Source organism: Pelmatolapia mariae, linkage group LG10_11 (genome assembly GCF_036321145.2).
Source record: "Pelmatolapia mariae isolate MD_Pm_ZW linkage group LG10_11, Pm_UMD_F_2, whole genome shotgun sequence".
Classification (NCBI taxonomy): Eukaryota; Metazoa; Chordata; class Actinopteri; order Cichliformes; family Cichlidae; genus Pelmatolapia; species Pelmatolapia mariae.
The window spans coordinates 67981113-68118399 of NC_086236.1; the positions used below are offsets into that span (position 1 = coordinate 67981113).

At 40.2% G+C, this 137287-nt stretch overlaps 4 protein-coding genes across 16 annotated transcripts; 1 reads left to right on the forward strand and 3 right to left on the reverse strand.

Moving 5' to 3' along the window:
- The first annotated feature begins 333 nt into the window (after nt 1-333).
- Nucleotides 334-17686, forward strand: ptpn23a (protein tyrosine phosphatase, non-receptor type 23, a). The gene is made up of 24 exons (XM_063486622.1): nt 334-571; nt 2561-2635; nt 3409-3536; nt 3935-4011; nt 5252-5301; nt 5391-5522; nt 5691-5771; nt 5858-5989; nt 6086-6133; nt 7465-7521; nt 7741-7799; nt 7885-7964; nt 9074-9188; nt 9302-9367; nt 9593-9738; nt 10269-10586; nt 11165-11319; nt 11446-11777; nt 11946-14466; nt 14672-14856; nt 14961-15065; nt 15317-15455; nt 15780-15893; nt 16372-17686. Exons 1-24 carry the CDS (start codon nt 488-490, stop codon nt 16945-16947), a joined length of 5775 nt encoding a protein of 1924 aa, XP_063342692.1. The 5' UTR covers nt 334-487; the 3' UTR covers nt 16948-17686.
- Nucleotides 17687-17708: 22 nt separating this feature from the next.
- On the reverse strand, nt 17709-51887 carry scap (SREBF chaperone). Of its 6 annotated transcripts, XM_063486625.1 has the most exons (24): nt 49031-49510; nt 46146-46346; nt 42242-42362; nt 41724-41881; nt 41007-41227; nt 39102-39207; nt 38146-38318; nt 36167-36293; nt 34313-34425; nt 34131-34225; nt 33876-33974; nt 33144-33356; nt 32607-32992; nt 31989-32138; nt 26134-26335; nt 25360-25475; nt 24653-24797; nt 24254-24562; nt 24073-24158; nt 23604-23686; nt 23258-23424; nt 22993-23073; nt 22612-22818; nt 17709-21854 (listed from the first exon to the last, which is right to left on the reverse strand). In XM_063486625.1, exons 1-24 carry the CDS (start codon nt 49204-49206, stop codon nt 21609-21611), a joined length of 3981 nt encoding a protein of 1326 aa, XP_063342695.1. In that variant the 5' UTR covers nt 49207-49510; the 3' UTR covers nt 17709-21608. The 6 variants fall into 6 exon arrangements, with proteins under 6 accessions (XP_063342695.1, XP_063342697.1, XP_063342696.1 ...); XM_063486627.1 differs by lacking the exon at nt 49031-49510 and adding an exon at nt 51714-51887 and having other exon boundaries at nt 24254-24797; XM_063486626.1 differs by lacking the exon at nt 49031-49510 and adding an exon at nt 50210-50226 and having other exon boundaries at nt 24254-24797.
- Nucleotides 51888-53129: 1242 nt separating this feature from the next.
- elp6 (elongator acetyltransferase complex subunit 6) lies at nt 53130-55696 on the reverse strand. Its single transcript, XM_063486828.1, has 7 exons — nt 55276-55696; nt 55071-55149; nt 54920-54990; nt 54559-54683; nt 54206-54413; nt 53951-54112; nt 53130-53603 (listed from the first exon to the last, which is right to left on the reverse strand). The coding sequence occupies exons 1-7, from the start codon at nt 55327-55329 to the stop codon at nt 53478-53480; spliced, it is 825 nt and encodes a 274-aa protein (XP_063342898.1). The 5' UTR covers nt 55330-55696; the 3' UTR covers nt 53130-53477.
- An 11913-nt stretch (nt 55697-67609) lies between these two features.
- Nucleotides 67610-125211, reverse strand: cspg5a (chondroitin sulfate proteoglycan 5a). 8 transcript variants are annotated; one of them, XM_063485497.1, is made up of 7 exons: nt 124683-125211; nt 103390-104374; nt 87682-87870; nt 79203-79281; nt 75722-75778; nt 71660-71761; nt 68149-68260 (listed from the first exon to the last, which is right to left on the reverse strand). In XM_063485497.1, the coding sequence occupies exons 1-6, from the start codon at nt 124777-124779 to the stop codon at nt 71675-71677; spliced, it is 1494 nt and encodes a 497-aa protein (XP_063341567.1). In that variant the 5' UTR covers nt 124780-125211; the 3' UTR covers nt 68149-68260; nt 71660-71674. The 8 variants fall into 8 exon arrangements, with proteins under 8 accessions (XP_063341564.1, XP_063341563.1, XP_063341566.1 ...); XM_063485494.1 differs by lacking the exon at nt 71660-71761 and having other exon boundaries at nt 67610-68260; nt 79203-79278; XM_063485493.1 differs by lacking the exon at nt 71660-71761 and having other exon boundaries at nt 67610-68260.
- Between the last annotated feature and the right edge of the window lie 12076 nt (nt 125212-137287).

The window sequence follows — 137287 nt, forward strand, 5'->3', positions numbered from 1 at the left end:
CGACCACATTAACCAATTAGCTTTACATAATATAAATGTAACATTAAAAAAAAGATTTGATTTAGGTCAAAGTTTTAAAAGTATAACAAAAGAGTTTCACACTTGCTATGGCAATTCGTATCTTTCTCATTTCTTCTGATACAAGAAAATCAATTATATTGGGTTCACTTTTTTCCTATAAAATATTTTGTTGTAAATGTTTTAAATAAGTTGTGGCTGTATTATAAAATTATACTTTAGCTGCTTTCCAGTGTGATTTATAGCCTAAGTCTAGTTTCTTCAGGACCTACATTTCCCAGAAACGCTCGCAAGCATATCGAAGGCCTACGTCACGTGTGTTTCCAGTTTCCGGTTGAAGTGTAAATGGATACATGACACAGTTGTTTGGGGGGAAAAGCTATCTTCAGGAAAACCGTTAACGTCCACAAATTCGTCAGCGGGATTTTGACATCGCACCGACTGAGAGCTCCGTGTAGATTCGGCCGCGATGGAGGCGGTCCCCCGGATGCCGATGATCTGGCTGGATCTGAAAGAGGCTGGGGAGTTCCAGTTCAGCCCGTCGGTGAGGCAGGTGAGCTGGGTGGGGAGTCGAGCAACAGGGCTGAGGTCGAAAGTCAACCAAACAAGGATTATGAACGAAGGGATAACCTTATCAAGTGGATACCGCTAGCCATAACTCAAAGCAATAGTTGTCGCTACCTGTCGAGGGTAAAAGAATTTTCCAGAACGGGTAGCTGACGTGCTAGCAAAGGTCTGTGTCAGGCAAACCCCTCCTGCTCACTGCCTTTGTTTGCTAACGTTAGCGAGCTGCTTGCTAGCTGGTAATAAGCTAAAAACTCAAGTTGATATTTAGCTTTCAGCTAAGTGGCTAGCTCTGTAGGAATCGATCAAAATACTGCCAAAGCGAAAGGCATATGTGCGTATTTCTAGGACTCCTACGTCTCGAGTCAGCCTTCTGACATGAGAATAATAAACAATGATCTCATTGTCACATGCACCTGAGCGAGCGGAGCAGTTTGTACTATTCAAACTAACAGCCTGCTTAATAATAAACACGGGTTTACATAAGCTTCTATAACGAAATACACAGGGAAAGTTGTCACTACACCTGTGACGCTACTTCTTACTTTAACCGTAAGAAAGGTGGGCTATACTGTTATGTAGCGCATGTTAAAAACAAATAAAGCCATGTAAAAACAGAAACAAACAAAATTATAGAGGACAAATATGGAAGATAATGACTCTTTAAAAAAAAAGGAAGAACGAAAAGTTTCGGGCCCTTTTTTTGGTGCTTTCAAATCCATTCTGGGTTTATGTGAGCATCCAAGTCCAAGCTTTGTTTTTCCTATTGGGCGACATTACAACCTTCATGTATTAGAAGAACCTATTCCTGTATGGTGTCAAAAAGGGATTTCGCTCTTAGCTTGAAAAAAGAAAATTAAATATTAACGGATTTTTTTTAGGCCTTCTGCTTCCAAAACTCATCTCGGATATTTAAACTCCAGATCATTTGACTGCTTATTAAAGCTGGTATCATCTTTATCTGGTGACTCATTTGTCTTCCCAAACTTCTTCCTCATGCACGTAAAAGGACTTTGTCCTCATGACTAAATACAATAATCAGAGGGGTTATGTGGTTGGTTTGGTTTGTTTGTTAGCAAATCGTTATGGCGCAGAGAATTGCACTTGTGGGATCATAGTTTCACAAATGTGTGTCAGATTTATTTAAGCAAATTTGAGAGACGTTATCTTGATGTTTCCACAAACATGTCACAAACTGATCTGGATCCAGACATCCTTTTAGATCCAAGGATTCAGTTCATACATGGTGTGGAGTATATTTTTAGCCACTGTGGAGGTGGAGATGCAGTTTCAGACTTTCTTATTAGTAATTCTTTTTGGTAATAGTAAGACTTATTTTGATTTAATTTAACGACAGAGTGTTTTCTTAAAAAAATACTAAGAATGATTATTTTATTATTTTTATTGGCCTTAAAAGTGTAGCCTTTAAATAAGGGGTAGTCGATCAGAACAACATTATTTAAAAATGTATCTAAAATACCAACATTTTCTCTGTTTACCCCAAACTAATGCACAACAGCACATATTTGGCCTGAAGGAGTAACAACATGACTGTGTCTGTCTTCTTGCTTTGTCATTGTGACCTTTCCATGATTGAATTAAAATTGAAACAAAAGCACTAGTAGAAGAATGAGTGTATGTGCAGGGCTGTTTACCTCCTGACCTGACAATTAGAAGCTTAAAGCTTATTGTAGTGGCTTATGGGGGACAGTGTGAGTCCTGGCAAAGCATGATGGGAAGTCTTGAAGCTCCAAGAGTCTAAGTGCTTGGCTTATGCTCAAGACTAAAGATTAACATAATGAGTTATGAGCCCCAGTTCAAAGACATTTCATTTTTTTTTTCTAAACAATCTAACCCTCAGTATTAGAGATGATATTTTTATTTTTGTATTAGGATCTAACCCTTCATTTAATTTTGTTTTTACCTTATTTTCAGCAGCACATTCACCTACTTCTTGCTTCTGCTTCTTTTTCTCTAGTTCATCCTAAAGAACTATGGAGAGAATCCGGACAACTACAACGAACAGCTGAAGAAACTGGAGACGTTGCGGCAGGTGAGCACTGTGTCAAAGTATTCTCAGTCAGATTTCTGTGACTCGGACTTGTCCATCGTTATGTGGGTTGCTATTGAATATAGTGGAACTCACTTTTAGGCATCTCCTCGTACCTGAAATTAAGTGTTCCCAACTTCCAGGCATAGTTCACATACGGCTATGAATCCTTACTGGGATATTGCCAGGGTTATAGTGTTTGTTGCAGGACGCCGTGTTCTGTTGACAGTTCTTCTTTCCCACCATTGCTAAGTGCTTCTTCACAGGGGATCTTTTGATTATTGGGATTTTCTCTCTAACACTGCAGGGTGTATACTTTTCACTATAAAGCACCTTGAAAGGACTGTGTAAATAAAATTGTGATGAATAAACTTGGTTATCACGTAAAGTCATTAATATTTAACCTTAACACTCATAATCCCAACCAGATAGTAAAAGAAACCTCCATCCTGTGCATCACAACTACAAACTGTCTGTTTTGTGATGAGGTTAAGATCATCATGTATAGTCATATGTGTGCAGTTTTACATTAATAGTAGTATTTCCATGTGGACAGGGATTTTCAATACAAAATATTCTGATACAAGTTATCAATCATATCATAATGAGGCCTTTTGAAGTGTTGCCAACGAAAATGATAAATTCTGAGCATTAAGCACTGAAACCCATTGTTATATAATTCATCGCTGGGCTGGGTCACAGCGTCTTTGCAAGAGTAATGATTTTTGTAGCTCATTAAACACAACAGAAACACAATGTTTGTGTCTGCTTCGCAGAGCGCAGTGAATGTGACGAGGGATTTCGAGGGATGCAGCACACTGAGGAAGTACTTTGGCCAGCTGCATTATCTGCAGAGCCGGGTGCCCATGGGAACTGGCCAGGAGGCTGCAGTACCCATCTCATGGTAATAACACACAGGAATCCACAGAAACTGTATGGAGTGTTTGCACACACCCATCCAACTGCAGTCTGTACTGCTGAACACCAGAGAAGCTTATTTTAGAGACACACTCACTGCAGCTTGCTCGTAGAGAGCAGTGTCAGCACACTGGCTTAGTTGCTGAATGTTGGGATGTGGATAAAACGAATGAACTGACATTAGGCGTGCGGACCTGTACTGCTAAATTCTAATTTAGACTTAATTCAACTACATTTGATTAATGCAGTCCTACAGTATTTTTTCTATAGTGTCTATGAATACAGTGTCATTATAATACTATGGTTTAGAAATCAATAATATATGATATTGTTCGGGCATTTTATTCTCTTTAAAAATACCTTTCTATTTTCTTTGGAAAACAGGACTGAAATTTTCTCTGGAAAAACAGTCACCCATGATGACATCAGCTATGAGCAAGCCTGCATCCTCTACAATCTGGGTGAGTCACTTAGAGTCAATAATAGTAATAAACTGTAACAGTTAAATGCAGATGAACATGTCAGTTTAAAAAAACAAAACAAAAAATGAAAAACATGAAAGCAATTGATTGGAACTCCCGATGCTGTCTTGCTCAGTACTGTAATATTTGTTAAATTATGTTTTAATCAGCTGGAGCTTCATCAGGTATATGGAGAACATTGCTACATACAGTGGTGTGAAAAAGCGTTTACGACCTTTGTAATTTCCTATTTTTTATGTTTGTAATATTAAACAAGTAAACACAAAATGCAGTTTATAAATGAGGGTGTTTGTTATTAAGGGAAAAGAAATCCAAAGGTACATGGCCCTGTGGGAAAAAGTGATTACCCCCAATACATAATAACTGGTCGGACCACCCTTAGCAGCAACAACTGCAATCTAGCGTTTGCAATAACTCACAATGAGTCTTTTACAACACTGTAGAGGCATCTTTGGAGAATTGTTGTAATTCAGCTACATTGGAGGGTTTTCAAGCATGAACCGCCTTTTCAATGTCGTGCCACAACATCACAGTCAGATTCAGGTCAGGACTTTGTCTAGGCCACTCCAAAGTCTTCATTTAGTTTTTTCTTTCAAGTCATTCAGAGACGAACTTGCTGATATGTTTTGGATCATTGTCCTGCTGCAAAAGCCAAGTACACTTCAGCTTGGGGTCACAAACAGATGGCTTGACATTCTCCTTCAGGATTTTTTGGTAGACAGCAGAATTCATTATTTTTTTTGTCTGCTCCACTTTGTCAGGCAGGGCCTACTTAAGTGATTTCTTGACTGAGAACAGGTGTAGCAGTAATCAGGCCTGGGTGTGGTGGGAGAAACTCAGATACACCACAGTTAATTTATGTCATAACATAATAACTTAAAACACCTTCACCTTCATTTAGAAACTGCATTTTGTGTTTACTTGTGTTAGCTTTGACTTGTGTTATTTCAGAATTCTATGGTTGACACAAACAGTCGCTTTTTGTTCATGGTGTTGGAGATTTTCAGAAGTTAATGTTAAATTTGTACATGAAACCCCTCAGTACCATATTGTATATGCTGTAGGGGCATGCCACTGTTGAGCGTGTCACACAAATCACTTCCTTTAAAGAACAATGCAGAGAAATTCTGATAATTCTCAGCTTATATGCCAATTATTTACTGAATGTGAACAACAAAACCTACAAATTCCACCAAACTTATCTGTGGATTGTCTGCAGGGGCCTTGCACTCCATGTTGGGAGCCATGGACAACAGGGTATCTGAGGAGGTAAGAGAGACACATACATGGGCGCAGAGTAATTCTGGCCATTTTGTTTGCTCACACAGTCCCACTGACTCTTTCTGTTTCATTTGTAGGGGATGAAGGTGTCATGCACTCATTTCCAGTGCTCAGCAGGAGCCTTCTCCTACCTGAGAGACCATTTCAGCCACAACTTCAGTGTGGATATGAGCCACCAGATTCTGAACCTCAACATCAACCTTATGCTGGTAGATTACACACCTACATGCGCATGCATGGATTAAAATACACACACACACACACACACACACACACACACACACACACACACACACACACACACACACACACACACACACACACACACACACACAAACAAAACAAATGAGTGTCCTTAACCTTGGTCTCTCTCGCAGGGCCAGGCTCAGGAATGTCTTCTGGAGAAGTCCATGTTGGACAACAGGAAGAGTTTCCTGGTTGCTCGCATCAGTGCTCAGGTTGACTTCTTACCATTAAATATGAATCATATAGTCATCATTAATTTTAATATTAAATGCTAATAACTGCGGCCCTGTTGCTACAGGTGGTGGATTACTACAAAGAAGCATGCAGGGCTCTGGAGAACTCGGAGACGGCTTCCATGCTGGGAAAGATCCAGAAAGACTGGAAGAAACTGGTTCAGATGAAGATTTATTACTTTGCTTCTATCGCGCATGTGAGTGTTTATGGGGGAAATTAGTTCCCTACATGTATGTACTTGTTTGTGTGTGCTGAGTTTGGTCTCAGTAATTGCTTTCGCTTCTCTCAACAGCTTCATATGGGAAAACAGGCAGAGGAGCAGCAGAAGTATGGAGAACGGGTAGGACCAACACACAGATGCATTATTTATTTTCCACTGTCAGGGTGCTGTGGTTTATATTTGTGCAGTCATATTTTGCTGCATTGCTACTGATATGATTAAAAATCCCCTCAAGAGGAATTAGTGCTGATATAATTTTAAAATTTTCCCATTTTCTAATGTTATTAATACATTTAATTGTGTAACAGTTCAACTGAAATCAAGACAAACAAGTATTTTTTCTTTATTAACTAGATTAGAAAGGGTATTTTTGTCTTATAATCTCTGCTAATGCACATGTATTGCTCAAATTGAGGGTTTCCAGCTGATCATTTTCCTTACAGCCACATCAACATAGCGAGTCCGCTGTGGTCTGATCTTTGGCCTAAGTTGGTTTTTCCTGGTTAGCACATGTATGGAAGCCCACCTGGTGCTGTAAATCTTTGAGTGGCAAGCTGGTTTAGTGGTTAGCAATGTTGCCTGAACGCAGGAAGGTCCTGGGTTCAAATCAAACGGGGCTTTTCTGTGTGGTGTTTTCATGTTCACCATATGCCTGTACGAATTTCTTCTGAACACTGTGGCTTCCTCCCACATTCGAAAAACTCTTATTTGGTTGTTGGTGATTTTAAAGTGGTTAAAGTGCATACAGCGCATAGTGCTTTGAGTGGCAAGCACTCTAAAAATGCCAGCTCGTCATCACTTAAAAAACTATAGTTTTGCATTTCTTGAAATACACTCTTTGCCCCTTTTTTTTTAACATATCTTAATGCTGTGTATAAAGCTGGGTTAAGCTAGTATGCAGTTGAACTAGCCTAACTGTAAAGACAGTGACATGACATTTTTTTTCCACTGTTCTCAGGAGGTAATAGGATATTCTTTATCTTAATCTTAGTAAGAATGTGAAAATGAGAAAATATCACATTATTAACAAACCAATACCTATGACTAACATTTGGTTTGTGGAGGTTGGTGGCGGCACATTAGAGCACAGTAGTTATGTTACCTTATAGATTTATTTATGTTTAAAAACAAATATGTAAGAATGAAGACTCTTCCTGTCTTACTGGCATCCTGCCACCAGGAACTAGTGACATTAGTGACATGCCCCCTCTGTGGCTTTCCTGACATCCAGGGAAACTGGAAAGAAACTCTTTCCTTCTTAGTACTAATAAGGGAATAGTTTCTTTTAATCTGAATTAAACATGATGTTTTAGTGTCACAATGGTTAATTTTATTTTAAATTTTAGAGGTAAAACTGTTTCAGTTAGTTTGACCGGTTTCTTAGTTAGTTTTGTTGAGTCTTGTTTATTTTTCTGTCGGTTAAATGGCTTAAATGCTCATTTTCCCCACAGTTGGCTTACCTGCAGAGCTCCTTGGACAAACTCAATGAAGCCGTCAAACTAGCCAAGGTACTACTTCTCTCTACCTTCCCGGCAATCCATGCTTAGGTCGTTTTGGTGTAACTTGAACTTTCCTTGAACTGTTTTCACACTTGAACGTTTTTGGGAGAATCAAATTTTCTGAAGTTGTCTTTTCAGACATGCGTCACACAGATGCATAGACCTGCTATTACTGGAAACACAATCAATTACTCGTTCTGAATTCTCCTTTTATTCTACTACAACCAGGGACAACCTGACAGCGTGCAAGAGGCCCTGAGGTTCACCATGGATGTTATCGGTGGAAAGTGAGCAAAAACTCTTAGTTAACAGTTATGGCCACTTCATGATCATCAGCGGTTTTTGAGCTTTTTTTTTTCTTTGACCTTGCAGGTTTAACTCTGCCAAAAAGGACAATGATTTCATTTATCATGAGACTGTTCCGTCTCTGGAGACTCTAGCCTCTGTAAAAGGTAACAGGAATCATCAGTATGTTTCGCACAGTCAGTCAGTACATGCAAAGCTGGTTTTGCATATAGGGTGTTGCAAATATGTATACACTGTGTATGAATATGTTTTTGTATATCTTCCTTCATTTGTATCCTGGTGTCGTGCCTGTGTTTGTTTTCTGTTTTCCTTGGATATAATTATTTTAATCAGGTTTCACTAAGTAAAACTCCTGGATTTTAATGTATATGTAGTTTCTAAAGTGGTGCTGTTATAGTTTTGCATGTCATGTTATGCCTGGCCAACAGTAATGCACAGTCAAAGCTAATATTAGCCAGTTTTTATATTTAAATGCAAAAGTTAACAACCATTTATTCTAGATTAGGTCCTTTTTGAGAAATAAGCCATCAATTAATTGAATTATGTTCAGTTCAATTCAACTTTATTTATATTGCACCAATTCACAAACGGTCATCTCAGGGTGATCTTATTGTAGGGAGAAGATCCCACAATTTTAGAAAGAAACTTCAACAATTAGAAAACCCCCTGTGGGGGGAAAACTCGCCGTTAATAGGAAGTAACCTCCAGCAGAACCAATCATCCGCTGCGACCAGTTTGAGGTGATAGAAAAGAGCAGAAAGAAGAGAGAGACAGAACGAAAGTTTCTCAGAGAGAGAGTTTAATAACTACTAATGACTAAATGCAATAAAGTGATGTTTTGAGGGCAGAACATGATTCTCTGTTTTGAAACAGACCAGTGGCCAAGCAGTTTTTTCAAATTACGTTAGGGTATCAGTCTACTTTATTGACTGATTAAACTGCTTTTTCTTGGTTGGTTAATTTTCCCATAACCAAAGTAAGTGATTTACTCTATCATAATACTGCAGACATTCTTAAATATTCAGATTTGAGATGTTACCGCAGATTTTTTTTTTTGTGAATATTTTTATTTCATTAAGACAAACTTATGTTTGTTGAATCAAGTTGCCCCACATTTGGGATGTAAGAGTAAAATTAGGTACAAGCGATGCTAAAAAGTAAAATGACAGTAGTCTCTTCTTTTGAATGCATTTGGTTACATGCTCTCCTTTTATGCTCATCTGCGCTATTACATAAATGTTTTTTGTCTTTCTAGGTGCTCCTCTGGTGAAAGCTCTGCCGGTCAATCCCACCGACCCGACTGTCACTGGACCAGACCTTTTTGCCAAACTGGTGCCCATGGCTGCCCACGAAGCCTCTTCTTTGTACAGGTAGGCTCCCTCTGTGGATGTTAAGTTCATCCTAGAAATGGGAAAATATCCGCAATCATATTTTTGTACGTTATTCATGTTCATTTTTATATCTTATGTATTTTTCTTTTCAGTGAAGAAAAGGCCAAGCTGTTGAGGGATGTGATGGCTAAGATTGAAAGCAAGAATGAAACACTAGAGTGAGTATGATGTGTCATTAATTTTGCATTCAAGTGGTAAGTGAACTAAGGCTTACTCAATATCCCTCTTTCCCCCAGTTGAATTTTAAATAAGAACCATTCTTGGTGCAGCAAAACTTTTAATCGATACCCACATTAAATACTAAAGTACTTAAAATACTAGAGTTTTGTTTTAAAGATTCTGTTACAGTATTAGGTAACTGGTATTGCCTCCTCCTTCTACAGGCAGTTCATGGACTCTCTAGGCTTGGAGCCAGAGTCTGTAGACAACCTTGATATGTACAACCACCTTCCTCCAGTCCTGATGGAGAAGTGCGCTGCCCTCAGCGTCCGTCCTGACACCGTCAAGAGCCTCATTCAGTCCATGCAAGGTGAGTGCCACAGGCAAGCACAGCAGACCTAACAATTGCAGTTGCTATCTTTTATTATGAGAGTGCACAGAGGTTACACAGTGAAGAAGCAAAACCCTCAAATTTCAACAGCTGGAATTGTTTTTCCCAGCTACAGCAGCTGGTACTCAATAATTTAATCAAACACTTTGATTTAGAAAAGCTACATTCTTATGAAACTGTTGTCTCCTAATTGAAGCAATTGAGTGAGTAGGTCATCTGATGACAAACAGTGAAATTGTGGGTCATTATTGATAATTTGCTGTCCCTACTAGATTTTAAGTGAAAGCACTTCATAAAATCCAAAACTGAATTGAAGATTATTTCATGTCACAACATTAAAATATTGCTGACCTTTAACTGTCCTAGCGAGTGGTGTGTGTCCATAATAGTTTGCACAAATATGAATGTACAAAATTAAGCATGCATGATCTCTTGATAACTAAAACCCACATTATTTCCCCCGAATTTTTGCAATATTTTCATGACTATTCATGTCCTCTCCTGCACAGTGCTCTCCGGTGTCTTTACTGATGTGGAGTCTTCACTGAAAGAGATCAGAGATGTGCTAGAGGTGGATGAAGCAGGTGAGCGAGCCCTCCAGGAAGTTGGTGGCCCTGCTGTGGGTGAGTTGCACCCAGCTGCCCAGAGCCAGGCTCTGGCTGAAATCCGCAGAGACCTTGAGAAGTATATGGAGGCTCATGAGAAGGCCAGTTTTACCAACACGGAGCTCCACCGGGCCATGAACCTGCACATCAGCAATCTGCGTCTGTTGGGGGGGCCACTGGATAGTCTGAGAGAAGCCCTGCCACGGCCACAGCTGAGTGAAGGTGAGGGCTTTTTGATAATGAGAGGTTACTGTAATTTTGCAAGGTTTAGTAGAGCAGATAAAGTCATTAGGGTCATTTAGCTTGCCATCACCAGTGTGTGAATGGGTGGATGACTGAATGTAGTGTAAAGCGCTTTGGGGTCCTTCGAGACTAAGTAAAGCGCTATACAAATACAGGCCATTAACCATTTAAAGTCACCCAAGATTTTCTGCTCTTCAAAGTTAAAAAGTTTAGATAATTAATATAAATGTGAAACCTAGTTGTATATTACTTTTATTGTAGCATTGCAGTCAGGACTGTGCATGAATGAATAATGGAAAATCTTAAGATTTAGGTCTAATGACAAAATCCAGTATATGTTTTAGTAGCTAATTTTTTTATTAGTTTAAATCAGTAAGCCAGCTGAGTGTCCAGTGACCAAGGAATTATTTTCTCTTAAAAAAATGCCGGAAAATAGTGAACAATGTCTTGTTTGATATCCTACAGCTTAATTGTTTATTTTTTAACTGGTCAAACTGTGAATATGATTTTGTTTGAGTTGTGAATATAAACACATACATACACCTGTGTCTATGCAGAGGAAGTAGCAGGTCTGCAGTGCATGAAACGGATCCTGGGAAAGGTGCAGGAGATGAGGGAACAGAGAAGCTCTTTGGAAAAACAGCTCCGTGACCTCATCCAGCAGGATGACATCACCTCCACCCTCGTCACTACGGAGCGAGCAGACATGAAGGTGTTTGGCAAAACACATTTGCAACCACTTTACACTGTTATTTGAAAGTGTATCAGAGAAATGAAATGAAAATAAGTTGCTAAATGAATGCTGTTGTGAGAGACTTATTAACTTGTGTCTCTCCAGCACATATTTGAGGAGCAGCTGAAGAAGTACGAACAAGTAAAGGTATACATCGACCAGAACCTCGCAGCGCAGGAAAACATCTTGAAGGCCTTAACTGAAGCCAATGTTCAATACGCTTCTGTTCGGAAAAGCCTGACTCAGACTGAGCAGCAGTGGAACACAACTATCCAGGGACTGGTGGGCTCATATGAAGCCTACGAGGACCTGATGAAGAAATCACAGGAGGGAAAGGAGTTCTACGATGACCTGGAAGCTAAAGCATCACGTCTACTGGAGAGGGCAAAGGCCCTGTGTCAGACCAGGGCAGAGGAAAGGAAGCCCATACTCGAAAAGTAAGGAAGACATTAGAGTAATATTTTAAAGCTTTTTGAGTACTTTAATTATAGTCAACAAATCACTAGTACTTCATGTAACAGTAACTTATAACTTGTTGTAAAAGACAAATGCTATCCACATTTCTGATTTTTCATGCTGTCCTCTTTGTGTTGGCCGTTCCTCAGAGAGACCCAGAAAAAGCCACCAGCGAGGCCGACGGCAGCTAAGCCGTCCCTTAAGCCAAAGGATGTTGACTCCACCTCTTCTGGCCTAGAGGATCCAGAACTGGCCCAGATCAATGCGGCCATCTTGGCCTTGGGGGGTGACCTGCCTGAGGATCTCCGCAGCCTGCCTCCTGATATTCCTTCCCTCCCTCGCACTGCAGCACATCTGCCTGGTCCTGATGCCTACATGCAACCTGGTGCTAACTTGGGTGGCACCTCTCTGCCTTGGCCGGCTGCTTCAGCTGCTGGTCTTCCACGCTTCCCTGCTAACCTGCCACCTCCAGAACTCCTGGCACGGATTGCTCAGTTTCCTACTGCAGGGACTCATGCAGCACAGGGACCCCTGCCACGTGGGCCCCTACCACAGATGACTCCACAGAGGCCTCCACAAATGCCACCCCAGGCAGGGCTCCCTAGCTATCGGCCTCCCCCTCCTCAAGCTCCCCAACCTGGCCATGTTGCCCCTGTCCCTGTTCGACCTTCAACCACCACGGTGGACAGCATCCAGGCACCTATACCCAGCTACGCCCCCACACAACACCACCCTGTCCCACCTGCAGCCTCAGCTGGTTACACTGTGCCTCCACAGATAGGGGCATACCCCCAGTTTGTTCCCCAACCGACAGGTCCCATTCCGGGTGTAGGCCAGACTCCCCAGTCCCAACAGCAGAAGCATCCACAGCAGTACCCCCAGCCGATTGGACAACCACTCCCTCAGGGGTACCAGCCTGGACCAAGGGCTGTTCCTGGCTCTCATCCTCTTCAAAACCAACAAACCTACCCACATCCATATATGCCCCAACAGCCTGGTGTTCCTCCCCAGTACCAGCAGGCATTTCCAGGTCAGCTACAGTCACAACAAAATGGCTTTCAGGCCCAGCCTCAAAGAGCCCAAGGCTACCAGACTCCACAGGGCTATATTCAACACCCTCAAATGATGCCAGGCTCCATGCCAAGGCCACCTCAGAGTACACACCCACCAGGACCCCCATCTTCTCAAGCAGCACCCCCTGTATCTCAACCCTACCCACCCCATTCCAACCAACAGATGCCCCAAGCACTCCCTCATCAACACATGCTGCCACAGCACCAACAGGTCTCCATGCCCCCCGGTGCCCAGCAGATACCGCCTCACCCACAGATGCAAATACCAGGTGGTCCCAGAGCACCAGTGCCCCCCACAAGTCAGCCGATGCCTCCAGTTTCACAAAACTACATGCCCCCAACGAGCCAACCCATTCACTCTACAATGCACCCACAGATTCCTCCTGTTTCACAACCCCATATGGTTCCTGGTCCTCAGGGCCACTTGCCAAGGGGGCCTATGCCTCAAATGCCCTCCAATACACTACCCCCACAGCACCACCATCACCCTGGACAGCCTCCCATGCCAAATATGCCGCAGCAGCCCATGCGGATGCCCAACCAACCCCAATCTCAGCTGCCTCATCCTGGGGGCGTATGCTACCCTGGAGCAGCGCCAATGATGCCTCAGCAGCCTCTGGCACCACAGCCTGCTGCTCCGCAACAACCTCAGGCTCCTCTTCCTATGACACATCCACAGCCTTCAGCTATGTATTCTCCAGCTCCAGGACCTAATGTACCTTCAAGTGCCCCACAGCCACCCACTGCCACAGGCCCACATGGTATACATGCCCCACCTACTCAGCACATGATTCAGCCCACTCCTGGAGGCCCTACAGTATCACAGCCACCCAACAGTATCCCACCTTCCCCTTCACCTTCTCCCTCCCCAGCACCCTCTCCAGGTCCGTCTTCTCTAGGTCTGAACCCTCAGCAGAGGCCCGCTCCAACCCCAACTCCTGGAGGCACAGCCCAATCGACTCTTCCCTCTCCCTCTGCTGTTTCTCCCTCCACTTCACTGTTTGAACGACAGAACTCAAGCACAGATGACCTCCTGTCCTCAAGTCCAGAGAGCCAACCGGGAGGCACCAAGGCCCCCACTAATGTTCTCCAACCCACCAAAGCTGACCCTCAGGATGGGGAGCGTAGAAAGAAAAGCTCCCAGGGAGTTCTCTTGATCCAGGGTGACCCATACCAAGCCCCAGAGCGTGTCGCCCGCCTTCACAGTGAACTAGAACGTTACAGAGCCCAAGTAGATTGCCTGGAGAACCCCTCAGAGAATGAGGGAGGGCTTTCTGTGCTGGATGCCCGCTGGAAAGAGCTACAGGACCAGCAGGAGAAAGATGCTCGCCAGCTTTCCATTGCTATTGCCCGCTGCTACACCATGAAGAACCGTCATCAGGACGTAATGCCCTATGACATAAACCGTGTGGTGCTACAGTCAGGGAAAGATGACTACATTAACGCTAGCTATGTGGAAGACCTGTCACCATACTGCCCACGCCTTATTGCCACACAGGCTCCGCTCACTGGCACAGCAGCAGATTTCTGGCTGATGGTGTATGAGCAGAAAGTGTCACTGATTGTTATGCTGGTTTCGGAGCAGGAGCTGGAAAAGGTACAGAGTTTAGTTTAGTTTGCACAGTGGAAGTATATAATCTGTACATTACTATTTTTCAGTAGTGTGTAAAAATGTTTTTACAAGAGAACTTAAAGTTTTTTGTGGTTCTTTTGTTTTTGTTTTTTTAATAAATTAAGCTACACATCATTAAGTTCATTTACTTTGTTGTTTGTGTGTTTAACATCTTTCCAAATCCTCACAGGGAAAGGTTTGGCGTTACTTCCCAACGGAGCGCGGCCAGCAACTCTCTCAGGGACCAATAACACTCAGCCTAACAACACAGAAGATGACACCAACACACGTGGAGCGCATGATCAGTCTGCAGTACCGTGACCAAAGCCTAAAGCGGACTGTTGTCCATCTCCAGTTTACTTCCTGGCCAGAGCTGTAAGTCATTTCTTTATATTAAAAACTGTAGATAAAGACTTTTCTTAGTCAGCCTGGCAGTGCAACGTAAGTACATCAAATATTATTTCTTCATATCCCATTAGGGGCCTTCCTGATAGCAAGAGCAATCTGCTGCGGTTCATCCAAGAGGTTCATGGACACTACCTTCACCAGAGACCCTTACATACACCTGTTGTTGTGCACTGCAGGTGAGTGTATTTCTGTGGCTGTCCATTCCATTTATATACAGGGAATTTCTTCAAAGCATGAAAATGTGAACCTTTATTTCCCTAGTAAATGATCCTGACCCTCCGGATCATAGCCTTCAAGTGTAGACAACACATAACAGATGTGTACTGTTTTTGCTTCCTGCTGATAAAAGACCAACTAAGTTTTGATCCTTGTTATTCATTTTAGCATCTCAGTTGTTGTTAATCAGTCTGTACACTTTTTGTCTCAGCTCGGGTGTTGGACGCACTGGCGCCTTCTGTCTGCTGTATGCAGCTGTTCAGGAGCTGGAGGCAGGAAACGGGATCCCAGACCTTCCACTGCTGGTGAAGAAGATGAGACAACAGAGGAAGAACATGCTACAGGAGAAGGTAAGAAGGAGATGGGACTCTGGTGTTGTGTTTAGGATTGATCTTTGTTGTCGTAGGTTTAAAGCTGCAATACCCAAAAATGTACATATAGACGACAGAAAAAGCTGATTGTACATTTCAAGGAGTTTAAACCTAAATTTTAATTAAGCATTATGAGATAAATGAACAGTCGCACAGAACACTTTGCAAAGTGCTGCTCAAAAGTCCTATTCTAAATGTAGAAATATGTGACTATGCTGACAAAGTACATCATGAATCAGGCACTGCTGATGAATAGCTCTTCATGTAGTACACACTTTATATCATCTTTCGGTCTGCCTCCAGCTCCACCTGAAGTTTTGCTATGAGGCTGTTTTGAAGCACGCCGAGCAGGTTCTTCAGCGCCACGGCATCACGACCGCCACCTGCAGCAAGAACACCAACTCTGCAGCCACAAAGGTTTGTCACTCTTCTTATATTGTCCTTTCAAATAAGTTCAACTGGTTAGTGGCTCACAAAGCACCATAAAGGAAAAGATATGTTGCTACTGCATTTTGTAGGGTGTGATTAATAATCCTTTGAAAAACCATATCCACGCAGCTTGTAGGTGACAGAATGTCACATACATATATTTACTGGAGCCAATTTTGTTCAGTGCTGTGAGCTATGCAGTCAAAACTTTACTCACCTCTATTGTAGATTTCTAGACATGGACATCTGAAATGGTTCTAAAAACAAATCCCTAGCATCTCACATCTAATTGCACAACTTTAATCTGACTGTAACCCTCTAATTGTTTACATTTTTGCACTCCTGATTGTTCCCAAGGAATTCTGAGTTCTGGTTAGTTGAGGTACTGAAGGTATTTGTGTTTTTTGCTCTGCATCACTTCTTTCATTCGTATTTCTTAAACACCTCTCTCTCTCTTTTTCTGAAGCCTTACTCGAGACAGGAATCTCAGCAGGATATTGTCCTCGGCGGTGACATGCCCATCAGCTCCATTCAAGCCACCATCGCTAAACTAAGCATCCGGCCTCCAAGTACCACGGACGCAGGCATGGAGGCTGAGGAGCAGGTCGGCCCTCTCTTACCTGCTCTTGACTCACTGGGGGACATCCAGCAGCTCCAGGATCTCTGTCCTGCCACAGATCCACAGCCCCCATCCTCCTTAAGCCCGCCTCTCACTTCCCCCACTGCCTCTCCTCCACCACCCAATGGGCTTGATGCCATTTCCCCTTCTTCTCTGCCAGCACCCAACCATCAGCCAGTCCCAGAGGCTCCGCCCAGTGTTCCTCCTGCTTCCTCTGCACCGGCTCCTTCATCTCTGGAGCTCCTGGCCTCGCTGACGCCTGAAGCCTTCTCTATGGACGGGGTGGGTCGAGGGAAACAGCGGGTGACCAAACAAAGCTTTCTGCAGCCGGCAGAAGGTCAGGGTCTCCACGGAACTCGAGGGGACGAAGGAGACGACCCGCTCAGTAGCCTGGATCCCCTCTGGAGCCTCAGCAAGCGTTGAGATGAAACTATAGATTTCTGCCTTTCACCCACTTTACCACCAGGTGTCAGTGATGGCCTGTAGCTCTTTCTAATCCTGCTTTAAAAAGATAAGGAAAAAACAAAACAAATTGGCTTGGAGATATTTTTAGTGGTTGATTACCAAGATGTGCCTAGTGGCAGATTGTAAGGGTTCAGTTTTGAAGATTGAAAGGTGTACTTGCACTGCTTTAGGGGTGTGAGGCTTGAAACTAAAAACACTTGCTTCTCCTTCCATCACTGATGGCTTCTGGGACCAGAACACTATGCACTCGTTGGTATTCCTTCATTCTTGGCCGCTCTCTGCTGCTTTTCTTTTTACGTGTGTGGTGGATGGAAGCATGTCTGCTCTTCCAGCACCAAACCTGCGCTCCTCATCTAAAAAGGAAAAAAAAAAATCCCAGCATGCACTCCACTTTCACAGGAGCCTCACTGTTGGTCATCAAAGCATCGCCAAGGGTGTGACATCGCTTGGCCGCTCTGTGATTATTTAATGGCTGGAATAAAGGATGAAGTTGCAGGCATGTGGAGGCACTCCCAACTCAATCAGTGCATACAGTTCAGTTTTTATGTTAACAGAGCAGCATACAAATCAGCACGTCTTAACAAGTTGATTATTTTTCTTTGTAACACTGTAAATATCTTAAACCTAGAATATTACAAAAATTGTCCTTCTGGAATTAAAAAAGATCACTAATCATTCATTATTGTAAAATCTGAAATAAATCCAGTAGACAGTCAAACTTTGTGGTATCAAAGCCTCTTTATTTGAAAATTAGTACAAAGTTTTGCGCTGTTACAAAATAGTAAACAAGTTACTACAGCCTGCGTAGATTGTAGCCAGCCAATGAGGGGAGGAGGCTGGAGGGGGTGGGGGGGAGGAAAACACCTGGGGATTACATTTGTTTATGTGCTGCGATGCTTTTTACAGCAATCTAAACAAAAAATTAAGTGAGAAATGTTACACTGATTTGTATTTGCAGCTGGAGGAGGATCAAACAAGACCCACAACATTTCTGCCATTCATTGTGAGGATGCAGCTAAAGATTTATTATTTTAACCTAAATGATTAAAAAGGTCGCTGCTGCATCCACAAACTCTTGATATGGTGCCGTGACGGTATGAAGCGATCTAAAATTAAAGGCATAGTTCATCTTTATAAACAGAAACATTCAGAAAACGCAGTGACTCAACTCAATCGCCACACCAACCCACCTTCCCTTCCTTCAACTTTAAAGGAATAGTTTGACACTTTGGAAAATGTGTGTACGCGCTTACTGGCAGAGGAAACTGATGCTGCCACAAAGTTCTCGTTTGAGTAACACGGCACAAGTTTTCGTCTTTCTTATATATAATTTCTCGACCTTTTGACTTTGATATTTAGTAAACACGGTTAAAGGAAACTGTCCATGATCATTTTTATGTGCAGATAAACTAAAGCATGACAGAATCAGGGTCACATTTCTGAGGAACTGTGCCTGCAACACTACACTTGGCGATTTCTCACCTGTTTTAGAAATGTAAGATTTCTGTTTTACAACACTATAAAATGTCCTCATCATAGAGCCCCTGTGATCACCGAATAGCACAATGATAAAACGGCTGTTTTATCTCTGACAATTTCTTTGAATATAGAGTAATTCCTTGACATCTCAGTGCTGCAGTTTTCAGACCAACTTCTCAGCAAGCAGAGTTAACTGGAGTTGCTAACACAGTCACTGTGTACATTCGTCAGTATTTAACTCTGCAAGAAAGCAAATACAGTTTCCCAAAATATCAAACTTGAGCTTTAATTCACATTTCTAGAAAACACATGTGAAACTGAAATCTAGAAGGAAAAAAAAAAAAAAACATTCCCCGTTTCTAAAGCTTTCAACTAAACAAAAACCACAAAGCTAATAAATCAACAACCACAGCAGCAAGATCACATTACTGGCCTCTGTGATGGTGCCATTCGTCTCAGAAGTTGAAATGTGAATACTGATGCTACAGTTGGAGAAAAAAAAAAAAAAAAATCATACGATAATCATCTGCTTGTTTCTGGAAAAGAAACTCTGGTCGCTGCATCATGTCACGTGCGTGTTTAACAGCGCTGCAGGTGTGAACTTTTAAGTCCAGTTACATCTGACTCTCCTGCATACAAGCTGAAATTGCAAAAACAAAGTGCCTAAAAATGTGTGTGAGCTTGTACATCAGAGAGGGTTAGAGATGAAAGGAGTTAGTGTTGTGACCGCAGGGATCAGGTGCAGGTCTTTTAACGGATTTTCTGAGACGACATTCAGTAGATACAGATACAAACAACAGATGACGACTGGGAGAAAATACATTCTGGACATTGTGGATGTTGCTGGCGTCAGAGAAAAATCTTTAACCTGCAGGATTGCATTCTTTCTACCCAGAGTAAAAAGGTGAAGTTCAGGCACCGACTCAAAAACAAAGGGGTTAAATGTTGAAAAATGCATTGCTTTCATAAATACTTGGCTTGTTGAGTTTTAGAATTTAACAGTTTCAGTATTGACAGGATTTTCACCCTGTGTGCAGTATAAATACAAAAGTTCAGACTTTCAGGACCTAAAAAACTTTTTTTTTTTTTACCTTCAGGTTTCTCCATAACCATCAACTATCTATCATGTGTCATTGTTTAAACACTCTACAGGGAATCAAACGAATGTGGAAAGCTGCTACTTCTGCAAGTGGAAACTGAATTCAACTACATTTTAAATCACACTGGTTGTCAAACCGCTCTTCCTGTTCAGCTGAATAAAAGTGAAAAATGGAGGGACTTTTTAAAGTAGCAGTAGTTGATTATTATGATTAAACATAAACTAGTTAATGAGCCAGAGTTATATCTTAACAGGATAGGTAAAATAATTCTACTGCCCACTCAGACTTCTTTGAAGCTACAAATTGAGACAACAGGCTTTTAACTCGATGTTCAGACAGAAGCTTCATATTATACACGCTACTCAAAACAATGACTGACATGCATTGCTTTTGTCTGGTTTCTTAAGGCATCTAGCAAGTGTTTGTGAAAACATTCATACCTGACAGAGAGCAACCGTATGACTAACAGTGGATAAACAATGACTGAAAATACTACTGAAATTTCCTATTTAGTCCAATTAAAAAAAAAACCTAAAATGCGTGATATAATACTGTGTGTGTTTCAGGAAAAGATTATCTGAACAGTGTGTCACATGTGTCAGGTCCAAATTTTCAAAAGGTTATATCTCAAACCGATTCCTGATGTGAAAAATCCAACATCAATACTGCAAACTGTTTTAAAATGTACTATTATTATGCAAAATTAGGGACAGGATGCATTCACTGTTACCTTCCTTCACATTTTTACCACCTGGTCGCTGAAAGAAGAGAACAGGTTTCAGGACAAACTCTGCTTAAGCGTGCATCAACAACATACCAAAAACTAAAAATATACACACAGTATATCTAACGTGATCTATGTAGTAGACAAGGTTTTGTCACCCTTTGTGGCTTGAATTAAAGATGGATTGAAAATAATATCAGGTGAACATGTTATGGCTAAACGGTGATTACAAAAAATCTCTAAAGCACAGAATGTATTTAAAAAAAAAATAAATGCAACATCAGTCATCCAAAATTCAAGCTATTTGAAAAATGGAGGTAGCCTGATGAAGGTGTAACACACTGGGGAAAAGCAGCCCCTCGTACAGCATCAGTAACCCCAGAGTCAGAGGCCAAGGTTGGGGTAAAGGAGGAACCCTTTCTGCCTCCCTGCGGCCTCCAAATCTACAAACACACGTGTGTTTCCACCTCAGTGTTACAAACAACCAAAAGCCCAGTGCTGCCAAACAAATAAACACCTTCTTACATTTAAGTCACCTTTTCCACATTATTATGGTCTTATTTAAGAGCTGGGATTAGTCATTCATATACAAACTGTTACTCAAAAAGGGAAAAAAAAAAAGAAAGTATCGCTAATAAATAATAAATGTAGACATTAAAAACAGCCCCCTCTGGAGGTTTACTTTATACAGTAATCATTGGTTCTCCCTCACACAAACGCACACTTCACACATAACCAATCAACTTTTGTTCTCAGCAGTTTTACTATAAAAAGGGTCTAAACTCATTCAATCAATCTCTCTCACACACACGCTCAATTCATCCCCGCAGGCGATGGACCTGTCGAGCTCTCTGTGGCTGCACTTCGCTGTTGAGCGCACGGCACAGCAGGAATAATAAAAAAAAGAAAGAAAAAAAAACAAAAAAAGAGGAGCTCTATGGTCCTCCTCTCTGGGTGGGTGGGGTCACGAGCCTCCCCCCGCCCTGTGTGAGCAGCATAGAGGGCAGATCTGCAAAAACAAATGTGCGTGCACAAAAAGCACAAACTCAGAACTGGCGGGCTCCCTTCAAGTGAGAAAAATCCAACTTTAACCAAACTCATGACCTTCCGTAACGTCAGCAAGATGGCTCTGATAAAACGCAGTAGGTTCCAACGGCCAGTTTTTCCTCATGATATTCAGACTTTAAAACACCTCCCTGTTAAAACAGATAGTCTTGTATCTAATGATCGCACATCATTCAAACGCCAGAAGCAACGAAACAAAGCAAAAACTGGATGCTTTGACTGTTCCCACTGATATCAGCTGCCAGCCCTTCTCAGTCCAGTTTCTCCAACACAGAGGGAACGTAGACCAAGCTGAGTTCGCTGCCAAAGTCGCAAACGATGGCGGCGTTGTCCAGCACCAGCAGCTGCCGGACACCCTGACCGTCGCTGCTCTGACCCAGGTACACCGTCTGCAGCAGGTCACCGAAGTTCAGGTCCCAGAAGGAGACGCAGCCCTGGCCCCCCGTCACCAGCAGAGACTCTGAGATCACACCCAGACTGGCCCCGCATCCCACCTCCTGGTGGGAAGAAATGAGAAGCTGATAACAGACTGCTATGTAAGGCATTTTAAGGGCTCCAACTACTGTTTGTATTCATGAGAATATTAAGCTTATCATGTAAAGGATTAGAAATCAGGACATTTTTGGAAAGCTTTTTGTGATGACTAAGGAGAGTTTCTTTAGTCTCTGTCAGATATAGAGACACAGCCGTGTACTATCACACTGAATATGGGCAGTTGGGTATGCAAACAGGAGACAGTTGGCTTAAAGGGAGCTAAACTCCTTTCCATCATATTTACAGCGTGATATCTGAATTCTGAATCAGCACGACAGAAAGCTCAACAGCAGAATCGGTGCTTTCCAGTTCCAACAATTCCTGTAAGCATCAATCGTCCTTTTTAAAAAAAATAGATATTAGGGTCATTACGGTAATTCCAGGCAGGGTCCCACATCCAATTCTTGGCAAATAACACACACACAAACAGTAAAAAAATGTCTGTAAATTTGTGTAGCGCTCCACCACACACACACACTCTTCATCTTTGCATGGGTGCTGCAACACTATGCCTGGGATTACCGTAAGGACCATTATCGTCACTGAAAAGCGCAGAGCCACTGCTTTTAGGAACCGCTGGAATTTTGGAGTTACAGGGAATTACACTGTTGAAAAAAATAATAATAATTGCAAAACACCTGTCTGACGCCATGTTAGGCTTTAGAGGGTTAAAGAAACAAAGATGTGAAGGAGACTGAGATTAAAATGCAAGCACAGTACCTGCTGTATTGAGTACAGCTTGATTCCAGTGCTGCGGTCCCAGATACAGATGAGGTCATCCAGTCCTGAGCTGATGACACAAGAGGTTGTACACACCAGCGAGGTGACATCACCACAGTGACCGTAAACATGGCTGACTCGGCTCCCTGTCAGGACATCCCACAAGCAGATGGCGCCGTCCTGCCCACCGCTTGCTAGAACCATCGTCTGAGGGGAAAAAGTTTGTAATTGAGAGTCTAATTTACTGTTTCATGAAACAACTTTGTGGTTTTACTTTGGTAATTCCTCTATTTTGACCCATGGTTTTTAGAGAGAAAAATATTCACCAATGCCTCCGTTATCACAATATGAAATGTTACGAGACATGGGGATATTGCTGACCTGGTCTATGTAGATGGCTGTAATCCCTCCAGAGTGACCCTGCAGGGTAAAGAGGCAGCAAGAGTCCTCCAGTCGATACACCTAAACAACACACGCAGATAAGGATGATCTATTAAAAGCACTATCACAAAGACTGCTTTTGGAGTTTGCCCATATATTTTTTTTTTTTTTACTGCCAATAAGATCCGTTCTATAGAGTTTAATGAGAAATCAAACAATATTTGTTGTACTTGAAAATAAAAAGGACAGAGTGCAGGTCTGTTACCCGGACTGTGTGGTCTTGGCTGCCAGTGACGACTCTGCCGGCAGCTGCACGAAGCACCGTGATCGGCTTTTGGTGAGCACACTGTACGGAGCGTGTGAGCTGGCAGCTGATCACATCCTCACTGCTGTAACAGGGAGACTGAGGCATGCTGCTTCGCCCAGGGGGACCTGGAGGGAAAAATTATTTACCGGAGAGGGAAAAAAAAAAACTAGAAAAAAACCCCTCCACCTAAGTTTACCTCATTTCATTTTCTTTCTAAATAAAAATACCTCATACTGTACATTTTCCCCAATTAAAAATCAAACTCACTCATACAACACTGATGCAGAAACATTTCGAGCCTCACCTCTGTACTGCAGCAGACCCAGAGGTTTGTTCATCTCAACAGTGAAGAAATCTAAGGACCCGTTCAGCCTAGCTGCCACAATTCTGGGAAGGAAGAGACACTCAGAATAAAGAACAGCCGCGCATAGTAGCCACAAGTAGGATGACACACTTTTGAATCTCTGTCAGTGCGCCCAAGGGCAGCTGTGGCTACAATGTAGCTTGCCTTCACCAGTGTGTCATGTGTGTGTGAATGGGTGGATGACTGAATGTAGTGTAAAGCGCTTTGGGGTCCATAGGGACTAAGTAAAGCGCTATACAAATACAGGCCATTTACAGCATACATCTGATGTGTTACAATCTAATGTTATAGAAGCAAGTAACATCTTTTAAGAGGTTGGAAAATTACATAAAATAAAATAAAAAATTAGTGTGCCATTAAAATGACCGAGAAATATTTTTTGCCGATTTAGAGCATGCGTGTATTTAACCTGTTGTTGAGAAAGGCCAGAGCTGTGATCCCAGAAACACCGTCTTCATTGCTGCAGCGTAGCGACCCTTCCACTGCATCCCACAGCTGTAACCAGATGCAATTGTACAGTGAGTCTAAACACCAGCGGATCAAGAGTATGACTTTTTTCAGAGTCCGTGACATGTGAAATTTTTACAAACCTCCAGTTTGCCGCTGCTCCTCCCGGCAGCTATCAGATTCCCTCTGAGCTCCATGGCCCAGACAGAGCTTTCCCAGTCTCCTGCCGCTTGCGCCCCACCCATCGGGTATCTCTCTTGGATTAAAGGTGTAGCTGCTTCCCCTAAGCTCGGACTCCTCTGGAGTTGAGCGCCTGATGGCGGCGAGGAGGAGGCTGAGGATGGAGAGGCGTAGGTAGATGGTGATGGGGGCTCGTGCTCCATGTAGGCACGCTCCACCAGTCCTCCAAAATCAAAGCCTGCTCTGGGTGCGGTGGACAGGTGGGAAGGGGGCTGGGAGGTGAAGTTGGTGTCAATGAGCGGGGTGAGATCGGGCTGGTCAATGAAAAGAGTGGGACGACTGGGCGTGGTGCGGCGTCTTACTGGGTAGAGCTCGTCCTCTGTCAGCCCATCTCCATTAAACGAGATGTCTCGTTCAGGACTCAAACACTCTGATTCTTGAGCCCCGGTCATGCTGTCCCAGCCATCCCGGTGGTCCCAGCAGCCACTGCTGCTGCTCCGCCTCAGCCTGAGAAGGAGACAAAAAAACAACAACAACAAAAAAAAAAACATTAGCATGACTTGAAGAGATAAACTGACTTTATGTTTGCAGATTTACTGGCAAAACATTAACACACAAAAGGTCTGATAGGCAAAAATAAACTGATAATCTAAAAACCACCCATGAATACTAGATTGTTGCTGCTCACTGCATATTCCAGATCATGACTACTACTTTCAGTTGTTCCCTTTAGTGGTCAGCACAGATGATCACCAGCCTCCATCTCACCCTATCCCAGCATCCTCTGTCATAGCAACCCTCTGAGTGTCCTTTCTCAGTACATCCATGAACCTCTGTAGACTTCCTCTTCTCCCTCTTCTGCCTGACATCTCCAACATATTCACTTTAATGCAATCAATTTTCAGCCTCAAATTTCCTAAACTGACAGATTGTTTTTAAACTAAATTTTACTTAATGGAAAAATAAAACAACAAATAATTCCTAACAATGTAAAAGCAAATCTGGAAACATCTCAGAGATCTTTATGACATTGAAATGTTTTTAAAACCAGATATTAAGAGTGTCTCACCCATGATTTGGAATGACAGTCAAGCAGTCCCCAGTCTGTGCGTCCCAAACCCGGATCTGTCCAGCCAGGCAGCAGCTAGCTAACAGCATCCCATCGCTAGCCAAACACTCGATATCCTACAGGACGGAAACATGGAGCAGGAAGCCGGTTTAAATAAGACTAAAGCGATCAGCCAAAAACAAATTAATACACATTTATTAAATTCAGCATTTTTGTTTTTTTAAATGTACTGTAGTATAGTACTATGAGCAAGTGTCAGTGTACTCTTGGTTTAAACCTCAACACAGCACAAACACATTTCTGTATCTTTTAAAATCGCTAAAAAAGCATAGGAATCACCTGTTTGTTTTTCCCTTTTTTCCAAATTGACATTTAATCTATATTTGCTAAGCAGATTTTATATAATTACAATGTCTGAATCATTGCGACTGAACTCATTAACACTGGATTTATCTGCAACAGATAGATGAGATCTGGTCTTAAAATACATCTGGAATACAAATTAACTAACATTGTTTAAAAAAAAAAAAAAAAAAAAAAGACAAGGGAAAGAGGGAGTGTGCAAATAAATTTGACCAAATAAACAACACATGCTATTTTTTCTTTTATCTATCTATCTATCTATACACACACACATACATATACACACATACACATATATATACATACATACATACACACACACACACACACACACACACACACACAGCTGCCTTTCTTATGAGTTTGTTTGGTGGACAAACAAAGACTGCAGTGTCTCCATCTTAGTCTCACCATACTGTGGCCCCTCAGCAGCAGTGGTGAGATCTCGCTGATAGGTGGTGAATAGCCGTAATCGTCACAGGGCAGGTCCCCTCGCCGCCGCCGCCCGTGAGGGACACCGTTCTGACCGTAGTTCCGTGGGCAGAGAACGCGATACAGACAGAAGAGCAGCAGAACCAGCAGGACACCCGCAGCCAGGCCCAGAGCTGCCACCCTGGATCCAAAGACAACACAAAGGAGTCAGGAGTGCAGCGCCACCACACTACAACACATTTACCAGAAACAACCACACAGAAGCTGAACTTCTGTATATGCTCGTCAACTCCTTTACAGAATTTTTCAATGTACTGCACATTTGTCGTGTGTCATCTGTTCCATGAATTCACCCTTTTAATTGAAGCTCTAGATCTCTCACAAAATACTATGGAGATGCTGAGTTTCCTAAAATATTATCTGGACACTTTCACAGTCAGATGAGTAAATAGCCCAACTCGTGTATAAAGATTGACCAAAATCAAGCAGCAAAATGAGAACCTGTTCATAACTGACAACAGGATAACAGATCTCGATGTTTACCTAAAACATTGTTCTGCAGCTGCTCACTCACATGTTTATATAGTTTGTGTGTTGAACAAGTACAACTGTACAAATCTAACTCAAAATATGTGGGACTGACCGCTCGAAAAAGAAAAACCATGAAAGAGCGCATGTGCCAGCTCTACTGTGGAATGTGGAGTTAATGTGATGATAACCTAGCACAGGAGTGTTGACTTTCTCTGCTTAAGAAAACCCACATCTGTAATGTGAAAGTAAAGCTTTAACTCTTTCCCCCATGAAAGCAACGTTTTGACGGCCAGGATTTTTGAAATGCAGCTGTATAGGGAGACAAACATCGCACAAACATCTGATGCACAGTCAGTAATCTTGTTCTACAAACAGGCTAAATATGGGACAAACTCCTCAGTTCAGAAAAATAGCTTTAAGGGTTACTCCTAGTCGGCTTAAAGGTGTACTACTACTACTACTTTCTGTGTTTATCTTTATTTTGCTAATGGCTACTTCATTGGCCATTTGTTTTCCAATGAGTAAAATCCATCTAAAGTCCCTGACATCATTTAAACTCATGCACAAACAAATAAAAACAAGGCAGTCTGTGTACTTCTGTTAGCTTTTAAAAACACTTTAACTGCAATAACAGGAGAATTACTGGCAGCAGAAACGAGTTGGGGAACCAACTTGACACTGAACTCATCAGCACACAGTTGCTTGTTTACACATCCAGCACCTCTGGGGCAACATCGCCATTTATTTGCAGTTTTACTCATGTTCACAATATAAAGGGCAAAATATTTACTTTCTTTTAGCTCTGTTTTGGACTGTAGCCACTTGTGAGGGAGATGTGTAGCTTATTGGTTTCTGGTGATGATGTAGTGGGATTTTTGAACTTGTTCAATACAAACAGATGAACAGCAGTGAGAATGAAGAAAAACAAAACAAAACAACAACAAAACAAAAAAACCCCCACCATAGTTAGTAGTAAGCTAATGAGTTACCGTGCTATAAACTTCCTATGAAGCTCTTTAAATCTGAATGAGCTGCAAATCCAGCTGATAATGTTTTGTAGGTTTGCGATTAACCCTACATACATCGTCATAGAAAAATGGCAGTGAAGAGCTCTACCCTGTTGAGTTCCTGTGGTGCTTTGCATGTAAACAGAAATTTCATCTAAATGTGATGGGGGGGTGACCAAAGCACATGGTGTGTTTGGTCAACTAAATAACTTAAGTGGTGTTGAACACCTTTACTGTAAGATTTATAGCAACAGGTTAAGCACACATTCTCGTATTACTATAAAACTAACAGAGTATACTGTTATACTGCATATGTAGCTATAACTCAAATCACAGCACAAGCAGAAACTCTGCCCATGTGTCCACGTCTGTATGAACTGAAATAATGAACAGCTGAAAGGTCGATGAAACTAGTTTGAAGATTTTTAAACACACATTTCACAAGATATTTGAATCAAATTTTATAATTGTAGCAACAACAACAAAAAAAGATTTTATGAATCTTGAGTTTGCATTTCAGTCCTTGCCATGTAAGTCCTTGCCATTTTCACCTCAGATAAAAGAAGATTACCATCACCAGTCCTTGCCATGTAGTTTTTTTTAAACTCATTTTAGATGTTACTCTAAAAAAAAAGAAAAAAAAAAAAGAAGAAGAAACAGCACAAATGATGATGAACTCTAATCCTGTGTTCAGACCTATTACACACTACGGTTACTTCACACAAACATCCAGCGGTTTTTGAAGGTAAAATCAGAAATAGATGAGATGGAGTCAGTATTAACTGGTTCAAACTGTGTCATTAACTTTAACCACTGATTGCACAATTTTTTATTTTAGCTGTCTTTTTTCCTGTTTAAAGTTGCTTTTGATCAAGATGGTTTTAAAAGGAAATATGTAATTTCCTCATGTCTTTTTAAAAAAAAAGAAGGAAAACTTGTGTTAAGAGGAACACTGGAAAGCTCTTCTTGTGTTAGTCTGTGAAATCGCTCGTGTATGATTACACAAAAGTAGGATGAGAGACTTTATCCAGTTCAAAACTTCTCTTAAACAAGACAAGGCTACGCTGACTCGTTTGTTATATGTAAAGATCTTTCCTCCAGATTAAAAGTACAGAGAATTCCCTTGTAACACCTTTATCAGTCTGGCCTTCCATCTATCTAAACCAGTGTTGATGTCAGTTGCCACTTCCCAACTGTGAAGGTCACGACCCTGACCAAACTGCTGATAGCATTCATATCTGCAGTCCAAAGATGACCAAAAACATCACACTTATGTCAAGGTGACAGACTGGTTTACACAACACAGTACAGTGTTGTTGTGGTAGATAGATGAGGCTGTTATAAGCTGATAAAGCTGGAAAGGACAGTGAATCGGTGTCTCTGAACCTCCCTCTAAGATAAAGAACATTATCTTCCCATTTTGGCAGCTTTATTGGACTGATATTGTACACACACACACACACACACACACACGTAGGTATGTACATATGTATCTATTGATCGCTCATCATTTTTGTGTAAAAGAACACTTCTAGTCTTAAGAGTGATTTGCTATAAGTTAAACTAAGTTAAACTTTAATTTCCATAAAATAAAAATCTAACAACATTTCTAATGGTGTTGTACCTTAAGTACTATGGTAGACTGGGGGTGAGCTCAAATGTGCTCGCCAATGTGCCATGCCATTGACAGCTAGTCTAGTTGTAGTGACAGTTTCTGCAATTATGTCTAAAATTGTATTTCTCACTGTGACTTTGACCTCTGACCAAAGTCATCACTGAAGTCTATGCTAACACTGAAGAAATTCCTAAGATATTCTCGTACAGTAAATACTTCCCACACAGGATTAGCCCATTGTCCCTGAATGTGTCACCTGCTAGGGTAAGGAAAAAAGCCCCACAAAAACCACTGACAAAGCCTGTAAAGTAAACCAGTCAGCCAGGCTTGGCCAGTTAGAGAGTATGAATACTTGCTAAAGACAGAGATAACCCCTGGCATTATTAGAATACACACAAAGAAACTGCATTTTCACCTCACATAAAAGAAGATTACCATCAGCCCAGCAACACAGTGAGCATTAAGTCAAGCATGAAATGTAGATGCTCTTTTACTCCCTTCTGTGTTATGTCAACTTAAATACTGTAATAGAAAAGACATCTACAGCATTGACCAGTTTAAAAGTAACTTAAAATAATGTTTTTGATTTTGAGAAAAGAAAAATCCAAGTGTCATGATTTCTCATTGCAAAACCTCCAAGAGCAGTTTCACAGACAGACTGCAGCTGAAAAGAAAAGAAAATGGGGTTAAAAAAAAAAAAAAAAAAAAAAAAGAGCTTTTAGTCCAAAATTATGTTATTTCATGTCTGGAAAACTAAACCTGAATGGCTCAAATGCCCTAAATGATATTGTACTTCACTGCTCCAACTTCAGCAAAACTGCAGAAGGAACTTAAAGGCTTCAGTGTGCAAGGTGCAATCGGTTCAATGACACACTTATACAAAGTGTGAAGGTCAAGGTCCTTTACCTGCTGTGGCCCCTATTTACACTCAGCTGTGTGACGTCAAGGTTTTTGTTTTTTTCTAACCATGTGCAAAAACAGTGATTGCTAAACTGAACTGAAACTAAGAAAAGCCGGAGCCTGAAAAAGATATCACTCATTAAATTAGGCTAAGAAGATTATGTTTCTTTGTAATTTGTCTAAAACAAAAATTATATGAACTCATAAAAACAATCAGAGCTGGTTCATCTCTACCTTCTTTCATAAGATACTAATTAAGGCAGAAATTTTTTTTTTAGCATTCAGAGGATTCTGACATTTCAGCATTTTCCCCTTATTTCTCTAAGCATGTGTCTACATATTACACATAAATAACTTCCTCATGAACTTATAATAACAACAAGAACCCAAACAAGCGGGGATTAACATGACTCAATAGGTGGTAAGCCGCCCTGGCTGTAGATCCTACATGCATATAGAGCTGAGCGATAGAACGATAACGATATGTATTGCAAAATAAATTTTTCTATCGAGAAAAAGTTAACTATTGCGATAGGCCTCATCTCTCTTGTCCTTTTTTTTTTTTTTTTTTTTTTTAAAGAGGACAGCCAATCCAAATTAAGTAGCGCAGAGCCGAACCAATCACAGCTGCAGCGTCACGTCACGTGACTTGTTACGTACAGCACAAGTGCCAAGGCGCACATGTGTATTTGTTTTTGCAGCCGGGCCGCCCGGGTAATGAAGGAAATGAGTTTGCCGACTAGAGAAAAATCAACCGAGAGCGTGAGCGAAGGTTACCGAAGAAAAAAAACAATGATGGTTCCAATGCCGGAGAGATTGTCGAACGGAAGGGCCATAGAAGTTCCGTAGTGTGAAGGTATTTCAGCTATTTCAAGTCTGACAAAAAACAGAGTAGCGCACTGTAAATTGTGCCGAAAGCAAGTCTGGAAATACAATAAACAGGTGCATGCTCAATCTCTGATTGAAAGCGCTAATTCGTCATTCGGCTTTTGTCAGACTAAAGTCACTGTTAAAACTGTTTGAAAAGCTAAGCTATACAACAAGGAGAGATTGAGAATTTCCTTTTAGTTCTCAGTTTATTTGATATTGACAAAAGTTAGTCAATTTTGTCTGTTCTTCTGTAAAACAAACTAAGATTTATTTTTAGAATTAAAATTTTGTTTCTAAGTGGAATTGACAATTTAGTAGTCTGTTTTGTTTGTTCTACTTTGAAACTTAAACGCTTTAGCGGCTGCCTTTTGTGTAGTTTGCAATATTTGCCTTTATTTATCTGAAACTGAAGTTTCATGTTCCTTAAGTACATCTACCCTGTTAAACTTATTATGGGAAATAAATACTTAAATTAAAACAAGCTGCTAATTATTTCACATTTTACTTGTGAGCAACGGCACATTTAAATCTTACAAATATAGTTATTTGGCTTATATCGTGATATATATCGTTATCGCCTGAAATGAAGAAACATATCGTGATATGAAAAAATCTTATATCGCCCAGCTCTACATCCATATATTTGGTCAGATCAACATTTTCACACAAATCCCTTCATTTCTTGTTTGGAGAGCTGTAGGAGGCTTATGTTGCTTTGAGAAACGTCCTTTTCAAGTCTCTAGAATAGTAGGGGCAAACAACTCAAGTAGTCACACTGATGGAAAATCTGCTGGATTTAAATAATCAAAAGTTACCCTTTTAACACCTTAAGGCATGCAGGTTTATCAAAGAGTTTGTGAGGCATTTCAAACTTAAAGCAGGTAGATGTCTGTGACTTTCTGAGTACTAACTTGTAGAGGGTGAGGTCTGTCTGTAAGTCAACAGAAACCTTGGGAATGGGTGGTTGAGGGTGTCTCGTGTCCTGAGGGTGACGTGCCTCAATGGCCTCCTGGGGTGTCAGATGAACAGTGATTGGGATGACAGGTAAGATGCTAATGTACCTGTAAAAGGACAATAACATAGTGGACATAATGAAGCTGAAAGAAAAATCGAGGCAGAACTAAAGAATTAAGGAAAAAAAAAAAAAGAAACAAAAAAATTGTTCCTGCCTTTTACACGTCTAAAGTGGGAAAGTGTTTGTTGGACAACGCATAAGCACATAACTGAAGTAGGTTACTTGTTTGTAGCTGCATTTTCCATGTGGAGAATGGCTGACAGAAATTAGTGGTTCTTTTTGTCCATCTTTTATTTGGAGTTGATATAAACTTCATAATGCAGCATTTTATTTTGCAGAAACATCACATACACGCCGGGAATGAATCAACACATTATGCTGCACCAGTATCATAACAAGAAAATCCAAACTGCTTCACTTGCTTTCACTACAGTGTAATATACTGTTTTCCAATTAAGAAAATAACAGACTGACGAACAACAACAACAACAAAAAACTCTCCAGCAGCACTCGCCTTTTTGCTAAAGTGATGTTGTAGTAACTGAAGAGTGATGGCCAGTGCCTGAAGGACAGTCTCCTCCATCCCTCCTCATCCTCCTCCCCCCAGGTGATCTGAGGTACAGCGGGTGGGGACTGTGGAATGGGCCCCGCCCTTGGAGGGCCATGATGTCCCTGCGATTGGTTCTCAGGTAAAGGAGTTGGATCTGGTGCACGATGGATGCTCAAGGTGCTGGTAGGATCCCCACCTCGAAAAACCGGGGCCACTCCCAGGTGTGGGGGCAGACCGCCTCCTCCGGGGTCACCTAAGGGGCTTTGTTCAGACACCTGTGCAGCCAGGTAGGTGCGGATTCCAGCTGGGTCGGTATACACAAGGATACCAATCCAGATCACTGTGCCAGCCTAAAAATGAAAAAATAAAAAGGTCATGTTGATCAGATCTTGTCAGTCTTTGCTACCTAAATGCCATTGTATGAAAGAATTAGAAGCTGACAGTTGAAGACAGCAAAGTGCACATAAACATTTACAGTCAGTTCTGAATTTGTCTTCTCACCATGATGATGCGCTGAGCCAGGCGTGTGCGAGCCAGGAAGTACACCACACGTAGCCTCTTGGGGAGCCTCAAGTTTCTAAAGGCTGGGGTCTGCAGAGTGATTGTATGCGGAGAGGGTCTCGGTGGAGGGGGTACCTCACGTGTACGCAGGGGGCCTGGCTTGGGTGGAGGCATACCTGCTTCAGCTGGCAGGCGGCGGTTCAGGTCAGCCAGCTAAAGGGAAATAATGAGGTTCACACATTTGTTTTTGGTTTTTTTTAACATCGTTTTTCGTATTTTAAGTTAACTTCACGATACATGGCGCTAGTTTAGTTCAGTTGGATAAGCAGGCAACCATATGCCGCATGGCTGGAAGTGGCCAGCTCAGGTTCGAGTCCGACCCGTGGCCCTTTGCCGCATGTCTTCCCCTCTCTCTTTCCCTCTGCTTTCCTGTCGATTTTCACTGTATCTATCCAATAAAGCCAGTTAAAAGGCCAAAAAATATATTTAAAAAAAAAACAAAACAACAACTTCACAATAGATGCTGAAAATATCAAGAGTGATTGTGTGTGCTAGTCCCAGTGCTGTTTATGTTTTTGTTTTTTTTACTTTTAAACTCAGTTCTTGCTTGCTGCACAAAGGTTTACATCACATAAAACTCTTGTTACTTAAATCTAATGTTGAGTCCAGCATATTAACTGTGGGGGGAAAAAAAAAAAAAAAGATTTGAAAGTATGCATATGCGTTTCTCACCTCCATGCGGCGAATGTCTATAGATAGTACAGTGGTGAAGAAAAACATCTGCAGGAAGAAGTCAGACACCAGCCCCACAACAGCAAATAAACAGAATTCCTAAAATAAACAAAAACCAGAAGAGACATTAACCACATAGAAGCATTTCCCACCTGGCTTGATTTAGCATTATGCTCTGATTATTTAATAAAAATAACTTTAACTACAGTTTTCTCCTGGTGCACTTCCTTCAACAGTTCCAGCATTTGTCCTTACCTGGATAGCTGGCACAAGAGTGAAATATCCAATGAGGATAATACACAGCTCAGTGGCCATATTCTTCATGATAGACCAGCTCTCATTACTAAGGCCTGAAAAAACACAACAACAATCAGGGAAAAATAAAGAAATGCACAATATTTAATAAGCCGTGACTAAACTACATTCTCCAAACTTACCTTGAGCTATGCGCAGTTTGACCTCGAGGTCGACAGGGGTGGAAACCACAGACTTGGTGAGCACCAAGACGTTCTCCAGCCCGATTACCACCACCAGATAAGGGAAGATCTCACTGCAGGGAGAAAAATAAAATAAAATACCCTCGACTTTGAGTACCGTTATCTTTGGTAAGTTACACTTTCACCACATTACCACTGTGTGGAATTCTGTTTAAATTACAAACACAAAAGTACTTTAAACTGACTTTAATAATGCAGCTGCCAAGGCACCGAGAAAATATATGTAGTTCACTCCTATGTTTTTTGTTTGTTTTTTTTTTAAGTTATAAAATCAGTCATTTAGGGTTCAATTTCTTTTTTTTCTTTTTTTTTTAATTCTTGGCCCACACAGCTGGGAATTTCCCTGAGATTAGTATGTGTGACAGATTAGTTTGACAGGATAGATAAGCTTTAGATGAGGTAAGTGTATAACTGGGTCACACACACTCAGTAACACTGTACATAATAAAACACACACCCAGCACTATCTGTATCACTATCTCACCAGCTTTGTGTGTGGAGTCGATCATGACTCTGCAGATTTGCATGTTGCATTCATAGTTTTGGTACACTGGCCTTGATGTGTGTTTATGCAAGCACATGGCCTGGGCATGCACAGCCCATGGAGGACTTGCATGGATCTTAGTGGCTGGTTAACAGTACCATTGTCACGCCATGATGTCTGCTTCCTAATAAACAGCTCACGATTGGACAACCATTAAACGTCAGTATCTGAATACATCTGCCCCATATTTTAGTCCATCCCACTTCCACACAGAGTTCTTCCTTTTTTCATACCCACTAACATGCTGTTTGCCCACATGAAGTGATCATTAACAGAACTCCATGTGCGATCAATACAGAAGAAGAGGAAAGTCAAAAGTCAGGTACGTGCACGTGAGTTGGTAAAAATAAGGATACAACTGACAGCCAGCTAGAGGTGTTAACATTAACAGGATATATTTGAATGTCAATAAGAGCATGAGAACAATGAAATTACTGCAGACATAATTTCAGTGGTGATTCACAAGTTAAACTCATCCTTCAACCTCTTATCTTATTATTACTAAATATTAGCTAGTAAGTGTTTTCAGGCTGCCCACAAAGAGTTGACTCTGTTCATTTGGACATAGTGTTTTCAGAGAGTTTCCTGAAATGCTACATCCAGACGAACAGAATCAATTTTTTAGGACTTCCTTACCTGGATGATTGAGCATGCATGAAGACAGCTTTTAGGCTAGTTTAAACAGCATTCATAATAAAGAAAATGTACTGTAAAAACAGTTCATGCACTTAAAAGTGTAAGGAGCATTCAAGTGCTAATCACTACAGTCTGAAGTTAAAGCTACTGTGGAAGGTAAGTGCAATAGCACTGGAAGTTACTTCAGTTAACTAACATACAACGATGCCGTACGCATTAGTTTCTACGTGCAAATACGAGAAGAAGAAAAAAAACAAAACAATTTTTTACTTTTTAAAAATGGTACTGACTGGAATGAAACCGATTCCTTGCTTTGACGTTTATGGTGTAATCAAGGGAAACAATGAGTATAAGTCATGAAAGTACAAGTACCAAGTTGCTCTCAGTGATGCAAACAAATACATTTTTGCTGCGTCTTGATTAAACTGTTTTCTTGGCTGCCTGATTTTTGAAACAGTCTCTGCATTCCTTGGCTTAAATTTTAGGCTGAAATCTAATAAGCATCTGCTGCCACAATGGCATGTGTGTTACTGTTCCTGGCAGATGAACAAGAGCAGAGACCAGACCCCTTTAGTAATCTTCAGACACTCAAGTATGTAGAAAAAGGTTTTTACCCTCCATTAAGTGTGGGTGTCAGTCCAAACAGTGTACACAGACCCACAGACATGAGTAGAGAGCTGAGCACTGTGACCACAGCAGCCAGCGCAAGGCCCCACTTAGATTTCACCATGTCGATCTTACCTGCAAGGAAGAAAAAGAAGATATGTTGAGGACTTCACACTAACTAGCTGTACAACTATTCAAAACCTCAGCCAGACCTTTTTTTAAATCAAATGATTGTGATCATGTGGAGAAGGCGTTTAAGCATTTCCAAAATTAAAATTTTTAGATGGCAGGTGATGACACTGAACACTAGGCTTGCTGATAAAATATGCAGGAGTTATGAAATGAAACTGTACAGGCTATCCATTTCTCAAACTTGCAGGTTTTCTTTGAAATGACGATTCTGAAAATGACTACACTGTAAAATAAAACAGGAGCTGCATATTGTTGTAACAGATGTTTGTTCAATTACAGTTTTCCAAGGCAGCCTCAAGTGTACACTCTGATTTTCCAGACTGGAAGGAGAGGTCTTTCTCAGAAGGGAACAGATAGCAAAACAATGGTGAGACAAATAACTGAACTTTCTGACCCCGATGTATCAAAAATAAGAATGAAACTTAAACAGACTCTCACATGAGAAGAAAGAAAGCTCCGTTTTATTATCGGAGCAAAGAAACATCGTGGACCCTTCTGACCTCTCAGCTTTCCTTGAACCTCAGGAGAACAGAAATAAAGACTGTGCGCTTCATCTTTCTCACACATTCTTTCCACTGTCTAATGCTGCACAGACCCTGTTTCATATCACACTTTCTAAATAAAATTCCCTTCTTTTTACTGTTTAATGTGAATTTCATGAAGAACGGTTATACAACTGCAGTGGCTGCCAAGTTCTGCTGAATGCTTTTTTCCTTTATTTACATATTTTAATGTTTAAAAAGATATACAATTTTTCCTTAAACTGTACTTTGCGCAGCACCACTTTTCACTGTGTCTGAGACACTAGTAGCCCAGTCTGCTCTGACGTGTAATCAAAGTTTCTTCACTTTTCAGTTGGCATAAAAGTCAGGCAATGCTGGTTACACATGTAACACTGAAAGTCAAAGAGCTGTTGATGCTAGAAATCTGAATCATAAAAAAGCGACATGCTAAATTTTTCTCTGGTGGTCAAAATTACAGCACAGCCATTTCTTCAACATCTCTCAATGGTTACATTTTCAGAGGATATCAGGATTTTAGTAGCAAAGTGAAAAATTGTGTTTGCATTGATTGTAATGGGTTGTGTGTGTGTGTGTGTGTGTGTGTCATTTCTTGCTTGTTTCACTGTTTAACAACAAATATTGTGTTACTGAGAATTTAAAACAGCATGAACGTGCAAAGAGCAGGAAAGATGTGCTAACAATAAACATCAAGGTATTTCTCTGAAGCTTTGGAGATACTGACATCAAAATAAAACCTTACACTTGTGTTTACCTCATGTTTTCTGTGATCACAAGGTGTTCCGGTATTATTATAGATTATTATGGCTCTCTTTTGGGTTCATTAAGAAACATTAGTCTCATTGAATCTTTATCTAAAATATTATACTGCAATTTCAAGTGCATATCAGGAGCCAATTGTGAGTAATTTAACCACCTTGCAGGTGAAAATTCATTTGAGTACTTGGACGGCGTGTGTGTCTGTGTGCACGAGTGTGTGTGTTTGTTCCCTGAGCTAATGTTTGTGCTGGCAAGCTGCCGATGGTTTGGTGGGTGCATTCTTACAGCGGTGTGCAATGTTCCCATGTGAGGATTATCCCTGCAGCAGACAGGGACAACCTTGGCACCCAAACACTTGTGCACACAAAAGGGCACAGCACGTTTTGCCCTCATTCTCTGGCACTTTTCAGTTTTAACTGTGGTGAGGTGTGCAAACAAGTGGTAGTGGTGGGGGGAGTCGAGATGTTTGAACACTGCACCGAGTACAAAGCAGATTTAAAAGGAGTTGGACTAACGTGTAGAGAAGTAGATGTAGGCAAAAAGAATGATGTATGTGGTGACGAGGGGGATGAGTTCAGCAATGCCGATCTCCTCCTTGAAGTGGACGTGAACCATGTGGTCATCTCTGAGGGTGCAGTTGGCAGATGGGTGAAGCTGCTTCAGGCGGGCCCGTAGGCTCCCTAGGAACCTGGACACACACACACATACACAAATAACATTTAATCATCGTCACATGGAGTAACAAACTTCATCACTCCATTTTTAATTTTGAGAAAAAGACACTTGGCCTCGAGGGACAGATGCCATTAATCCAAGGAGAAGACAGTTCTGATTATTTATGCCGTTCTATTGAAAAAGTGAAATACAATAAAATGCAAAACCTAAGTCACAGACTCCTACTCTGTTCAGGCTCCAGAGTTAGTTTGTAGATCTCAGTTTCAGTTAGTTTCCAGAGATGGTTTGTTCTTTTAGTTTAGTTTTTAATGTATAGAAACAAAGTTTGACCGTGGGCAAGCCCAGAACAGACAGACAATACAACAGAAAACGCTTTCCAAAAGACACTTGACTCAAAGTCATGGAAACATCCCAGTCTCACCCTCCTCAAGCTTCTTCTCCGAAAATTTTACTAAACTACAAAAGATTGAAATTTCTTTAAGGACAATCTTTTTTCAATTTAGTTCCATTAGTAAAATACATATTTCTTAAGTGTAGTTTGTAATTATTTTTTTATTTCTTTTACCGATTTTAACTCTATTAGTTTAAAGTTTAAGGAAGTGTGTATTTTGTGTCTCAAGCTTTTTCTAAAGCAGCATTGCTGTCCAAGAGTCACAGAGTTAGAGATGACAAAAATATGAAATGAGAAAACAAAACAAAACAAAAAAACCCCAACAATTTTCCAGTGACATCCCTTAAAACTAAATTTAAATAGAACTGCTTTTTAGTTTTCTGTTCTATTGCATTTGTAACTCACCTTGCATCATAACTGGATAGAACTACAGTGATTGTGTAGGTCACCACCCTCTTCCTGTTGTAGTGACTGACCCCCGAGTACTTCACAGGAACCCCGAACAGCAAGTCTAAAACACACACAGTAAACATCTTCATGTAAATAGACTCTTCATATTCTAGTAACAGACCACATTTTTACAGATCACTGTAGGTTGACCACTGGTTATTCATTAGTCACCAGCCAAACATTCTCAAAGCCCTTAGGTCTGTGTCAGAACTGATACAGTTACCACTTATTTATAAGAAAAAAAAAAGAAAAAAAAAGTAAGGACAGCCAGGTTCTTCATTAGCTGCTGCACTGAACTATAGTCAAGTGACGTTTTAGAGCAGTTTTAGGCTTAGAAAGCTTTGTGGGAATCTGCTGTTGTCACCAAGTTCTTTTGATCTTAGTCACAACACAAGGAAACATCTTAGTGATCAGGAGCACACATAAAAGCAGAAAAAATACCTCACTGTTTAAAAAAAACAAAACAAAAAAACCCCTAAGTGACAACATCCTGGTTTGAATAATGAAGTTAAATGGCAACTTGAAGCTCACTCGAAAAGCAAATCAATCAATCAGCTCTGGTCTCAGACATGAGGGTGAAGTTATAAAGGAGTAAATAAGTTCAAGAACCAAAGTGGCAACTGCTACAAAACTAAAAAAACTAAGCCATTAAAATGCAAGCCTGGAACACATTCACTAAACTCAGATCCATCCATGCGTTCACAAAATGACCTCAAAATACATTCATCCTCACTGACTGCCATCTCTCATAGTTACATATTTTACACTGGGTACCTGGTGGAGTTTGGGGCTCCCCTGCCCTGCAAGAGCAGCTGAAATATAATCCCCAATGTAACCAGGCTGACAAGCCTCGAGTCAGCTCAGTGTGAACAAGCACATCAGTCTAACTTTATCTGACAGCCAAGCTGTCCCTGACTACATCTTTAATATCTCTTGAACTGGCAGATGTGGCAAAATGCTGAAGGGGAAACTTGGTTCACTATGTCAGTGGGTAGCCTTTTAAAAGAATTCAATAAGTTCTCAAGGAATGAAACTGCTTGTTCTCTGTCAATACAAAAGCCTCTTAGTTGGCTGACACAACTAATCCCCTGCTCACTACTACCGACAATTACTCATGCTGAATGATGGCAGACTACTTTCAACAAGGCAGTCAGAGTATAACACATTCTTTTCCCCTTCACTTTAACAGACTATACAATAGACACGAGGTATTCAATATGGTGATCAACAATGGCAGTTTCTGACAGACTCGATTTAAAAATGCCTGTAGTTCAGAATGAATTTAGTCATCGCATGGATCATTGCATGGCAAAAAGCAATAAGAACACAGGCCGGACTGGAGCTTTCAGATTTTGTCAAAATAAAAAATGCTCCCACACCTACTGACAGGCGTGAGAACGTTTCGGACGCAATGACACAATGTCCTATTGTATTAAGATTTGTTAATTACTCAATACATCGATTTTCACAAGGGCCGTTAAGGAAGCACTGAAGCTCTAATCTTGGGCACGCTTCAGGATGACACCACATGCTCTGTGGACTGTGACAGAGACTTGGTCTGAACACGTTGTTCACTTAACCACTCCTTGGCAGGGTACGCAGTGATCACACAAGTCACACAGTTGGTTACAGTAACAATTATTAGAATGTGAGTAGAACCTCAAAAAGAGAAATGTCCAAGGGCTTTTTCTGAGTAGAATATGGTAGCAGACCAAACTGAGTTATATTTATGTACTCGCCTGTCGATCAAAGGTCTGTCAAGGGAATGGTTTGTTAGCAATACTGTACAGAGAACCTACTGCACACACACCCACACACGAGGGGAGGTCACTATTGAATCAGAGCTTTCCCAATTACTACCTCGCAATGTCGCTGAGGTGTGCAAGCCTTTTGGTTCATGTTTCTGGATGGTCTTGAGGGGGTCGGGGTCCGAGTCAAACAGCTCCCGTTGGTTCTGCCAGTAGTTGCCAGGAGAAACAAGAAGGCAGCCATGCTCTGGCAGCACCGACTGCATCCGCCGTAACCCTGGAAACAGGTCTGTCACCTGGAGACACAAAGACTCCAGACTGCGAATGCCGGAGCTGACAAGACAAGAACGAGACAGCGGTAAAGACAAGAGAAGAGGAGGTGTGTGAGAAAAGACGAGGAAATCAATGCAGTACAGCTCACGGATACCGAATGCTCCTGGAGTAAATGAGATTTAAATAAACTAATAAACAATTGAATAGCAATAAATCATTAATGTAAAAATAGTTAAACAAGTATTTAATTGAAACCAGTAGCACAAAACCAAAGCAAACTGTTCTAGGAACTATCATTGATACAGTAGATTAGTCAAACAGAACAAACCATAAACTTCGTAGTTTACAACAGATCAATAACTCAAGGTCATTGATGTTTATCTGCCCCCCCTCGCACTAAATTCAAAGACGCTTTTGGTTCACAGCTTTCCTTCCACAGCCCTTTGCTCTAGTCCTTCCTTATATTTAGACTACACTTCATAATGTAGTATTTTTTCATTGTGTTACTGTAAATACGTCTTTTACCACCGTCACATATCAGTGCACCCAAGCTTACCTGTCGGAGTGAACATGGTTACGGATCTCTTCCAGCAGATTGAAGACTCGACCAAGAGGTGACCGAAAGACATCCACCGGCACCAGGCTGTTGTCCCATGGAGACACTGCTGCCTTCACCAACACCTGCTGGATGTAGGCGACCGGAGGACCCCGGTACTAGGGCAAACATGTAGGCAACTTATTAAGAAACAGATTGTGATTAAGTACAATGAACCAGCTACTAGTTAATATTAAATATTAGTATTTAATATTAACTAAAAACGTATTCTGTTTCTTATTCCCCTTGTTACAGCAAATTAAAACTAGTGTTGACAAATCGTGTGAGCAACTGTTTTACCATTTATGAGCCTCCAGCCTTGCCTAGCCATCATTTTTGAATATTCAAGCTTAAGATTAAAATGTATTTCAGGTTCGAATGTCATAGCTTAAACACACCCTAAGGAAATATAACAAAGGTGATAGTCAGAAACAGTACAGAAATACAGAATCTTATGGATTTCATGTTTTTTCTCCTACCCAGTCAGGGCGCTCTCCAAAGTCACCCTGAGGCTCATAGAAAGGAACGCTGTAGTCTCGCAGCCCTGTGGTGAACTCCACAGGACCCGTCCCAGGCAGGGGGAGCCTCAATAACGGATAGCTAGCAGGAAGAGAATGTAGAGAATTGGGGGGGGGGGGGGGGGGGGGGTTCACATGACAAACAATAGGAACAAAGGAATTTAGTTCAACTTATATTTATGCATCTACATCCTTTTGTTCATTCATTAATAAATGGAAAAGACATCATTCTCACTGTAACGCAAACCCACATGCATGCTTTCAAAGAAAGCAGCAGACAGCTATACACTACGGACCAATGAAGCCGCCACGATAACGGTGAGCGCTTCCCTGTGATGCATGTTGCAACACTTCTGAGTAGATGAAACCAGCACCTCTGGCTTTTCCTGCCAGATTAAGTTTCATGCGCAACCCAGAGAGACCCGCTCCCTAGTTCTCCTGGAAATGGGCAGGTCTTCAAGAAAACAAACTTCATCTGAGAACTAAACCACTCCCTTCTTTCCTTCCTTCTCTGCATGTGTCTATATGTAGAGGAAGGATGTTCAGTTTGAAATGATAGTGTTGAGCAACCCTGAAAAATACCTGAAAGACTGAGTTGGTGGTGGTAACAGAGGTGGATGGAATAAAGCTTTTAAAAGACTCTCGGAAGTGTTTTGGATGTATGTCCACTTTCTTGGTGCTTACTTAAAATGGAAAAACAGTCATCACAAAATTATCAAAGGAAGTCAATTCCTTCTTAAAAAAAAAAAAAAAAAAAAAAAAAAAAAACTACATTTTAATTTTTTTCTTATGCCTTAAATTATCTCAAATTCAGTCAAAAGTAATCAAATGTGCCTTCATCAGCTTTATAATAGGGATTTTAGCTGAGAAAGCACCTCAAGCTTCCCACTCAGGCTACAACTAACAACTAATTATATTTTCAATTAATGCAATGCTGACTTTCTGAATGTGCTGACTTTGTCAAAAACAAGAAAAACACTGATACACCTCTATTTGTTTGCATAACTTTAATCTGAGGTCATGTTGCAGCTGATAAATAGTCCAAAAGCCAAAATAGCTTTAATGTCAAGTGCAAAGAAATGCATCAAATTCTCACATGAGAGAATGTAAAAGAAATTAAATATTTATATTAAAAAAATAAATCATGATTTAATTATCAAAAGCAGCTGCTGACAAATTGTTCACTTTTAATTAAACTAAGCTGTAGCATGGCTGGCCAAACGGCTGTTGTCAAGGCCGCTGAGGATAAAACAAAGTAAGAATTCATCTAATAAAGTCAAAATGGGCTCTCTCCTAATGAGGTCAAGCCCGGAGAAAACTAAGTGCTCCCCAAACATCACCACTGCACACTTTATTTATTTATTTTTTTAACAAAAATGACACAATACAGACTTCAGCAGTTGAGTTGTAGCCCAGTTTGGCAGTATAAATAAGTTATGTTTGAATTTTTGATGATGTACATCTTTAGCTGGTATAGAAAAAGTGGCCTGGGGTTCAGAAATCTCAGCAGCTGATGAAATATCAATTGGGTCACTGGAACCTTTGTATCCAGACGCAGCTCATATGAACATATTGTACTCTAATACAAATATCAATTCTTGTCTTTTCGATAGAAACCTCTGCCTGTTTTTCGCTGTGCCTCACCTCCCTCTCCCGCCATGCCTCCTCCACTCTCCTAGGTCACTGTACCTCCACAAAGGCCTCTTTTGTGCCGAGCCAGCCCCCCTCCTGACAAGCAGATGGAGGGACAGGCATCCCATTCTCACAGGGCCACTTTCTCACAGCCCTCTGCTCTAGCCCTGCCTTAACATCCCTGTCATCCAGCTCTTTTCTTTCATTTTACCCCGGGTGGTAGTTAGTCGCCCATTTGGTCAGCACCCCTGCTGTAAGTTGCAGCAAGGACAGCACGCTGCAGGTGCATGTGTGCGTTTTTGATTGTTTTACAATGCCTTTACTTACGAAGCCTGTCAAACTCTGACCCATGTCCTCTCTTTTGACCAGTGATTTAGCAAGAGGAGATATGTGTGTGAGTTCAGTGAATGTTTGTGTCATCGTGTCAGCAGGAGGCTGTTGTGTGTGTGTACAGATGGCCAGTTAAACTGAGCTGAACTGGCCAACTGAGTTTCCCCCTCTGAAGTCACTTTCTCCATCTGTCTGTTTCTGTAAAGTGGATGACAAGATTTCCTCTCATCTTTTAACAGAGTTGGTACTAAAAGGAGGTCATCATGTCCACATGTTCTTGCAAAACAGTCTGCTGTATTGTTTAGTAGATTTTGACTGGACAATGTTTCAAAAGCAGTTTTCTGAACCCTGCATAGGTGGTCAACTAGCTGGTCACAGTACAACTGTTCAACACAACCACACTCTCTGGGAAGGTAAAAAGTAGAGCTGGGCGATATAAGATTTTTTCATATCACGATATACATTTCAGGCGATAACGATATATATCACGATATAAGCCAAATAACTATATTTTTAAGATTCAAATGTGCCGTTGCTCACAAGTAAAATGTGAAATAATCAGCAGCTTGTTTTGATTTAAATATTTATTTCCCATAATAAGTTCAACAGGGCAGATGTACTTAAGGAACATGAGACTTCAGTTTCAGATAAATAAAGGCAAATATTGCAAACTACACAAAAGGTAGCCGCTAAAGCGTTTAAGTTTCAAAATAGAAAAAAACAAAACAGACTACTAAATTGTCAGTTCCACTTAGAAACAAAATATTAATACTAAAAATAAATCTTAGTTTGTTTTACAGAAGAACAGACAAAATTGACTAACTTATATAATATTGCTTTGGAAGCACTGTCTGAGAGAAATGTTTATGTCCAGGGAGTTGGTAACGAGGATCCATTACCCTAATTAGCTGCTTGAATCCTTCATTTTCGACCGTGTTTATTGGTAGCATGTCTTTAGCAAGACAGTAGGCTATGGCATTCGTTATGTCGCTATGTCTCTTAGCTTTTTTGTCATATGGTAAGACGCTGGAGAAAGCCGACTCAATTGACTGTTGCTGCTTCACAGGGATTCCCCTGGTTGTTTGCGATGACGAATTAGCGCTTTCAGTCAGAGGTTGAGCATGCTCTAGTGGGTGGCACTGCTTCAGGTGATAAAAAAAAAGGTTTGTTGTATTTCCAGTCTTTGTGGGAACATGCTTTCGGCACAATTTACAGTGCGCGCTTTTTTCAGTGTTTTTGTCAGACTTGAAATAGCCGAAATACCTTCACACTACGGAACTTCTCTGGCCCTTCCTTTTGACAATCTCTCCGGCATTGGAACCGTCATCTGTTCTCTTCGGTGACCTGGTCACCCAAGCTCTCGGTTGATTTTTCTCTAGTCGGCACACTCATTTCCTCCATTACCCAAACAAATACACATGTGTGGCTTGGCACTTGTGCTGTACGTAACAAGTTACGTGACGTGACGCTGCGGCTGTGATTGGTTCGGCTCTGCGCTACTTAATTTGTATTGGCTATTCAATTTTTTTTTTTTTTTTTTTTTTTAAATAAGAGAGGAAGATGAGGTCTATCGCAATAGTTTCATTTTTCTATCGAGAAAAAGTTATTTCGCAATACATATCGTTATCGTTCTATCGCCCAGCTCTAGTAAAAAGTGAATCAGAGGAGGGGGAAGGTGTATCTTAATAAGGAATAAGAGTGAGCATAATCAGACAGTTTCACCACTAATGGACTTGGTTGTATACAAGAACAAGAACAGGAGTAGATGCTCCACAATGAACTCATCAGTATAACACGTAGGTGTAAATGCCAGCTTGTCAGTTTTTCAAAGTTAAAAAGAAATCCATATTGCTGAAACTGTTCCCTGTATGCTCCAATTACTTATATTACACTCAATACCTACCAGCAGGTGAGGATGCTGGCCGAGGTGAAGAGGATAATGGGTACTGGATAGGAGGCACACAGCAGCCCGTGGCGGTAAAAGGCCGCCGAAATCTTCTCTCTCAGCTGCTCGCGCAGCGTCATCTTGGTGGGCTTGGTCAACTCCCGGCCATTGGAAAGAACTGGGCGGCCGAGGACAGTTCGCCGCGGGGCATCCAGGGACCTACGAGTGCAAGAGAGTCAATAGATTCACCGAATGAATATTTAATTTCACACATATTAAAGCCAAAACTCACATGGGATAATTTTGACTATAAAATTATTCATTTTAAAACTTTTAATCCAGAGGGGAATCTGGAATAATAATTAAGTCATTTAATGATTTTCTAGGGGGGAAAAAAATGTCTTATCTACTCCTATGAGATCTGAGAGTTCTAAAATAGGGGAAGGGAAGGAACAGGGGGCAGGAGGACTTTATTTTTAAGACTAAACTTGTTATGGAGATTCATCAGACATCATAGTGAAACTGAGTGAAATCCTTTATACAGTGGAACCCCGACTTACAAAATTAATTCGTTCCAGAGGGTCTTTCGTAAGTCGAAGCACCTTTTTCCATCGCCTTTTGAGTGAGGCGATGCTGGCTGAAGACGAAGTTCTTGGTGGAGGAGGTGGTGGCGGAGGTTGAAGAAAGCATAGGCATGCATGCATACATACGTACGTGTACATGTACATAACATTATGGAATTTAATTTAATTTTTTTTATTTTCTATTTTATCTATTTCGCTACGCGGGCATTTTGCCGTACCACGGGCAGAAATATTGCCGTTAAGTGCCTTCGTAACTTGAATTTTTCGTTAAATGGGGTCTTCGTAAGCTGGGGTTCCACTGTATTTAAATTTATAACTGATAAATAATTATCTGCATACATACAGACATATTTCCTTTTCAGACATATAACATGTGATATCCCAAATTACAATACTTTTTTCAAACTTCAATATTTTAATCCAAGAAAAGCATAAATTCTTTCCAGAGAAAATAGATTATACTTTTTAAATACTGAAATTGCTGACACTGCATCCAATCTGTCTAAATAATGCAACCTTATAAAGATGTATTACAAAAGCAACACTTTTCATATTTTTAAATAACTGGCACAGTTATCTGTGTTTAGATGTAAGCACATGTGGAACAAAATAGCAGCACAGAGGCAAGTTTTATAAATATTGTCATCCCTCTCTTATCAGGCCAAATCGTGTAGTCCATCTCCACAGACTAACACACAGAAACAGAGGTCAGCTCTATTACTGAGAAGCTCTGCCCTGGAAAACTAATTTGTTACACACATCTTGTGGTGCCATTCTTGCTGCTAACTAAAGGCACAGTGTTTTGTGTTTTTTTTTCCGTTCAGACCAGCTCGTACTGTGGTCACATGCTGCATAACACTTAAACACACAACTCATTCAGTAGCCCAAAAGGTGTGGACACATTCCCCACAGTGGAAAAAATCCAACTGTGGTACAGCAGTGAAACATGCATGCTTTACTGGTCACACCTGGGGAAAATTACAACCTCCACGTTCCCTGAAACAACCGTTTCTCAGAAATTTCCTGTAAAGTTACATTTAGATAAGAATGCACAGGATGATATGATGGTGAAAATGGAAGAGGGTAATGTTTAACTATTTAAAGAAATAAAAAATAAAATAATAATAAAAACAACACAGGTACTGAAAAGCTATTTGTAGAAGACGAATTCATTAAGTCATTAATCATTAGTCACCACCTAAATATCTTTCGACCTTTGGACAGAGAAAGCAATTGGAAAACATATCTGACTGCTGAACTTCTTAGCAGTCTTCCAACATGAATCATCCTTTGAGCCAGTCCTAATATTTCCATAGCTATAAACAGAACAAAATGCTTTTCATACAACAGGATGCCTCGAAAGTCTGAACACAACAGTCCCATATACTCATTACTGATGCTAATGAATTCTAGTAGCTGAACATTTAGGTAACTTTGATGATCCCATTTTATCCAGCCATGGTACAGCACACATACCATGTGCCATATGGTCTAAATAATACTACAGCTAAAGGAAACCAGCAACTTGTTTAGCTGTTTTCACCAATTGAAATTTAAAAGTTAGATAGTTGTGTAGACCAGATTCTTTCATCCATATTAAAGGAATTGAAGAATTGTTCTCTGGCATAGCTGCACATTTTATACACATTATATGAGTCTCGACAGAGATATGTACAAGTACACAAAAAAATATTTTTAACTGACACCATGCACTGATAATTTGTCAACCAACCAACCAACAGGTTAACATACTCTTAACTCTGATTGGCATCATAATCTCTGGTTTCCATTCTATACAATAATAATCACAATCATGACAACAATGTCCGGAAATTGACCATCGTTCAAACAAAGAAATTTTAACGTTAGGATGATAAACTTCGCCTTGGAATGAAGTAAACTGCCAAACTAACTGCTTGAGTTTGATGTGACTTAACTGAATTCAACATTTGATTTCTCCAGCCTGACCCCCCTAACATGACTCTGTGCTTGAACACTGATGTCAACTCAGGTGGAAAAACTGAACTCTTTGACTTAAAGGTGGTTTCACTTAACAACAAACGCAATCACCAAATTGGCCTCCAATCTCAGTTCTCGTCTCCCTGTTTACTCAGCAGGCAGGTTCAGAGCTGCCTATCAGTGTAAACACTGCTCTATTAAAATATTTAACTGGGTTTCCTGGCACACATACAGCAGCTGGATTTGTTCAGTATCTTAATCCGCCCGCTCTCACCTCAGCTTCTAACATCATGTCAATAAGCAGCATGAAACTTAACCAAACAGTGTTGTTAGACAAGTTAGACTGTTCTAAGAGCATACCTGCCAATGGGAGACCAGTTTATCTCTCTGGCTTGCACCTGCTTACGTCCCCTGAAAGCAGAAACGGTGGGTTTTTTTAGCTTTACGTGCGCTTTGTGGTTAACACAGCGCTCCCTCCTCGATTCAGACAGACTGTGTAATTGCTCCGCTTGTCCCCCCGAGAACAGCGGAAACATTCCCCGGGAGGAATTTGCCTCAGGAGTCTCTTGATCTGCTGTTATAAATACTCCATACAGTAAACACAGCAATGTCCTAGTAACCTTGCACAATAGGTGCAGCAAATGTCAAAAGCAGATTTTGAAGTAATGACTTTCTGCTCTCAACCTGGTCCTGGTTCCAGGGGCCGTCTTGCCAGGGAAATTTTTCAATGAATGCCTCCATCTCTCAGTTGTTTGTCCAGCAGGGTAAGTGGGTGTAGCTGTAAGGCCCGATTTGGCAAAGGGTCAGCACCATCTCCGTCAGTGAACTAATCCCGGATTGAGCTGATCGGAAACTCAGCGAGCAGGGCTCAGGACCTGTAGCCATCCCCCATCATCTCCCTCCTCCTCTGGCCAAAGCCGGCCAGCATACTATTATGCCAGTTACAGCAAGCCAAGACATTCACTATCTCAAAAGCATGGTGTATTTGAGAGGCTTGACAAGTAAAACTTAACAACTAGGGCAGATATATTATCATCAGTCACAGGTCAAGTGCTGGTAAGGAGAAGCCTTTCTCTTATCTTCAGCCATTTTTGGCAAGTGACCAGCAATTGTTCAGAAATCCTATTCTGAATCACAAGATAGTGTTTGTTAGGGAACACCATCGTCTATGGCTGTAGTACATTAAAAACAATATATTATATATCACAAATAATATTTCCTGACTAAGTCTCAGCTGAATGAATAACCATGTGCATTTGTGAGTATGTGCTCAACAAAAAATCTAACAAAGAACAGTCTGTATGCATCTTACATGAAAACCCAGCACTTTTACTCACAAAACACAGCATTTCACATTGCAAGTGCAAATTCAGTTAAGGAGATCATTGTGGACCTCTTTAGTGTACCTTTCAGATTAAGACTAAGGTAAGACTTTGTCAAAAAGCACAAAGCTAAAAGACTGCTGCTATGAGAAAAATGGTGCACGCCCGGAGTTTATAGATGCAAATTATCAATAAAATTTAGAAAAGCAAAGCTTACCTCTTTTCAACACTTCCCAAAATACCCAACTTGAAGGCGTCGCCAGGGTTTATAGAGTCCACAGCCATAATCATGCCATGAATGTATATTCCTTAAACAATATTTCCTCATAAACTGCTGCAAATCCAAGCACCATACCAATACCCACAAACATTCCAGCAAGCATTAAGCTGTGTCCGTTCTTTGTGGCATAATTGCATCAAAATTCAGTGACATAGTTGCATAATTCTGAGGCATGCGCCTCTGATAACTGAGGACCATTAGTCCTGCTGTAATTGCAGAGAGCAGCTCAATATGGATGAGCCGCCTTTTACAACCAGCGCTGATGATAAAAGAGGGTAATGTCCTGTCAATGAGTAACCACATTTGAATAACAGATGGTGCGTAATAGGCGGTCTACTTCCTTACAAACACCTCTCTCAAAATACAGTTTTTAAAAATGAAATATATCTTGGTTAACTGTTGGACATGTACTGAATTACTTGCTAAAGTCTTCTTTACGCTCTAAGGTATATTACAGCAACCAGAATTGTGAAATAGCCATCACAAGACAATGAACAACTGCAAGAAGGATGATGCAACCCTGTCGCAACATCACCTGCTGGTAATCACAGTAATTATCAAACCAAGAATTAGAAACCGGCAGGGATTAATGACTAAAATCAGAAAGTACAGTTTAAATATGTACACGTCTTAATTTCATTTATAAAAACTAACATTAGAAACTGCCTACCAACAAATGTCAAATTGAGCGAGAAGACACCACTCACCGGGCTGAAGCAGATGATAAATTATGTTTACATGCAATTAAAAACCTCAAAGGGAACAGTTAAATCTCACCGTTTACCCTGACAGGTTTATATTCCATATGAGAGCATCTAGCTTTATTATTAAAATGACATGTGCAAAAAAGGCTAGCTCATAATATCCACCGCTACCTCATCATGGTTCATTAAATAACACTTAAAAGGCCTTAAACATAAGAGTAGAAAACAAGTGCTGAACAAACAGCTATAATGATGATATATCAATGTGTTTTATGTATTATGTAAAAACTTACGATGTCATGAAGCTCAGGCTAATCCTGCTAGCAAACAATTAGCTTTGCTAGCTGTAAATAAACCCGGGTCCCAATATGGACCCACGCTTTAAGCTTAAAAAAGAAAGAAAAATTGTGACAGTTAACATACCTCAATTAACACAGCTGTCGCTTATAAAGTACCATAGACTGATTCCAACAACGGTGCACAATAGAGTAAAATCACAGGTAGCATGCTTGGTGTTAGCACGTCGTTAGAGTGCGCTCTGAGATGCTCCGGGTTCATATGTAATGGTACCACACTTAAGTTATGAGCTTATTCGAGCCCGAAGACGGCAGCTTTAATGCTACATTCATAGCAACATTAAGTAACCAACATAATAAATAATTCAACAGTTCCAGTACTTTACACTTACACGAAGCTAAGTTTCACAGCTAATGCTAGCGGTGCGCAGCTCAACTTGCCTGGACAAATTTCAGAGTTCCCCAAATGATGCTGTTGTTGTTGTAGTTGATGTTGTCCTCGTGGTTGAGCTGGTGAGCAATCGCTCTATTCCTTCGGTTCCAAATTTTACTAAATGCTAACGCATATGCCTCCCATTACACGCCAACATGTAGACGCACTGTCTCAGCAGTTACTGGCTGTCATATCCCAATGAAACCTCTCCCCTTCGACCTCTCAACCTGCACGCTGTTACAGTGGGAACATGGGGACATCTAGTGGATATGATGGCGACTTTTTAGGCATCCTGTGCAAATTTAGGAACCAGTTTCCTGTTTGAGTCTACGTGTCTGTGGCTTCTAGGCTAGATTATTGTAATTTATTATTATAGTGAGACTTGCTATTATGTATGGTTCAGAGATGGTGGCACTAAAAAAGACAGAAAGCAGGGCTGAAGGTGCCGGGAATAAGTACATAAGAGAGACAGATCGGGTTGTAGTCAGAGTCAGAGGGACAAGATTGAGAAGTGTTGGACATATACAGAGGAGGGATAGTGGCTATATTGGACAAGGGATACTGACTATGGAGCTTCCAGGGATGAGGGAGCAAAACAGGAAGACCACAGAGAAGATTCATGGATGTAGTGAAGGGGGACAAGCAGAGGGTTGGTGTGGCAGGAGAGGACTCTAGGTATAGGGTGAGATCGAGGCAGATGATCTGCTGTGCTGACCACTAAAGGAAGTAGTCAGAAGAATTCTTATCAGGATGCCCTGATATCTTTGAAGAGCTTTCAATTCATCCAAAATGCTGAAGGAATCGATAGTACTAATGTGAACAAAGGAGGCTCATAACTCTCTAATATTCTGTTCATTGACTCCCTGTTAAATCCTCATTGTCACTTATACAGCGCTTAATTACTGAGGTCCATCATATTTTAAAGACCACGTAGTTCCATACTATCCCAAAAGACCACTTTTCTCACAGCTACAAGTTTTAAAAATTAGGATGTGACGAGAGCTTTCCATTTTGGGTTCAAGTGACACCCTCTCTACTTAGGTGACCACTGAGGATACTCCAGGCATTCAAGTACCACTGTAAGACTGAATTAAGATTGTTTCTTCTTACTCTTTGGGCTCATTTGGGCTTTAATCATTGTTAACCCTTCCCCCCCGTACCTATCTCCAGGTGTCTGCCTTCAGAGGTGGATTACCTCCCTAGGTATGTTTCTGCCAGAGGATTTTTCCAGTAAAATTTGAGTTTTCTGTTTTGAAGTGCTTACTCATGAGGTAGGCTTGGTTTCTCGCCAATCATATTTTACTTGTGTGTTTTTCTTACAATGTAATGTACCCTGAGACAACTGTTGTTGTAAAATGTGTGCATAAGAAAAATTTAATTAGATTTTATTATATTAACATTCATTGGCAATACAGCTCCACAAAACTGTTCTGTGAATAATAATTTTATTCATTAACAAGATTCTTTCAAACCACCAGCGATCCTGCATTCTGAATATTTTGTTGAGTCATCCACTGAAATCGACCAAATAATGACAACATCACGAGTTAGCATGATAATAACTCTATCCTCTGGAGATTCAGAGGTCTGGAATTGGATCACAATGTCCCTCCGTCACAAAGTTTGGGATCCAAGGTTTGCTGACAGCAGTGACCAGCCATGGCCAATTCACCAACCACTTTGGCAGCATTTGCTATGTTGCGCAACATGAAAACATAACAGTGGTTGGTCAGTTGTCACATAAAAGAGACTAAATGTGTCTAAGGGTATAACTAGAGAACGGCACTGGATGTCCCAGGAGCAAAGAAGGAGGCTCCTTTATCGTGGACCTTGTACTGAAAAAGCTTCTTCTGTGTGTGCTGCCCATCGCCTCGTCTCCTCCTCCAACAAACCTCCACCTGAAAAACAACAGTGCATCTTGTGCTAAATTTGATACTGTTTAGGGACAAGAAATTGACACTACATGCATTTTGTCAAGTACAGCTGAAATGAGATTAATAAAGTAATCAATCAACAGAAAATTAGTCAGTAATAATGTTCTTAATTACAAAAATGTTAATCACAGTTACCAAAAACAATCGATTTAGCCTCTTTCTGTTCAAATATTTGTAACTCTATGACATAGAAAGCTCAATAAATCGATTTTGACTTGTTAACTGAATCTAAACACCTGGATAATGAGCAGATCTGTGTCTCTGATGTGTTCAGTCTGAATTAGAAAATTTGTATCCACATACACACATACCTGACCATGTATGTCCCTGCAGTAGCCAGTTGGGAGACCCTGTACATGAAGAGTGAGGCTGCACTGGTGGGTCAGGCCCTTGAGGAGCCACTCTGATCCCTCATCACTTCCATCATCCTCCGCTTCTTCTCCATGACAGCGTACCAGCATCACTATGTTCCCCTGCAGTGCAGACATGTTTATAAGAGTATTTGTAGAATCCATTGAGTTTAATTTGAGTAGAGGACTTTTAATGAAAGGGCATTTAGGTCTAACCTGTAGCTGAGAGCAGACTGTGGCTCTGCAGTAGTGGCTGAAGTCCAGCACGGCTCCAGCGCTGACCCCCAGACTCAACAGCACACTGACGTCATCCACCAGCAAAACGGGAGGGCCCCACTCTTCCACCCCTTCCTCCCCACCTACATCACTGCTCACACTGGACCGCACAAACTCATACAGCCTCTGCAGGCCAACGGTAGGATCTCTGGGGACAAAGGAGGTGATGCTGTCAGACTAGTCCTAAAGTCAGTAGATTTTTTTTTTGTCTTTTTTTTTGTTAGCATGTTATTTTTCGTAATATGTGACAATTATGCAATGAAAGTTATAATGAGTAAGAATAGCGGTTATACCTGAGGAAGTCCATGGCTTGACTTCCTGTTGTGGTTTCTTGAGGAATCAAAATAGATAGCGACTCCTTAAGGCCCTCTAGGAAAATCAGCTGACCCTTTTCCCTTGCCTGTGTTAAACTTACACCCTGAGAACACACATTTCATGCAAAAAAGAGTTTTTCTTTTAAAAAAAAATATTTGACTCCTGTTGTGTCACTAATAAAGCGTTTTAATTCTGCTGCTGATCCTTGTTTAAATAGATTTAGATCTTGAATAAGATATCATGTCTTTAATGACAGTGGCTCACTGGGGAAGGATGGAAAGTGCCCTTCGTGCCAGTAGTTTTGATGTTTTCTTGCAGAAAATAATAGTTAACACTCACCAGTCTTTGACTGATTGCACTGTAGTGACTGAAGGACTGCACCAGACCCAGAAAGCACACTTTGCATCGCGCTAAAACCAAAAAAACAGATTAAACACATTAGCTGTTAAACAGATAGAAAATGACAATACTGTGGCAAGTTACACCTCACCTCGCAGGTAGAAAGACAGGAAGTGGTGAATGAGGAAAGAGGCATCACTCTGTCTGTCAGACACCAAAATAAATTCCCCCTGTAGGATGGGCATTATGGCACTTAATGACGCTGGATAACTTGCAGTGCACTTAAGCTCGTTACAAATACACGACTACAAGTAAAGTGGTGTTCAAAGTGAGACTGAAAATACTGCATTCCTTACCTGAGTAAAGCTGTCAGGAGTGGCGTTCAGGATGCTGTTGAGTTCTGTAAACATAGCTAACCTTGGAAGCTAAGCTAACTGTAAATAATACAAGCTAAACGGTTTCAAAGTGACACACACCAGGAGATTTTAACAGAAATTAACCGACATGTCTGTTTTGTACATATATGGGATACAATTAAAGGCTTACGATTCTATTTTTAACAAATCAAAGATTAGAAAGCTTTTCTCCACAGTCTCTGCTTTCTGCTTGTTGTTAACGCCTGGAAATTTAAACCAAAGAGGAGGTCTCACTCCGACCCTTTATCCGTGAAAATCTTTTCGATCATTTTCATAATTTTTTTATTTTGGCACTTTACAGTCAAGCTATAATAAAGACAAATATTAAGGCAAATCTTAATGTTTGACTTACGATCATACTAAAATAAATTCCACTACGGGCTAGCAAACAGGAAAGCGTGGTAGCTAGTGCGCATCGTCTTCATAGACAATCTTCGTAAGCACATGGCAACTTCTTCGGCGTTGCCGTCTTAATGTCGTGTGCAAGCAGCGCCACATGCTGGTGGTACTGTGGTAATAGACGTGGTGGAAGACGCATCCCGAGTATTTCACAAAAAGCAGTTACATACAGGAATATATGTTAAAGTATTACTATTATTATTATTATTATTCCATGGTAATAGTGACCAATTTCACCTCAGAGATGCACCTGCACACTCCAGTATTCATCTCCAGAGACACATTTTTTCCTCTGACATTTTTCTTTACATCTAGTATTTAAATAAGTTCCAACAGTGATATGAAATCTATATCTAGCAGCCCGCAAAAGTGAAATGAAAAACTGCAATTAAATATTTCATGCTATGCATTTTTAAAACTGGCATTTTGCATCTCTTGTGCCGCTTGAATGTCAATCAGTATTGGCTTATTATTAATCAAGTAAAGATTTGAAGATTTAATCTCTGCACATTCATCACTCAGCACATCTTTCTTCATCATTTATATTTTATGTTTTGCTTTGTTTAAACTTAATCACAGATTCTATTCATGGTGAAGCACTTCTGAGGGAATACTCATTAACCTTTGGGTTGTTCTGCCTCAACAATTCTCATCACACTGGAGGTTTCCAAAATTTTGACATCAGTCAGCTGATAAGTCTTTGTGAAACATACAGTTTTGTTGCTATATTTGATGTTGTTGCCGTCCAAATTTAAGGAACGGTTTGTGTTGAAATGCAGAAAGCCTGATTGCGTAATGTGTGTGTGTATATCAAGTCATCCATCTATTCACGATTCAAGCAATTAGCTCGGTCTAGTTAAACTGGGAAACAGAACTAAAGCCACTGGACATTTTTCCAATCAGCAGGTGGCACTGTGTAACTCTCACACAACTCAACACCAAAAGAGATCATTACAGTAAATGCAATGAAACTGCACATGATGACATTATCGCAGTGCCTGTAAAATTACCAGCAAGAGCAGACAGCTCATTAGCTGACTGATTCTGATTTGCTGAATTTATTCAATTACCTCTTTTCTTTTTATTTCCACTAATTTCTTTCCTGACTGCCTGAAGGTATTTTAGATCAAACTTACATATCCAGTAGAAATACAGGCGCATGTTGTGTCCAGATGATGAATATCTAAAGTTTCTTTGGTTTTCACTAACTTGAAATAAAGAAAAGGCAAAAACATTAAAGCAAAATTGCTTCAGTCCACATGAACACTGAGCTTTTAAGTCAAAGATCTCCACTGGAGGGATGAACACAATTTTTTCATGATGTATTCCCTCATTTGGTGTTTTGATAGTGGTGGTGAACAACACTGTCTCACATGGAATTTCCAAGCATCCCATAGATGTTCAGCTTAGTTGAGATCTGGTGACTGTAAAGTCCACACCATATGAGCCACATCATTTTCACCATTCAGTGACCCCTTGTGCCCTGTGGATGGTGGCAGACTGCTTCCTTCAGGATGGAAGCATTGATTTAATGATAGGATGAAGGTGATCACTGAGAACAAATTTTGTATTGGTTTGCAACGATGTGAGCCTTGGCAACAAAATACAGCAGAAAAATATACCTCCCGGATAACTTCATTGAAAGGGTTCAAGGGTTCAGTTTTTCTTTTCATTTGTCTCTATTTCAGCTGCAGATGCCCTGAGTTATTCACCAGCTAGGGGTTAAATGGGTTTGTCTGTCTGCTACTTTTGAAATTGGTTCAGCTGAGCTTTTCTCTTTGGGAACAGCTGCCTGCTGTGGCCAAACATGATGTAATGAGAGCAGCGAGACAACCGAAACAGTGAAGCTGCGGGCAGAGAAACAAAACATCGAGCTTAAGATGCTAAGAAGGCTTCAAAAACTTACATGGATAATAGGTGATGGCTTCCTAACTGCGAGCCTTTAACAATACATGTGGATATTATTTATTTTTTAAGTCAAGTATTCATTCGTGTAGTTTTGAAATAAGTGATAAAGATAGTGTACTTTAACACTTAACAGTCTAGCAGTTTAAACAAGGCTCGTTTCAGTGTTTTATATTCATTTTCACCAGTTCTCTGGACACACCAGCTCGAAAATCTTAACCACTTAAATAATCAGCAAGATATAAAAAAATATATATATATTTAGTCCAGTAATTAGTCATCAAGTGAGAAGAGTAATACAGAAAAATCCAATATGTTTTTATTGACTTGTTTGGTGAAATGACCATTTGGTCTGGCGTAACTGTTTGAGGACTGACACAAATACAAATAAATAAATAAATAAATACAAGTTTCTGCCTCTTTGAAGGTTGTCGGCAGCCTTTGTGGATTGAGACCATCAGAAGGTCACTGGTCTGATTCCCATAGTCCCTGAAGTGTTCCCAAGAAAAACAGTAAATAGCACAATGCAGTGTAGCTGTAAACTTTAAAGTATAAAGAGACTTTAAAAAAAGTTTTATTAATGTTTTTTATGTGCTTCTGTAATTACTTTAATATAAATATTTAAATATATAAATATTTAAAACAATGTAAACATATCTGAAATAAATCCCCAAATATTATTACTATATTTTATTCACTGCTTGATGTTTGCATTCATGTCACTGCATATAATCTAATACATATCCAAAAGCTCTTACCCCCTTTCAGAAGACATCGTGCATTTAGCTTTTCTCAGCTGAGGACAGTTTATAATTCTTGGAACTCCAGAGTTTGTCGCCCTCCCGTGCGTTATAATAATCCAATCTGATCCAAACTTGGAAGCAGATCAGCAAACACTATTTTGTGAATTTCAATTTCCCTGAATGAAAGATTTTCATTAACTCCAAAAACATGTAAAATGCACACTCACAGAACCTTTTTCAAGATGACAGTGAAATGTACAAGGAACAGTTCATCAGGGGTTGTACGGGTTAAGTATCCATGTCCTGTATCCTTGTTGCTCATTGGTGATGGAGGCTGGCAGAGAGGGAGTACTGATGGGGTTACAGATAGAACAAGGAGAAGAAGCTGGGTACAGGGCATCCTCCCACTTTAAAACTCGACCTTTAGCTTTGCTGGGGCCATTAACAGTCCTGGGACTTGGCCCGTTGGTGATGTGTGGTTTGGTGTTGGGCATCCTGTAGAGGTAAACGTCATAGTGTGCAACAGGTCCTTTGGAAGGTTTCAGCTTGATGTTCTTGTTGAGGTGGAGCTCCAGATCGATGGTCACCTTACAGTGCAGAAATAGACTGGTTATTAATTTGCAAATGTAGGAGTAAAGTAAGAGAGGTAATGCACAAAAATATTAACAACTAATTATTCTCCTGTTGAACATGTTTGCAAATTGTGTTTGTTCTCTTTAAAGCAGACTGGATACATCTGATTTATAGTATTTTATTAGAGATGCATAGTAAATAGTTTTGTCAATTACATGGTAATTTGATATGAAATCAAAAGTATGCAATTAAATTGTTTAGTCTCGAGTATTTGTTTGAGTTTAAATAATTAAAGATTTGTTTAGAGTACACAGTTAGAAGACAGGATCTCATGGTAAGTTAATAATTGAGGACCTGAGATAATTTTAGTTTCAATGATGTACAGCAGAAAATTAAGAAAATACATTTGCAGTTGGATACAACTTCCACAGTTCAGTTCTCAGCTGGGGAAGATTATTTGAATGTCATAGACTCCACTTTTTCGCCCATGTTTCCAGTTTCTCTAAATCTATAAAGTCATGAAATAAAATACAAATTGCAATACAAAAAGTAACTTTGAGCCTTTTAGGATTCGGACATAAAGGTCGTGTTTGTAGCGGACAATGTTTGCTTTGTTCCATCAATTGTCTGCCTATGTAGTTTACAGGTATAATTGGACAATGCCATCAAAAATCCTGTCAGCAGTTTTGAGTGAGTAAATAATGCTAACCTGCAGGTAGCCACATCAGCTGCTTACACTTAAAGGGAATTAGACCAGCCACAATGGAAACCTCACAAAACATTCCTTGCTTGTTTGTTTGGCTGTAACGCTAATCTAAGTGACAAACATACATCTTCTGGGAAATATGAATGTCCACAACAAATTCTGTGCCAACCCAACAGATGACATTTCACCAGGTAAGTGTGAACTTACTTTGAGGCAGTGATTGATGAGATCAACAAACAAATTTTGATAATAGAACATAAGTTGAATAAATACACAGTGCAGTTTTATATTAAGATTTAAACACTCTCTCTCTCTCTCTCACACACACACACGCACACACACACACACACACACACACACACACACACACACACACACACACACACACACACACACACACACACACAGTTGAGGGAAAAGGAAAAGACAGATCCCAAACAAAACACACAAAGCCCGACCACAACAACACATGAATAGGCTAAGACTTTATTTAGTCAGGGGGCCTCGTCTTCATCATCATCAGACTACACAGTCTCTGTTTAAGGAACATTTGGATCACATCACTCTTAGCTTTGTAAAAGTCACTGTTGCACGGCACTACGCGGCTGTCAACTGTTTCACTCACTCACTTGGAGGAACGGAGGACAGGGGGTGGGTTTCTCTGGTTGGGACTGGTAATGTATCACCACATTTCCATCATAAAAGGCCAGAGGGTCCTGTTCTGATCAACAGCATTCCTCAGAGCCTCATTAGTAAACTAGACGGTGCCAGAATGATTCATTTAGAAATCGGGGGTTGGTGGGTAAGACATGCTCTCTTACTCCCCCTCTTGCTTTCTGTCTTGTTTCTTTTGATTTCTGTCCTGCTTTTAATGCGGCTTTGTAAGGCACGCAGTACACTTGTGTATGCACGCATGTAAATTTCAATTGAGAGCACTGGGGCAGTTATCTGGTTGCTTCTACATGCGTGTCACTATATCTGTGTTTCGGTGTGAAAATGTGTGCACGTCGTGTTAATTTTAGCATTTCTGTGCACACATACATGCATGATTGTGTGTGTGTGTTTGAGTGTGCATGCCTCCTTCATGCACCCTACTATTTGTGTGCCTGCATCAGCCAATCACAACGGCCACTTCATGATCCTAGCACCATCATTCCACCGTGCTGTCAGCCAATCGCAGCCTGCTGATGAATCCCAAGTCCCAGCAGGTTTGACTCTGAACAGAAGAGAAAAAAAATCTTCACATGCCTTCAACATGTTCACTGTTTTTTCTAGTTCCTTTTCTGCTGCCCCCATTTTACTGCTTGTACCCTACATACTTACTTTACACCTCTGATAGAGGATTTTCCCCATAATATCAAGTTACAAAGAGCATTTGTTTTCCATTCTAGATAAAATGAAAGTGACTCGCTGCATTAATTCAAATGCTGTGTATTTTTGATGTTCTTGTCACTTTAAAAATGCACTCTTCTTATTAGCGGAACTTCTTTATAGCATTTCAGAGAGAATGAAAGTGTTTTTCAATTTAAAAAAAAAAGAAAAAAAAACATGCTGATAATGTTATAGATTATGCGATGGGACTTGAGACCCTTCCTGATTAAAAAAAATGGGTCATAAGATTTTAAATAATCCATCCATCCTCTTATCTAATTCACTGTGGGGAAGCTGAGCCTATCCCAGCTATCAAACAGTACTCCGTGGATAGGTCAACAGTGTGTTGCAGGCCTAACATAGAAAGATAAATAACCATTCACTCTTATGGACATTTTAAGATCACCAATTAAGCTATCTCAATGCTTGTCTTTGGACTGTGAAGCTGGAGAGCAAAGACAAAATGTGAAAACTTAATGCAGAAAAACCAAAGGCAGCCAGTGTATTTGAACCCAGGAACAGTGCTAACCACTGCGCAGGGACTAAACACAGAAACCTTTACCAAACCCAGAAATGGAAAAGATTGGCTGACTGCTCTTCTTTAATTCTGTGTCAGTTAGTTAGTTGGTGGAGTGATTTTAAATAATGTGTAGGGCTATTTTGTTGTCTAATTGTGGATAGTTTACCTTTCTGTGGTAATTTGTGCTCAACAAATGAAATGAGGAGTCACAAACAGATTTGAGTTATAAAAAGAGAAGAAAACCTAGTGCAATTAAGCATGCATTTTTTCTAATGGCCACCAGGAGGCGACTCCTCTGGTTTTGTAGAAATTAACTGGAGAAAGATCCAAATGCCCACTATGGTCTCAGTAAACACTTTCCTGATGAGTTTATTGTCTCAATCCTTAGTTTTGTGGATTATATACGAGTAACATAGACAAGTATCTATGTTACTTGTGATACATAGTACGATTTTGGGGGTTATTATTGAAACATCCCAAAGTTTTTGGAGTGTCCTCAGTTTCGTGCTCAGATCTACTCTTTGCTTAAGATGTCTTATATCATAAAACCAATACCAAGCCATACGTTTTGAATCAACGCTACAAAACATAAATTTACTAACTTTGGTTAACCAAGGGTCACCGCCGGCCCTCACAAGGCAGCAATAGGGTACTACCTAGACAGGTTTCTAGTCCATCACGGGACAGAAAGACAGACAACCACATTCTCGGATTTACACCTACACACAAATTCAGAGTTAACATTCAGTTCAATTCAATTCAATTTTATTTATACAGTGCCAAATCACAACAACAGTTGCCTCAAGGTGCTTTATATTGTAAGGTAGACCCTACAATAATACATACAGAGAAAAACCCAACAATTATATGACCCCCTATGAGCAAGCACTTTGGCGACAGTGGGAAGGAAAAACTCCCTTTTAACAGGAAGAAACCTCCGGCAGAACCAGGCTCAGGGAGAGGCGACCATCTGCCACGACCCAACAGACTTGTGACATGCAAGTCTTTGAATTGTTTTTACATTTTTGTTTTGTATTTCTCTTGAAAGACACTATAAACTAACACTAAAATTTGACGAGAGTCATGATGAGGACATTACAAAGTACAGTGTATTTCAGCTGTAAGTGGTAGCTGGACAGCTGTGTTGGAGAGGATTAGGTTTGTCTGAAGAGATTGCAGGATGCAACATTGAACCTAAAGTAGAGTTAAGAGCACTTTTAATGCTCTGATATTCTACAGTCTATTTCTAGATGACCGTAAAGCTGCATAAGAGTCGCTTAATCTGCCTCATCCATCCGTGTGTGTGTGTTTGTGTGTGTGCGTGCGTGCGTGCGTGTGAAGGCAGAGAAGGCTCGAGGTCACTGCATTTGGATCTCGTCTGCTCAAACTGTAGCCTCAGTGTGGGTTTCCATGGCAACGACGCCCTCTGTCTGAAGATGCACAAAATCACTGCCAGCAGCAGATAAGTGAGAGTGAAGAACAGAAGGAGAGGAAAGAGAAGGGTGTGCGTATAACGGGGAAAGGTTTAGTGCACATGGAAAACACACATCCTCATGCAGGGCTAATATCTGCTTTAACTCAACAGGTTTCAGTCTTTTCTCAGAGGGATCAAGGGGCAGACTGTTAGCATCCATGTTTCTGCTTAAAATCAGTCTCACAAAAATCTTCCAAGCTCCCATTATCATCCCACATACAGTGAAGCTTTGTGGAATACTTTGCGGCTCTGACCCTTGCCCTCGTTATCTAATTCCCTTGAACAACACAAACACCCGCTACAAACACGACCTTTATGTATTACATAAGGGTACAGCTGGGAAAACATTCATTATTTTATAATACTGCTTCCTGATTTTGCAATAAATCGTGTGTACTTCTATTCAGTAATAATCAGGGTTATCTGAACTGTAGGTGTTTTATTTAATAGGACTTTATTTTATTTATTTTTTGTGGTACACAGCTTTACTGTTTCCCATTTTTAGTGATATGTCTGACATTCCTAATACTTTTTTGGATCATCGGATCATCTTCAAAAGGTTACTCACTGAAATGATTTGCTAATCCCTCATAATTGTGTACTACAGCTGTTAACTGTGAGGAAGAGGATAGCACTGACAGGATAAGAAGAACTTAATGGGTTAAATTATATCCTTGACTTATTTGCCTTAAGAAAACCACGCTCACACTAAAGTTGTTTTTATGCCTTCTCTGGTATTGAAATGGTTTAGCCCCATAGCGCAAATCTAGTAGGCCAAAAGAAATAACACCAGACTATGAATGCTGCCCAGGAAAACCAACATCAACTAGTTCTGCCTCTTGTCCAAATTCAGGTCAAGAAATGGTCCCCAGTTGGTGAGGTTCTCAGCATTTACTGGCTCAGGCCTACAAATTCAAAACCTAATGAAATCATGGAATCAGAACTGCCTCACTAGAACACACCCAAGTGCAATGACACTATGCTTAAATAGTCCCCACAGAGACAGCATTTTGCAAACTGTGGATTATCCTCCTAATACATGCAGTAATGCATTTTCAAATGTATCTGCTTCAATCTTACCACAAAAAACACAGATTTAAAGGTAAAGTAGACAAATATCCGTTACTGAATACTACCTGAAAGGAAAAGATGCCACAGCAATGAGTAGGCATCACAAAGATGAAGACAAAAATAAACCAAATCATGAGAAAGAAAGAAATATTTAGCTGCTATTCTTTTGGATTGATCGTGGAAATCTATTATCCCTTTTATCTTCATTTTAGTTGCCATTAACTGAAGAAACATGCCTCATAAATAAGGTTCAGTCTGTCACAGTGTTACTCTGAGAGGGATGACGGCACCTCCCCCACCCTCCCTCGCTCGGTAATGTAATGCCCACTTGTTGCCATGGAGTCCAATGGTACTTTTGCCTTCACTTGCTTCAATTCAGAGGACCCTCCTTTAGTTTGTGTGTGTGTGTTTGAGCATGTGCAGTCATGTGCTACTGCATGTGCCAGCTTCCACAAGTGTGTATGATAGGCTGGCAGAAATAAAGAGAGTGATAATCACTGTTGCTGCTGTTTTTGTAGCTCACCGACTGCTGTTTCCTATTCTGTGCTTTTAAAAAGTCTTTTCATGTACTTTTCAGGGGCTGAAATGCTCTCTTACCCCCCGATCTATTTATTTGAAGAAAGAGAAGGGCATCCAAACCTTCCCCCACTCTCCACACAGCAGCACCCATCCAGCCTGGGAAGGATCCACCACAATACTGCTGTTTAACCCGTCTTTTTCTTCGTGATCCAAAGAAGAAACCTGACAAAAGGCTGCAGGCACTCCAGCCTCATCTGAGACCCATTCAGGGTCTTTTACAGCTCTTGGTAAATGTGTGTTTCGTTGTTACTGTACTTTTATTCTTGTGGAAATTACTTCACAAAAGTCACAATAAACTGTCAAGATGCAACCCATAGAAAAAACGAATGATTTATGAATTTTCTCAAAAGTAAAATATCAACATTTTAAAAGTTTAAACCCTCAGAACAAGCAAAACACTTCAGACTTACCTTGACTGACTTTACTGATTTTGTTGAAGATAAGCTCAAGACCTGACCAGAACATGCATTGAAACACACAATACCCAACTTTGTTCAATCATTTCCAATCAAAAGGTTCTGTGGCTCCACCCATAAAAAGACCCTTCAAGGTCCTCTTCTTATGCACCTCTGAATAGCTTTTAGCACTAATGCTGATTTGACATTGCAGCAGTCTTTGAATTTAATTTAGAAGAATAGGATGAAGACACAGGGAACAAAAGTTTCCTAATAGTTTATGTGACCAGTGACAATTTTTTTGGTTCAGCCAAAAAATGTGAGCCTAGTTCAGGTTGTTTGTGCTGACTCTGAGGGATGAATTCAAGGTGTGCAACAACTGGTGAGAATAACAATGGCTTGTTCCTGGTGCACCACCTTTAGGTGTGGACACTGTGGGATCATGAAGATCATGTCAGTCTGACACAGAATGTTTACTCTCTGCACACGTATAATTGGTGAGAATAAGACTTAGAGGAAGCTGTCGTCACATAGCAGGAGTGCTGAAAGTGGCACATGCTCACATAAAGAGAAACCTGGAAGGGCTGTGGCCAATTTCAAATGATGCATGGTGATGTAGGAGGCTTTATGTAAAATATGAACGCAGCCTTGGGTAACCCAGTGGTTCTTGGAACCACATTGTGAAGCCAGTGCCATTTTCATGTTTTGAAACCAGATGTGATCATCAAGGTGTGGACGGTGTTTGCTCATATGTTAGTGACTAGACCGATGCTCTGTACATATGTAAGTGTACCTGTGAATATGTGGGGGCATCTGAATAAAAATACAAGATTTACTAAAGTAGAGCTGGAACATTGGAATTGTGTGTAAGCATTGAGGGATTATTTTTAAGAACTGTCTGAAAAATAAAAAATAAAAATATTTTGTCAACCAAAAGCTATTGTAATAATTTCCTTTGTATTGCACTGATTTTTGTCTATAGCAGATTTAATGGTAAATGTGAATGCAGCAGATGTGGGGGGTTTTCATCCCGAAGTGTTATTTATTCACAAGTGTGAGCATGTCTGCATGGTGTGTGTGTCCAGCTGGAAACAGGGAAGCGTCTCTGGAGGCAGGAAACATGCAAAAGCAGCGGACTGGTTCCTGGTGTTTGTTGTCATGATTTATGTGCTGTGACGGCAATTTTTGTAACAGTAGACCAAAATGGCAGTAACATCGTCAAATCTCTGATGTTTTATTTTCATCCATCTATCTTTGTAATAAAAAAAAGCAATTTCTGCATCAAATGTTCTCGTTAAGGTCAAAATCTTACATGTTGAAAGTTCCTACATCATCAAAAACACAATTTATTTTAATTTTATTAACCAGTATGGAACAATTAACCCACCTTTTCCTCCAACTTCCATTTCATCTACAACTCTACTTTTATTTATATTTGTCTGGAATAAACTAGATTACACACATCATACATCAGGATTGACTGGTGTGTATAGTCCTAGAATTTATCATTCAAATCCCGGTGTTTTGTTCCCACCCTAACGTCCATCCTACCTTTAAGAGCTTTGTGCTAACTTTTGTTAAGTTACAGAAATCACAAATTTTTAAAAATTCGTTTGTTTGTTTTTGAAATTTTACACCCAGGTTAGAAAATCATAATGACCCGTGCAGGAACAAAGGTCGTCCTCTACAGCAAATCAAACTATTTCAGTCGCTACAGAGAGGTTTAATTTTTACCTAAGTTTGCAGTTATATTCAAGGCATACCACTTAAATCAGGATGACTGAGACACCTCAGTCTACAGATTAAGGCCATGGGATGTGTGTGAAAGCTAATAGGTGGAGCTGTGATTTCTTGTGAAATATATGTCAGCATCTAACAGCCACTTAGGCTTATATGTGATACTAAATATCAATATTAGAATAATTTATCCTTTTTGAAAATAACTATTAATTGTAGTGAAGCGTATCAGACTCCCCATCCTGACTACGTAACCAAGGAAGAACATTTATGACAAGGACTGAAGAAGCTGCGTTCAAAGCCATGCACAGAGCGTTGGAATTCAGGGGTAAGAAAAGGGGGAGGCGACACTGAGGTAAAACGCAGGACCCAAAGAGGTCATGTTAAAAAGGTTTATTTCAACAACTGTCTGAATCTTGTTTGTTTATTCTCTGTTCGAAATCCCAAAAAAGTACAAAAAAAAACAAAAAAACAAGTACATCAAAGGATTAGAAATCACATCAATGAAAACCAAGACACATTGTGTTGCTTCTTTTAAATCAATCCAAGCATTTTTTCTCCAATATTTATACATACTCACTGGATTAGTCAGACAAACATCAAAACCTCTCAGTAGCTTTATCTTAACTTTTTTTTTTTTTACATTGACGTTTTACGTACGTTTTAAACTTCTGTATGATTTCTTTCTTTTTACAAAATACACCAATGCAGGCAGGGGGAGGGTGTGTCTATGTGTGTGTGTGTGTATACATATAAGTGTGGCTATGTCGTCATCTTTTCACAGTGGGTGTATGCTTCTTATGTGTGTGTGTGTGTGTGTGTGTGTGTGTGTGTGTGTGTGTGTGTGTGTGTGTGTGTGTGTGTGTGTGCAGGTAAGAAAGATAAGGGACAGTAGAGTGACAGCAACAAGGGGGCAACAAGGGGCTGCGAAACAGGGGTGTGGCTGGATGTAAGGGGGTGTTGCAGGGCAGCGGCAGGGTGCAATTGGGGGTTGGGGTTACTTTCACCTGGGGCAGTGACGGCGGCGATGGTCGTGTATGATTTTTGCAGCGACTTGGGGTCGCTTTGTGGCAGTGTTGCCGTGTTGGAAACGGGTACAGACTGTGTTGGTTGGCTGGTATATTGGCTGGCTGGCAGGCTGGCTGATTGGTTGGTTGGTTGGACCACTTAGGTGCACACGGCAGCGGATGGACAGCGAGCAGGGAGGGGTTTGCTGGCACCCATTGCCGGCACACCTTGTCGTTTTTCGATGTTGGATTGATGGGTTGCTGGGGTTGTTTTGTTTCACATCATGTTGTTCTGCAGTGAGTTTACCTCCGAGGAGTTCTCCTCGCCCAGGACCTTGTGGTTCTCGTGTTTGGGGGTCAGAGAGTTGTGGATGTTGAGGGAGTCATCCTCCTTGGGCGGGGCCTTCACCGGGTCCTCCAGCTTGTTCTGGGAATTAGGATCATCCTACCCAAGAAGGGGTGGAGGAGGAGTGGGGGAATAAATTACAGTTAGAACCAAAGAAATCAATCAACCATCAATCTGATTTTTAGTTACAACCCTGCTTATTGGTCGAGAACTGCTTCTGAGTTCATTTAAACTTTCTGCAAAAGAAAAAAGTGGACTTTCTTTATCATGAAGATTCTTCAGCAAACAAATTACCAATCGTTCCACATTAAGTAATTCTGTATTAACAATTTATGCCCAATGCCAGCATTCAGTGCCAGTTTAGGAAATATTTTGTGCTTTATGTACCAAGGCAAGGAAAGGATGCGGAGGTTGGAGTGGCGAATCGATATATGGCTACATCCAGCCACTATTCAGCAGTTTACATTATTAAAACCCACATTTTCCATAATGTTGACCAAGCATTTTTCAAGAGTTTTTCAGTGAGACACACTCACCATAGTGTATTTTTCAGAACAATTAATTCATGATCCACCCCAAGCACACAGATTCTGAGACGTCAGCACTGGCACTGAACCTAAATATTTATTTTACCGAATCATCCAACACTAACATTCCTATTCTAGCTACAAACTTAAAGAAAACAAAAATGAGCTTTGGCTCAACACATTTTTGATAAGTTTTAATTTGTCTTTAATTTCATGCATGGAAACAAATTGTCATGTTCTACTGTGGTGCTTTAAAGGACCACACTGCTGCTGTGTTTAACTTTTTCTTTTGCTTTTAAATTGGGATCTAATGAGTTCCAAAAATAATACAATCAGTACTACATCAAATAATACATAAAAGTAAAGATAGGTATTGATTTATTGATTTATTGTCTGCACTTAATGGTTAACTGTAAACTGACATTTATCAGTGCTTGGACAGAAGAGCACAGGTGTGAGAGGTGAAATAAGGATATACTCAAAACAGCAAAATATAAATGAAAATGCATTATGGAATTTTAGGTTTACACAAGCGTAGAAGGCCAAATGCCCTTTCTTGTGTGTAGAGCATGGGAAGCTGACAGATGCTTTGTGCATATATCAGTGTACGTGTGAATGTGTGTGGGGGGCTCTATTGTTCCAGATCGGCACCCTGAATGGAACAAAAAGTTCAGTTGAATTTATGTATGTGTGGGAGCTCTGTGTGACCATGTATAAGCGTTTAAGGTTTAATATGTATTTTATCCATGTTTAAAAATAAAATGCAAGTGAACTGCTCAATATGGGCATTCATTGATTTTTCTTTAATTTCGTGCACTGAAACAGAATCTTGCAGCTAAATCTTGTGTCATCTTGAGTCAGTACTTCTTAGCAGACATTTAGCATGACCCCAAAAAGAGCAGTATTGTGAAATAATGATGAATGAATGAATGAATTCGATTTACCTGCCACAGGTTACTGGAAACATAAAGCGACAATTGTTAAGGTTTAAGTAGCAAGAACCATTTCCCCCCTTGTGACAGGAAAACCTATCTGCCATGAAACCAACATAAGTTTTGCTGTGATGAGTATATATTCAAGCAGGTTTTGGGACCAGTCACAAAGAAACCGGTCCTTGACACTCTGGCAATCACCAGTTACAAGGGAAAACTGTGTATTTCCTGACTGCTGAATGGTTGCTGGCAGTTGCTGGGAAATCGGTTGCAACAGCCTCAGTTATGCAGGTCTAAAGACAAGTCAGGGACTCCCTGGCAACTATAGGTTGCTAGAGAAAAATGCATATTCCTTCTTAGTTGACGAGTAGTTGCTGACAGTGAAATTGGTCATAAAGAGATATACAGTACTGCACCAACAGCCTCCTTGTGATTTCCTTGGTTGCTAGCAGATTGCCATAGTTAGCCCTAGTTTGCAGGTAAGATGTCTTAAAGATGTCTGCAAACACTCAACTACTTGCAGAGCTGAGAAAGTGCAACACAGAAAACAGAGAAAAAGAAAACATTTAGCTTCAAAGTAAAAGTTGTTTTTTAAAGTTGCAGCCAACTTTTGAAACATGTTGGTGCAATCAAAGCAACTGTAAGGTTTTTGATCCAGCACGCTATTTGTGACCAATTTCACCTAATGACAGCCAGCAACCTCCAGCAACCAGCTGCCAACTGGGGAACACACATTTTTCCCTCGCAGCCTCTGAATACCAGGGGTTCCCACACTTCAGTCACACTGGCTCTTCTCTAGGCCTGTGTGGCTAAAGACTTAAAAGGTCAGCTAGATTTGAAAATTGCAATAATATGGTGAGCATCCATAATGCATGATAATTCTTCACTTTAACCTCTACAATCTGGCATTCATAAGCAAAATAGAACATTCATAGCATTTAGTATACAGCCTATATAATATTTTGTCACTAGTTTAAAAAATGCTCGAATGCTATCATAATGTAAGCAATTTGTAATTTTGTTGGAATTTCTAGTATTTGTGAAAATCTTTACAACTAAAAGTTTTATATTGGAAAGACTTACAATTAACAAATAATCTATGATAATCAGTTTACACCTATCTTCATTAGAGTGTGTTATAAACATAAAGTGATTACAGAAAAATGCTGGCGACTTGGTTTGACTTTGGATTTGCAGTAAAAGCTTTAAATTCTGCAAAAAACACAGGTATAATCCTTTAAAAGCTGTCAGAATAGTGAAAAATACCATCAGGGAAAAACAGAAGGTATTGAAAGCAAAAATAATTTTAGTAGCAGCCATTTCAGTGGTTTAAAAGCTCTGCAGTTTATCATGCTTGGCTGGTATGTTGTGTTTGGTTGAGGCGACACTGAGGTGAGCTGCATGAGCGACACCATCCACCCGCCCTCCTTACCCCTTCAGGCAACCCAGGAAGCACATGCACATCCACATGCAAAACCCTTACAATACACCCCATGGACAGTGATGACCGCTCATGCAGTGCACCCAGCGTCTTCCTGCTTCACCTCCAACCATTTAGTGTTCCAAAACACAAGAAAATGAACAAAAGTAAACTAACCCTGTTTGATTATCTGTGGGTACCACCGTCATACATACCCACCGGGGGAGAAAACTGTTGTGTTTTAGAGGTTTCAGTTTAATTCATTTGAATTTAATTAAGGTCAGAGGGGAAAAATTGATTGCAGAGTCTATTTTAGCTCAGTTTTCCAGCCTCTTAGCTTCCATTAATTTTGCATGGCATCATCGACCCTGCTGAGCTGAGGCATCCTGGGGCGTCAGCCTGAGCCTCTCTGTCACACTCACAACCGCAAGGGCGCACCCATACAGGCAAGCACAAACAGAGTATGTCGAGATAGACACATTCATTCAAACACGTGCGCACGCACACATCAAATTCCAGACCCTGGGGCCTGTGCCATTCACAAACACCCCCTAATTGAACGTTTGTGTTCAAATTCAATGGCACTTTTTTAGAAAGGAAGAGCAGTGAGAGCATTTACCCGATGGCTGCTGGCCTAGATAGTAACTTCAGGCAAGACGTGTGGATACGTCACTTCCATGGTTACGGGATAGGGGCCCTCTTTCCTCCCGTCAGCGTGAAACTGTAAAATGTTTGTGTTTGTTGGATTTCAATGTTTTAGTGCATGGGTGGAGAGGGGTGTGGGCATTGAGTGGGCAGCAGTCACAGAGTCATCAGGACTTTTGAGTGGGTTTCATTTTGGGAGAGTGGGAACAGAGAAAAACAGGGCTTTGATGATGATGATGATGATGATGATAGAGGCACATGGACAGTTCCTGATGTCCTTCTCTCGTGTACTGGATTCCAATTTAGTTTAATGGTCCTGCAAATTGCATGAAAGCTTTGGGAAATGAATATTGCTCTTAAGATTCATTTGCAATCACTGTAATTTTAATATAATAAAACTTAGAGAAGTCTGTGATCTTTTTTTTCCGTTGTTGCTAAATTAGGTGGTGACATCCCTATACTAGTTAGGATGAATTTCACTTAATTCTAAACAAAATGAACGTTTATGGTTTTGTAATGTATTTGAGTTGGTTCCTATTGTATATGTTGGGTTTGTTGGGTTTCATTTTTGCTTTGGTACTTCTTATTTCTCTGCGTTTGTGTTCCTCTGTCTCCGTCATAATGTTTAGTGTCAGTCTTCATGTCTCGGTGTTAGTTTTCTGTCTTTCAGTTATTTCCTGTTTTACTTAGTTTTTTCTCACATCTTGTTTTGCTTTTATTCCTTTCCCTCCTTTCAGATTGTTAGAAGTTTCAGTCTGTGCCAAATCTTCAATGTCCCTCATGTATATGTCTATAAAGCCTCCCTATGTCCCCTCCATGTGTTTCACTAGTCCCTGTGTTTCTGTTTTTGGACTCCTATTTTGGTTTCACATTTGAACTTTGTGTTTCTGGGTTTACATCACCATTAAGAGTCCTGCATATGCGTCCTCTCTTCACCCCTACCTAACCTGACATAAATACTCTTGGTAATTATTAAATGATAAATCCTAAGCCTCTCCACACTTGCATGACCTTTCTCGGCAGCTTATACTATTGCTAAACTGCTAATTATGGTTGCCAAAGTCAGAAATGTTCAAATAATAAACATAGAGGGTTTTTGTTAAGTAAAAGAGTAAATATGCTTTGGATCTTGTCAGAGACCTGAATTTAAGGATTTAGTGTTTTAGCTACAAAACATTTTGATGGTGTTGTATTTATGTATCAATATTTTCTTCAGTTTTTTCTCTGCAGCTGATTAACAGTGTTTAAGAGTCAATACACCTTCAATACACCAATACACCAATACAAATATTAAAATATTTGTACTGGAATGCGTGTGCGCCTGCTAATATTTGCCTGCTTGTATTAAAAGGCATGCCACCACGCATGTGTATACATAGTTGTTTGAGTTTACTGACTGATGTTTGCCTCTGAGTGGATATGTGTCTATATAAGGACTCTGTGCAGAGTTAGGGGGAAGCACAGGGTGAGGCAGGCGGGACACTGCACAATGCGGCTGTGACTGTGTGACTAATCCAAAAAGGAATAGCATGGGAAGCATAACGCCAACATCCTGACTTGGATCTGAATATGGAGTATTTTGAGTTTTAATCATATGCTACATTGTATGCATTTTATCAATTCAATTCAGTTTCATTTACATAGTGCCAAATCACAACAACAGTCGCCTAAAGGTGCTTCATATTGTAAGATAAAGATCCTGCAATAATACAGAGAACCCCCAACAATGAGATGACTCCCTATGAGCAAGCACTTGGTGACAGTGGGAAGGAAAAAACTCCCTTTTAACAGGAAGAAACCTGCAGGAGCAGGCTCTGGGAGGGGCAAACATCATATAGTCTTATGTCTTTTAAAGGCCTATGCTGAAGTGGTGTGAATTCCCCTACCGAAACAAGTCACTGAATATGAAGTTGGGTCTTACCAACAAATAATTATTAGTAGAATTAATCATAAAAGAACAATTTCTTTGGATTTTATTACTGCAAATGGTTAAGTACCTGTATGCACTCACACTTACCTTTTTATGATTTATTTATTTAAGTGATTCTAAAGCTGCGTCCTTTCTCGAAAACTTTGGACAGTCACATGAACCATAGCAACAACAGATCGTGGCTGTCACAAAGACCTACAGAGAAGTCAAATTTAAAGTCAGAAGTTTTCAACTATCTACTTTATTATCGAGATCAAAGATTAATCGCAGAAGTTTTGTTTTAAGACCATATGGATCATACTCTGCACAAAGGATCATAAGAATGAAATCATTTTTAAAGAGAGTATTTAGTATTTTTAATGCTTTTTTACACATCAAACCTGCAGCCTTTGCACTTCAGGTTAATTCTGTTATGATAAGTCAGTCTAAGAGCCAATTCAGTCGATGGAAATGAAATCCTCTTAGAAATTACAGCCAGCTCTGCCTGGTCAACTCATTTTCTGTGCGGAATTTATTTAGTATTGACAGAAAACAATTTCATTTCGGGGTTTGCTGCAGAGAAAACTGTGTGGCTGGACTCTGCTGAATTGCTGTGAAGGGAAGATTAGGGACAAGTGGGTTCAATCTACCACGGTGAATGAAACACAAAGCGTTCTATTACTGCCGGGAAACTTTGAGTGTTTTTTGTGTTATTGTGCAGAAATGGCATTGTGTGAGGGGGTTCAATTTCTCTGTAAATTCGTCTTTTTCTGAATGGTATTTCCTCTTCCATTAAAGCCTCAGCATGTGCGCCTCTGTGTGTTATGGAAGTGGTACAGCGGCTGTCTGGACATGTGACAAGGACCTCACAAGGTCAGCAGCTCCTTGTGGCAGCAGCGATGCTGTTTTTATGCCTTTGTTAGACTGGATTTTTTAACTTCTAGGCGTTGGATCTTTATTGCTGGAGGAACTATTCTTTTGGCTTGTTTTATTTACGTTGTGATTTTTTTACTCCAGAGCGACGTTCTTTACTGGTTTCCATAGATTTTTCCATTCAATTCTAATTTCACAGTACTCACTCTTTTATCACAAGGTGGTAAACAGACCTAGAGGGATTTAGCTATTCTAGAAAACTCTGGGTAAACCATGAGCTCCAGGAATCACCTAATGGTAAATCATTAAATTGTATCAGATTGCTTAAAGCATCTGCAATAATTTTGTTTTTTCATTTTTAGATAGAAAAAACAGAAAAAATGTAACCAATTTAAATGCTACGTGTTACAAAAAATGCTTAAAAAGGGTTAAAGCGCTACTTTAGTATTCTCTTTTTTCTGTCTTAAAAACTGAAAATAAATTAAGCTTTGCATTCAAAGAAGACATTACTCATTTTTCATGAGCTAGCTAGCATTTTTTTTCAAAATCTTGAAGTAGAATATTAGTGTAGAGCCCCTCAAATTTGAAATTTAAATATGAGTTAGTGTGACCCACCAGTCCTAGTGCCAGTCTCAAGCCCGGATAAATGGGACGTTTGCATCAGGAAGGGCATCTGGTGTAAAATCTAACCAATCTGATCTGTACACTGTGGTGACCTCTCGGGAAATAAGGGAGCAGCCAAAAGTAATTACCTACACAAGTCAAAATTAAATGCTTTTTTTTGCCCTTTAAAAAAAAACCCTGTCAGTTTAATGCTACCAAATAAGTTATGTTTGCATCCATTTGGCTAACACATACTAACGCTGCTTAAAAAAACAAAAACAAAACCAAAATAAACACCTGAAGACCATAAAGGCTGGACAAATAAGGGTATTATATAAAACCATACTTTTAATCCTTATGAATATTAAATGGAGCCCAAAGTTTACCAAATGTAAATTTGTCAGGTCAACACTAAATATTGGCTGTCTTTGTTAATTTTAGTTGTGTGTTCTGTTCTAACATAGCATGTTTTTCTAACTTTACTATCCCTTTTTATTTTGGCTTTTATTGATTTTGTGGGTGGGAAAGGCTCAGATTGATTCACTGATAGTTGAAAAGGGTGATTGACAGGGCCACAGTAACAATGAAAGAGCTGTTTGGGAAAGCGGAAGAGAGGATCGGGACTATCTAACATTTGGGATTCGATCTTACCTCACAGTCGGACTCCTCTTTGGTCTTACACTCCCAGGTGTATCTGCTCATGGTTTTCTGAGGGGAGGGGGATGGGGCAAAGGGTTATACTCCTCAAAAACCATACAAGGCATCCTCAGAAAGACAGATAAGGACGGACAGAGAAAGAAGGAGGGTGAAGCGGAAAGAAAGAAAGAGAAGTAGCGAGAGGCACGGCAGATCAGAGGTGATACAGAGAGATTAAGTGGCAAGAGAGGCGGAGGGAGAAGAGGGAGGCAGACAGGAAAAGATAGAGACAGATAAAACAGAGAGAGAGATGGAGCACTGGAGACAGAGACCAATAGTAGGAGTAACTAGACTTCCTCTCAGATGTCAGCTGATATTCCCAGCTGGCTACAGATGCTGACTCTGGTGCTTCTTGGTTGTAACTCTGTATCACCACAGTACGTACAGTTTTGGATATTTCTGTTCAGGTCTCAGCCTTCATAGCACAGACACTGCGCTGTTAGTTTGGAAGGGAATTGAGGGTATTTGCTTTATTAGAGGATTATTTGGGGTTTATTTGGGGAAAACTGGTGAGTTCGTGTGGTTTTTGGTTTGGGTGAGTTCATATGGAAAGGTCAGTTTTGTATGTGGTTGGAAAACCTGTTGCAAAATTAATCTGGGTTGAATAGTAGTTGGAAACTTTAAGATACTGTAAGATACTAGAGAAGGAAATCAGTTACATAAGTCAATGATTTAATAATCATAATAATCATCTTGCAATATTTTATATATTCTGATTTATTTCTTTTACCCTTGGACACCCTCACTCTCAATAGCACTAGCATTTTTTATTAAATGTTCATTCGAAACACTGGAAATCTTAATTCAGAATAAAAATATAAATTAATAGACCTGCAGGATAAATATGTGAAGCCTGACATTGCTACGGTGATCGTAACCCAGCCTTGTTACTTAAAGGTATATTCTTGTAAATAAATATTATCCTCCTCACCAAATACTGTGATGGAAAATATTTGCACAACAGTCCAAAAGGCATTTTTACATTTCCATGTTTGCTAGCCTGTGGGTTCTTTCTTCACTGTCTTCTCTGGCAAATTCCTGCATTTCTTGGTTCATTTTCACCAGCTAATTATAAGTCAGTGATATGTATGACACTGCATCAGAAATGTGTACTATACATAATCATCAGAATTATGTGTAGATCTCACAGTTTAGCTTAAATTGTGCAAACAGTTTACAAATACTATTCAACCCAATGGATGAGAGGTAATTTGCAGGGTTTGATGGGTTGTCCTGAGTTAGGAAGGAGAGCTAAGAGATGATGTTAGAATACGATAATGTTTTTTTTTTCTTTTTTTTTTACTGGTTTGAGTTTTTAGATATTTCAGGGTTATAAATGGTAAATGGTATTTAGGTGTGGTTACAATGAATGGTTGTGACAGTTTTCCATCTAAAGACTGCTAGCCTATGCTGTCGCATAATATTAAAGAGAATCATAAAGTAAAAACAAAAAAACAAAACAAAACAAAAAAAACCCCAAAAAACCTATGAAGTTGTTAGAGGGTGGTACCACATTTTCAAAAGGTTTCAAATCTGAAAACAAAACAAACTCTGTACCAGTTGTAGCACTACAACTACCCATGCTGCTACAACGTTAGCGTTAGCTCTACAAGATACCCATGCTTCAGTTAGTGAGGCACCTGTCGAATCTCTGCTGCCTCCTTCAGGCAGCAGCGAGACGTTGCATCTCAGATGTTTATCCTGATAACCCCAACCATGTCCAGCAAATATCCCCTAAAAGCTTACCTGGTTCTGGGAATCCTTTCCCGATTTTCTCCTCCCCCAGAAATCCAGAAAACCCTCCCATTTCCCCGCCCACTTTCAGGATAAACAAGTCAAGCAGACATTTTGTTAAAAGTACAGATTTCTTAGCAGCAAAGCAAAGCTGCGGTGGCTGATATGGCCACTGGGTGGCGCATATTAGCGACAGAGCAGGCATGCCATGACATCCTGATGCAAGAGGTGATCAGAAAGAGATGGGATAGGGAGGGGTCACAGAGGGGAGTTTTTTGTTTTTTTCTTATAGTAATCAGGGCGGTGGCTTAGTTTGCAGCTGCATTATGAAAACAGTCCATAAACATTCAGACTACATGGTTTCAGGAAATCAGTGTTTTTTGGACACTACTCAGACAAAAGAAATTGGGGAACTGTTTTAGACTTTGCCTAAGATAAGAAATTATAGGTTATTTCCAGCCATTCTCACTATTTCAAGTTTTCATTGTACGTGAACTATGCTATGTTGCAAAATAGGATGAATAAGCACTACACCAAGAAACTAAATCAATAAACATAATCAAACTATAAGCCTTTACAAGAGTTGTGTTGCCGTGGTAACAGGCTGCAAGGGCTCAGTTACCCCTCGGGTATTTATTTCTATGATTCATTACAGTCCGTAACCTAACAGCAGACATCTAATTCCACATATTTGTAGCTTGCAATTTGTCAGTGATTTTGAGAACAGCATTTATATGACATGCGGGACCTTTATGTTGGTTAATGAGAAACTTGTTTCACATTGTAAAGACATTGTAGACATGGCGATCCACGACAGGAGGTGTTTCAAAAAGGCGTATTCTTCAAGTTTCCATCAAATTAGCTTTTCTCATTGTGTTAAAACGATAATTGAAAACGCAGTGTGCAGATCTACAGTTGCTAAAGGTCCTTGACTATCTGTGCAGATATTACAAATATAAGTCAGGACATGACTTCATTGTCATGGGTACTCTATATAGTACAGAACAGCATATTTTCACATGTTTATGCTCTTTAACTTGAAGTCGTGTTAAATTTAAATTTTAAAATGGAAGAATTGAGAGATTTAATGCATTTTTCTTGTTCTTCCAGGAATTGAAATGTATATATGGGATGAAATTCAACTTGCAGATGACGCAAAATAGCTTCTAATGTTATGTGAGTTTTCATCTTGGTTCATTAAAATAAGAATTTGAGGTATTACAAAGACAAAAAAACTAAACAGGAAAACCTGCAGAAAAAAAGAGTGTGATTTGTTTGTGATAAACAGGCTCAAATTTAACTTCAAAATTAATTCATGTGATATTCTGATTAATGGATTAAATTTGTTCTTAGATAAAATCCTATGAATGTGAGGGTAGAAATTATGAGAGTGCATGGATGTCCACTCGCTATTATTGTATTTAGATTTCCTGCAGTATTTTAGAAAACTCCCACCATTCTTTATTGCACTATGACCACTCCCATCCCCCTCCTTTAGCATTTCACACCTCGGAGTATTGGAGAATACTCATGCCCATGCATTTGGAGGAGAGTCGAGGGCCCGGGCAGGATTTGGGGGAGATGCAGAAAAAGGGGTGAGAGATAGAGGCGAGAACCACGTTACCTGACAGATAATGTTATCATAGTAAGCCAATGCACGGGCATGAGGGACGTTAGGAGGGGTGTCGCACAGTTTCCTTACATTTGGGTGGGAGCCCTCAGCGATGGTGGACAGCGAGAAATTATCATTGTGCTGCTCCGATGAAGGCCGGTACTTACTGCTGGGCATCAGAGGATGGGATGAAGAGGATGATGAGAAAAAAGAAGGAAACAATTAGGAGAAGAAAGATGGAAAAAAATAAAGATGTTGAGAAATTCAGAGAAGGAAAGAATAAAATACAGAGCACAGCAGCGAGGTCAAAGATGAAAGTGAAAAGATGTGAATTTGGGAGGACAAAAAACAAGAAGGTTGGAAAAGAGCGAAGTTGAGGAAAGAAAGAATAACAGTAAAGAGAGTAACGGTAGGAAAATTGCAGGGCCAGGTTTGGAAATGTAAGTTGCCAATTTGAGGATCCAGCAAGTAAAAAAGAGAGATGCAGCAATAATGTGAAAAAGAAAAGGGCATTAGGTGACATTTGAGCAAAAGAAGAAGAAGAAGACAAATAGAGAGATGGTAGAACAAAATGGGATCAAAGGAGAAAATACCGAGGTATCAGTGGAGGAAAAAGTGAAGAAAATGACAAATTTAGGGAAAGATTACATTGTTGACGAAAAAGATAGAAGGGGAGAGAAAAAGCAAGAAAGCAGCATTAGTCAGACAGCAAAAGATAAGGACTTCTGCTTGTCAGAAAAAATCAGACACAAACATTTTATCTGTGATGCAACGAACTAAGAATAAAAGGATACCTGGATCAGTCAAGAGGCTTCACCTTGACTCACATTTGACCAATGATTGTTTAAAACAGGGAAAAATCCAAACAAGCTAAAAACATACTTTTGTGTAGATTTGCTTTTTCTCAACTCAGCTGACACGACTGATGCAACTGATCTGTGTTAATAAAATCTAGGAAAAAATAAACCTCTACCATACAAATAAATTATACACATCCCCCGCCACAATATGAACCTATATCGAGTCTTGGACTGTAAAAATATCTGGTGGTTACAGGTGGCGAAAAGTCTGGATTGTCCACCTACAACATCGTTCAAAACCCTGCAAAATTAAACCTGCTGTTTTCAATCAGCAGTTTTCAGAAAGGAATTAGACATGCGAGCACTGATGTAACAATCTTTTATTTAATCAGACACTAATGGGGTGAAATTACCTGCTTTCACACATCACTTCCCTGATCAGAACATGGATGTAGGAGAAAAAAAATCATTATTCTCCTAAAGAAGCAGCTGTATATCAGCTATTTTCAGCAAAAGGCATGTAAAATCTGCACCAGGTCCTAAAATTTTAATGCTCTGATGTTATATTTTTAACTGTTTTACTACATTTTTATTGGCTTGATTGATTATTATTTTTATTTATTAGCATTTTAAGACTATTTTTGTCACTGTTACAATAAAAAGCAGTTAACTACTTCTGGCTGCTCCCCTATTCACAAGGGGCTGCCACAGCAGGTAGCTCCGAATGTTTGATTTGGCAGATTATTTACACCCAATGCCCTTCCTGACTCAATCCCAAAGGGATTTGTATCTCCTCCTGGGATGGAACCAGGGATGCGTACGGAATTGCACAAAAATTAAAAATCAAAAAAACGAAATAAAACAAAACAAAAAAACAAACTGCCTTTTAAAAAAATTAAAGAGTAAATAAATTGTGGCTAAAATCTAATATTTTGTTGACCCATCCATCCAACCCAACTTCATCTGTGTATAGCTCAGATTTCCTTTTCTCCTCTGATGATAAGAAACATGTATTGAAAATTCCTGCAAAATGTTTCTTTTTTCCATCTTATGCCATAAAGGAACATCTTTTTACTGTATGTTAGGTTACTAAGCATGCACAATGGAGCACTGACGACATATGCAGTATGGTTTAAACTACGGCGATGGTGTCATTCACCATCTAATCTGTCTCCTGAAAACGAGGTGTACTGCTGTGAAACAGACACAGATACACTGTGGCTTTTCTTTCATCTCAGGAGAGAAGCAGCAAAGAGGAATTCCCTTTCTATTTTCTTCCACTTCAACTTCTTAACTCAAAGAGATGCGTGTCTCAGAGGTCAAAGCAGACAGTAGCGGAGTTTCATAGATTTGTGTCTTCTCAGCTGTCATTTGTCCCACGCACATATTAACCTTTACCCTGAGCTTCTTAACATTTTAAATCCCTTTCTTATCTATAGTTAAACAAAAGGCTGTGATCTACTTACTACACAGACACACACAAAAAACACTACTGCTTCTCTGATCTGCATTCCTGAGATTTATATTTGATGAACCACAGAACAGGAAAAACAAGGTAATGACACGAGAGGGGGAGACACTGAAGTGCATCACCAGCTTTGGACCGTTCACTCTGCTCTCTTTCTGCCAATGGCTGTTAACATGCTGCACCTAAGATAACAAATATATATTTACATACTTGGTGCAGAATTTTGTGCAGATTCACAAATTAAAAACTTCACAATTAGCCATATAGCAGCTACTGGTATCATGACTTTTTCTACCTGCCTAAACAGGCTTTCCTTAATATTATTTCCTTCATAATAATGAGCCCTAATATATCCTACATGTTTGGTAATTTTTGATTATTGAAAATTGCCAGTGACAAGTACAGGGGGTGATAAATTGGTCACTAAATGAACATACTGGTAAAGCTGGAAATTAATATCAAAGAATTAAATATAATAAACAATAAACTGCAGTATAACATAATAAAAATATGCATATGTAGTCTGAGCAGTTAAATACATAACTTGAATCTATCAGACAGGTAAGGGTAATGAGTATAGTGCTTATGATAAGTCAGACAGACCAAGGTTGAAACAGTCGTTCTGGATTTTGAGATAATATCCAGATTATTTGTCTTGAAGAAGGTCTGGGTGGATGGATGGGTCAATCTAACTTCATTCTGGTGCTGTCATTTTGATTGAATTTGTCTTATTGTTACTGTTATAGCATCTACTGATGTTTAATTCTAACAAATTAGCATTTATAAACTTAAACATAATAGTTCCTAAAAGTGAAACCAAGTTTGTTTTTTTGGGGTGGGGGTGTATAATAACTATGTAATAATCGATTTAGGATCCTATGTTTAATCTCATTCCAGCATTTGTCATTAATGACAATGAGCAGCTTCAGTTAGTATAAACAGCATTACATGAACAAACTGGTATTCAGCTTGATTCCAGATAGGTAACGCCTATAATTTGATCATTTAAATAGTCGAGATAGAAAAAAGCTCATTACTGTTCAGACAGATGAAATTCCCTGAAGAATTTGAAAATGCTTCATAACACTTCATCAATCTCTTCCTCCTCCCTCCCGTTCTCTCATTTTTTCCCCCCTGCTCCATCTTCGACCAGGATGTTGGGTCTGATCTCGACTGCGGCAGAGAAACACTGCAATTACCCAAAGCAGATGGGGGAGTGTGGGAGTCTCATGTATTCATGAGGCTTGTGAGAAGCACACACTCTCCTCTGTGTCATGCTGAGATTTTTTCTCTGTATCCGCCCTCTTTTATTCCTCTTTCACTTTCTCTTTCCTGCAACAGCCTGTTTCATCCTGCCCTCCTTTCTACTCCTCTAAAATGTCGCCCTTCGCCTTCTTTTCTCCTTTATGCTCTCTTGCTTCGTTCTTCTTTCTTGCTCCTCTTCGATTTCTTTTGCCTACCACTTGATGAGGCTCTGTTGTCTCTTTCATGCTGCACCCTACCGCTCACACCCCTCAGGTCGCACAGCTGTATGTAGGTCAACCCCGCCTCCGCCTGTTTCTCCCAGCCTCCCTCCCCTCTGCCTGTTCAGACTGCCCTACTTTCAGCTGGATCCAGAGTACCACTGACATCACCCTTTCCCCCCTTTTTTTAATTTCTGCTCACTAGCATTACAGCTGCTACTGACTGCACCACTTTTCCTTCTCACCATCATCCTCATCGTCCATAATCTCCTCTACCATGACTAGCAGGAAGATAACCTTCTCAGTGGAGCTAAAAATAAACACTGTAGCGTGGGATCTGGTGATGAGGAGTCGGTCCTTGGGTTCACATTTGCATCCGTGATGCTTCTCATCCACGACGGCTCTGTTGCTAGGGAGATCATCACTAAAACGCCAGGACTGGCAAAGCAATGCCGAAACAACCCCCACCCACTCTTCTTGTATTCAGTCCAGCCCTGCAATCTGTCTGTCACTCTCTTTTTCTCCTCCACTGTCCTGTATATCAAAGAATCAGCCTTTTTTCGCGTTGTGCATTTTTACAAGTGTGTCCCGTGGTTACAGAACAAGGTCCCTCAATGACTCCATAAATTGTCCTGAACACGACTAACAATGTGTAGAATATCTGGTGATAAGTAGAAGCACTAGAAATTCAGTTAGATTAAATCATGATTTCCTTTTTCTTTGCAATCTTTGCAATAAAAAATAATCTTATCTCAATCTCGTGTTTTTCTTTCAGTTAAAAATTTTTTAGATACTGGCTCTTATTGTAGAAAATATACATTTCTTCAAGAAGAATTGGAAATTGTATGCTTTGCATCACATGGTACTTACAGGACAAATTTACAATTTATTCTGGTGATTGTTTTTTGAGGTATTTTTAACATTATACCAGTTTAACGCAGATAACATGGGTTTTAGAGGCCAAAGCAGTTCCTATATTAGAGCATTTTTAGTTAATTCTTTGCAACACATGTATATATACATATACAGGTCTTCAAATATCCCAAGTATTATCTTCAGTGGTCAGGTCATTAGATACATGGGAGTGATCTGTGCAATCTAACTGAATCCAGCACAGCTCCTCTGCCCCAAAGTTTACTGGTATGACACACACTCACATAAAAACACACATCTTATAGGCGTTAATTCAAATCATTTAGGATGCAATGCATTAAAGCTGTGAAAAATGACCAGGATGTTCAGGAAAATCTCTTTTATCAAATAAAATCCATTAGTTTGTTGTAGAAAGGTATCAGCATCCTTTAATATGTCACTTTTTCAAAATAAAACCCCCAAATTACTTTTTTAGCAAAAAAAAAAAATGCCCCTGATGATTTTTAAAAAGTCATTCTGAATTTAAAAATTCAGAAGTGTTTCTAATGTTCTGACCCCATTTTGCATTTTGAAGTATGCACAAACGTTTCTCATTTTTTAGTCTTATTCTTTAATGTTTAATTTTCTTATTTCTTGTGATTAAACTAAAAACTAAACATTTTGATATTCATTACTTTTGGTTCAATCTGCAAAACTTTACATCTGAACTCTTAAAGAGCTCTCTATACACTCTAGTTACATCAATGTAATTAAAGCTGCAGTGCAGAGTAATTACTTCAGTGACTGACTGAAAAAGAAATGCTAATTGTTCTCCAGGATTTCAAGATTTCATGATTGCAAAATGCTCTGCACATCCCCGTGTGCTGTAAGAAACTAAAACAGTTATTTTTTCCAAAAAATTTCAAAGCAGTTCAAAAATGAGGCAGGTCAATTAATCATAAAACATTAGGCTGAAAACATTTTCAAAAATCTGAACCACATGAAACCATTCAACCACAGTGGTGGTGGAGAATCCTTCACATCAAATATGCTTCATGCATCAAAAACACTTGCGATGCTCCAAAACCAGAACAAAACCTTTCCTGCTTTTCTTCTTCGCACTGCCTGCCGCATCTATCTTGTCATCAGTTTTTCAGCCGGCTGCTCGCCATCAGCTCTCCATGCCGCCCCTCCCACCCCTGGCTTCCTCCTGCATTCCTTCAGACTGTCCTCGTCTCTTTGCCTTTTCTTTGTTGGCTTTTCCCTTCTCCTCCTACTTTTATACCTGTATTTTTCTTTCTTATCTTCACTTTAAATAGCGTTAAACTATTCTCTGTCCTAGAAACTGACTAACCTCAATGTTTGACTCTATTACCAAGCATCCTATTAACCTCAAAGGTTTAAGTCTATGGTAAAAGGACATTATTCATTTATTTCCACTGTTGTAAAAAAATAAATACTCATTACCCTTACCTGTCTGATAGATTCAAGTTATGTATTTAAAAAATCTGTGTGAAACTGGGTGTTTAAAACATTCTGGTGCCTGAGCTTTTGGCTCTTAAGGATTAGTTCATTAGTGCATATACTGAACTCATTACTTTAAATTTTTGAACCATGTTTAATGTGGCCATTTCACCTCTGTAATAGTATGACAGAAAATAAGGAAAGGCAGACTCTGCTGTCTGTTTTTTACATACAAACAAAGTTCACAAGCTTAGGACTCCTTTTTTAAAGTACAACATATTAATCACACATGTGGCTAGAATTGAATAGAAGGTGGCATAACATGACTTACACAGGTACACTCATGTGAAAAACAATGTTTTCATATGACACTGTGCAGACCTGATTTCCTGTCCAGTACACCCTGTGATTCTAGATCCACCCTAAGCATCAATAAATCAAAATAATCAATTACTGTGTGATTTGGCAGTTTCTGACATTGCTGTTGAGGTATTTTAGTCCACTCTTCTTTAAGTTGTTGCTTTAGCTCATTTAGATTTTTTAAAATTCATTTTTTTCCACCATTCTGTTGTAGGTTTTCAGTTGTGCTTAGGATCATTGCCCAGTTTCTGACAAGCTTTATACAGAGGTCGTGATCAATTCAGTGACTGGCTGCAGAACAAGTCCAAATAACCACCCAGCGAAACATCTGCATGTCGTGATTGTGGTTATGCAGTCGCTGTACTGCTGCAGAAAAACTGCAGTTTCACTCTTTCGTCCTTGAGCTCAGCACTGAATCTCTTTTGCTTCAAATGTTCTGAGTCATTCTTTCCTGAAAACTTTGCTGTGAGATGTGAGAAGTAATTGCTGTAAAAAAAAAAAATTACACGAGCATTTTCTGCAGCCCTGTCTCTGAGAGAGGAAGACTCATGTTATTGTTTACTCCACCTGCCTTTCTTTTTTTATGTTTCTAATATTTTCTGTAATTCTGCTACGAGCCTCTGACATTTTACAAAATCTTCACTCTCTGTGATTTCAGCTCCCTTTCATCACCTCCAAACATCTAAATTAAAATATTAAAATGGTGCAACATTCTTAATTAAAATGTAACTATTACAAAAAATAGAAATTCTTTCTCAAATAAAATCAAGTTTGGGTTTGGGTCCCTTAAGTTAATCAGAGATTGTTGTTGTAGGTCAGTGCTCTCTAAAAAGACGCAGGATCCCTCAAAGGGAGTTGCTTATCATACTCATTGAAATTCTGCTGTTCTTGGTTCTTATTCTTATTTTCAGTCTTTGCCTCCTGTTGATCAACATGTTTCACAGACAAACTTCTAAAAACAATCCTGCTGTGATTTTAAACTCTGTACTTTTTCCTTTTTCTTATTGTACACCACTGATTTCATTACTTGCTCAGACGTGCTGGTCCAAGGACCTTGCGAGCTTAGACATTTCAAACAGATCTTTTTTAGATTCCTTCTACCAAACTTATTTTCCCCTGTGCTCTCTCTCTGCATCAGCTGCTCTCTGTCGTTTCACACAAAACACAAGCCAGGGTGGCACTTTAGCCCAACGGCAGTGCCAGCCAAGAAACTGTTTTCTGGTTGAGTCATCGATGGAGGGAGTAATGTACTGCAGCTGAGACACAGTGACTGCCGAGTAGCTGATAATAAATCTGCTGCATCATATTGCCCAAAGGCCCCAGTTTTTAGTTTTGTTTGATTGATCTTTTAAAGTAAAAAAAAAAAATGAAGTAACTGAAAGTTGAGTGAGGAGTTTGCAGGATACATGACATCTGTTTATTTCTTCTTCAGAATTTCCCTACTCAGCGGACTTAAACCATCTTTTGTTTTGTTCTCTGGAAGCTCTTGTTTGCATTACCAAAAATATATCTAACACGCAGAGGCTGGTGGTATTGCCAGACAGAGTGAAGATAGACTAAACAACTAGATCCTTTCTTTTTGAGCTGGATGAAGATCCAGTATTTAATAAAAATGGGAAGATAAACATTTTGGATTATTCGTTATCAGTACTGAAGAGTGAGAAGGGAAAAAATATGTATTTTTAAAGTGAACAACAGTACAAGGTGAGCTTTGCATATCAAAGGACTTGGTTGTGTCTGCCTAGCAGCACTTCTAAAGCGAAAAGTGACTCCAAATGTTACTTTGGCAAGAGCCAAGTCACCCATTCCCAAATATATAATGAAACACTTTTAAAAAAGTATTTATGAGAATCTAAACTAATGAATTACTGCTACTCAGTGAATATTTTTATGTAGGATGATCATGGTTTGAATGTTCATTCAAGATGTCCTGCCCTAGTTGAAACAAAATGCATTTGTTTTTGTCACTGTTTATGATCATAATTATTTACTGGTTTGTAAGAGACCAGTGCACCCTACCCATTTTGGCCCCAAAATGCTCTCACTGTCTCGTTTACCATACACACATCAGCGGTACTAATCTTTAGATGCTGTTATTTTGAGGCACAAACCAAATAAGGGTAAAAAACCCCAACTTTTTTTCAGACTTGTCGTCTCCTCACCTGCGCTTACGCAACTTCTTATTCTCTGTCTTGAGCACGTGGAGCTTCTTGGCGAAGCACACGATGATCATGAAGAGCAGCAGGACCACCAGAGCCGAGGCGCCCACGGCCAGACACATCACCTGGAACTCAGTAACCACCGACTCGCAACGGGCACCCTTGTGCCAGATGTAATCCTGGACGTTGCATCTGAGGCAGACAAAGAGGTTTCAGAGGACAGGTTGAGAGAGAAATGGAGTCAGGTGGAATTACATATAGAGAGAAAAATAGGGGACAAGGGGAGGAAACAGAGCAGAACAAAAAGATATGACAGAGAAAAGTTGTGGGTAATAAAAGAGGGACGATGAACAGTGAAGAATGTGAAATGAAATAAGTTGTGAGAGAAAGGGAAGGAAAAAAGAGATCAGTGAGTTAAAATCATGTCTCACCAATTTCTGCGAGTTTTGTGTGCCTGTCAGTTTCACGTTTTAGCCAGTTACAAGTTATACATTTGGCTTTTAAGAATTATTTAATGAACACACATGCTGTGAATGCCTCCGTACTCAAAGTCTCTTCATTAAAGTTCAGGATTTCCTCTCTGCTTCTGATTATCTTTAATCAGAAACAGAGAGATGTGGGAATTCAGGAGGCTTTTACATGCTGCCAAAAGTCCTCCAAATGTTCCACAACATGATGCGTGTTACATAAACCTTCAGCGTAAAGCCATCTACTAGAAGAGCGTTTGTCGCCGGCAGGTTTGTGAACGCTTTATTGAAAAATATACAAAGTCATCACTATGTGTGTCTGAAAATAGAAAGTGAAGAAGGAAAAACAGCCTGAGGTGATTTTTTTTTATAAACACACTCGCTGTCAAACAAAAACACACGCATACACAGTCAGAAAAGATATTAGCGTTTAGAACATGTAACACAAAACATATGGGCAACCATGTGTGGATGTATATTGTGTGCACACACACACACGTTGACACACACACACACACACACACAAAAACACACACAGCTGCCATCCAAGTCCCAGACTCCCTTCATAGCCATTTGGCGGAGTACGGTGTCCGCCCGGGGACATAAACGACAGGGGCAGATGGCTTTGTCTACAGACTGTTTGGCGTGTGAAATGGCAATGACTATTTCACCACTTAATGAGACTGTGATGCTGCAGAGAGGCACTACCTCACTGCCACAAGTGCAAAAATACAGATGAAAAAAGTTGAGGTTCATTTTTGCCTTAAAGGACTTTTGCTTATTATCCCAACTATGCTCAGTGACTTCTAGATTAATTTCACCCATTTGTTTTCCTGCCAACAGTTAAATGTGGAGATCAATAGAACTAATGTGTGTGTGTGTGTGTGTGTGTGTGTGTGTGTGTGTGTGTGTGTGTGTGTGTGTGTGTGTGTGTGTGTAAGTCACAGAGCTAGAATTGTGAGGTATTTAGCTTAGCTGAGCTACCCTGGCTTTGTCTAAAGTCACAGCTTGTACAAAGAAATTCTACCATTCTCATGTTTATAAAACTACATCCCAGAATAAAGAATGGTCATCATCGACCAAAAGCAGCCATTCATAATTTAATTTGTCTGATGTGTGAATTATTATCAAGCAATCCTAAAATGGCACTGATCCATCCAAACTTTGACAACCTGTGATCTAAACTTAAAAATGAATGACTCTACAGATGTTGATTAGGTGTATTTCTGATATTTGGACAGTAGATTAGATTGAATGTTTCCAGTTGTTATGCTAAGCTGAGCTAATTGCAGCTCTGATTTGGGTATATATGATTGCATTAACCATTTTAAACCTTCCAGGGAGTCTAGATTCAGAAAAGGCCATGTTGTAACCTTAATTAATACTCGTTGTGTGGCAGCCAGTTTTGGAAATCAGGGTGAATCACAGCCCATTAGCACGGTTGTTTGGAGAAAAGGTATACGCTGTGTGTATGGTACATAGACACAAATTTTCATCAAATTAATATATATATTACATTTAGAATCATCTTTCACATCATTCACCTTCTGTAATGGCGTCACAGTGCTGACTTCAGTCTTATCTTTCAAGTTGCAAAGAAATTTAATGTTGTAAGTTCTTTTTATGAAGAGAGGAAAATAAAAAGCTGATTATTAACAAGTAGCAAAACCTGATGACCCCCAAACAAACAAACAAAGTTCCATGACTTAGAAACTAGAAACTAATGTATCAAATAAATGCATAAAAATGAAAAAAAAAATACACCTAATCTTCTGCACCAAATTCATTTAATTTAAATGAATCTGAATGATTTTCATGTACTTCAAAACAGGTTTCAGTGTTGTGGTTAAAAAAACAAAAGTCTTACAGGTTGAGTAAGCTCGGGTCACCTGGGAAGAGAAATGTTGTCACTGAGCACAAAAACACACTGTGTATAGTGCTGTAAGTTATACACATTGAGTGTATAACTAAGGGAGCTGGTGTCAGCACATCACCAACGTGGGCGACTCTCACAATAATAAATGAATTCACTACATCTCCCCTACTCTCTGTGTCACGTATTGTATCCATAGATCTACAGATCTACACAAACGGAGGACCATAAAAGTGATTAAAGGTGCTGGTGGTGCTCATACCCTCTGACTGAGCTCCATACATGTTAAACAGGCTTCTTTCACTAGCTCACTTCCTGTATCCTTCCTGAATCCTTGATGCTTTTATTTTGCCAGCTGAAGGAAACACTGGCAACATGCCAGGAGACGTTTTGAGTTCGGGCATATATGCAAGAAAGAGAAGCGATGAAGCCCAATATCACTTTTTTAAAAATGCAGACTTCACTGCATTCACTCTCAGAGTGTTTCTGCATTCATACAAGTAAGAGGTTTATGTAAGATGGATAGAGGGAGGGTGTAGGTGGGGGAGAAAGGGACGGATGCATAAAGGAAGAAGGCGAGCAAGGATGTGCTAGTCACCATGGCAACCCAGCTGAGCGGCAAACAGAGCAGACGTGAGGCTGACATGCCATCAGACACATACATCTGCTCTGAGTGGTCCGGAGGGACACCATTCTGTGTTAGTGGCCAGTTCCCCGTTTATTTTCTCCCATTCCCTCCCTCACTCCCCCTCCTGCTTCTTCACTCCCGCTGCTTGTCTTCTTAAAGATTTCTTTTCTTGTTCAGTGGCTCTCTTTCTCTCCCTTCATCTCCACCCTCATCTCTCTTGTCTCTCCTTCCTCCTCCTCCTCCTCCTGCACTTTGTCAAGCGCCTCCAGCTGAATTATGTCTCTCCTTTCAGTTTGTGCAACTGTATTTTTTTTTTACTCTTTTGTTTGACGTTAGGATTGAACACAGCAGTCCAAGTCGAATATCGTAATCTTGTTATAGTTGTAAAGGAATGAGCAAAACGAAAGCCAGCAATGACCTTATCTGTAATGAGTGTGTATCCAAAGTCTGATCTATCTTATTCGTGTAATACACAAAAGTTCATCAACATCAAAATGAGAGAACAGAATTTAAATTTACAGCTCAGCGTGTCTCCAAAACTCCAACTGAGACAAATTCATCAATAATCAATCATTTTAATTTAGTGTGTTACCATGCTAACACTTGTTATTATGCACTCACTCTTCTGCCAACACATTCCCATTGTAGCCCATCAAATATTTTACACGTTGTATCAGAAGCTGCTAGGACAAGGATACAAGCAAGGTGTCCTTTGGCATTGGTGCTTTGATGCACTGGCTGTGCTGATATTGAATACCAATAATTAATAATTATGTTTGAAAACGGGACAAAGTTCATCAACCAAGGGGCTGCAGTTGCTCTCCCTCCTTTGAGGTTTTTCAGTTCACTTTTTGCTAGGTTTTAGCCACACATTTAAGGCTTAAATGACACATTAACAATAATGACAAAGGAACAAGGAGAGCAATATTATTATTAATAATATTCTTTAATAATAACCAGGACTAGGACTAGGACACTTATTGCATTGTTGCTACAACTCATCTTTCAATTCAATTCAGTTCAATTCTATTTAGGTAGAACCAAGATTTTGGTAAAAGTGGGAAAGGAAAACTCCTTTTTAAAGGAAGAAACCTCCAGCAGTAGCAGCGAGGCTCAGGGAGGGGCGGGCTAGTTGGGGTTGAGGGGAAGGACACAGAGACATGCTGTCGAAGAGAGCTATTAATTTAGGCACCAGTGCCTGTGTCTATCTCAGAGACGTCAGTATTTGATGACCTGGGATTGAGAACGGGGCTCACTCTGTGATGTAAATAATGACTCTGTGACACAAGATATCCTCCAGGAACTTTAAGGAGATTTTAGTTTAAATTCTGATCTTGAAACAGAAGAACTAAGCAAATAGCAACATTTCTCTTATATCCATTGTGTAAAGTATCTGAAAGACTTACTCTGAGAGAGGAAGGTCTTTGCCAATCAAGCCAATACAGAAACCCATGAAATCCTGCAGTCAGCTGATGTCATTTTTGTTACTGTTGGGTTAGGAACCATGAAAAGGACCAACTGAGAAAATTCATGCCATCAAGACTTCAAAGCATCACAAGTAATTATTAAGTACTAAATAAAAGCCTGTTTTTAAATTTTGATTGCACTTGGAATCAATTAGTTTGTAATTGAGAAAGAAGGTAGAAAAGTAAAAAGAAATGACTGAAAGCTGAACTAACAGCTAATTCCATTGTTTTCGTGGGATGTGTTGACAGCAAGAATGACTCCGGCTTCCTCCATTAAGATTGTTGGAACACAGCTTAACAGGTTGACACAGGAGGAAAAAGCTCTTGGCTGAATTTCGAAGAGAATCTTTAGGATTGAATTTCCTCCTCCAAGTCTCACGTCCCCAGCAGCTGAAAAGAGGAGAAATCAAACTGGAAAAGACCCTTGATCAGGGAGGAAAAAACTTTTACTGTTAAATCTCCTTCAAAAGCACCCGACTCCACTTTGGCTGAGATATGAGAGCCAGCCTCCCTCATTCCCAGTCCTTCCTTCTATAAAACTTCCCACATATCCCACAGCCTTTCCCTTTGTGTCCCACAGCACAGTTTTTTCCCTCCCTAACCCATCATTATCTCCCTTGCCGTGGCTCACCACAGCCGCATTTAAAACTACGTTGTAGCCCGGCAGTAATATATCAGAGTTAGACTTGGGGCATCCTGAGCCACATTACAAAGAGCTAACAAATCCTCTCAATATTTACCTGATTATGCTGGCCTGCTGTGCTGAGTGAGGCAGACAGAGTTTTTATTTAACTTGCAGAGGATGACAACAGTGCAGAATGGATAATAGGACCCCCTGCTAGCTTTAATAAGGAGTAATGGAGGATGAGAATGGAAGATATGAGGGGGGTAATGGGAAAAAGTTAGGGTAGGACAGGGAACTGTGCAAGAGCAATGGTGTCCTCGGGATTCCCATATGCTTGTTTGCCATTCATCTAGGGACCATTTTTTGGTTGGTATCCTGTGCTTTCTTCTGTTTTTGTTGTTTAAAACCCTCCTTAAGGGAAAGTGATTATTTTGCAGAGTAAGGAGAGAACAAGCAAAGGGGAGATGCATATTTTATCAGGGTCTTTGGAAGGTTAGAGCGAGAAACAACCAAACATGTCTTATCTAAAAGAGCTGGATCTGGAATGACAAGAGAGAGCAAAGCTGGGTGTTTCCTGAATATTTTAGTATAAGTCCCAGATTTGCATGAAAACTGTGCTTTTTTCAAACATTGTTTTCCTTGAAGCAAAACACATTTTCTGATGCAATAACTCCAGAATGAGTATGAAGGGAAAACTGAGTCATTCAGAAAGAGGTGAACGTCAGGATTAAAGGCCAGCAGAGGACAGGAGCGGGCACGGCATGCTGCGTCTGAAAACTATAAAACATAAGCTTTGATATTGGCTCTGAAACAAAACTTTGAGTTTCTGTTATTGAATAAAAACAAACATTCTCATTTTCCTAAGGGCTCTAGGAAGGTTCAGACAGAGGACAGGATTATAAAACTGGAGCTGGTTTTAAAATGTTGACGGAAAGAGCGAGGAAACACCATGGATGCAGAGATTAATCTCATCAGACTAGAAATTTAATGAAGACGGAGAGTAAAAGTTCACGGCTTCTTAGTTTTGTTTTACCAAGGAAAATATGTTTGAATGGGCTAGAATCAAGTAGGGTACATGAAAAATAGCTTTGACTTCATCAGCGCACTCAAAGACTTTACCCTCTGTATGTTCGGGACTCTGCTTTCTGTGTAGTCAGAAACACCTCAATCCAATCAAGAATTGGTGTGGAGTTTCTTTGATTTCCAATTCAATGGAATTAGCTATATCGAGCTTTTCATACACATATACAATGACAGAATCAGTAAACTCTAAGAGTTGGTCTTGAGTTTGGATATTTTCTATGTTCTGTTCTTGTAACAGTAACAAAGACTTATTTGACTCATAAATGTTTTTAGATCTTCTGCTTTCTCTCCACCTGAGCACCAGTTTCTGATTAAAAAACAGAGTAGGTTATTTAGCCAAACTTTACACTGTTTCAATAAACTGTTGTGATATTTGTGTGCAACACCATGCAGCTGAAAGCGTTTACACCTTTCACCACTTACTGGCTTTTCTGCTGTTGTTTTAAGCACATGAGACACACGATAATCAGATGGGAGACAATGAAAAATAAAACCGATTATTAAGAAGGGAGCTCTCTGCAACAACTCAAAAAATAAAAGAGATAAATGAACAAAGAGACACTGTTTTTGTAATCCCGGCCACTTTGGTTTATTAGTGTGCATTGTTGTATTATTTCAGGTCAGATGCTTTTTGTCTTTCATCAGCCATCCACTTAGAGTTCCCTGAGGCATCACATCATCTGCAGTACATTCAAAACAAACCAGCTTAAATAAAATATCACCACATCAGCTTCCATTATGCAGATGAAACCATTATAGCCTCATTAGCAGCCACAGAGGGTTAAAAACTGGACCATTCAATCATCCAGCGAAGGTAAATCCTTGAACTGAGAACAGAACGGGATTTGAAATGTCACAACATGATCAATGTATTACATTCGGCTTAAAAAATTTCAGAAACAGTGTTGCTTAGAGGCATTGTGCTGGACGAAGTTGCTCCAATTTTAGGGTACAGCTAGGCAAGGACGCACATATATTGGTGCATATGCTTGCCTGCTTGGAACATCTAAATATAAACACCCAATTAAGCATATTCAGTTGGCTTGTCACATTTACATATCGTTTTCTGCAGAGTTGTTTGACTGTAAGTACTCAGCTTCCTGCTATTATAAATAAACTGAGGCTGCTTAATGTTGCAAATGAGTTGCTCAGCACAGAGCTGCAGATATGATTGTAACCAAAATCTATTTACATAAAACCCCTGTATCCCTGGAGAGCACCCACGCAACACTATAAACTGCAAACCAATTACAGATTTGCAGATGTGTCCCGTGTCACACTAACTATAGGAATTATGTGGGGGTTGTGTGCATTGAAAGCTCCTGTGTATGTGACCCTGAGAGGAATACAGTACATTAGATCAAACGATGCTCTGGGTTTTCCAAACAGGCTGACAAATGGATTTATCTTAATGCAATTAAATAATGAAATGAAAAAATGAAATGTTGGTGAACAGATAACAAAATCCACTTACAAACACTAATGTAGAGAGGAGATCGGACCCAGCATTTATTTCTGCTGAACTTGACCATTTCAGTGCAGCTAGTGTTGTTAGTATAGGTGAAAATAAGAATAGATAGCTTGAACTTTTGGCAGCCAAATCCAACCCACCTTATGTTTATGTCTTAAAGAGTCTAAGATGAAGCACTAACCATACTAGCTGAGCTACATTGAGCACTGTGGCTCCAAGATTCTAAGCAAAACCTATTTTGTGGGGATATAAACATATGAAACCTGCATTAAATTAGTTTCATCTCACAGCTGATTCAGGCTACTAAACTCTCTAACTGGATTTTCTCACAGTGTTTGTTTTTTTTAGGTTTATATGATTGCAGATGGTTTTGATTTTATTGGATTTTTGCTAAGAAAACAAACAAAAAAAAACCCAGCAGGTGTGCAATTGCAGTTTTACTTCTTTGCCATTTTTACTTCATTTTTTCAATTGTAGTAAAGTGTCGTGATTATATTCTTAAATCACAACTTCTTTTGCAATTCAATCATCTTTTTGAGCATTTGGTTGAATTTTGTGGAAAGGGGGAAAACTATGATAGAGCACAAAAAAATGCAGGAGAGACTATTTAATTTTTTTTTTTTTACAATTCTTTCAAAATAAGAGCATGCAGAAACCAAAACAGAGACAGAGAGATATGATGGACTCTGAACAGTGATTAATAGATTAATAAAACCTGCATTGGATTTGTTTGTGTGTGTGTGTGTGTGTGTGCGTGTGTGTGTGTGTGTGCGTGTGTGTGTGTGTGTGTGTGTGTGTGTGTGTGTGTGTGTGCGTGTGCGTGCATGTATCTGTGTGTTTGCACTTCTGTGTACACACAAGCTAATAATCGAAACGGAGCTAACCTGCAGCTAGACAAACCCGGCCAAAAACAAATTTGTGAATATGTATGTGTGTGTGCAGCCAGCGATTCATTATGTCAGACAAGATTTTTGGCAAAAACAAACTGTGTCTGTTAATGCGTGCATGTCTTTTTTCCCTGGCCTTCTCTCAGCTGTAAATCTCCTGTGTATTTGACCTCCGAGCTGCTTCCATGACCCCCATGCTCTATGACTCTGAGGTGATCCCTCATGCACCCATAATCCAGTGTGTGAGAGCATTTGAGTGTTTGTGTGCATCTAAGTGGGTATTTTGTGTGTTTCCATGATCTGATCATGAAATCTTAAATGAATGCAAACTGCTGTTGGTGCTCAAAACCTCACTTAATTACATCAAGCTGCAAGACGCACACACAGACACACATACACTAGTAAACTCGACCTGGCTCGCCCAAGTCGTTTCCATACTGGCAAACATTATAAGGTTCTGACTCATTCTCTCAGTCAGTTTCCCCTCCACCTCCTCTCGTTTTCTCTGTCCACTTCTCCCTTTATATCTGTCTCCTTTTTACTTCCTGCCGATAGTTTCTCGCTCTGTTTTCCCCTGATCACTCTTTTGATTTCCTTTGTATGTCACTTTCTTTCTCCTTCCATTAATCTGCTTTCCCTACCACAAGCAGAACATAAACACTCTCTCCTCTCCTCTCTTTCTCTTTCCCTGATGCATACCCTCGCTCTTCACTCCCTCAGATTTCTCATCTGTTTCTCCGAATATGGTCCTTTCAGTCCTGCAGCTCCAGAGGAGAAGGCAATTTATGGCACTAATGCTGTCAGATCCCATCAGTCAGGAGGACAAGGGAAGCCAGCACCGGAGATGCCTCAGATAGCTTAAAAAACAAGATATCACATTGCAGTATGTTTATAACGACTGAGGTTTAGAGTTAAAATCTCACAAAATGAAAGCAGTCACAAATGCATGTGCAAACTGAAGGCCACATAAAGATCTAATTTGCTTAAACAGAGTAAACTTGACCAATAAAAATGTGATTTTAGTTGAAAAGAAAATGACAGCTCTGACATGTGGTGGCTCAGCTTGCTACAGACAGGCGAGTGTGAGTGTGTGTCCAAGACAGCTCAGGCTGCAGTGGAGCTGAAACTTCTCAGGAACTTCCATCTGGTGCTGTTTTTGTTGTTAATGAAACATCTCCAATCTTCAGTATTTAACACGTAAAATATATATTTACATCCTTACATTGACCTTGACTCTGAAGTACAAATATACAGCATAAAAAAGGGATATTCTAAGCAGAAAAGGCTAAAATATATCAACTTTTAGTCTATGGTATTGATCAAACTACTGCATCCTATAAGTCCCAGTCATGGAACTTCACTGAAGGCCCAGCTATTCTGAATTGCACATATTTTATCAGAAACACTGCTTTCATTACACACAAGTCGTTAATGTTAATGTTTATTTAATTTCCATTGTTGAATACCACCTGGGACATCTGCTGTTAGATGCTGTTCAAATTTGCGTTGAGTAATATGTGAAATTAGATCCATGACCACGCAAAAGTAAAAATGATTCAGTCATTTATTAGTGTGTGCCACACATTAGTGCATTATTTGACATGCAGCAATTTAGGCCCACAGCATTTTGCTGTAAAAGCAGAAAACTAGCCTGAGATAAGGAACAAGATCAAAACTGGGGGACGTCTTTGTTATTAGGCAACAGTGCTGTGAAACAGTGCATCAGCATATCTAGCTGCAGTCAACAGTTTTCAAATGCTGTGACGTCCCTTTTAATGAGTAAAATCAATAGAGTGCACATTTAAAGTCATTCTACCAGCAGTGGCTGTTCTGTCTGTGCTTCATTCAGTGAAAATGTATAGTTTGCCTTATTATTATTTGCTAAATATTAATAAAAAAGTATAAATTTAGAAACTGTTCAATAGCAATCATCCATATTCTAAACTGTTTATATAGGTCAGGCTCACTAGTCGGGTAGAGGTTACCAAGCAACCATTCATAGTCACCTCCTAACCTACAGCCAGTGTAGAATAGAGAAAGAGACAACCTACGCAGACACGGGGAGAACGTGCAAACACCACACAGAAAGGGATGGTGGACTGGTGCATTTGAACAGGTGATTTTCTTGCTTAAAGAAGTAAACAATGCTAACCACAGCAGTGCAGCCCATACCTACAAGCACTGATGATGAAAATTGAAAGCTTTGCGCCTCTGCAGGTATGTAATTCTATCTGTAAAAGAGATATGATGGGCAGGCCTGAGGTCAGTAAAACACACTTCAAAGGGTCGTGAGTTTTACTGCAGAGGGTCAAAGGTCCAATCATTCATCCCCCTGTAATTGAATTGGCTCCATGTCCAGCTCCAACTCCAACACACATGCACAGAAATGTACACCACACACACATACTGACAATTAGACACATACACGCAAACTTAGTCACATGTGTAATCAGACACACACACAGAGGAACATATTGGTCCTCATCTGTGCCAGCGCTCTATTGACCCACATTGAGCTTTTGCCCAGCAGTCAAACGCCTCTCAGTATCTCTCTCGTCTGACTCACTCTCAGGAGGTTCATCAGTGCTACTATCTGCTGACTGAAGCCCAAAATCTGCCCTAAATATCTGGATCACACTGTCCACTTAGCAAGAGTTTTTCAGCATCGCTGAGTAAGCTTTGCTCCATTTCCCATTCAGTCAATGATATTTGTAATCTGTTGATTTCATGCGACAGAGACGATTATTTCAGTCCTGCTCGGTCCGTAATGGCTTTTTTTTAGGGTTTTCGGTTTTATTGATTTGGAAATTACTATACTAAAACCAGGTAAAATACTTGAGATTAAGTCTATGTTGTAATTCTCTGAGAGCCAAATTGACACTTGTTTGCATGATGTTTGCATGATGTCTGCGAAAATATATAATAATAGTTTTTTTCAGTAGGTTAAGCACATTAGCACTGAAAACTGCAAAATTTTGCAAATAATTTACTGCAGGTTTTAAGAAGAACTGATCAAGTTGAAGTAAAGCATGTGCTCAAACTCATGGTTTCTATGCCTGAGTGTCCTTGAGCATCTGTGTGACATATATTTCAACACCTGCTCATGCCTGTGAAGGTTCGTATGGACCACTGTATGGACGTCTAAGTGCAGCCCAAAATCTGAGGCTACATGGGAAGCCTATGTGCCTGAAAAGTAAACTGGATGCTTGTTGTGTGTACAATACTTATGTCCTGTTGTTTGTACTGTACATTGACAATCACAAAACAGAGCATCACTTCCTGTTGTTGTCAGGAGGTTGCCATCGTGTTGTCTAGTGCAGCGGTCCCCAACCCCCGGGCCTCGGACCGGTACCGGTCCGTGAGTCATTTGGTACCGGGCCGCGAGAGTTGAGGCTCAGGTGTGAAATGTATGGTTTTCAGGGTTTTTATCGGTTTTCAGCGTTATTTTGTTATCGTTTTTATCGTTAACTCGGTTTTCCTGTGTCTTTTCACGTGTGTTATGAATAAATCTTCTTTTTTTCGGTACCGGCACTAGTTTTATTTTGTTTTTATTTTGTTGTATTTTGTTGTATTTATCCGCGACACCTTAAAGGCCGGTCCGTGAAAAGGCAGTCGGGCATAAACCGGTCCGTGGCGCAAAAAAGGTTGGGGACCGCTGGTCTAGTGCACATGTGTGGAACGTATCCTTGTAGAAACACCCGTGATTGTAGTATAGATATATGTATTCACCCCATTTTTTTCATATTGAGATCAAATTTGGTGAACTATAAATGTGAATTAGCATCATTACATAAAAGCAACGATGACCTTTAAGGACTGAGTACGGTGAGAGCGTCCAGAGACAATGCAGCCCAGGATTTACAGCTGTGGTGCACCATCCACTTTTGCATAATGTGAACTGCTGTGGATCATGAGACATACTGTTCAATAATCATGGCCAGTCAGTCTCCAGAAATAGATCAGTTTATAAAGTTAATTGTCTACTTAGCAACCATACCAGAGAGACAGCTAAGTGACATTTAGCAGTGACTAACTCGTCAAGCTCATAATACCACATCTAAATCTGAATTTACATCAACCACATACTGACTACTCGATTGATTCCTGAATCATCCTCAGTAATAAAAAATATATAAAAATATTTGAAATTTAAATACTTGGGATGGGCTTTGTTCTGTTAAGTAAACTTTGATGCAACATCATTCAAACCAGACATTAAATCAATCGTCTCTTCTTTACTTATACAACACCACTACCTGCAATACATTTTCCCAATTGAACAATCAGTGAAATTAAAGAATAAAATTCTTAAGTATTTCAGGAAAGTGAGGTAAACAACAGCTAAGAAAGAAGTCATGACCAAATGGGATAAAAGGCAGTCAGTCCCACATTGATGAGATGTGATGTGGTCCATTAAGATAAAGTAAGCTGAGGGGATAAATCGCTGACCTTGTTACTTTAATGCAGGTAAATCTGGGCTTTTCATTCACGATGTTACATTTTTGTCGGAGTGCAGACAGAGTTTTGTGAGTGTGTTTGGTGTGTGTGAATGAGAGCAATATTTTGAGTTCCAGTGGTGGGGCTGATCACCATAGTGCATAAATTTGCATGTCAATCAATGCTGCTGTTCAGTAACTGGAAGTAGCTCCTCACCGATTGGTTGATTCCTTTCATAATTAAGGGAAAATGTGTGTAAAATCACAGATGAGCCACCATCAGAGATCATCAGTGTGCCGTGGTTGATTTTTGTGTGGTAGATTATCGTTTTGGTGTCGCTTTTTTCCTTTTAACTGTTTTAGTTAGTAACTGCTTACAAATCGCAGAATCTCTGTTTTGTTTGTCTATTTGTTTTTCAACATATCGCAGAAGAGAGAAATGCAAGATTTTGTGATGAAATCATTAAACTTCAGCTATGGACACACAAATTTTGAAAGTTCATACAATTAACCTTTTGCAAGCTGCCTTGACAACGCTGACCTTTGAGTGAACGAGGCATCAAAGAGTTCAAAACTGAGAAGTCTGATGCAGATTAGTGGCTGTGCTGCATCAAGAAACAGTCATGGTTATGAAGACTGTAACAAATAGTATATCCTTTAAATATAGTGAAGAAACTTTAGTGCCCATGCTAGTAAGTTTAAAATGCCAGAATAAAATACACACATTAAGAAAATGAGGTGTTCGAGTATGCTGTTGTGTCAGCAGTTAGCTCATCAAATATTAAATGTACACTCAGATTAAAGCAAGCAAGAGCAACAAAAACTGCACAAGATATGATTACAATTATTGCATGATGAAAGAAAATACTCAGTGCAGAGTAGGTGTAAGCACAGAGAATTTGATAATGCATGATTAATAATGTAGCATATTAATAATTAATAATTATTAATTAAGTATATTAATCTTGAGCTGCATCGACTGTGCTGCGGTAATAGTGCCTGTTTCAAGTTACATAAATGCAAGCTTACCACAGCTAAAGTGCTGCATATCGGCCGATCTCAGTACCAGCCAACATGTGCTGATGAGGGTCCACCTGGCCCACCAAGTACAGCAGCATTACTAAATGTACCCGTGTTAAGATGCGTGAATAGTTAAGTATTTGGTTTTCAAATAAATGGATAAATAATAACATATAATATAATAAAAATTAAAATAAAATATTAGGTGATCAACAGCCTCAAAGACTTCATTTATTGCATACTGAAAAATACTTAATAATATAAAGATGAAAAAGTAGGTGCACAATGCGGGTATAAATACAGTGAAAATAATTCTGTAGGATAAATTGTATGATTAAAGTATATTAAGTTTGAGCTGCACTATAAATAATATAATAATAGCAGTGATTGGGTTGTGGTAATGCCTTTGTTGAGTTGTATAAACCCAAGCATACCACAGCTGCAGTGTTGCATATCAGCTGATCTCAGTCCAGTGTCAAGTTTTAATGCATTTTTGTGAACTTGCCTTCTCTAAAACAAACCGCAATTTATTTTCTTAATCATAACCAAATAGTTTTAGTGCCTGATTCTGACCAAACTATGAAAGCTAAAGTGAAAACAAAACTAAACCAAAACTCCCACAAGGGACATGATGTGGTCTCCTAGTTGACAGCTGTGTGATCTATATCATCGTTACTCCAATTTCTCCAGTCTCCGGAGCTGTGTGTAACAGCACAAACACCAAAGCCTTACCTTATGTTTTTGTTTTAATCAACATGTTAATTGAGACTCTTTGAGGATCCTAGAAAGCCTTTCAGAGCTGGAGTGAGGGCTGTGAACAGTTGTCTGTGTTTTTCAAAAGTCAGTTTTGTTTTCTGAAAAGCAAACCCTTAGTTTGGTTCACAAAGCCGGGGCTGGAATGAATCTTACCATTCAGAACTCAGTCATTTTAAATGTGAAATGATTTTGCCCTCATCTGAATGTGGACAGGACCACAAGGCAATGTTTTGATCCACAGATGCTCTCTGATAGTTGACGTTCAGTGCTCACATTGACCTGAAAATGCTCCGTGGCTTACATTAAATTTTCATAAATGATGCACTTAATCCGTTTGACTTTTGACCTCCACCTAGATTCGCCTCCACAGCAACCCCATTGGACTGAGTCCCGAGGAAAGTTATTAATGCAGCGTGTAGCTGATGCCCGAGAGGCTAGTCGTAATGTAATGGCACAGAACTGGTCCTAAATATGAGATCCTAAATTTAAGACAGCATCTAATTTACAGTTTGTTATATACATCCGAGAGAGTCTTTGTATGTGTTTACAAAACTTTGCCTTCAACTTTATGCATGTGTGTTCATAAAATCCTGTTTATTAGAGTCTGTGCAAAGTCCAGCTCTCACAAAGAGAAACCAAATCTCAGGCATGAAGTCTGGCAAATGGGGGGCCATTCCCTCATAAAACGCTCTTAAAATGCACTGTTTTTTATTTTGTTTCTGAGCTTTTCCACATGTTGCTAACCAAAAAGCAGAAAACGAAATCAGAAGTTTGCTGAAGCTCCATTCAGCCTATCAGATAACACATTTATTTGTTTATTTTTAACACAGCCGCAAATAAGTTAACCTGTTAAAGCCTCACACAACTACATTTGTATTAAGTGGGTGATATTTTTGAGGCAGGTTAAAGCACACTAACAGAACCTGCTGAGTGGTTTGGTCTTGTTTCATATAGTGTTTGTATAGGCTGGTGTGACTGAGTGATCATCATGTGTCATACCTGCAGAAAACCTCCACGCCATCCAGCTGGTAACACTGTCCTCCATTGAAGCAATAGTTGGGCAGCATGTCACACTGCGAGCGGCAACTTCCGTTTATCATCTGGTAGCCCACACGGCATCCATTTGGTAAGGCAGCTGGAGGGGCTACCACAGGGTCTTTTGGTACTGGAGCTCTCACACCAGGAAATGACCCCCCAGGGAAGAATGAGCCAGACCCGGGAAGCTGTGGCTTGGAACGAGCAGGAGACCCAGCAGCAAGTCGGAGATCTTCATCGGTGTCATAAGCATCAGTTGTGGTGCTGTAGGTGTACTCATCAGCAGTGGGGGACACACCGTCGTCATAGGGTGTAAGATAGTCGTAAGTATCTGGCATTGCCCAGGAGGTTGTGTCGCCGCCTTGCAGCTCATGGGCCAGTGATGAAGGTGAGGCGGGGGCGAGGTCTAGGTTGCGCCCACGAGAAGAGGGGTCAAAGAAGTCCACGTGGAGGACATCAGGGTTGGAGGGGTTAGTGGCGGCTGGGGGTGGGGCAGCGGTTGTGGTGAAAAGGCGGTCCAGGTCGAACACAGCTGTGTCCTTGGCATGGATCCAAGGTGGGTCAGTGTGTGGCTGACGCTCCTCTTCATCATCCTCCTCCTCCTTGCCCTCGTCAACTCCCTGTTTGCGTGGGTTGCTAGGCAACAGATGCTCCGTCTCAGCTGAGTCGGGGCTGAGCTGTGGTGGAGTAGCCACACTGGCATCCTCTACTGTGGAAACCACCGTTTCACCAAACATGCCACTACTCTGCTCTTCCTCCTCGCCGCCACGGGGGATACGGCCGGCCCTTGGGGTCACAGTGCTGACTGGCTCAGGGGTGGCTGGGCTATTTATTCCAGTTACCACAGCAACAATTTTGTTGACTTTGATTGGCCCTTCCTCTTCGTTAAGCAGGGAGGTGACATTGGACGCACTATCCGGCTCAGTGACATTGATCCCAACAGCGTTTCCTGCAAAGACACAGAAAGAGGTGTAAAGTAAACAGAAGGGAATTTTGGAATAGCAAAGAATTGCCACTTTCTGAACTCTCTGGAAGACGCCACTTGCAAAATCATCCAGAGTGAAGTAGCCCAAAAGTGTAAAATCGATGATCTAAAAAAAGAAAATTCTAATACTTTTAGTTTTCAGTTCAGAGACAAGGAATGTGGTTGAGTTTGTTAATTTTTTATGTGGGTTTAAAATGTAGTAAAAAGTTTTTGCTAAGTAGCATTTGGTGACAGCACTACAAGCTACTTTTTGGTATTTTGCATTTTAATTTCACACAATACTTGATCAGAAGCCATCTGACAGACATCATTTTTGACCACCTAAGTTGCTTCTCTTGCACAGCCTAAGTTTCTGGTGTGATTTAACTACCAATAGCATCTCTTGTAGTCATCATTTGAAAAAAAGGTGCCTTCAAGTTAATAAGTCACAATTCCACATTAGCAGAGTGCAACCTTTTCTCTCAGCAAAATCCGCTTCACTGCAAGAAAAAACAAATGAACATCTGTATTATTTCATTTCAGTTTAATCATATGATCAACACTGCAAAAACTAAAATAAAATACAGTTCTTCTGTCAAAAGCAGGTGTAAGCAATTTAGCCATTTAGCCCCCTTTAACTCTTATTCACTCATTACTACATCTATAGCGGGTCTATGTGAACTGCAGCCAAAGCTGTCAATCGATTCTGTTAGCATTTGAAAAGTGGCCCATGGGAAACACCGCCTTACATAAATATCACTCTGCATTATGAATATTCAAGCCATGAAGGTGATATGATTGTAAACACTGGGGTTTACCATTATGCATGAATTTTTTGTGAAACTGTGAGCAGCGTCATGCTTCAGTACCGTTTGAATGAAACATAGAGTTTAATGAGGTGAAAACAATTTAGCTCTCGAAAAGAGACAAATTTGCATCATTAAAAACCTTTTAACCCTCCAATTAACCTATTTCTATGAAACATAGCTGCTTTGACTTGTAGGACCTAAAATGTGTAATACTGACGCTGAGTGACTGCATTATTTAACAGTGTTTGAGAAATTCCATAAAATACACTTGAAAAAACAAAACAATGATAAAACTATGTTAATATTCCTTTTTTTGATATGTTTGTACTGCTGACTAAAAGGTGATGATAACCTCAATTCCCCGAGGATCCCGAAAGCCCCAAACCCTCTGAGCATGTTTTGATTTTTGGATGATTTAATTCACAAATATTTGAACCACTTTGTCACAACTTCAGCAAATAACCCCATTTTTATTAGCTCATTATAAAGCTCTGTGCTCTACATGTATTCCTACACTAAGTGGTCCTTAATTGAATTATAACAAAAGAGGCCCAACAGGAAATTTGTGCTGATGGACCCCCAACAGGTTAATCCGGCTGCAGTTACCACAGATTATTAATTTAAAGCTAACACTGCAGTTTTAAAATTTCTTTTGTTATCATCTGGACCAACGAGTCTCTCACTGTGTACCAACATCAGAGAAAGCTGTGCTCTAAGACTCCTATTACCAGTCTAGTTCCTCTAAATTCCAATGTAACAGTGGGTTTAATGACCACCATGTTACATGTTATATGCAGCATACCTGCTTAGAGATTTTTACATCTGACAATCAGAAAGCTTTTAAGGCAGTTAAATAACCTTGATGAGATGAACTGTGCTGATAAAGAAGCCAAATCAACATCCAAAAGGTGGAAACTATCTTTTTCACCTCACACACTAACTTTGCCTTAAATAAAGCTCCCCTTTATGACCTGGCTTGTGAAACAGCCTTAGCTATAAAAAAAAAACTTGTGTGCATCCAGAAATAGAAGAAAAATGCTGATCCCAAATAAGCCGTGACATCAGAACTATTACTATGAAATATTAAACCATCAAGGGACTGAAACAGGGGTTGGGAACAGATCAGTGAAAACATCACCATCTTTTTGTATGTGACCTGGCCCTGTAAGCAAAGCAGCACAAAGTGAATGCTTTATAGGTATCTAACACCAATGTACTCTGCCTATCACCAGGAAGAGGCTTAAAATCAGATCATGGGAACTATACAGTTAAAAAAAAAAAAAAAGTGAAAACCTGATCAACTAAAAACACAAATATTGGCAACATAACAAAAAAAACTGAAGGAAATGCAACATCTGTTGTTAATTAACTACATACATATTCAATAATGATTCAGCTGGTCCTGTTTGCGCTTTCCAGAGAATTTAAGTTTCACAAACCAGTGATCCACACAGTGACTTCACACACGGAGCTTATTTGCCATTACGAACAGAGTGGGCTCAAGGAGGCTGGCTAGTGAAACAAATCAAAACGAGGCATGATTGGCTGTATCCTTATCCTTTGGTCGATTACTTCATCCGAGGGTGGCTTGTTGAGTCATGCAGAAAGCTGCTTTGCTGCCGCTCCCTCTTTGGATTAAAAGAATAATTCACTAATGTCTCTGAATGGTGAGGAGCTGGGATTAGGGATTACAGGACTAGAGAATGGAAGGGATTTGGGGGTGCCCTGCAGGGGGGAGGTGATGATCTCGGGGAGACTCAGACAAGACAATGTCTCGACAGCTGTAAGAAAACTGTAACCTAAATTTGTAACAATGACAGTGACTGATCATCGAGAGCGATCGCTGCGATACTATTTGTTATAATTCAGCAGAACATCTGTGCCTACTATGACACTCACAGCTTGTTAACCTGCTGTAGGAAAGTCAGAATTTGTACAGTCAGCGACAACCTCCAGACAGTCAGTCAGATACAATCTTCTAGATAAAGATGGACATTTCCCTCCAACACAGATGGGCTTACCGGGAAACCTCCAGATCTATTCCAGCATATAAAAACCTTTGCAGCCATTATTGGATGCTATACAATTACTGTTCCACTGACTGAAAAAAAAAATGCTTTTACCCTCTATGCAAACCGACACTATCCATGCCATGCTACAGCAACTAATTACCTACTGGACATCCATGAGATCATTCAGCCCTGACGAAACGCAGCAAAACACGCTTTGCTTGTTATGTTTCCTCGCACCAATGACAGCTTTCTCTTTTTTTATACTAGGGTTTATATACACGTCATATATACATTTTTGACACACCACCAAATGAGTGTTGCACTCAATTTCGGTGTAACATGCCATTTATACCGTAAATCATAATGAAACATTGCACTTCATTTTCAGAATGAGTATGTGCCAGTTCTTGCCAGTAAACCAATCACAGAGAACCTCCCAACTGACCTCAAACATAGAAGTAACGTTCTCGACATGACTCTTACCGACTGACACGTTCAGCCGTCAGTTGGTAAATAGTGGAATTTTTTTCCACTAACGTCTCTGCTACTATGTCTCCTGCTAGTTTTGCCATTAGCCAATAATTGATAATGAAAGTGTTTTAATAGAAATTTACATTTTAAAACTGTTTCTTTTAGGCACGTAGTAGTTTTATTCCGAGGGAAAAAGATAAATGAATAATGATAAATAAATAAAATGGCTCTTCAGTCTCTTTTGGCAGAGACACAAGTCATATCAGGCTGTGACTCAGACTAAATTTGTTACAGCGGTGGTTTTATTTAGTACTCTAGTTTATTACATTTTTCTAGATCCAACTTTCTGCTCAAATGCAATAGTAATGGGTCCAGTCATAAGATTTCCTAATTAACTGACTACTGTATCAGAGACCAAGGCCTAGTCAGCTCCAATAGAAAAGAAAACATTATGCACAATGAGTTTTTAATAAGCACAAGATATTAAAAAGGTCTTCTGCATGACATATTTATCTGAAGAGAGATCATATCTGCTTTATAAGAAAAGATCATATCAGCCTGGAGTTTAATATTAATATTGAGTCTGGCTGCAATATTCATCATTTATTATCTGCACTCACAAAAAGGACTGACATCACATTTATGTAACCTGTTTTGGACATGCACTAATTCAAGTCACCAAAGTTGAGTCACCAAAGTCTTTTTTTTTTCAGCATGATCCCCACACAGTGAATAAATGCACTGTTGGTCCTGTAAGGAGCTTTGGTTAACAGCCTCCTCCAAAAAGCATATGTGAGGATATCTGCGAGGATCTTTGCTGACTGCTGTTAATCTCAGATGGTGAGGCTGTGGGCATTTTAATCTCTAAACGTTTTCCTGAACACTCGGTGTTATCTCCACTTACACAGTGAGAAGTTCGTTAAATCTCATTGCCACCAAAATTTTATGACTATGACGAGATGTCTGACCAAAGCAAACACACGCCCTTAGATAGTCAGAAGCTGCAATCTAATAATGGTATCACTTTACAAGTGCAGAAAAAAGACCTAAAAACCTGGAAAATCTGCTTCAGTGCTTCAAGAGGCAAAAGAAACATCTGGCTTCTGAATATTTTGGTAGAGAAAAAAATTTAAATATCTGAAAATTGTAACTGCCCAAATGACATGTTTAATTATTGAAAAATTACCACAAAATTACAATAATGAGCCTTGAATATGATAAATAAATTAAAAAATAAATAAAATATGAAAACTGTAGAGATAGACTGGCAAATTTATTATTTATAATTAAAAATATCACATCAGCACACATAAGTATTGGGCCATAATTCACATGACTATGTCACTTCAAGTTTAAAGCTGCAATATCATGAGATTGGGGCCTGTTGTATGTAAGTTCAGTGTGCGGTCTTATCATGCTTCTGGGATCGTGAAAACCTGCAGATACTCCCTCAGACTCACAATTATATTCACTGTATAGTAAACAAGATCACACAGTATGTTCAAAGACGCAATACACTGCACTAAAACAAACTAATCCAAATAAACGCACGTGCGTAAGGCTCCTTCCAAGCGGTCCTGTCATCATTAGGCAGTAGGCTGTCACATCAGCTGCAAGGTATTTGACAGGTGGAAGCCTTCAGTTTATTCAAGGATTCTTTTCTGGCGCTGCAACATTGAGCTGCATCTTTGAAGCTGCGGTCATTCTGGGGCTAATCCCTCCAGCAGTCCCTCAATGTACTGCTGTTTAACACATCAACTGAGCAGCCAGGGGATAATATGCCAAAACCACAATCTCTCTATTGCTCCCTCACACACATTAAAGAAATGGGCTTCACAGTAACTACACAAAAACATTTTACACGCCTAATATTTGATGCTCACTAGAAAATTAGGATTTAAGATGCGTGCATAAACACACTGCCTTTGGTTTGCTTCCCATATCTCGTGCTCTTTGTCTACACACACCTGATGAGAATAGACTCACCGCATGACAGCTTGTCCACATGAGCACAATATCTGAGACAGACAGACAGTATTCGACATAACCAACTCCTCCTTTAGAAGCTGCAACAAACCTGATGAATACAAACCGTACAGGCTGAGAAGCAGACAGTAATGGCTACAGCACAACCGTAGATAATGACAGCAGGGTGATGGTGAGAGATGATGACAAGGGAAGAAGAGAAGTAACACAGTGACAGAGAGGGGGGGGGGGAAGCTGAAAGAAAAACTGAGGGGGGAGGTGACAGTGTGAGGGATGGAGTGAGATGGTGAAAAAGCCAAAGTAAGAGTGGCAAAGAGAGAGAGAGAGGAGGATACTTTCAAGGTCTATGAAATACTCTTGGAGTTTTACTCTCACTATGTCTGTCAGTAGCCAAGGGGGGAAAAGTACACTGCAAATATCTCCTATCCACTCTGTACTGTCAGCTGTCAGTCACCTTAAATCTAACACCGTTTCTGCTGGATAATATTACAGTATGCTTCTGGTTCAACAGGCAGTGCTTAAAGACCGTTGGTGTGTGCATGCTTGACAGCATCTGCAATTGGTACCATTCAACTTACACAAAATTGCATTAAGTCTCCAAGAGGTTGAACTACTATGATCAGATCAGATCCAGAGTCTGTGACATGTTTTTGGGAGAATATGTACACTTTAGTTTCTAGTTCCACATTTAATATTCAGCTGTATTCAACTGTACTGTCAATGCTTTGCAGTATCATAGGTACACAACCAAAGTATTCAGGTCTCCACAAACATGTTGAATTAGCAGGGTGATTTGTTGTAGGCTTTCACCGACAGTAATTGCAAGGAGCCGTGACAGGCATGACCGAGCCTTTAGGACAAACATCTCTAATGACTTGTCACTTTGTTACCATACGTAAAACAGCACTGACATAATTCTGTTGTGAGATATGAGTAATGACAGGACATTACGAAAACTGGATCTTAACATTGCTTCATTCTTGGCAGCTGTTTATGAGCCAGAAAAGCCTCATTCCGGATAAAAATGGAGGATGGGTGGAGCACAAAAATTACCGAAGCTGAGGGTGGCATCGTGCCAGTTTCATTTTGGATAAAAATATCAAAATTTCTGGAGCTTGTCATTTGACGGCTTTTAGTAGAATAGAATAGAATAGAATAGAATAGAATAGAATAGAATAGATCTTTTTCCGTCCCTGTTACAAGCACAATGAAACACAGTATAAGTCTGATTTGTAGGATTCAAAGAAAGAAATGAGTTAGGTTAGTTAACATTTTGTTATATGACAGTTTTTCTTATATTTTCAGTTCTTTGCACAAAGTAGATTTTTAATCAGCTCTCCTCACAATCTTTTGGGGTAACTTTACACAGATCTCGTGTAGCCAGTATGCCGATATCTACTAAGCGACTCTACAAGAGCCAAACCTCTAATTTAAAGCCTTTTCTCTACTTCTCTACAGTGAACTTTTCACCAGCAGTTTGCATCTCTAAAGCTTGAAATCAATGTGGATGTGCACTCGCTTTACTGACAGCTGATACACTTTACTGACTGACTCTGCATTATTCAGTATAAGCATTTTTTTTCTTACATCTTTACGTATGCAATGTTGTGTAACCCACCTACAGTAATTTAAATGAGTAAGGCACAGCCACAAAGTTTCTTATACTGTATCACCAATGAAAAAACACTCCAAAGAAGAGTAAAGCTGCTGCTTTAAAACTGTAGTTGCTTTAAAACTACTTGAAGACTTGTTCCTCTACACATGAAAGATAACTTTGAGCCCACATTCCAACTGTTAGACGCCGAGTACAGAAGGCTCATCTACAAGTTAGCGCACTCAAACTTGTTTATGCACATTAACTTCTGCAGACAGAACTCGGTCTGCTGTTTGAGACCACAGTGGTGTCAATGTGCCAGAATCCTCACTGTGCATCTGTGGACCGGGCTCCAGTTAAGTGCAATTGTCTCCCTTTCAATGGCTCATTAGCTTAATTGGATTAATGAGGAGGAACCGTTTGACGGACAGCTGGTTAAGGAGCTGCGTCTGTGACAGCCCGAGAAAGTAAGTTCTGCATCACATCGGTACACGGCATGTTTATCCCACAGTTGTTCTAATGGGCTGCAGGTAATGTAGAAAATTCACAATTTATACAGAATAAATATTCTCTATTCAGTGGTGGTGTAAGTCACCTGGAGTACTTTAGTATTTTTAATGTGCACGATATCCACAACAGGAAATGAATAAATGGTATAATCAGGCTATGACTTATTGCCTTGTCTAAGACTCATACATAAGCGTTTCATTGTTCATGTTCATGCCTTCAGAACATAAGAGGAAACTTAAGAACAAAAGGACCAAAGTTTATGTGAATGCTGTGTACAGAGCTGTTTACCTGTGGGCTGCAGTAACTCAGTCTGTGTATGTGTCATTAAAAACAAATGATGTTGAGTCAGATCTCACTATATTTCACCGATGAACAACAACATTGCATCTCATTCATTGGTGAAGTTTTAAAAATGGTTGAAAAATAAATAAGTAGACTGTAGAAGCTCAACCTCCAACAAAACTAAAAACTAAAAACAGAATTTCCATAACACATCAAAGCAGCCACGAACAGTCTCATCACACAGTCAGTTTAGTAGATGTTCTATTGCTTTTAATCATATCACTAGTGACATCTTCAGTTCTTTTATTGCACATTCAAAACTCACCATTTGTTGCTTGGACCTTTTGATGGTGTGGCTTTGCACCCTGTACTTTCTAGGATTAAGAAATGTTCAACCTCAGCTTTCACACCATGAATAAATGGAAAGCTTTCAAAGTACGCAGAAGAAATAAATTCACCCACAAATCAGCCGAGCAGGGTACATCATAGAGATCGTCAAAGGTTTAGAGCAGATACTAAATTGGACTGTGCAATTGTTTCTGCTGCCATCAAAATGTTCAAAATAAACCTGAGACCTCTGGCTTTTACAAAAGGCCTGCTGTTTTACAGTATCATTTTATCAGTGAATCACACCTCTAAAATTTGGCTGACGTTTGAACTTTGGTATTAAGCTGAAAATTGTCTCATCCTATTTTTAAATCAAAAGTGAGATTTGTGAGTTCATGAGTTGGTAACATGGGGATATTTGTTTCTTTTTTTTCTTTTTTTTTTTTTGCATTTTAGCAGAGACTGTTTTGGAAATTAGTTTTCAAAAGTCCAACCTTTTGCCCCTGCTCAAAATAGTTTACTCTATAATACAGTAGGGTTTGCATTAAAAAGAAGAACTTAACTGAACGGCCTTATACCCGAGTAATGCCACAAAACTGGTTAACCTAAGCTGCAAGGTTCAGTCAGAGAGCGTCAGTACAGGATTTTGGACTCTGTCAGGGTCTGAGACACACCAGTTGAGGCCCAAATGAGAAACCACCAAAATAAAAGAGCCTTTGTTTGTTTCCCTCCCACTTCAGATGAGACAATTAAACAGCATTACGCAAGACGACGCCTCACGCTGCATGTCTGTGAATCTGTTTATGGTTGGGAATTTGAGTGTGTATGTGTCTGTGCTGTCTCTCTGCCAGCACAGCCCACTGGTAATTGGGGTGGCTTCCAGCTCCTCCAGTGAAGGGTGTGGATGGTCATAATGAGAAGAGAGAGTTTGGCTTTAGTGTGTGTGTGCGCATCAGACTGATTGTTAGGGGGTGATGGCGCCTCAAGGCCAAGTGCTGTTAGCCTGTGCTGGCGAGCTGCCGACCCTCAGGCTTCGCCCTTTGTTTAACCCAGATCAATTTGGAGAGAGGAAGCCACTAAACCACCCACAGACCTAGGGGACTCCGACTGGCCTTGACAGACTGTAAAGAAGAAGTTGATTGATAGTGACAGTTAGGGCCCGCCAGTCACTTTGGTGACCCAGACTGGGCTTTCAAGGTGAAAGGTTGGACAGTGGACAGATGACATAGAAAGGCTTGTAAGCATCCGTTTAAACACTGTGGTGCTAAACTGCCCATGATGGTGTTTTCGTGTGTCTACATTACAGTATTACCTTAGAATTTGAAAGCATGTAACAGATTATCTGTAATCACTTGCTCTGCCAAGAAAAAAGAAAAGGAAAATTGTTAATTTATTTATCAGTCATAAAGTGCCGTGGAGTTGGGTTGGATGTGGTGGACAGATAAAAAATATCTACGAGGGGAGGATCCTTGCAAAAAGCGCACAAAGTAGTATTTGTGTGAACGAAATAATGCGAATTGTATTGAAAAAGAGAAATCCTGAAAAGATCAGCATCTCTTTAACCTCCTAAGACCCGAACTCTTCCACGACATGCATTTTTAATTTCTCTTTGATATTTGGGCACATTGGGGCCCGAAGAATGTAAAAACAAAGAATTTCCAGATTTTTTTTTTTTTTACCTTAGTTTTGTTTTTAAGAAAAATGAGAGCCACAAATGAGGATATTAATTTAAAATTTTGATGGAACAGTAGCAGTATAATGTCCTTGTAAGTGGATATCAGGCCCATGTAGAGCAAAATTGAGTATTTTGGTCTAAATAACCCAAAATGTGATGTCCACATATGTGGACGGCAGGTCCTAGGAGGTTAAAATGTGAATAATTACATGGTGCTAGTGGGAAGAGCACTGTTTCTCAAATGAGGGTATTAGTACTCCATATTCTCATTCTTGACGTAACTATGAGTGACTAATAGTTGTGTGACTAAAAAATGAATATCTATTTAATTTTTACTGGATCTTCAAGTAGTCCTTTGGATCATCTATTGTCTGTTTATGGCCCTTTACTTGACTTCCGCAAATAGAACTCATTGCATTAAAAAAAAAAAAAAAAACCCTGTAACCTACTAAATCACACAATTTTTTATTTTGATTGAAACTTCTCACATTTATCTGTAAATATTTAAGCCAAAATCTAATCCAAAGGTGAACAACACAAACATCTACAGAAACAAAGATTGCAAAGTAGCGTAACATAACAGGCTGTCATGTTGCTGTTAAAAGGGAATTTCTTTCCCCTCTACATATAATATTTTGTGATGGGTTTGACATACCAGAAGCATTTGAAAACCAATAGACTGAAAAATAACACAACAACTGACATGAGTTTCTAGTTTTACTAGGACAGTTCACATTTTTTGCTTCCTTGACAAAAAATGCTTTCACTTTGAATACACCTTTACCTAGGTGCAATATTTGTAATTCATTTTTCATTGTTTATTGGATTAGTCTTTATGGATTTATAAACCCCCACTACAAATAGTATCTTTGCCTTAAATAAAGATGCATTAAAAACACAGCAATTTAACTCCAGTTTGATCATGTAGTCATGATAAAAACCGAATCTATCCCGAAAATGGTTTCCCCAAGTTGTTAAAGGCAAAAAACAGGACTTTGGTATTTTCTAGTAGTGACTGGATGTTATTCACACGAATGAGATGATTTTGTGAAGGTTTATAAAGGCGCTGGCACAGAAGTGACCACAGAAGAGACCAGTGAAGCCCAGTGAATGGTGATGAAACAGAGTGACTGAGAGCCTCTTTAACTCATTCTCATTGATCCCAGCTTCAAATACCTGAACCACATGAGAGCCACAGACACATTCCTCATCTCTTATCCCATTCCCACACTCGTTCTAACGAATGGGACACAAGGCCTCTTTATCTTTACTCGTGCTGCTCATTAATATCGACATAAAGCAGTGTTCTGCACTCTGCAACTGTTTTTCCTCACTCTCTCTTATTTTTCACTCATCCATTTCCTTTCCTGTTCTCTCTGACCTGCCATCTCCTTACATGCTCCTAACCTCCCCACATCTTACATCATAAATATTACTCATCATGTCATCCCTTCCTCCTTCACTTTCCCTTTCATTCGTGCAATTCTTCCTCTCTATTACCATCTCTTAATTTTCTCTCTCTTTTCACACTCTGATTTCTCTTTTCCAGTCTGACGCTGCCTTTCTTCCCTTCCGTCGTATAAATCCTTTCATTTCTGATTCTACAGGTGGTGGGATGGAGGAAGGATGTGTTGCCATGGATACACTCTCAGCCTCTCTAGGGTTGATGTGGTGCTCCAAACCCAACAAGAACAGCATACATACACATAAAACATACACTAACACACTCATGGACAAACACACACATATGCGCACCAAATAATACAACATTTGTCTGTGAAGGATGATCTCAGAGGTTTGTGCACATTTGCTCACACATGAGCTTTTCCTCCACCTCTTTTCATTTCAGTGACAGTTGCAATTTTGTACAAGTCCATGCACACTGCATATGTGCATATATGCATCTAAAGTTACACAGTTTGTTTTCCTCCTCTGCTGCAACAAATATGGACTTATGAGAGTGCAACAGCACGCTCAACACCCTCATCTGAAATTTGAATGCCAAATCTGCTGCATCATTTTAGGCAGCTGCATTTAGGTGCCTTGAGCAATGAGTGGATGATTTCAGTCTGCTAGTAATTTGTTACCATTGTACAAGGAGCAGCTGGATGTTGTATGTGGACCTTGTTTCTGTCACTAGTATTGAAAAATGGTCAAACACTCGAAGCAACTCACCCTCCGCTTCCCATGGAGACTACAAAAAATGTCATTATAAAGATTGCAGCCAGATCAACTTTAGCTCCCACTACAACCAGCTCACTCCGACTGTCTCACTCGCCCACACCCAACAAGTTTCTTATAAATTGGGGTCAAGTATTAAGTTTTGTATCTCATAGTTTAAAAGAGAGAGAGAGAGAATGACCAGAAGGCTCCTCTAAAAGGACAATTTTTTTCAACGCTTGGAGAAATTTCAGGTCAAATAGCGAATAGCATTGTGTTCAACATATAGCATCGTGTGAATTAATCACAGCAAGAACTCCATGCAAATGCTAGATAGTCTGTTTTGGAAAGCTTGGGAAATATTTAAATATATAACTTTAGGAGTTAAACTGGGTCTGGGTTCACCAGCTTGCAGAAGACGATGAATAAACATGAAAAAACTGATGTTTTGACCCATCCATCCACCCCAGCCTACTCCCCTCATAGTTATTACAAAAGGCAAACCTGTTTATTTTGCATGAACCAGAATGCTGCTGCATGCATGAATGAATCAGTCAGATGTACACAGATCAGCAGTTACTGTTAGTAGGACCTATATCTATCTGGACATTGTAATATAAGACTCTGATGCTGCAGATCCTGGTCTCATATGTGTCAGAAATACTGGATTTAAAATGTTTTTGTCATGTTACCATGACAATTTCCCAAAGCCTGAAATCAGTTTTATTAAGACTAACTCTGATTAAACAATTTATTTAATGTCCAAACACTTAATGTGCTTGATTGGTGATAAAGACTAATTGCCTGCCTGCCTTGTGTGATACTAGAGTTTACTGTCATGCAAATTTGACCGTAAACTGTGAAGCAAACATCACACAATAGGAAAAAAAAACCACTACGTAAACTAAATAAACCCAGCTGCATAATTATGTCTTTTCCTTCCTGGTTGTTAGCCACGACAGGTGTGTGTGCGTCTGTGTATACGCTCACAGTGGTGTGTGATGGGCAGACTGAATGTTAATATGACAGCCTGCAGTAGAGGCGGGAATGCGCACAGCCAGCCAAGGAGAGGAGAGCTGGTGCACGAGCATGAACTCAGTGACTCGCATCACCAAGGACACGCTCTCAGACAGGCAGTCTAGCACCTACATAACACATTAAAAACAAACACATTTTAAGAGAGATAGACAGTAGAAAGCTGCTACTCTGTAGTACTGGTAACACAAAGAGACAGATGCAAGCCTACACACAAGTGAAAAAAGATCTGATTCATCTTTCATACATTTTTCACCTTTTGCCTCACACACACACTACCTGCATAAAGACAGAAACATGTAAATTAATGTTCAAGGGTATGCAGAGTTTGAGTGCGCCAACTCAGCACTGCAAAGGGAAAAAAAGCGCACATCCTGTATCATTTTGTCTTTGAGGGGGGAGAAAGGACAGAGGCACCCCGTGACTGTCAAACTGCTCATGAAACTTTGTCAAGGATTTTCATGACTCTCTTTAGTCAAAAAAGAAAAGAAAAGAAAAAGAACGGTGGAGGATCACTGCCAAGGACGGTCACTGACAACAATCACACCTGTGAGTCAGAGCTGCAGCAAAAACACCTGGGCACAAGGATGATGACATAAAGGGAAAAAAATGAAGATAGAGGGACACAGGTGAGTTTTAGCAGTTTTTATCTGTTGCAAGATTACCAGTTTCACCATATCAAACCATATCAGTTTAGTTCTTCTCGTTATTCTGTGGCAATTTTAAAGCTTCAAGGCTATGTAAGAATATTTTTCCCATGTCCCCCCTTTGTAAACCCAACCTATGTTGAATACTTCAAACAGTGCAGTGTTTTAGCTATGAATGCAGGTGACTATTGCATTAATTTATATTACATACTGTACTTGTCCTGATACAAATAAACATTCCACTGCAAAAAACAGACGTCAATGAACACTACCAGCCTGGAAGAAGAAATGTCAGATGTGGGCTGTAATTCACAGGTTGTGGAACAAGGAACGGCGAGTGTAGGTGGACTCTGTTAATTCTGCTGCACTTGTGGACTCACTTTCTGAGCTCTTGTTTGAAACAATAATATGAGCGACACTGAGGAGCAGCTGTTCCAAGTGCAGAGGTGGGTGGTTTATTTAAATGCGACAGCACTGAGACTGGGCGTCTTAATAAGTATGGCAAAAATAACTCCGCTGTCACTTTGGTGATTTTGTCTACAAGAACAAATTAAGTCATCGCACCAAATGTGTGGAACTGATGCAGTAAATGTGCACGTTCAATCACACTCCAACCAGCGAAACCATTTAAACTACCATCAGTGAATAAATGTGATTACATTCAGGAGGAGTTCTGGTATTGCACTCTGCATTTATCTTCATGTTAAGGAGTTTTTCTTGCAGTATTGCTGTTGTTCAATTTTTAAAAAGCCACAACTTTTATCAAATAAACACAAGAACCTTTAGAAATATGGGACTGACTGCCCTTCCAGAGATACACAACAGTTTCTGAATCAATTTATAATTTCTTTACTATGCATAATGAAAACACTCAGTGGAAGTTCACATAAAATAACTCAACATACTTTGTGTTCTATTTTCATAGCTTGCTGCTCCATTTGGCTCAGTGTCTGCTTTTAAGGACATTATTCACTTGTGACCTCAATAAGCAAAATCTGACATTTAGTTTTATTAACTTAACAAATTATGCTTGTGTCGTGATGTATCGCTGAAACCATAAACAAACTGGTACCACTTTGCCTGGAACATACAACAAACGTTTTAGACTTGTTGTCCTTTTTCACTGGGCATTGCTACTTTTCGACAAATCACACACACACACACTTTTGTGTAGAGGACAGTCTGTCTGCACACACACAGCAATGCCAATAAAGCCCGGACAGCAGCTGGTCGGGTCAAGCCCGTGGCCACCTGCGTATGCTAGCAGTGATCTGTGGGCAGATCCAGGTGTGAGGATATTTCAGGTAAGATTAGGATCATATAGGTTCCTAACAAACAGGTTTATCTGGGATGAAGCACATAATAGCCATCACCGATCCACATTTGGAGCACATGCACTCAATCTTTTTTATAGTGGTTCAGCTTCAACACTGCTAACAAAGAAAAACTGCTATTGTAATAACTTGTTTGTCAAATTTGTTTTGTAAGACTATTCATAAAAATAATAATAATACTAACAATAAATGTTATGCAATGACATGATAATGCTTTATACATAAGTCATCACCACCAAACAGTAAGTAAGAAAGAAAAAATGCTAAAAGTAGCAAAACAGTACCTTTAAAATACTGCAAAAGTGCACAACTTCAAAAGTTAGCATAAAAGTTTCATAACATACTGCTTGACTTATATCGTAAACTGTGGGCAGATTCACTTTGTGCTGAATACTCATTTAATCAAATATCCATCTGTGCCCTCGTGTCAGCCACTGAAATTCAGATCTGTGGAATATCATCACTGTTGGTCACTGGGACATGTATGCTTCATAATACCAGGAGATGTTGCTTTGATATCAGCTAGCCTTAAATCAGCTGACAGGAGCAGATCGGTGTAATACTTTCAGCAGGGCTGACTCTGTGTTATAGTTGGCCTGAAATCCAACTGAAACTTTTCAAACATTTGATTAGGTTGTAAATATGTAAGAAACTGATTTAACATTATTTTTCCAAGACTTTGAAGAGGAAGAAAAGTTAAGACATAGCTTGGTAGCTGCTGGGTAAGATGGGGTCTAGCTGGTTGTTTTTCACTTCAGCAGGGGTTGAACAACAGCCTATTTGAAGAGAAATGGTAGACCTGGAAGTGCTGATGAAGTTTATTTTTTAAGATTTCAAATGAGACTTAAATCTTGTCCTGTTTCCATTTTCTTTCTGATCTTCTGCTTTCTCTCCTAAGAGCTCTAGTAGCGTCACTGATCCAGGGTGACTGTTTAGGCCTGGGATTCCTCGGTTTATATGGAGTATCATTCTCCATAACTGAGGAGCAAGTGGTGTTTAATAAATTAGTAAGGTCCTCAGTGCTGGGATAGGGCAGGGGAGCCTGTACAGTCCAAATATCTGAGGCGGCTTTGAAGGCCCCACAAAAACTGTTAGCAGTGGCGGAATTAATATAATGTGACTGGCGGAAAGGGAGATGTGGTTTTCGTAGGGGAAAGAGGGAGCGGCACATCAAAAATGACAGAGAGCTGGTCTGATAAACAAGCATCAGTTATGTTTGAATTAAAAACTGGAATACCAGATAACTAGGTCTATGGTGCAGCCCAGTTTATGAGTGTGTGCAGAGGGATGTGACCTTTATATGAACTGCTGTGAGTCTCATACAGAGCATTAAAAGGCAAGTAGTATTGTTAATGATATGCATCACATCCAATGCAATATGCAATCCATGTTTTTAATATGTTAAAGCTTTTTGTGTCACTTTTGCTAAAGCACCAAAATAAAGCTACTAAGTGTATTACAGGAAATAACGGAGCCACAGTGAAGTCACAAGCCCTGGTACTCCTTCAGTCAGTGCCAAACCTGGATAAATGAGGAGGGCTGCATTGGGCATTTACATATAGAATAGAAGAAAATGATATGCTGGGGTTACCTCACAAAGCGATCAGCTGAAAGAAGAAGTTGAAAATGAGTAATTAAAAAAAAACATCTTCAGAGTGTAGCATCATAGACTCCTTGTTCTGATTCAAGGAAGACAAAATGGATACCACCGTTGTCCTTTCATTTTCTGCCACTTTACTAACAAGACTGCTTGTCGCTGCTAATTGCTTCCTGAACTCTGCTCTTTATACACAACTGCAGCGTTTTGGAAACGTCAGCCATCAAACCTGGCTGCTCTGCATGTCCACGACACATTCATGCCAGCTCAGATAGAAGATATCATGGATTATTTAAATTCACATAACTTTCTGCGCTTTCATATAAAACCTGGAGTGCATATGCAAACTCTGAACATGTAACAAGCACCAAGGCTAACTGTATATGAGCTGCAAGGTGGCATGAAGAGATGAAGACTGCTTCTATGTGCTGTTCGGATATGAGTTTAGACACTATTGCTTCTGGAGCCAATACTAAATTGGCTCCACTGGAAATCAAACACTGCACAGAGTATGAAATCATTATCCAGAAATAATGAATAGACAGTACAAATAATGATAACATCTACAAATTAGAGCTGGTAATGAAAGACTACGTCCACTCTCAATGGACACAGACACACACATGCATGCATGGTCAGTAGGCGGAGAACCACCAGACTTGGCAAGAAATGTAAGCATTAGCCAAAAATCCAACCAACATTTTGAACTTAATGGAATTCAAAGTGCGATCGCACATTATGCCCGTGATATGAACACACTGTTCAGTGGATGTGTGTGGTTTCCATGGAGACCAAAAGGTGGAGGATGAGCGAGTGCAAAGCCATTGTTCACCAATAACCAGAGCATAGACGGAGTAAATTTTGTGTTGCTTGCTTTTTACAATAAAGAGGCTGGACTGGGTTAGTGGAGTCATGGAGGGAGGATTTGGCTTGAAGATTAACCCAGTGCACATCAAAGATAATCTGTCAACATGCAGATATGTGTCAGCAGGCCAGAAGAGAAGAGACACTGAGAGAGGAGGGGGGAGATGAAGGGAGAGCATAAGATGAGGAAAGGCTGCGTAGATTCATGAGTTTCATTACAGAAACAAGCGCTGGACATCGTTACGCCATCCATCGCATATCAACCACCTGAAATGCTCATAGGGGATGGGACGACGGGAGAGACGGCGACATAAAAGTGTTAAACACACAAGAGGGAGGAGGATTGCAAATGGCCACCGGAGGAAAAGACGACAGAAAATGAGTGACAGTTTTCTGGTCGGCTGTCATCAGCTCAGCACAGTTGGCCTTGGTAGTCTGAGCATCAGTCACAGATGTGGGGCAAGCTGCCGCCTCCTTATTCACCGGTGAAGCGAGAAGATGTGATGATGATGATGATGATGATGTGCGTGTATGTGTGGATGGAGAAGGAGGAGGGGGAAGGACTGTTCGCCCAAGGTTGTTTTATGTCGTCTGCACCACATCAGCTGACCTCTTTTTGTTATCCATCCACTTAAGGTTGAGCTGACACCAAATGCCTGCTATAGTGTGGACAAAAGACCCTAAATGAGTTATTGGTACTCAAGTTGAGTTTAAGGTGATCAAACTGTATTTTATTACCCTAAAATTCTTAGCTTGACCCACAAAGCTGATGATGAACAACAGCTGCTGAACAAATTGCATTTTCTTACTGACATTCGAGGGCTTAAGAGGTTGAATCATTAGCTCATTAGCACCTGGTGCTAAACTAATATGGTGAATTTGGGAAAGAATACATGTGTTGATCATGTTTAGCTCAAAGCAGTGCTGCCCCTACACTCTAAAACAGATGGTAGTGTAGCTGTGAGGAGATTTTTTAATGATTCCACTGCAATAACTGGTGATTAATATTGCCAAAAAGATTTAAGCTTGGAGTCATGATGCAATATTAATACACACCTTTAATGGAACTGCTTAATATTCTGAAAAATGTGCATACAGCAAAGACACCACTGAGTTACTGCACCCAGATTAGAAATAGTTCCAGCAAATAATTTCCACAATGAAGTATTTTAGAGATGCATGCAGTTGAATGTTTTTAACTTTTAGGGGGAAACAGTTCCAGTCGTCCTAGAAAGCCTTGTAGCATTATTAATCCTCACATGTAACTTTGCTTGGGATAAATACATTTAAAAAAATATTCATTTAAATGAATCTAAAGCTCTATCATCAATGTGCATTACAGTGCATGGGTAAGGTTTTAAAAACTTTTAAAATCTTTTAAAAACTGGTTTTCATCATCACAATTTAGTGTGACAAAGCAGGAGAAACAACCTGCTTGCATGCATGACATTAGTGCGGGAAACTGGAACAAAAGCTGCTGAATGAAATGACATAATTTGGTCGGAGGGTTAAGTCATTATTTTTGTTCGGCTGCTGCTGAATGTGTAGAAAGCTTCCAGACACATTTATGGATTTTGCTCAGTATTAAACAGGCGGACAATAAAATATTTGGCTTTAACCTCACAATCACACTCCATGAATTTCAGCGAGCGTTATGAAAGGAATCAGCCAGATTATATTAGATTATAACGCCAGACTGATTCCATCTCGTGCACGCTCCTGCATTATTAATCTGACAGCAATGTAGCTCGGCCGTGCGCAATGAATCTCAGACAAAGACACACACACACACACACACACACATACATACACACACACACACAGAGGCAGAGAGCTTTCTTGTCTTTTTTAATGTTTTTTTCCCTTCCTCTCTGTGTATCAGAATGTCCGTTCAGATCCCTTCATGAATTATTCATCAGGTCCCCCCTGGCCCTAATCCTCGCCTTTGTGTCGCTGTAGTGCCAGTGCGCCTCCAGGGAACCGGTTTACTGCATCGACTGGACGCTGTCATTGCCACAAATCTCTAAATTCTCCCAAAAATGTTCCTGCTGCTGCTTAATGTGTGACCGCAGTGCTCAAAGTGATGATTTACTGAGTTGATTTGTCGGTGACTGACATCCAAAATGCCGCCGTGTCGGTGCATCAGCATGCCTTGAATGCTGGAGCCAGTTAAACGGTTTTTAAACCCTCCCCTGCTGCATAATGACTTACAGTGCTTGCAACACTGAACACTGAGAACATATAGTCGTATACTTCTATGACATCCCCATATAAGCCCTTCCACAGACTCACGGTAATATTTTAACTTATGTCTTAACACCCCCTCTTGCGCCGTGTCCGTGTCACATGGGTTTACCCAGTTGTTGCCTCCTCTGGTGTCTCCATAATATATTCATAAGGACTTAAATTGCCGACTAGTGCGTTTATCCTGACCTGATTTTGCTTTATGCCATTTTTGTTTCTCGTAGCATCTCTATGACATCCCCACTGGGACCTGTGTTCAATGGTGAGCTTTCGGTGACCTAATCAGGACATTTTCTCTCCTAAAATGTAAAGATTCACACAAAATTGCACAAGAAGCCCTACAGCGTGATGTCCAGATGACAGCTGTTTTACTGTCAATAAAATGTATATATTTATATAACATATAGCCCATTTTCGACGACGCATCCTCCGAAATCAGATTTATTTCAGATTGCATTGATTAGAAAATGACCAATAAAACGTTATTAATAATGGCACCCAACTGTAGTCTATTAATATCAATTGAGTGTGAAGTGTTGCCTAACCTACAATCAGAGCCTCACTGACCTCCTTTCTGGCTGCCCTGTGGGAGTGTGTTAAGGTACCCTGAATCCACAGAGGGGACTTGCTGCAGCAGCAAGAAATTTAAAAAAAGAAAGAAAGAAAGGAAAAAGGGGAAAAAAGAAAAATCAAGGAATAAAACATTTTGTGGTGATTAAACTGGACAGTGAAGGGCAGTTTCTTACCGCGGACAGACAACGGGATCAAGTGCAGAGCCAGGACGCACGACAGCAGCGTTAGTCTCCAGCATCCCGTGCAAAAGATCGCTTGCTTCTCCTGCATCCTTGCTGTAGAGTGATAGGCTTTGATGGTCAGACGAAAGAAGAGAGAATCCTTTGTGTTATAATGTTAATAACAAGAGAGTTCGGTGGAGGTTGCAAAAAGTAATCCGGACAAGTGGAGCTGCTGATTTGCGTGCGGTCTAGACTCAAGCCTCCCCGCGCTTCTCCTCCATAGCCGCTTGGTCTCAGCTGTCTCCGCGTATCTGCTCCGTTCTTTCACTCGCTTGTTCAACGCAGTGAGGCTGGTTACGGCTCCATCGCCAAAAAGCGGCGGTCGGAGACGGCGGTGGTGGGGTGTTGGTGGTGGTGGAGGCGGGGGTTACTTTTGGGGGAGTAGACGCACGCCGTGGCTTGGCTTGGCTCGGAACGGATTGGTGCTTTGGGCACTTTGTGACTGAGAAGGGAACAAACGTGTGCAGTGCGCTCGGCAGCCTTCTCATCATCTGGGGAGGAGAAAAAAGGGCCGGTGATGCCCCCCTCCTCTTCTTCCCTACGCCCCCATCCTCATCCCTCCTCCCTTCCCTCCCTCGTTCATTTTCCCTTGAAGTCTCCCTGCTCCTACTCCCCTCATCCTCCGGTTTCCTAAAACTTTCCCCGACTTTTTCTATCACCAAAGCCCTTTTATCCACCTTGCTTATCCATAAAACATTTTGTCTTCTCCCATGCATACATCTCCTACAATATTCTTCCTTCAGCTTTTTTTAATTGGCAGAAAAAGGTCTCCATCCTTCTCTCATATTCCATTTCGCCCCCTTTCCAGACCCTAAACCTCTACTTTTTGTCCATTATTGCTGCCATCCTTACAATTTTCTCTGGCATTATTTTCCTCCTCACTAAGTAAAAAAAAATCTTAAAACACAAACAGAACAGAGCAAGATGGTAAAAGTAATCTGTGCTTGACATAAATTGAAGTTCGCACAGCCCAGGCAGCTACAGGTTTAGTTTATGATTCCTAAAGAAGTGCTTTCACATTAGTCTCTAGGGGAAGCATCGATCCCCAAGTTATCAGCTAATCAGCTGTAGTAACTCACTAACTGATGGTACATTTACTGCACACATTTAGACTGATGCTGGTCTTTTGTTGCCTAAGCATCTCCCACTAACACGCCAACCATTCACAGTACTGCTGAATCTCCCACAGACCACATATATCTGATGGACTACACTTTCCTCAAGCTTTTTTTTTCAAATGTTTTCATCCTGGCAGCTTCCTCTTCTTCAGACTTCTTGTCTTTGTCTCTATTCTTTCTAAATCCATCCTCTCTCAAAACACATTCCCTCCTCCTTTCTCCATTCATTTTGAACTTTTTTCTCTACTTCCTCATCCTAAGACACTTGCCCTTTCCCCTTTTTTCTAAAAACAAGTGAATCCTTTTCTGGGTGACTCTTTTCTTCCTCTCCCAACTTTTCCACCTCATTTCACTCATTTTTAAGGTCAACATGGAATGTTGTCTTCCCATTGTTGATGGTTTGTTCTTTCCATACCGTTTCATTCACCTCTCTTCATCACCCCCTCTTCTTAATGCCTTTGTTTTTTGTCCTTCTTCCTCTGACTCATTATACATACATTAATTCATTTATTTATTGCAGAATATATCTCATTCTTCATTTTTCCAAAAACCTTTCCCATTCTTCCTAAACCTTTTATTCTCATTCTTTAAGAAAGTTTCCCTCCTCTTCTTCACTGATTAATCATCCAGCATAATTCAAAGCCTCCTTTTCCTTCAATAAACATTTTCTTCGATTTTCCACCTGCATCCCAAGACTTCTCACTTCTTCCCCGAGAGTCAAAGTTTTCCTCATCCATCACTCTTCCATTCCCACTTTCCTTTTTCTAAACTTTTCATCACCTCCACCCTCCTTCCAACCCTTTCCCACAGGTTGCGGTCATTTGCTATTCATCTGATCATGCTGGATCTCAATAGGAGTGCACTCTTCACTCTGGCCACTTTTTTTCCAACGAAGGAGATCAGTCACTATCGAAGGAGCTTTACTTTCCTTTGTTCGCTGCATATGCATGTCTCAGAGAGAATGAGGTAGTTTGAGATCATGTTAAAAAAAAAGTGTAGTGCAGTCAAAACAACTAGCTTTGTTTGATGGTGTGACACAGAGACTCAAACAAAAGAGGGGGAGTAGACCTAGAGGAGGGATGGGGGGGTCTGCGGTGAAAAGAGGGGGATGCACATGGTGATGAATGCCCAAGGGCCTTGGGGGTAATGATCGTGGTGGGGGTCGTGGGCATTCTTCCACACAAAAACAGCATAAAGGAAGAGAGCGAGGCTGGGCAACAGGAGGTGTTTTGTGCTTGTGTGTGCATGTGTATATATATTTATACATATATGTGTGTGTTCTTGTAACTCTACTTGGCTGCTTTTGTGCATCTGTGCATTTGAAAGCAGCAGCAATGGCAGATTTTTGGATTTTTTACTAAATGTTTAGCAGAATAGAAAATGTGTGCAGTGAATTGTGAAAAGTGGGTCACGAGGACAACTTGGTGGCTTTGATTTAAATAATATAAAATATTACAGATCCAGCATGTAACAAAAACCTATCCTCAACCAAAATACTCTTCATCTCCCTCTCTCTTTCCACCTCCTGCAATGACCCACTGAAGCTTCAGTGTACTCATGACCACAACAATAATGCATCCACACTGCTGACCTTTCTGTTCATTTCAGCTTTCATCTGATTTTCTGGGCGACTGCTTTATCTATTCCACTGTGTGATGCCACTGACAGCAATGCTGGACAGAGAAGAAATAACAAAAGTTGCCCTATCTGGTATGAAAATTCATTTCTGATGCATTTCGGAACAATCTTTCACCAAAACGAGATATCTCCCAAGTCTAATAAACTGGTTTATTTGCCTTTTCACCAGTGTTTTCTTCTTCTCATTCAGCTGTTTGCATTAATGTTGTCAGTTGGCAGGCTGAATTATTGGTCCAAAATTCATCATTTTTATAAACTAATGATTTTGGAAGATGCAATAAAGGAGAACTAAGGTGTGCAAAGCAAGATTTCCACGCTAACAGTCTAAGCATGCTTGTGTTTCATGGGTATCATGCCCATAATTTAGCAGGATAACATTTGGAAAATATCAGTTATGGCCTATGGTGAATATGTATCATTAGAGTTAGAATGAATCCTAATCAGGACCAAATCTCAAAGGAGAAAAACTAAAGAGTTACATTTCACAGATTTTTGTTTTCTCCACATTGTGAAGAGGCAGCCTTAAGTTACCAACAATGAAGAGATTCACATTTTGGCAGATGTAGGTCAAGTAGGCGAGCACCTGCGTTACATGTGACATCAGCAGGTCAAGAGTGAATGCTGTCATTGCAAAGCAGCTATACTGCACGGCTGTCTCGCCAGGTCTGCATATGCAGAACTGTGGATGAAATTTAGCTTTTAAGCTTTTTTTTTTTTTTAGATCTAAATGGGAAGTAATTAATAGAAAGGTAAGTAATAGTAAGAAACAAAAAGGATTAGGTGTTATGCTGCTCTGATGAGTACTGCTTCATTTTCCTTATTTGTTTAATTTTTTTTATTGAGGAAACTGGAACACAGCACTATTACCACTTAAAATAGAACAAATTCCACGGAAAGCCCTGCAGCAAGAAACCAGAGTTTGGTGACTATTTCATGGTTTGCCGTGACTTTCAGCTGGCTGTTGGGGACCAGATCTCGTGGAAATCTTTCCAAGAGTTGTTTTGGTAATTGAATCAAAACAGCAAATGATCGACCTCATGATAGCACTCGAGGAACAAAAAGTCAATAAGATAAGAGGATTCTTACTCTGGGCACTCAAAATGTGCTCAATCTATTGTATGCATCATTTAAGTCTAGAACGGTGTGTAGAAACAGCACTGAGATAAAGTCGCACAAGTAAACATGGCAATTTCTTAAAGCGTAAAGTCATAAATCTGCTGTGAAAGGAGAATGTTCATTAAATTAGGATTAAAAAATATAATTTAATATTTTTAATGTAATATTTAAATTAAAAATATTAAATGGTGGTGACTCAAATTTCCCGTTTGCATCAGTTGGAAACCCAGCTATTCATGAAAGTTTAATTGATCGCTAAAATTGTTGTTGAATTTCTAGTCAACAGGCTACTTGTTTACATAATTAAAAGTGTTCAAATGTACAAGAACTGGTATCACAGAAACTCCAACACAGTTTCTTTGGCAGCTGCAAACAAAATGTGTATCGATAGTAAGGTCTGATGTCTTCTGTTACAACGGGATAACCTTCATGTTCACTGTAAACAAGCACACAGATTAGGAACTACACATGAACATCAGCCTAATTCTGTGTGGACGTGTGGCATTCCCCACTGTTTTGGGGTCAATGCTTTCTACTATCGTGTACGTATCAGGGTCACGTGCTGTTGTTATGACAGTCCGGGCGCTTCTGTGTTATTAAATAGGAAACGGTGCTCATCAACACACAGATTAGGCCCATTTAATCTCTCGTTCAACCCCTGAAACAAAAGAAGCCTCCACCCCCCCGGCTCAGCACTTCTGATGGAATAATAAATGATACGGCATCCGGAGCATTACATTCTTCATCACCCACTCTTGTTTTCCTCCATCCTCCACTTGCTCTGTTGTCACAGTGCAAGCAGAATAATGAAAATCATTTCTAATAAAGTTGAACAAACAACGATTTTCACATTTCCCTGCTGCAGTGTCATTTCCTTATCTAGAAGTTCCAGCCAAGAACAACATCCTCAAAATTTTGAAATAAAAGAGAAAAATATACACTTTTGGATGACTGGCTGGTCCATAATTCTGGCCCATAATAACAAAGATAGAAATCATTTTAGGACACGTATGAAAATAACTGTGCTGGGGCTTTGTGGGGGGGGGGGGGGGGACATACCCTGCCAGTTTAAGTCAGCATCTGCACAAGGTAGATGTAGTTGTGACCCATAAATCAAATTGCTCACTGGTGGTGTTCCAAGCAACTGGAGCTTCCTGAAACAAACGCCACAGCAGTCTTGTGAGTAATTGCAGACCTGGGGTTATTGTATGACCTATATCTCCATACATGCAGCGTAAATTATATCCAGTCTCATTAGGTTACTCTGACAAAGGGTGATGAGAGCAGAATCTGGTTTTGAAACCAGGAGAATGCTGCTTGGCATACATGTGAAAATAAGATGCTGTTTCCTGACTTATTGTTACAGATTTTGCAAGTCAGTCTTTTTAGAGTTGATGCTCATTCATTTTCTTGCCTATATCCTAAAAAAACATTTGTGGTCCAAAAAGATGAGGAATAATTACTGTGTTTGATATACTTGCAGATTTCATTTGCATGAGTTTTGCACATTAAAAGCATAAATGCTACAATGTGACTGTTTTTATTACATATTAAAACACAAACAAATAGTGTACATATTTCAGGAGGGTTTAGGGAACAGTAGTGTTTGAACAATCTGACAGCAGCAGGAGGAAAAGACGTGCAGCGTTGCTCCTTTGAACTCTGTATGTGGAGCATCCGGTCATTGAAGGAGCTGTCCAGTGCTGCCAGAGTTTCATGCAGGGGGAGGGAGGCATTCTGTGAAGACAGAGAGAGAGCTCTTCTCTCTCTCCACACCTCCATTATATCCATTGAGCATCCCAGGATAGAATGTGCTGCACCAACAGACCACCGCAAAAGACCTTCAGCCAGATAGATACATTTTAAAAAGGCTTATGTCATAAAGTCCCAAATTTACCACGTATTAAGTATTGTTATGAGTACACAGTACTTGAAACCTAACAATAATTTGTTGTGTGCTGTATCTTTTGATACTTTATTTTTAACAAGAACAGCGTGGCTGACAGAATTGCCTTGTGTTCAAAAAACAAACAGAGCATTTCAAACATTTCACGTTTGTTTCCTGTTTGAATATACAGCAGCAATGTCTATCTCCAGATGGCAGTTCTCACCCATCTTCACATTTTCATTCACTTATTCTTGGTGAAAATATCTTGAAATCATTCCTGTCAAAAAAACTTTTGATGATCATCTCTCCCCATGTGGGAGAAATTTTACTCCTTCTAATTCCAACCTGACATTTAGTATTGCCACTTCTCATGCATGTTTATTGTTTTGTTGCCTTTTGGAGCATTTTCATACGATTATCTGATAAATATTAAGGCTTGCTGTGAGTAAAAAACATCCAAGAAGTTTGTGCTCCAGTTTTGGTGAATGAAAATGTGTTTTATAAGCACGTAGCACTCATTAGAGGCTGTCTATGTGATGTAGCTGCATAGTTTATGGACACAGCTAACCTATTTTAGCTGTTTGAGCACTTTGACATGACCCTGACTCATTTCAAATGAGTCAGGGTCATGTCAACGTGCTAAAATGGTCAAATGAGTCATTTGACCATTTTTCAGATGTGGGTTTAGGGGTTCATATTGCCCTAACTTGGGTAAGGGGTCACACAAAGGTGATTAGCAACTCGATAGCTCAACCCAAGGTTTACCAGTCTAGCTACGAGGATGTTCACACAAAACATGTAGTGTTCGCAGCATCTTTAAAAGTCATCTTTGTACAGAGGTCTGAGGCATCTTCCAGGAATGGTGGCACTGTTTTCCTGTGAACTGACTGTCAGTAAGCGGCAATTTCATACCTGTTGATCTCGAACATGGCCTGCTTCGGAGCACGTTAGGTCAGCTGGACAAGTTACCATGGTGATGGACCTCAATAAGACGTGAACTCCCTTCATAATACTGACAACCCAGGGTTAACCCTAAAGTTATCCAAATAAGCCCAAATCCAGCTTCATAGTACAAGCTTCAGGTGCAGTATTGAGTGGATTTGCTTCACAGGGAGAGAGTACAACAGGTTTCTTCTACAGGAAATCCACCTGACTCATGTCCAGCATTTCAACATGCTCTCAACACCTGACAAAACTAAATCTATCTCAGTGAAAAGATGTTACATTTGTGGTGAACACAGGAACTTGGAAGCTCTGCGCAAATTAAAATTTAATGTACATCACTTCTGTCCTTGTCACGATCATTCAACAGCTGTTGTTTCATTTGTAGCCACATACACTCATTCATTTCAGTTAAATTTGAATTATGTACTGCAAATTAATAAAATATATAGAGAAACCAACCAACCATCTCCTGTGAGGAAGTACTTGACACCTGGGCATAAATATCAACCAATTTATCAGGAAGAAACCTCCAGCAGAGCAGGCTCAGTGAGAACAGCCATGTGCTCTGACTAAAGGTTAGGAAAAAGCGAGGATAGAGAAAAGAATGTAGAGAGATGGCAAACGGCATAACAAATACTTGGCAGGTTGGTGGGACCAGTCACCACAGATAGAGTAGTTCCAGAGTGAGATGCTTGCCAGAAAGTACAGAGAGGTGGCAGAGAGGAAAAAGAACCAACCAAATGTAAGCTAAATTTAAATAATTTGTTTTCATTAGTTAATAAGACATAACACAATTAGGTAGAAATGATAAGAAAATCCATGCGGCTGTTTGTTTGAGTCACGAGAGGACTGGGGCCCATTCCATGACAGTGGCATGCCAATTAGATTCTCCCTTAGCTTCCCTGCTTAGCCTCTTGTGTCCTTGTCTAGTCTCGTGTTTTTTGTATTTTTCATGTGCTATGTGCAGAGGTGTTTTTTTTTTTTCTGTTCTCAAACTGATCTCCCTGTTGGAGCTCAGTCTGGGGGGAGTTATTTTTTCTCCTTATCTTTCCTCATGTTGTGCTTTTCCATGTTTTGATCAACTGGTCTCTGAATGCAAACCCCCACAAGGCTGCCCGCTGGGATTGAAACGATGGGACGAGGCGTGAGTTTCTCGAAATGGGCTCATTGAGTGCAGCACGGATAAGATCTTGGAGAACCGCACGGCTGCCGTGAATACTCAGAACAAGACCTCTGAGTGCTAGCTTCCCTGCTTAGCCTCTTGTGTCCTTGTCTAGTCTCGTGTTTTTTGTATTACTTTTCATAGGCTGCAGGCCCGGATGTACTGTCTACATTGGCTGTCTCTCACCCTTTACCCATCCCTGTTGCTTGTCATGTGTTTCTTTGGTGTATTAGAGTTTTTTCATGTGCTATGTGCAGAGGTGTTTTTTTCTGTTCTCAAACTGATCTCCCTGTTGGAGCTCAGTCTGGGGGGAGTTATTTTTTTCTCCTTATCTTTCCTCATGTTGTGCTTTTCCATGTTATACCTCTCTGACCTGTCTTCCCCATGTGATGTTTGTGTAATGTATGTATGGTCGGAAGGGTAAGACGGCGCTGGCACGGCTGGCAGCCTTAACCCAATTTCCCTCGGGATGAATAAAGTATGATCAATCAATCAATCAATCAATTGTATGTAATATAAATTCATTTAAACTGTTAACTTAGACAAAAGCCAATCAAAATCTAATGTGCAATTTAAACTCTTATTGAGTTTAGAGTAAAAAATCCCCCTTACTGTGATTGTTGGGTTTTCTCTGTATGTATTATTGTAGGTTCTACCTTACAATATAAAGCGACTCTTGAGGCAACTGTTGTTGTGATTTGGCGCTATATAAATAAACTTAAATTGAATTGAATTGAATTGTAAAATCCAATGAGGTCAGTGTTGGAAGAAGAAATGCTGTGGATCACAGGAAGTTCCACAGCAGGCCAGAAGTTACAGAAGCTTAATTAAGGGAGGCTTAAGGGTCACCTGATCTAGCCCTAGCTAAACTCGTTCCACAGGAAAGGGGTCTGACATCTGAAGGCTTTGTCTCCCATTCTACTTTTGGAAACTCTAGGAAAAAAATAAGATTGCAATCTGAGAGCAAAGTGTTCTATTGATAAGATAGGTGCTAATATGACATCTAATATAATACTATGAGGTCTTTACAATATGAAGGGACCTGGTTATACAATGTTTTGTGGTGAGTAAAATGATTTTAAGTTGAAATTTAGATTTTAGAGGAAGCCAATAAAGACAAGTCAAAATATGGGAGAAATATGATCTCTCCCTTCCCTGTCAGTACTCTGCAGTGTTTTGGACAAACTGAAGGCTTTCCAGGGAACTTACAGAACAACCCAATAATAATGAATTATAAATGATTCCAAGAGTCCTCACAGTGCTGCTAGGGACCAGGGTAATGCAATCCAAGTAAGTATCTGGTTAGACACCATGTTTCTTCAAGGGCCAAGTATGAAAACTTCAGTTTTGTTTGAATTTAGAAGTAGGAAATTATAGGTCACCCAGGCCTGTATGTCTTTTAAACATGCCTGTAGTTTAACTGCTCTTTATCATCTGACTTCACAGATAAATATGCCTCTTTAAATAGCAATAAAAATTTAGGTTTTGTGTTTTTTAATAACGTTACTTAAGAGACGCATGTATGGAGCAAAGGTTATTGGTCTCAAAACAGGGCCCCATGAAACTCAATGACACTGCTGAATCTCTGTTTGCCTTTCTGTAAAAGTCACTGTACACCACTGTCATGTCTGTAAACCTCAGCTTTCATTCTTCTGTCCTTCTGTCACAAATTACCCCGACACTCATCTTCACCCACGTCACCCTGCCTTCACTCTCTTCTTTCCTCTGTTAAACACTGTCTGTTGTTTTGGATGGTTGACCCGAGGTATGGAAACTCATCCACCTTCAATACCTCAATTCTTTGCATCTTCTCTGCTACATATATTACCTCTCCAGACTCTTGTCCACCTGCTCCCTGCTCTCACTTATGTTGTTGCAAACAACATAGTCCACAGAGACTCCTGTCTGGCCTTATTTGTTAACCTGTCCATCACCAAATAAGAAGGGCCTCAGAGCCGACCCCTGATGTAATCTCATGGCCACCTTGAACCCATCAGTCACCCCTACCGCACACCTGCAGTACCGCGGTTCCTCTCTTGACAGTTTATTATAGGCTTTCTCTAGAAGACACAGTGATGCTTCTTCTGACCTTCTCTATACTTCCCCAGTATCACTCTCAAAGCAAACATTGACTCTGTCTCTGCATGAAACCATACTGCTACTTACTGACCATCACCTCTCCTCTTAACCTAGCTTCCGCAACTCTTCCCCATATCTTCAAGGTACAGTGGGGCAAAAAAGTATTTAGTCAGCCACCGATTGTGCAAGTGCCCCCACCTAAAATGATGACAGAGGCCAGTAATTTGCACCAGAGGTACACGTCAACCGTGAGAGACAGAATGTGAAAAAAAAATCCATGAATACACATGGTAGGATTTGTAAAGAAATTATCCGTAAATCAGGGTGGCAAATAAGTATTTGGTCAATAACAAAAATACAACTCAATACTTTGTAACATAACCTTTGTTGGCAATAACAGAGGTCAAACGTTTACTATAGGTTTTTACCAGGTTTGCACACACAGTAGCTGGTATTTTGGCCCATTCCTCCATGCAGATCTTCTCCAGAGCAGTGATGTTTTGGGGCTGTCGCCGAGCAACACGGACTTTCAACTCCCGCCACAGATTTTCTATGGGGTTGAGGTCTGGAGACTGGCTAGGCCACTCCAGGACTTTCAAATGCTTCTTACGGAGCCACTCCTTTGTTGCCCGGGGGGTGTGTTTTGGATCATTGTCATGTTGGAAGACCCAGCCGCGTTTCATCTTCAAAGTTCTCACTGATGGAAGGAGGTTTTGGCTCAAAATCTCACGATACATGGCCCCATTCATTCTGTCCTTAACACGGATCAGTCGTCCTGTCCCCTTGGCAGAAAAACAGCCCCATAGCATGATGTTTCCACCCCCATGCTTCACAGTAGGTATGGTGTTCTTGGGATGCAACTCAGTATTCTTCGTCCTCCAAACACGACGAGTTGAGTTTATACCAAAAAGTTCTACTTTGGTTTCATCTGACCACATGACATTCTCCCAATCCTCTGCTGTATCATCCATGTGCTCTCTGGCAAACTTCAGACGGGCCTGGACATGCACTGGCTTCAGCAGCGGAACACGTCTGGCACTGCGGGATCTGATTCCCTGCCGTTTTAGTGTGTTACTGATGGTGACCTTTGTTACTTTGGTCCCAGCTCTCTGCAGGTCATTCACCAGGTCCCCCCGTGTGGTTCTGGGATCTTTGCTCACCGTTCTCATGATCATTTTGACCCCACGGGATGAGATCTTGCGTGGAGCCCCAGATCGTGGGAGATTATCAGTGGTCTTGTATGTCTTCCATTTTCTGATTATTGCTCCCACAGTTGATTTTTTCACACCAAGCTGCTTGCCTATTGTAGATTCACTCTTCCCAGCCTGGTGCAGGTCTACAATACTTTTCCTGGTGTCCTTCGAGAGCTCTTTGGTCTTGGCCATGGCGGAGTTTGGAGTCTGACTGTTTGAGGCTGTGGACAGGTGTCTTTTATACAGATGATGAGTTCGAACAGGTGCCATTCATACAGGTAACGAGTGGGGGACAGAAAAGCGTCTTACAGAAGACGTTACAGGTCTGTGGGAGCCAGAGATTTTCCATGTTTGAGGTGACCGAATACTTATTTGCCACCCTGATTTACGGATAAATTCTTTACAAATCCTACCATGTGTATTCATGGATTTTTTTTTTCACATTCTGTCTCTCACAGTTGACGTGTACCTCTGGTGCAAATTACTGGCCTCTGTCATCATTTTAGGTGGGGGCACTTGCACAATCGGTGGCTGACTAAATACTTTTTTGCCCCACTGTATGTCTCCTCAGATGTATCCCTCTGTGGTTACTGCACCCTGCACATCACTGTCCTCTCTCCTAGACATCTTCATACCTCCACAGGCAAGTTATCTAGGCCAGCCGCCTTCCAATTGACTAACTTTCCCTCATTTTCTTCATTCATCAGCGCCTCAAAGCACTCCATCCATCTTCTTAGCACGCTCACTTTACTTGTTAGTACACTGACATTTCTGTCCTTAATAACCCTAACCTGCTGCAGGTCTATTTCAATCATTAGAATGACTGTAGCAATAAAATTAATGCAGAGTGAACTGAATCATTCATTTAACCAGAATAAATCCTCATCTGTATATCGTGGTTTAAATCATGACTCAAGTCATCACTATCACATCATGCTTTCAAACAACATTGCAATGACTACATCTGTGTAAAAGTCAGATAAAGGACTATAGTGAAACAATGGCTTTGGGGGAGGAGACAAAAGATGAGAAAGAGAGGAAGGGAAGGGTGCAGTCTTTGTATCACTCCTTCACTCCACTAGCTCCTGTAGTGCTGTGAACAGCTGGCCTACTTTACCCTTCTCCATTTTTTATGATACTCACAGACACTTATTGGCACATACACAGTGCACACACAGGCACAACATTTATGCCCTTTTAAGCATGCAGATACAGCAGTCAAATGTCAGCTGTGAAAACAGCATGACCAAATGAATAATAGACAATTGCGTGGTTTGCGTTATCAATATATTTAGACAGTGTACTCTAGCCTTGGTAGTTGGGGATCGGTCCGCCAGGGCCTCCGCTCCTGGCTGCCGCCCGGCACACAATGCACCCGACTCCTACGGCGCCTCCTGTGGGTGATGGGCCTGCAGGAA

Excerpts from the sequence above, each read along its gene's own strand:
- scap (XM_063486623.1), bottom strand. The coding sequence starts at position 49,206 with ATGTTTCCGCTGTTCTCGGGGGGACAAGCGGAGCAATTACACAGTCTG. Across the intron at positions 34,426-36,166 it reads ACACCCACACTTAATGGAGG|TGAGATCTTCCCTTATCTGG; the intron begins GTAAAAACCTTT and ends TTCTCCCTGCAG. Across the intron at positions 32,139-32,606 it reads AACATCACTTTAGCAAAAAG|GTACATTAGCATCTTACCTG; the intron begins GCGAGTGCTGCT and ends GTCCTTTTACAG.
- cspg5a (XM_063485491.1), bottom strand. The coding sequence starts at position 124,779 with ATGCAGGAGAAGCAAGCGATCTTTTGCACGGGATGCTGGAGACTAACG. Across the intron at positions 104,375-124,682 it reads GATCCCGTTGTCTGTCCGCG|GAAACGCTGTTGGGATCAAT; the intron begins GTAAGAAACTGC and ends GTGTCTTTGCAG. Across the intron at positions 87,871-103,389 it reads GGCGTGGAGGTTTTCTGCAG|ATGCAACGTCCAGGATTACA; the intron begins GTATGACACATG and ends TGTCTGCCTCAG.
- ptpn23a (XM_063486622.1), top strand. The coding sequence starts at position 488 with ATGGAGGCGGTCCCCCGGATGCCGATGATCTGGCTGGATCTGAAAGAG. Across the intron at positions 3,537-3,934 it reads GCTGCAGTACCCATCTCATG|GACTGAAATTTTCTCTGGAA; the intron begins GTAATAACACAC and ends TTTGGAAAACAG. Across the intron at positions 9,189-9,301 it reads GAAGCCTCTTCTTTGTACAG|TGAAGAAAAGGCCAAGCTGT; the intron begins GTAGGCTCCCTC and ends TTTTCTTTTCAG.
- elp6 (XM_063486828.1), bottom strand. The coding sequence starts at position 55,329 with ATGTTTACAGAACTCAACAGCATCCTGAACGCCACTCCTGACAGCTTT. Across the intron at positions 55,150-55,275 it reads CTCCTGACAGCTTTACTCAG|GGGGAATTTATTTTGGTGTC; the intron begins GTAAGGAATGCA and ends CCCATCCTACAG. Across the intron at positions 53,604-53,950 it reads GCAGGGACATACATGGTCAG|GTGGAGGTTTGTTGGAGGAG; the intron begins GTATGTGTGTAT and ends GTTGTTTTTCAG.